Below are 144179 nucleotides of genomic sequence, written 5' to 3'. Positions count from 1 at the left end.
CACATCCATTTTTAATGATGGAAAGATTTCAAGTGGCATTCCAAGTCAATATCAAGATTTTTAAGATATTTTTGAAAAGAAGAATGTAAATATTTTTTTAGAGCATCGTCCATATGATTGCTCAATTGACCTTAAAGAGGGAAGTCAACCACCATTTGGTCCAATCTACACTTTATTACAAAATGAATTGGTTGAATTTAAGAAATACAATGACAAGAACTTGACCAAGAATTTTATATGCCATTCAAAATCTCTTGCAAGAGCTCCTATCTTATTTATGAAGAAAAAAAATAGATCATTGTGGATGTACATAGATTATCAAAGACTCAATAAGATTACCATCAAGAATAGGTATCCTTTATCTTTGATATCTTGACTTCTTGATCAATTAAATTAAGCTAAAATCTATATAAAAATAGATCTATGAAGAGCATATAATTTGGTCCACATTAAAAAAAGAAATGAATTAAAGACTACATTTCAAATAAGGTATGTGCACTTTGAATATAATGTCATGCCTTTTAGATTCACAAATGCATCAACTACTTTTCAACATCCTATGAATGATATTTTTTGTGAGTTTCTAAATGATTTTTTGTTTGTTACTTAGAAAATATTTTAATCTATTCTAAGAATACAAAAAAGTATGAAGTTTATGTTCATCATGTGTTACAAAAACTTAGAGAAGCAAGATTGTATACTAAGTTGGAAAAGTGTGTATTCCATACTATTCAAATTGACTTCTTAGAATATATCATTTCCAACAAGGACTTATGATGGATTTGAAGAAGGTCTAAACCATTATAGATTGGAAGATTTTAAGAATAAGAAGAGATGTGCAATATTTTTTAGGCTTTGTCAATTACTATCAGATCTTTATCAAGAATTTTTTTCAAATTGTAGCTCCTCTTATACATCTTACATGCAAAAACAAACTTCATTGGAAAAAAGAAGCTGAAGCATCTTTTGAAGCCTTGAAGTTGGCATTTAGTTTTACACAAATCTTATATTGCATTGACTTTTTTAAGGCATTATTTATAAAAATAAAAATGCATTAGATTTTGCTATGGATGTTGTTTTGTCACAAATAGAAAAAGATGACAAGCTCCATCTAGTAGCTTTTCATTCCAAGAAATTTTTAGTAACTAAGATTAACTGTGAGATCCACAATGAAGAACTTTTTGTAATTGTGGATTCTTTTCAAGAATAGCATCACTATCTAGAAGGCGCCTTTAGTCCAATCACCATATATATGGGTGACAAGAATTTTAAATATTTCATATTTGTACATATTTTGAATCATTGTTAGGCTTGTTGAAGCATATCTTTGTCAAGATTTGAGTTTAATATTACTTATTGGCCAAGAAAACAACAAAGTTTTTCTAATGTCTTTTTTAGATATTCTTATCTTGTACCAAAAGAAAGAAATACATCTTTTGATTAATAAGAGATAATTTTATTGAAGCTACAATAATTTCATCTTCAAGTAGTGAAATCAATATTGATTGTTGCTTCAATTTTTTTCAAGCAAATTCAATTAAGTATGTCTTTTAATCCTCTTATTCATGATATTAAGAATAATTCTTTTAAGTCTTATGATACTTTCAAGTTTGAGTTTAAAAACAACCTAATTGATTTCAAATGACACTTATGTGTTTCAAAAAGAAAAGCACATTTGCGTTTTCTTCAAGCACATCATGATTTTTTAGCACCAAGATATTTTGAATACAAGAAGACTTTGGAATTAATATCTAAAGATTTTTGGTGGCTGCAAATGTGGAAGGCTGTAAAAGACTTTGTTCAATCATATGAAATTTGTTCAAGATCAAAAACTCCTTATCATCGATCTTATAGACTTCTTCAACCATTACCTATTTAAAAACAATCGTAGTCTTTTGTTTCTATGGATTTTATTATGAATCTTTCAATCTTAGATTTGTGTGATTCTATATTTGTAATAATAGATTGTTTTATCAAAATGGCACATTTTGTACCATATAAAAAATCTATCACAAGGAAATAAATTGCCAAGCTTTTTTTTGATAATATCTATCGATATCATAGATTGTTGAAAGATATTATATCAGATAGAGGAACTCAATTTGTATCAAGTTTTTGAAGAATTCTTTTTAAGATTCTAAAAGAAGACATAAAGCTTTCTTTGACCTTTCATCTTTAAACTAATAGATAGATAAAGTGCATAAATCAAGTTTTGAAGCAATACTTAAGGTGTACCATCAATTATCAATAAGACAATTGAATAATCCTCTTGCCATTGGTAAAGTTTACTTATAATAATACAATGCATTCTTTTATGTAACAAACACCTTTCTTTGCCAATTATGGTTATCATCCACAACTTAATACTTTTGACTTTTCAAAAGTTGATAATCCTAGTGCAAAAGATTTGACAAATCATTTATTAGAACTACATGCAACAATGAAGGTGCAATTTAAAGAAGCACTACAACAACAAAAGATCAATAAAGATGCCTATTGAAAGGAATAACCACAATTCAATGTAGGTGACAAAGTATGGTTATTTCATTGTAATATCAAGACTACTCATCTGTATAATAAGTTGGACTACTGCAGTCTTGGACTTTTTCTTATTTGTAGACAAATCAATCCAATTGTTTATGAATTATATCTATCAAAGTCAATGAAGATCTATCCTATAGTCCATGTGTTTCTTTTTGAATCATAGAAGATTGTGAATATATCAAGAAGAAGTTAAGTCCCACCTCCTCTTATAGAAGTGGACAATTATGAAAAATTTAAAGAGGAAGAAGTTCTAGATTTAAGGCGGTGCCAAAAATAAGTTGAAATATCTTGTCTATTAGCATGGATATGATATTAGTGAATGCACATGTGAGCTAGCAAAAAATCTTACAAATGTAATAGAGAAATTCAAAGCTTTTCATCAATGACATTTATCAGAACTAAGATAAATGGTACAAAATGTGTTATCTTGATAAAACAATCTGCTATCACAAATATAAAATCATATGAACTTGACACTAAAAGATCTATATTAAAATCCATAGAACTAAAAGACTATGCTTGTGACAAAATAGGTAATGGCTAAAGAAATCTTTAAGATCAATGATGAGAAATTTTAGATCTTAAAAAAATATCACATGATTATACAAAGCCTTTGACTGCCTTCTATATTTGAAGCCACCAAAAATCTTTAGATATTAGCTTCAATATCTTGTTATTTCCAAAATATCCAATTATTAGAAAGTCATGACGAGCTTGAAGAATATGTAATCACACTTTGTCTTCTAGAATGTATAACTATCCTTTAAAATAAAATAGATTATTCTTAAACTTGAACTTAGAAGTATCATGAGACTTAAAAGAATTATTTTTAATATCATAAATAAGAAGATCAAAGGACATACTTGATTGAACTTACTTTAGAAAGGTTGAATCAATAATCAATGTTGGTTTTATTCTCAAAGGTGAAAATTCTCCAACTTTAAGAGAATTGTTCTTTGTTAATCAAAAAATGCATCTCCTTCTTTTAGGAGAAGATAAATATATCTAAAAAGGGCCCATAATAAATCTTATTATTTTCTATATTGATAAAAGAATTTGAAATCAAATCTTGATAATGACATGCTCCAATAGGGTGATAATAATTCAAAATATGTATTGGCATGAAATACTCAAGGTTCTTGTAATTTCTATATATGATATTATATTATAAAAATTCATAGTGTATAAAAATTAATTAAAATATATAACATATTTATAAGTATTAATATATATTAAAGTGATTAATAGATCAATTTAAAGAGAGCTGATGTAAGAAAATTTATTTTGAGGTTTATCAATTTTGATTATATTATTTAAATTATATAAGATTTAGATATATAATATAAAATTTAAAGATAAGATTGGAACTCAAAGATAAAGATTTAAACCTCTAAGAAGCTAATTTGGAGGAATGAAAGCAAGGTATGGATGGATGAAGATAAGGAATAAGGATCTTCATTCTTATTGGTCGAAATTCATGCCTAATAGGCTCTCAAGAGATTTTTCACGATTATAACAAGGATTTAGGCGATTTTAAAAGTAGCATTCAAGAATTTGAAGCAATAATTATAAGATTTAAAATTTGGACTAGAATTTGTGCTTAAATTTAGAGGATTTGGAATTAGGGTGATGAAGTTATAGCCGTTTGAAGTCAAGGTGTATTTTTAAGACATACTATTGTTCTTTTGATGTTATGGAGAATTATACAATAGCTTTTGGAAATCAAAAGATAGAATTGCAAGAGTAATTTCAAGACCTACTTCTTTTGCAAAAAAGATTTTGCCTTTAGAATTTGTATGAAGGAGTTATAGAGCGTTGAAGACAACACATGTAATTCAAAGCTTGTAAGTGAGTCAACTATTGATAGTAATGGTTGAAGCCATATTTTGAATTTCTAAGCAAATTTTTAACTCAAATTTTTTAAAAATGTGGATTATTAGATTTAAAAGCTATATATCAAAAGTTTATGGTATTTGAGTATTTAGTTTGTAAGACATAAAAAAAACAATTGCATGTAAGTATATGTAAGCAAGGATTTGAAGCTACTATTAGGATTTTGGCAATATCTCAAGTTTCATAATGAATTTATAATTGAAATTTGTTATGGTAGTTGTTTAAAAAATATTAGTACTTTATGTAAAATTTTAGTTTGTTTAGATGATCCAATTATAAGATATGAAGTATTGAAGTTTGAAAAAATTTCACCTTAAGGATATATATGGATTTAAAATATTTTTATCACATTTTAGATGATCTTTGGTACTAAAGGCTTACATATTGATATAATTGCCTTTATAAGGATAATTTTGTATATAAACTTAGTGCTTTTCTATCTTAAAACTTAGTTGAGCAATTAACGACAACCAAAAGCCTAGTGCTTTCTAAAAACAAATTCTTTCTATCTCAATAATAGTAATTGGAATCAAGGAGACTTTTAGATAATAATGTTATTCTTCAAATGAATCCATGATTATAAGAAGCCCTTTGTCATAGACCTCATAATTAATCTCAATTATTAAAAATTTCTTAGAATAAAAAGCTACTAGGTAGAACTTGTCATTTGTTTTCATCAATAACAAAACGATACCTATATCAAAGTTTTCTATATTTGTTTCCATGAAGATTGCCTTGAAAAAATCAATTCAATATAAAATTGGTACAAAAATAAATATTTTCTTTAAGGCTTCAAAAGATGCTTCAATTTTTTTGCTCTACTCAAGTTTGTAGTTACATATCAGACGTGTAACAAGAGCTACAACTTCAATAAAGTAATGGATAAAGATCTTATAATAATTTGTAAATTCCAAAAATATATTGTATATCTTTGATTATTTATTGGATCTTCTAATTAATGATAGTTTAGACTTACTTTCAATCTTTTATTAATCAAATTTATAAAATAGATTAGAATGTCATTTAAATAACAAAGAATAAAATCATCAAGAAAATAAAAAAAAACATCGTTTATAAGATGTTAAAAAGTAGTTGATGTATTTGTAAGTCAAAAAGGCATGACATTATATTCAAAATATCCATACGTAGTTCAAAAAGTAACCTTCTATTCATCTCCTTCTCTGATGTAGATCGGAATATATGCTTTTTGTAGATCTATTTTTATTTAGATATTTGCTTGATTGAATTGGTTAAGAAGTCTTAAAATCAGAGGTAAGAAATATCTATTAATAATGGTGATCTTATTAAGTCTTCAATAGTCTATGTATATCCACAAAGATCTATCTTTTTCTTTTAAAAATAAGATAGGAGCTCCTATTAGAGATTTCAAATGGCATATGAAGTTTTTAGCCAAGTTTTCAATAATATACTTTTTCACTACAACCAACTTATTTTGCTATAAACTGTAAATGGGTCTGAATGGTGGTTGAACTCTTTCTTATATACATATTGAATAATCATAGGATCTATGCTTTAGAAGCATATTTGTATTTTTCTTTTCAAAAATGTCTTAGAAATCTTAATATTGGCTAAGAATATCACTTGATGTCTTTTCACCATCAAAAATGGATATGGCATATATAGCAAAAGATGATTAATTTTTAGCCACATGCATAAAATTTTTCATATCTAAAAGTAAAAGATAATATAAAAAAAAATATATAAGTAATGAATAAATAACAAAAAGTGTCATTTTATAATAAAAAATAAAAATAAGCATGACCTTCTTCAAATAGGAATCACAACCTTGCCCTAATACCATAAAAATCTAAGCAATGTAATATCAAAAAGTATATATATATATATATATATATATATATATATATTAGATGATTGTTCATGTAGAACATAAGGAAGAAATACAAAACGTGTCCATGCACATAAGATCTAGAATATTGGATAAAATAATATGTATAGATGTATAGATGAGCAAGTAGTAAAAGATGACTTACTTCTAGTTAAATTAAGCATGGAAAGAAAGTATTAGCACATACAAAAGAAAAATAAAAATAAAAATACAAAACCTCTGTATCGATAGGAACAATGCAGATGCCTATTGCAAAGAATAAGTACAATTCAACGTCTGTGAGAAGGTATGATTGCTTTGTTGCAATATTAAGAATACTTATCCTTAAGACAAATTGGACTATTGTAGGCTTAGACCTTTTCCTATTTGTGAACAAATCAATCGTGTTGCTTATCAATTATATCTATTAGAGTCTATGAAGATCTATCATGTATTCTACATATCTTTTCTTGAATCATATAAGATAATAAATATCTCAAGAAAGAGACAAATGCCACTTCTTCTTTTAGATTCAAAGCAACGTCAAAATATAATAGAATACCTTATTCAAAAATACAAATATCATATTAGTGAACATGCCTAAGAGCTTGAAAAGAATCTTGAAAATGTAATAAAGAGAGTTGAGGCTTTTCATCAAAAGCATCTAAAAGAAGATCAAACTATCTCAAAAATCCAAGATCCTTCTATTCCACAACAACATTAAATCTCATCATAAAATTAGATAAAATAGATTAGAATAGAACTGAATGAAAGTACATAGAATAAGAAACAAAAGACAATTAAACAGACGGAACTAAAATAAAACAAAACTAAACAAAAAGTTACAAAACCAAACTTTACTAAGAGAAAGGGTCTTAAGCCATATCTGACCAGATGTCTATAAAGGCCCTAGCCAGTTGTATTTATACCTTGTCCTATCACCTTGGACTTTTTAAAATGTTCTTAGGTAATAGATCCTATTTAGATAATCACATTAAATTTTTTTTTCTAGAAAATTCTATGATAGGCCCCACTTAAATAATTATTCTAAATTCTTTTAGAATATTCCATAATAGATTCTATATAGTCCACTAACCAAATCTTAATTCTAAAAAATTCCATGGTTCTAACTATCTATATAATTATCTTATATATAATTTATTACAATTAATTCTCTTCCTGTACTACGAAACGGCCTCGTTTTACTTTCGATGGTATCTTTGAATTGTCTCTTGGCAATGGATGAAGTTTTGTGCAGATTTCCACGTTGTATCGTGAATGGAATAACCTTTCCAAAGAACCTTGTACTAAAGTTGTGGACGTCCATTGCCACGACAAAGGTAGCAATGTTCCAAAATGCTGTCCATTTCATATTCTTGTTGGTCATCAACTACAACTAGTGGTAATGGTGGTGATTGGTGTTTATCCGAAAAGCACTTTGACTCGATATGAAATTTTTCTATTGCAAAATATAAAAGACTAGATGGATCTAAATATGTGGCGAAAGCTCAAGGTAATATGTGACATTAGAAATCACTAGAGAAATATAAAAAGATCTAAGCCATTGAGGTGTTATTTTACGGATTTGGATTGATGTAGCAAGTGGCAAGTTGACATTCATAAATAACACTTGATTATTCTTTCAAAAGGTCTTGTATTGTTGATGGTTATTTACATACTTCTTTTCTTGATTTCGTGCAATAAAAAAGCGGTGTCTTACCTCTTGTATGGCTGTTGTAAGCCGTTGTGTAAATTCCTCCATTGTCAAATTGTTGGTGTCGATGGAATGATAGAGAGTTGTTGGAATAATTGGATGTTAATTGATATTAAAGAAAAATGGTGAATGATCAGTACTTGCTTGAATACTATCATTATAAGCAAACTCCAAGGGCGTCAAGTATTCATCCCAATCATTATGATGAACTACCACAAATGCCTAGAGCATATCTTTCAAGGTTTGATTTGCACGCTCTATTTGTCCATTTGTTTGGAGATAGAAAGTTGTAGATATGGCAAGTCATATACCAAGTAACTTGAACAAGGTTTTCCAAAAACTTTCTATGAAGTGTGGATCCCGATTTGAAATGATGACATGAAATAATCTATGGAGATGAAAGACGATATCAAAGAAGACTTGTGCAAGCGTTGAAGCATCAATATCCAAGCGCACCATGACCAAGTGAAGTTGCTTTGAGAATCAATCCACAAAGATAGCAACCATGGTATGATTATGAGACATCTGTGGCAAACATGTAATAAGATCCATATTCACCTACTCTCAATGTGTCATAAATAGTAGAATTAGTTGCACTAGTCTAGGAGACACTGCATTGTGTGCTTTGTTACGTTGACATGACTCATAGGAGCATACAAAGGTTCAAACATCATGATTCAAACTTGCTCAAAACCATATCTTTGAAATTTATTTTAGAATCTTTTCTTGTCTTAGATATCCAAATATTGGGATGTCATGTCCCTCTTAAAGTATGCATGTCCAAAGTTTAGTATTATCGGGTACATAAATTTACTTCTTGAAATAGAGCAAGCCATCACCAAGAATATAATTTTGATATTGTATATTGCCTAATTTTAGCTAATCGCTAATCACCTTGAAATAAGCATTCCATTGCATAGTTTCTTTCTACTGTATCCTTTTAGTTAGATCTGAAATGATATTACTAATAGTAGCAACTTCTCTCTTAACTTTCAATTCGTTCCTCAAGTCTGGTCTCGACAATAAACTATTTGGCATAGTATGTTGTTGCCCTTGCTTATACCTAATATGGATATTAAAAAGTTGCAACCATTCTTTTCAATGATGATGCCGCAATTTCATGTTTTTTAGATGTAAATCATATAGTAAGAATCGATGGTCAGTCCAAACAACCACTGATTTTTTCAATAGATAGTATTGCCATATTTTTGTGGCATGTACAATTGCTAATAATTCTCGATCATGTGTAGAATAATTGCGCTCTATCCTTTGAGCTTGCATCATTCATATGCTATATGTTGAAGGCCCCTACCAAAGTCTTATTGAAGGACCGCTCTAGTAGCAAAGTCAAAAGCATCAATGTCAAGCATACAAAGGAGATTAAGATCATACGGTTGTAATATAGGAGCAGTAATGAGTGCCTCCTTTAATTTATCAAAGGCATTTTTTTACTCCAATTTCCATTCAAATGAGGCACCTTTTTTTCAATAGGTTTATCAATGAGGCAACAATGTGAACAAATTGCTAAACAAAATGGCCATAGTATTCAGTAAGGCCTAAAAATGAATAAACTTCAGAAGCATCGTTGGAGGTTGGCCAATCCTATACTACTTTTACCTTATCTTGTTCCATATGCATACCTTTGAAGGACACCACATGCCCAAAAAAAGTGACTTTGACTTCCAAAGTTTATATTTTGATTACTTACAATAGAAGTGACTATCTTACAGCCAACGTAGCACCTCTTGTAGGTGTTACTCATACTCTTCAAAGGTTTTACTACATATGAGGATATCATCAATGAAGACGACTACATACTTGTCTAAAAGATCTCAAAATAATTTGTTCATGTGATCTATGAAAGAGGCTGGAGCATTGGTGAGACCAAAGGATAAAATCATCCATTCAAAATGTCCATAGCATGTACAAAAAGCCTTCTTTTCCACATCCTCTCTTGCAATAGGTATTTGTTAATATCCGCTCTGAAGATCCAAATTATTAAAGATGGTCGCATCTCAAAGTTGATTAAGAAGATCATCCACGCGTAAATGTAGATATGCATTTTTAATAATCTACTTATTGAGACTTTAATAGTCAATGCAAAAGCAAAGTCCACTATCTTTTTTAAGTGCAAAGAGTACATGTGCTCTCCATTGTAATGTGCTTTCTTGAATGAGGCCTTTTTCCAAGAGTTCATCTAATATCTTTTGCAGCTCTTCAATTTCTTTTGGTGCTAGGTAATAAATTAGTTGACTTGCTGGTTTGGCTCCAAGCAATAGTTCTATTTAAAAGGGGGCACCTCAATTAAGAGGTATGCCACTAGGTAGGTCGGTTGGAAAGTCCTTTTGATATTCTCATATGAGATGTTCTACTTATTCTATCCCTTGGACTGTCTTTTCCACCACTGATGCAAGATTTGGAACCACCATATATATTGATTGCTTATACTGTGATTACTTCTTTATAAAGATCATTCATATAAGTAAGTCTTTGGTTGCAGGTTGTCTTTCCTCTTCACTTGTGCTTTCCATCTTTAAAAGAGATTATCCTTATTATCCAATCAACTTTCTTATTTTCCATCTTTAGCCATGGTATATCAAAGATAACATCATACTTTAGTTTTGTCAATTTGAATCTTTCTCTTAAGTTGTAGGTGTCTATAAATCTCAAGGTTTTTTTTTTCACACATCTCACTCAACATGTTCTCTTGGTCATCTGCAAGGTGTATACTTACTTTTTTGATTTCCTTGATTTTAATTCTAAGCCAATTGATAATTTTAGTTGAGATGTAATTTTTTGTAGAGCCACAATCTACAAGTACTTGACATGGTTGTCCTCTTAGTAGTCCCATTAGATGCACCAATTGACTCTTTTTATAGTTGTCCAAGGCTATGCCATTTGTCTCTGAGAGATAATAGCTACTCCCAATACTAACCTCCGATGCCTTTACTCAGAGCCATGTTTTCTTGTTCTGATTCATTATTGACTTGGTGAATTTTGAGATTATGAATCCACCTTGTCTTGTTGGTACTTATACTTTGATATTTTTGACAACCTCCAATGTAATGGCTTAGCTCCCTATAATAGAAATATAATCTTTTTTGCACCAATATTTGTCATCTTTGTAATATCAATGATCCTTGTAAGATATCAAGCTCTATTGACATTGATTATTGAGCCATAATATTAGACAGTAATATAAGACTTTATGCTATAGGTTGTACTTAGTAATTTCTAAAATCTATGGCATCAATCCACTCTGTGATCCAAATCACCTCTTCAAATGCTTGTGGATCTCTTAATTCTACTTCTTACTGAATTGCAGGTTTCAAACCTTGTAGGAATCTATCCATCATCTTTGCCTTTAAAACATTGCTAATTTGAAAACATAGGGACTTGAATTGGGAGACATAATTTTGCACCGACCTAACTTATGTAGGATTTGCCAATTCATTATATGCTATCTTTTTTGCATTGATGGATCAAAATTGATTCTTAAATTCGATTTCAAACTCCTCTTAGTCACAAAATCCACCTTGAGCTCCATAGCTTTGAACTCAATGTTGCCACCGAATGGTTGCCACATCTCTCAAATAGCTCGTTGTATATATAATTCCTTCAATGGTATTTGTTCCAAATAGTTGGAGATATTGTCCATTGTTGAAGAGCCATTGACATACATCTTCTTAATTTGAAGTTCTAGAATATGTATTAGGCTTATTCAATTTCAACCTAGAAAATATCAACTCTCTTGTCCTCAAGGCTTCTATTTGTCCTTGAAAAGTAGCTATCTGACCTAAGAGGTGTTGTATTTGAGTTTCTATTTATGATTACTCTGCCATATCTTCTATATTATAATTTCTCCGCTGGACTCCACTATTGTAATATTATTTCACTTCTCAATTGATTTTTTAAGAGTAGCTCATAATAGTCTTAATATAGTACCTAGTATGACTACAACAATTGATTTTAGACTATATGATGACTATTGACATACTACCAAAAGTAAACAGTCTAATACTTGCTCTGATATCAATGAAACAAGACCACACTATGTCAAAAATCTAAAATCATTTTATTCTACAACATAAAATCTCATCACAAAATAGGACAAAATAGACTAGAATAGAATTGAATAGAATTATATAGAATAGGATATGAAAGATAACTAAATAGATGGAAATAGAACAGAACAGAATTAAACAAAAAGATGCAAAATTAAACTTTACTAAGAGAAAGGGTCTGAAGCCATATCTGATGAGATGCCCCAAAAGTCCTTGGTTAGTCTTATTTATAGCTTATCCTACCACCCTCAACTTTCTAAATTGATCCTAGGTTGTGGATCTTATTTAAATAGCCTCGTTAAATTTCTTTTTTAGAAGGTTCTATGATAGGCTCCACCTGAATAATTCCCTCAAACTCCTTTTTTAAAAGGTTCTATGGTAAGGCCTATCTAAATAATTGTCCTAAACTCTTCTAGAATATTCTATAGTGGATCCTACTTGATCCACTAATCGAATCCTAATTCTAGAAACTTCTATGGTTCTAACTATCTATATAATTATCTTATATATACCTTGTTACAACATCCATCAAAATCAAGATAAAGAATAGTAAAATCCATAAAAGATAATAACTACTACTTATGGAATTTATTTCTAAAAGAGGAGATAATATCACAAACAAATTAATAATTACCTATATGATTAGGTAGAAATAAGTATATATGAATCAATTTCATAATAACTTCTAAAGAAGCTTCTTAAAAGTTTTCTAGACATGGTTTTGATTTTATGTATATTTCTAGTGAATTCGTAGGTATTATCACGGTGTCGTGTTGTAACATGAGTATACCGTGAAAATATAAAGAAAGGGGACTTTTATTAATGTTCAGTTACCTCAAATATTGGGAGCAACGACCAATTCCAATGCAAATACTGAGAGGCCAAGGTCAGCCACCCCATTACAGTCAGCCGGAGCATACTGAAATGCTCCGTTCGATTCCAATAACGGGATTTAGCAGAAAGAGAAAGGACCAATTCAACAACGGGTAAACCTGGTTCAAAGAGCCAATTGGATCCAATTTCAAGACATCCAATCCAAGTCTTACTACGAGCCTCTTACCCAATATGAGACGTGAATTGGTCGGACAAACCAATGCGGTCCAATTACGGGAACATCCAGGTCTTACTATGGGCCTCTTAGTGTCACGGCCATAATCATGTAAGCTAATAATTACATATAGAAATAGGTAGAAGTAAGTAAAAATAGATAAAAGTAAGTTAATTATATAATATTTAATATAGAAGCTTTCTAAAAACTTCCTAGACGCTGCTTTGACTTCATAGGTGTCTTTAATTGACTTTTTGGATTAGAAACGTGGTCAACAAGTTGGCCATGTGCCACACATGTTGTTAGCTTGAAGATCAAGCTAACTATGTGGCCCACACGTAGAAAAACTTGCCTTGTAAGTCAAGGCATGTGTCCTACAAAGTCAACACATATTGGAGGTCCTATAGAACGTCGCCACGTAGCCCCTAGTTAGATAGTATATATAGAGACAAGAGTGAAGGCTTCTTCACTCTTGTCAACTCCTTTCTTGCTTCTAGTCCAGGTTCAAGAGTCTTTAGTTTCTTGTGGCAATAGCCATTCCAGTTTCCTTTTAATATACCTACTTGTTTATATTTTGACTTATTATATCGAGATAGCCTTTTGGTGTATATTTTTCCTCATCGAGTCTTTGTCCTTGACAGATTGACAAGAGTGCACTTACAATATCAGAGCTTTGTTTTTTCTTGAGTAAGAGTGGATTATCCCTTTCTCTTGACAAGACATAAGCGTATTAGAAGTTTGCGGATTACCCACTTCTAAACTGATATTGTTCTTAGTATCTTCTTTGTTATCAAGTCTTTCTTTTCTTTTGTCTTGAGCAATATCAAACAAATTTTTCTTCTTAGTGTCATTATGGCAGAGCTTGTTGAAATGAAGAGTGCAATGGCACAAATGCAAGAGCAAATGAAGGAGTTAATGCTTGCGATGCATCAACTCAATTCACCAACACAGGAAAGAACAAGAATAGCAGAAAGTGGAGATATAGAGATGATCGGAGCTGCTTCAACATCTACAACAAATCACGTTCCTTCTCCAATTGTACAACACCCTATAAGCACTAGAGAACCAAGAATTACCTTACCCGAGAAATTTGATGGTACGAGATCAAAGTTTTCGAGGGTTCATCAATCAAGTACAATTGGCAATTGAACTTCAACCGCAAAGCTATCCAACTCCAGGATCACAAGTCAGGTTTATTGGCACTCTACTTTCTGGTTCTGCATTATCGTGGTTTTCGTCTTTTCTTGAACAACGAAATCCAATATTGGACAATTTGGAAGCTTTTTTGGCGGAGTTTCGATCTATGTATGGTGAACACGATGCAACTCGTGTTGCAACAAATAAGATCCAAATTCTACGACAAGGAAATCGCTCAATAACAGTATATGCTTCACAATTTCGACAACTTGTAATTGACATCAAGTGGGATGATGCTGCACTCATCAGTCAATTTCTTTATGGATTGCAATACGAAGTAAAGAAATTGATGCTCAACTTACCTGATCCCCAAACTTTGAGTCAAGCAATCGATTTTGCGGTAAAATGTGATAATCGACTTTTTGAATTTCGATCTGAGAATCATTCACGGGAACCTCAACGTTATTACTCAATGGCAACATCAACATCTTTGCCAAACGTACATTCAGAAGTAGAAGACATGCAAATTGACGCGGTACGTTTTAAACCTCTAACTGAGCAAGAAAAGATTCGTTGTCGTCAAGAAGGATTATGTTTATATTGCGGAGAACCTAAGCACATTGCTCAACATTGTCCAAAGAAACGACGCAACTATAAAAGGAGGGGTACGACGGTCAAAGAAGACAACATGTCGGAAAACGGATTCGTCCAGCTACAATAGAGACCGTGCAGCTGGAACCTTGTACAATTCCTAATGAAGGTCCTATCCTCTCCTCAGAACCCTCTCCTTGTTTTATAATAGACTTATATTTAGGACCTAAGAATTACAAAGCCTCTGCTTTATTAGATTCGGGAGCCTCAGCATGTTTTTTAGATGAACAATTTGTTAAAAGTCATAAAATACCCTTTGTACAGAAACCTAAACCAGTACATGTAGAAGTCATAGATGGTCGTCCCTTGTCTTCTGGAGATGTCACTCATGAAACTCATCCTATAAAAGTAACAATAGACGGTCATGATAGCTACATAGCTTTTAACATAATTAAATCCCCGTCCAATCCAGTTATTTTAGGTTTATCCTGGCTAGAAAAATATAACCCTCGAATAGATTGGAATTCGCGTAAACTTGACTTTTCTAAAAGCATTATTAATAGTTCTACGAACCAAGTAAAAAATTATAAGTCTAGTATAGTAAAACCCGTACTGATAGGTGCAAAAGCATTTATACACGCAGCAAAAGAAGGATCAACTTTTGCTATTTATGCTGCACCTATTTCTGAAAACGTAAAGACTTCAAGTGGCATTCCAAGTCAATATCAGGAGTATCAAGACGTTTTTGAGAAAAAGAATGCAGATATTCTTCCTGAGCATCGTCCATATGATTGTTCAATCGACCTCAAGGAAGGAACTCAGCCACCATTTGGACCAATTTACAGTTTATCGCAAGATGAGATGGCTGAACTCAAGACATATATTGACGAGAATTTAGCGAAGAATTTCATACGCCATTCAAAATCTCCAGCAGGAGCTCCAATTCTATTCGTAAAGAAAAAAGATGGATCTTTACGAATGTGTGTTGATTATCGAGGACTCAACAAGATCACAATCAAGAACAGGTATCCATTACCTTTGATATCAGGACTCTTTGACCAGTTGAATCAAGCTAAGATCTATACAAAAATAGATCTAAGAGAAGCATATAATCTAGTACGGATCAAAGAAGGAGATGAATGGAAGACTGCGTTTCGAACCAGGTATGGACATTTCGAATATAATGTCATGCCCTTTGGACTCACGAATGCACCAGCTGCTTTTCAACATCTCATGAATGATGTATTTCGTGAATTCTTAGACAATTTTGTTGTCTGCTATCTAGACGATATCCTGATCTATTCTAAGAACGTCGAAGAACATGAAATACATGTTCGTCAAGTATTACAAAAACTTAGAGATGCAGGATTGTACGCCAAGATAGAAAAGTGTGTATTTCACACTACTCAAGTTGACTTTTTAGGATACATCATTTCAAATGATGGTCTCATGATGGATTCTAAGAAAGTCCAAACAATCGTGGATTGGAAGATTCCAAGGACGATAAGAGATGTCCAATGTTTCTTGAGATTTGTCAATTACTATCGGATCTTCATCAAAGATTTCTCACGAGTTGCAGCTCCACTTACACGCTTGACTAGTAAAGATAAATTTCAATGGAATCAAGAAGCGAAAGCAGCATTTGAAGCCTTGAAGACATCGTTTGTCTCTGCACCAGTCTTATATCGTGTTGACTTTTCCAAGGCATTTTTTATGGAAACAGATGCATCAGATTTTGCCTTAGGTGCAGTTTTATCACAAATGGGAACAGATGACAAACTCCATCCGATAGCTTTTCATTCAAGAAAATTCTCAGCAGCCGAGATCAATTATGAGATCCATGATAAAGAACTTCTTGCGATCGTGGATTCCTTTCAAGAATGGCGTCATTATCTAGAAGGCGCTTCTAGTCCAGTCACTGTGTATACAGATCACAAGAACCTCGAGTATTTCATGTCAGCACGCGTGTTGAATCGTCGTCAAGCTCGTTGGAGTATGTCTTTGTCAAGATTCGAGTTCATTATCACTTATCGGCCAGGAAAACAACAAGGTTTATCCGATGCCCTATCTAGACGTTCTTATTTTGCACCAAAAGAAGGAGATGCAGCTTTTGAGCAACAAAGAACGGTCCTCTTGAAACCGGAGCAATTTCATCTTCGAGCAATGAAATCAACATTGACTGTTGATTCAACTTTTCTCAAGCAAATCCAGTCCAGTATGTCCTCAGACCCTCTTATTTATGATATCGAGAATAATTCTTCCAAGTCTCATGATGCTTCTAAGTTTGAGTTCAAGAATAATCTATTATATTTTGAAGGACGCCTATATGTTCCAGAAGGAGAAGCACGTTTACGTGTTCTTCAAGCACGTCATGACTTTCCAGCAGCAGGGCACTTTGGATATAATAAGACTTTGGAACTCATATCAAGAGATTTTTGGTGGCCACAAATGTGGAAGTCAGTCAAAGACTTTGTACAATCATGTGATATTTTTTCAAGATCAAAAATTCCTCGTCATCGACCTTACGGATTTCTTCAGCCATTACCTATACCAGAACAACCATGGTCTTCTGTTTCTATGGATTTCATCACAGATCTTCCAAGCTCAAGATCTTATGATTCTATATTTGTGATAGTAGATCGTTTCACCAAGATGGCACATTTTGTGCCATGTACAAAATCTATCACAGGTGAAGAAACAGCTAAGCTTTTCATTGATAATATCTATCGCTATCATGGATTACCTAAAGATATCATATCGGATAGGGGAACTCAATTTGTGTCAAGATTTTGGAGGACCCTTTTCAAGATTTTAAAAGTGGACATAAAGCTATCTTCGGCTTTCCATCCTCAAATTGATGGACAAACAGAGCGCGTAAACCAAGTCTTGGAGCAATATTTAAGGTGTACTATCAACTACCAACAAGATGATTGGACAACCCTTCTGCCATTGGCAGAGTTTGCTTATAATAATATGGTACATTCTTCCACGCAACAAACACCTTTCTTTGCCAATTATGGCTATCATCCACGACTTGATACTTTTGATTTTTCAAAAGTTCATAATCCTGCAGCAGAAGATATGGCAAATCGGTTGTCAGAGTTACATGCAATAATGAAGACACAATTGAAGGAAGCTCAAGAACGACAAAAGATAAACGCAGATCTATATCGTAAGGAGCAACCACAAATCAACGTGGGTGATAAGGTATGGCTACTTCGTCGCAATATCAAGACTACTCGACCTTGTGACAAGTTGGACTATCGTAGGCTTGGCCCCTTTTCTGTTTCTGAACAGATCAACCCAGTTGCATATCGGTTACATCTACCGGAGTCAATGAAGATCCATCCTGTATTCCACGTATCTCTTCTTGAACCATATAAGACAGTGGATATACAAGGAAGAAGACAAATGCCACCGCCTCCTATAGAAGTAGATAATAATGAAGAATTTGAGGTGGAAGAGATATTAGACTCAAGGCGGCGCCGAAATAAGCTGGAATATCTTGTTCATTGGCGCGGATATGATATTAGTGAACGCACATGGGAGCCATCAAGGAATCTAGCAAATGCATCAGCTAAAGTCAAAGTTTTTCATCAACGACATCCATCAAAACCAAGATGAAAATCTCTCTTATAAAAGAGACAAGATTGAGGCAAGATAACATTCAATTTCCTATCCTTGTTTGTAACTTCTTTACATTTGTGATGCTAATTAGATGGAGAGCCAACAACCAGCGGATTCAACTCAAGAACCTTCGTTTGCTGACCTGCCGGACGAGACATTACGATTGTCACAACCTTCAAGACGACGCAATCGAGATGAAGATCTTCAAGAACGACATGTTCTTCCTCGAACAGATGGTGAGATACAACGCGTTTGGTATCATGATTTGGGAAGGGACTCCCGATGTTTGGTGATTTTGTTAGAGGTAGGAACAACTCCTGATGGTGTTCCGAATATTCTATTCGAAGGAAGTTATGAAGGCCTCAATAATGATCAAATAACTGGGTGGTGTTCCCGCCCTGGTATGGGATACTACCGATGGTTGAGAGGCCCTATCAATCATCTTCGAAGAGAACAGAGATCAGAGTATGTGGCGAATACAATTCGTCGCATCATAGATTTCCTCAACATATGATGACCGCTCCTCGTGGAACTCGTCTCTAGAAGGGGGGGTAATGTCACGGCCATAATCATGTAAGCTAATAATTACATATAGAAATAGGTAGAAGTAAGTAAAAGTAGATAAAAGTAAGTTAATTCTATAATATTTAATATAGAAGCTTTCTAAAAACTTCCTAGATGCTGCTTTGACTTCATAGGTGTCTTTAATTGACTTTTTGGATTAGAAACGTGGTCAACAAGTTGGCCATGTACCACACATGTTGTTAGCTTGAAGATCAAGCTAACTATGTGGCCCACACGTAGAAAAACTTGCCTTGTAAGTCAAGGCATGTGTCCTACAAAGTCAACACATATTGGAGGTCCTATAGAACGTCGCTACGTAGCCCCTAGTTAGATAGTATATATAGAGACAAGAGTGAAGGCTTCTTCACTCTTGTCAACTCCTTTCTTGCTTCTAGTCCAGGTTCAAGAGTCTTTAGTTTCTTGTGGCAATAGCCATTCCAGTTTCCTTTTAATATACCTACTTGTTTATATTTTGACTTATTATATCGAGATAGCCTTTTGGTGTATATTTTTCCTCATCGAGTCTTTGTCCTTGACACTTAGCCAATATGAGACCTGAATTGGTCGGGGGACTCAATGTGGTCCCGATTACGGGTGCTCCGATTTGGTTTCAAACTGTTCCGTCCTTTGTGCCATTCCGGGAACATCCTTTCGGTAAAAGGATCTCTTAAAGGTAAAAATGGAGGAGAAAGTTCTGACGATGGAGCCAATTCCGGATCCAAGACGAAAGATTGAAGAAATTCAGAGGCTAGGGTTTGAAAGAGGGGAGAATGAAGGTTTTGAGAAGGGTCGGAGAGCTAGCTTCATGCTTCGGGGAAGAAAAGACAGAGAATTGGGATTTTTTTTCTTCATAGGATTTTAGAAAGACGGAGGCAATCGTTGCTGAAGTCAGTGCTATACTAGTGGATCGGAATTTTAATGAAGTGGATGTGATTACTCTTGATTATTTTGTGAAATCAAGTTACGTCTATGATGAAGAATTAAAAGGGTATCTATAAGATTGAGTATGCGGAGTGAATGAAATTTATTGGGTTAATCTAACGAAACAGTCAGTGGATACAAGATCGTGAGTATAAAGCGGTATCAAAGATTAGCAGTTTGGGTTGTTTGGGGTTCGTTGTAATGTCTAGAGACCTACCGACTAGGGCAAAAAGGACTTCGGTGAGCAGTCGAAGGACATCCGTATAGATTTATGGTATATTCTTATAGTTGTTTATATTCCAACAGTCAAAATCCGATAGACTGCTTGAATATTAGCAAATCTCCATACTACCTTCTACAGCCAGACGCGCGGCGCATTCTCGAGCATGAAAGCATGTAATATGACAAAAGTGGTGAACCCGACGTGAAAGCTTGAGGTAGAAGGTATTGGATTTCGTTTGATTTTATTTTTATTTTTATGGAAAATAAAAATAAAAATTTTGAAGGATTTTTGGGAGGAGTTTTTGGTGGAGGTTCTTCTAAAGGACAAGATATGCACATGGATCCGTCTATTGCTACTATGTTTCAAGCCTTCTCATTATCAATGTAGCAACAGCAAAGCAATGATCGAAAGGAAGCTTTGGCAACCAAAGCATTGCAAGCAGTGGTCAATAAAATTGATCAATTTGATGGAAGGAATATTTTAAGGTATTTAAGATGCTATGTTCATGAAATGGAATCAAATCGGGTTTCTGAGAAGAAAATGGTTGAATTATTTGGACTTGCCACGATATCGGAGATAAGAGACCATATTACATCGATTACGGATCGTTGTGGGAATTCATGGGAGGTTTTTTCACATGCATTGAAAGACGAATATTTCTTGAAAGATGTTGATCGGGTTACTAAGAAGTTGTTTCTGGAATGTATTGAACGGCCTAATAAGAATTTGCAAGCAACAGAGCTACTAAGGAAATTCGAGAGGCAGTACTCTCAATTGTCGAAGGTAAAAAAAATTGACATTGGAGCCGAACAAAGTTGATCTATTTCTTCAAGCTATTGATGGAGAATTGCAAGAGAAATTAGAACTCCTTCTTGAAGACAAAGAAGAAGATGAAGGATTGACAACAAAGTGGAAGAACGTTGAAGATGCAGTGGGGTTGCTTACAAAAAGAGAAAGGAGGAAGGATAGGAGCAATATTTTGAAAATAGTACAAGCACCCAAAGCTCGAGTACGTACAATACCACCAACAATGCCTACAGTTCAACCTCCGACATCCTTATCAAAGAAGGCAGATATGGGGATGGAAGAAATTATACGAGGAATGCGAGATCTTCAAATCAAATTGGCAAGACTTGAAGAGAATACTTCTACAAATAATTTGAAGAATGTTTCAAAACAAGGATATGTACAAAGATGCATTTGGTGTGATGACGCTTCACACACTAGAAAAGATTGCAATGAATTTAATAATATGATACGACAAGGAATTATTTGCTGGAAAGATGGGAAGATAGCATTAAAAGATAGGGAGGATCTTCTTCAAACCAATTTTGGCAAGGGAGGAATGAGAACATTGGTTCAAGATTACTTAAAAGAGCATGAAATAGTAGCACGAGAAAGTGCAAGTTATGGTGCTAGAGTAGATGATGACCTTGGTGGAACTACAGAAACTAGTGAGTTTTGGGCTTCTGCCATTTCTACAATGCAAGAAGGGAAATTACCTCGAGAAGCGTTATTGAGGACTACAGCTACAATACAAGGTGCAACAAGTTGGGAGGATCCTGTTGAGTCTCTTTCAGTTCATGCATATATTGCTAAGAGCCAACATGAAGCTTTGATGGAAGAAAAGAGACGAGGAAATTTTGATGATACGAGAGAAGGAAATTTTTCTAAGAGGCAAACTCGAGGAGACAAGGCTCGGGAGGCAGCTTCACAAGAATTGCCTGTAAAGGATACCTCAGCATCATTGGAAGAAAAAACAAAGGAGACAAAAGATAAAGGCAAATCAATTGCTTATAAGCTACTTTCTGACATTGAAGCGGCAACAAATTTGAAAGGGGTGTTGGAAGAACGTATATTAAATGCTAAGGTGGAATTCACATTGAAAGAAGTTTTGGAAATTGCAAAGAAGGAGTTTCATGATGTTATCATTGACAGCATTAAGCAAAAGAGGCAATTAATGGGCAAAACTGGAATGAGACATGCTATTGATGCAAGAATATATAAAGATGAAGAAGAGGTTGATATTGGTTACAAGCAACCAACAAATGAAAAGAATGGGTATAATCAACAAGTATGTTTTGAAGATTATAGTGATAAGAAAATGGAATTTTTGAGTCATTATATTCGAAAGCATTGGGCAAGGGCAACTATTGAGGTATTGGTGAAAGTAGGAGATATAGAAGAACCAATAGTTGCTTTAGTCGACCATGGTTGTGAAATAAATCTCATGTCTAAAGATCTTTATAAGAAGCAAAAATGGCCAATTGATATGGAATATGGATGGGCAATACGAGCACCTAATAACACACGGGGCGAATTATATGGAGCTTATCCAAATGTCAAAATTCGGATTGGAGATGTTGCGATGGATCAACATTTCTTTGTTCAAGATACAACATCTCATCCGTTGATTTTAGGACAACCTTATAATATGGCAATACGGATGGAAACAAAAGTACTTGACGATGGTTCTGCTTATGCAAAGGTACGTAACGAAGATGGGAGGAAAGCTGTACAATTTCTAACAGTACCTCCTAACCATGAACGGAATCGAGATAGCTTGAGGGAGAAACAATTACCAAAGATTGTTGAAGGATTTAAGGATTTTGGAGAGGTACCACTGTAAAGTGAGATTATGGAGGTACAAAAGAGGAGGTACTCTCGTGAGATGAAGGTGCCTTTGATGCAAGTTTTATTGGTATTTTGGAGAATAGAAATATTATGTATAAGAAAGTTGATGATTTTAAAAGAAAAGAAAGAAAAAGATTATATAATATTGAAAGAGAATTACGTAAGTTAGGTACATTGTAAGATGATGAGAGGATTTTAGGTATTTATGAAGAAAATGGACTAGAAGATTCATTGGAATTGATTACATCTATTGGGTTAGGAGATAATGATAAGATTGTTGAGATTCATTCAAGAGAGGTTTATACCATACTTGAATCTTTTCAAGCACCAGAAGTCACTATAGAGACGAGATATAAAACAGTAGATAAGAAAGTAAAGCGTGTTGCCGGACCATTACCAGAAGATTCTAAGGAACAAATAGGAGAAGCATCAAAAGAAACAAGTTTAAGAGATCCAATGAGTATTGGACATCAGTTTACTAAAGAGACTTTTGAAGAATTGAAGATTGGTTCTGATGGTTCTTTATTGCCGGAGGAAATTACTTGCTTCAAAAAGATGTTGGCTAAACAAGGTAGATCGTTTGCCTTCGAATCTTATGAAATTGGGTGTGTGGATCCGAATATTATAACACCTATGGTTATCTTCACTGTACCGCATGTACCTTGGAATCTAAGACCAATTCCAGTACCGAGGGCATATTTACCTAAATTGGTGGAACTATTAAAAGAAAAGATAAAGATGAAAATATTGAAACCCTCATTTGTGCCGTATTCTAGTCGATGGTTTACGGTACCTAAGAAGAATGGATCACTATAGTTTATTCAAGATATGCAACCGATGAATGCAATAACTGTCAAGAATGCAGGAATTGGATCTATTGTGGATGAATTTGCTGAGGCATTTGCTGGAAGGGCGATCTATTCAATGGGTGACTTGTATTCAGGTTATGATCAATTTCAACTTGCCGAAGGAAGTAGAGATATGACGACGATGAGGACACCACTTGGATTGGTTAGAATGTGCACTCTTCCTCAAGGCGCGACCAACTCAGTTGCACATATGATGAATGGGATGAATAAGGTATTGAGAAATTTTATTCCAGAAAAGACTATGCCTTTTCTGGATGATGTTCCTATAAAAGGGTGTAGAGAAGGAGACAAGGATGAAACTTTAAATAAGAAGGGGTGTCGCAAATATATTCTTGATCATATACAAGATTGTGCAAAGATTTTAACTCGGCTTAGAGAAGTTCATCTTACATTATCGGGTATGAAGTCCGTATTTGGGGTATGAGAGGTTGTGATTGTTGGACATTTATATGGATCTTACGGAAGAAAACCAGATCCGACTAAAGTTGATGCAATTGGAAGGATGAAAGAGGATTGTGATTTTTTAACAGAGGTTCGCAGGTTTTTAGGTGCATGTGTATTTTATCAAATCTGGATCCCTCATTATGGTTACATAGCAGATCCATTATATGAACTGTTACGCAAGGGCTACCGATTTAAATGGAAAGAAAGGCATATTCAGGCAATGTAAAGATTGAAGAAATTATTGATGTCACTTCCAATATTGAGGAAGGTTGATTATAAGTGCAATAGACTAGTGATTCTTAATGTGGACGCTAGTCCAATTGCCATTGGATGGGCTGTGGGTCAAGATGATTCAAATGAAAATAGATTTGCAGTTCGATTTGGAGCTATAGTTTTAAGTATTCGTCAACGTGCATATTCGCAAGTCAAAAGAGAACTTTGGGGAGTTGTTTCGGCTATGAAAGCTGAAAAGGACTATTTGATTGAGGCAGTAGTAGTAATTGAAACAGATTGCTTGCCATTGCTTGGAATGATTACTAATTGTTCAACGCCAGATATTGCAATGTTGAGATGAATTGCTTATATTAAGTCACTAAATCCAGAATTTAAGCATGTTACTGGGAAAGACAATTTAGTAGCAGACATACTATCTCGAGCAAGATACAAGAGGGAGGACGAAATGGTTGAAGATATTGATGACGTCAGATTGAAATTCTATTCAATATCAAATCTCAACAGAGAAGACAAGCTATTTCTTGAAGAATCTTATAGAGGAGAATTATTGGATATTGGTCATTACTTGAATACCTTGACTAAGCAGGGGAATTGGTCTACAGAAAAATTCAAACAAATAAGAAAAAAAGCATATGGATTTTTGCTTCGAGATGGATTCTTATGGAAGAGACCGAAGAAAGGAATTGGGATGCCACAACAAATGATAGGCAAAAAGGAAGAAAAACTCAAATTATTAAAGGAGTTCCATGATAGTTTATGGGCAGGGCATAGAGGAATCTGGGCTACTTTTGCTAAACTCAAGGAACGATATTGGTGGAAAAATATGTATCGAGATGTGCTTTCATTTGTAGAGTCATGTGAAATCTGTCAATTGTATTCTAATATCGGACATCGAGATGGTCTTCATCCTACGTATCCTCTGGCTATTCATTTTAAATGGGTTGTTGATTTGGTTATTATGCCAGTTGGATTATGGCAGATGAGATATTTGATCTTAGCTCGTGAAGATTTATCAAATCAAGTAGAAGGAAGAGCATTGAGGACAAAATCTACAGAGGGGATTTGTAGGTTTTTGCTTGAAGATGTCATTTGCCGCTACGGATGCATAGGAAAAATCACTGCAGATCGTGGAGAATTAAATACACAAGAAGCTCGTAAGTTCTTTGAAAGATGTGGGGTTAAACTATCACTGACTACTGCTTATAATCCGGAAGGGAATGCAAAAAGTGAACGTGGTCACCCACCGATTGTGAAAGCATTAGTTAAAGCTTGTAATGGGAAAGTTAAAGAGTGGCCATGGCTTTTGTCATTTGCATTATGGACTGATCGAACAACACATAGTTCGGTGACAGGATATATGCCAGTAGAACTTATGACAGGTTGAAAACCAATTATGCCGATTGAAAAAAAGGTACTTACTTGGAGTATGCTACCATGGGAAGATGGATTGACAAGAGAAGAACATCTGGCTATTAGGATTCAATAATTGGAGTAAAGATCGGAAGATGTGCAAATAGCATTGGAAAGGTTAAAAAGAGCAAGGTTACAAAATAAGGTGCGATTCGATAAGCAACATCAATTGAGACCTAAAGCAATCGAGGAAGGTGACTGGGTACTTGTTTATGACAATAGTCTGAATAATCAACATAGTACTTTGCGGAAATTTTCAAAACGTTGGTTTGGACCATATGTAGTAACAACTGTTCATGATAATGCGACTTACTCATTACAGGAGTTAGATGGTACAAAATTGAAAATACCAATTGCAAGGAAGCAAATAAAAATATTTAAACAAAGACATGCTAAGATGAATATGGAAGACCCTAATGAAGGTATAGAGATTCCGCAGCAAGAAGATGAAAGTGATTTGGATAATGAAGGTGACGAAGACCAACTGGACAAAGACGTAGAGAATATATTCTAAATCAAACAACAATTGGATAAATTGGTGCATACCGGAGGATGCATAGGTTCAGAGGGAGTGGATGTCGTCTTGTAACATGAGTATACCGTGAAAATATAAAGAAAGGGGACTTTTATTAATGTTTAGTTACCTCAAATATTGGGAGCAACGACCAATTCTAGTGCAAATACTGAGAGGCCAGGGTCAGTCACCCCATTACAGTCAGCCGGAGCATACTGAAATGCTCCGTTCGATTCCAATAACGGGATTCAGCAGAAAGAGAAAGGACCAATTCAACAACGGGTAAACCTGGTTCAAAGAGCCAATTGGATCGAATTTCAAGACATCCAATCCAGGTCTTACTACAAGCCTCTTACCCAATATGAGACGTAAATTGGTCGGACAAACCAATGCGGTCCAATTACGGGAACATCCAGGTCTTACTATGGGCCTCTTAGCCAATATGAGACCTGAATTGGTCGGGCGACTCAATATGGTCCCGATTATGGGTACTCCGATTCCGTTTCAAACTGTTCCGTCCTTTGTGCCATTCCGGGAACATCCTTTCGGTAAAAGGATCTCTTAAAGGTAAAAATGGAAGAGAAAGTTCTGACGGCGGAGCCAATTCTGGATCCAAGACGAAAGATTGAAGAAATTCAGAGGCTAGGGTTTGAAAGAGGGGAGAATAAAGGTTTTGAGAAGGGTCGGAGAGCTAGCTTCATGCTTCGGGGAAGAAAAGACAAAGAATTGGGGTTTTTTTTCTTCATAGGATTTTAGAAAGACGGAGGCAATCGTTGCTGAAGTCAGTGCTATACTAGTGAATCGGGATTTTAATGAAGTGGATGTGATTATTCTTGATTATTTTGTGAAATCAAGTTACGTCTATGATGAAGAATTAAAAGGGTATCTATAAGATTGAGTATGCGGAGTGAATGAAATTTATTGGGTTAATCTAACGAGACAGTCACTGGATACAAGATCGTGAGTATAAAGCGGTATCAAAGATTAGCAGTTTGGGTTGTTTGGGGTTCGTTGTAATGTCTAGAGACCTACCGACAGGGACAAAAAGGACTTTGGTGAGCAGTCAAAGGACATCCGTATAGATTTATGGTATATTCTTATAGTTGTTTATATTCCAACAGTCAAAATCCGATAGACTGCTTGAATATTAGCAAATCTCCATACTACCTTCTACAGTCAGACGCGCGGCGCATTCTCGAGCATGAAAGCACTTAATACAACAATGGACATAGAAATACAGGCTCGAGATCTAACAAGAAGTTTAAGAAGAACTTGCAAAAACTAGATTAATCAGATGAATACAAGAAGAATACAAGAAGAACACTAGAGAGGTGAGCTAGAACTCTAAGAGATGTGTTGTCGAGACTAAAGAACTCTTTAGCCTCGATTCCAATATATACTCCTATTTAAGAAACTTCTCAAGTAACTTCCATCAACTAAAAAGTTTCTAGAAGGTTCTAGAGACTTACTTCTAGAAGGTTCTAGAAACTTGTGTCTAGAAGATTTTAAGGACTATGTCCCTAACATGTATCAAAGACATGAACTGAAAGAAGATGCATAAAAATATGAAATCCATATCAAAAAATAAGTCACAAAATAAAAATAAAGAAGTTTGTATATTAAAAAAAAAAAAAAAAAAAAAAAAAAAAAAAAAAAAAACTCAAATGGTTATTTCTAAAAGACAAGAAAACTAGAAACTCTTGAATCTAAACTAGAAGTAAGAAAAGAGTTTATAAGAATGAAGAAGGCTTCACTTTTACCTCTATATATACTATCTACTTAGGATCTATATGGCAATGTTGTGTAGGACCTCCAAAAACGTGTTGACTTTGTATGATACATATCTTGACTTATAAGGCAAGTTTTTCTATATATGTGCCACATAGTTAGCTTGTTCTACAAGCTACTAATACATGTGGTACATGATTAGCTTATTGACCAAGTTTCTAAACTACCAATCAACTACAAACACATGTAAAGTCAAAACAATGCCTAAAAAGCTTTTAGAAAGCTATTCTAGAAGGTACTATGAAATTAATCTACTTTTATTAATTTCTATCTTTTTATATAATAGATATATATCTGTAACAATATAATAATTATAATAGATATGTATTTGTGATATTATCCTCCCTATTAGGAACATGTTACACAAAAAGTAGTCATCATATAATATAGAAGTTTAAGATGTAGCAAATTATATTTGTTGTATATTCTAATCTTTGTTCCCTTTGAAGGTAGTTGATAAGTTTTCTCAGCCATTGATAATGTCTCATTTTAAGGCTGAAAGACCACCTTGTGATTTGATCATTATTGAAACCTTTGTAACTTCTTTCAAACAAAATATTTATAACATCATCAAGAATTATGACAACGTCCAATAAAATCACCAAACATGAAGAATCTTTTTTTAGGTCATGATACCAAATATATTCTATCTTGCCATGTATTCTAGGAAGAACATATCTTTCTTGAAGGTCTTCATCTCTATTATATCATCTTAAAGGTTGTGATAATTATAATCTCTTAATTTATGTTGTATTATGTATTGTCTTATTTGAAAATGCACTAGACATCTAACTGTAGAAGATGATATTGTGTTTTATAAGTATCTAAGAATCTTAATATATTTCACTTTTATAAGAAGAATGCAACTTGAATTTGAATTCAAAGTGCTTAAATCTAATACATAGTACTTAAAAATATTCTTCTTAGTAATTTCAACCATATATAAACTCCAATTGCATTATTACTTTCATAATTAGGTAATTTTGATTTTTCTTTGTAAGTCCTAAACCTAATCAACAAGCTTTAGTAAGCTGTAGCTCTTAATCCAACTGTCTACTTAGAAAACAATTTGTACACCAATGCCACTATAAGTCTTTTATGTACCAAAAAGAATTCACTCCAATCCAACATAATAATAAAATGTCAAAAAACTATACTAATGTTACTTGATTGTCAACTTAAAAGTTGATGCAAATGTTCTAGTAGTGATTTTTTCTTCTTTAACTATGAACTTCAACTCAAAATTGGTGTAAAGCTAGACCTTTGAGTCTTCTAACACTATGCCAAATTTCACTTTAATTCAATTAGTAGATCTTCAAATATCATAGAAATCCTATCCAACCTTAAACTGCCAACTTTTGATACCTTCTTGTACCAAAACCTAGATATCTCTCCAGTGCACTATTGGATTATCACAAAATTTTACATACACTTAGCATATCTAATTAATCAAGTACTATCAAATTTTAAATTATAGATGTTATACCAATTTCATAAACTAGTTAAGAATGCTAGCTCTAATTGTACAAAGTTCTTGCATAAATCTCAAGTCATCTATCTAAATCCAAACTTTGAACAACAATTGCAAACTCAAACCAAATCCTATGAAAATAAATCTTATGTTTTTAGAACAAATTTAAAGCTAGCTCTCCAATCCTAATTACCAATCTTCAAATGAATCCCTATTTTTTCCTTAGGAATTACTTTAGTAGTTAGAGATTTAATTTCAACCTTGTCTTGGAAACGATCGATCCCCAAATATCAATCTAATCTATCATAGGAATGATTTAGCCCAATTCTACCTTCAATTTAATCTTAGCATCAACCATACTAATTATTTACCATATTTAATCTAATTTTATCAATTTTTAGTCTTATTAAGGCAATAAAAGAATCTCTATAGCCTGAAAGATAAAATTACTAACCAATCTTTAATCTACTAACTATTAAGACAAAAAAAAAATTAAGAGGATTTTATAAAAGCCATAATTAAATATCTTGAATTATTATTGAATAAAGATAACTAAATATTAATTAAAATTTTATTTTTTATTATATTTTCACCATGTAGTTGTGTTACAATATAACACCGACATATCAACAAAAAATGTCTCTTGAATTGAATCCACAAGCCATTGATTCTCTTTCTTCTTAATGCCATAATTATATAAAAACTAAAAATAAGGATAGAGGATAGAATGCAAACTTTTCTAAATTGTGTTACTTTCAAAATAAAGGTTTGTTATCTTTTATCTTAGTTCTGATGAATGTCATTGATGAAAAGCTTTGACTTTCTCTATTACATTTGTAAGATTTTTTGCTAGCTCACATGTGCATTCACTAATATCATATCCATGCTAATAGACAAGATATTTCAACTTATTTTTGGCACCGCCTTAAATCTAGAACTTCTTCCTCTTTAAATTTTTCATAATTGTCCACTTCTATAAGAGGAGGTGGGACTTAACTTCTTCTTGATATATTCACAATCTTCTATGATTCAAAAAGAAACACATGGACTATAGGATAGATCTTCATTGACTTTGATAGATATAATTCATAAACAATTGGATTGATTTGTCTACAAATAAGAAAAAATCCAAGACTGCAGTAGTCCAACTTATTATACAGATGAGTAGTCTTGATATTACAATGAAATAACCATACTTTGTCACCTACATTGAATTGTGGTTATTCCTTTCAATAGGCATCTTTATTGATCTTTTGTTGTTGTAGTGCTTCTTTAAATTGCACCTTCATTGTTGCATGTAGTTCTAATAAATGATTTATCAAATCTTTTGCACTAGGATTATCAACTTTTGAAAAGTCAAAAGTATTAAGTTGTGGATGATAACCATAATTGGCAAAGAAAGGTGTTTGTTACATAAAAGAATGCATTGTATTATTATAAGTAAACTTTACCAATGGCAAGAGGATTATTCAATTGTCTTATTGATAATTGATGGTACACCTTAAGTATTGCTTCAAAACTTGATTTATGCACTTTATCTATCTATTAGTTTAAAGATGAAAGATCAAAGAAAGCTTTATGTCTTCTTTTAGAATCTTAAAAAGAATTCTTCAAAAACTTGATACAAATTGAGTTCCTCTATCTGATATAATATCTTTCAACAATCTATGATATCGATAGATATTATCAAAAAAAAGCTTGGCAATTTATTTCCTTGTGATAGATTTTTTATATGGTACAAAATGTGCCATTTTGATAAAACAATCTATTATTACAAATATAGAATCACACAAATCTAAATTGAAAGATTCATAATAAAATCCATAGAAACAAAAGACTACGATTGTTTTTAAATAGGTAATGGTTGAAGAAGTCTATAAGATCGATGACAAGGAGTTTTTGATCTTGAACAAATTTCATATGATTGAACAAAGTCTTTTACAGCCTTCCACATTTGCAGCCACCAAAAATCTTTAGATATTAATTCCAAAGTCTTCTTGTATTCAAAATATCTTGGTGCTAAAAAATCATGATGTGCTTGAAGAAAACGCAAATGTGCTTTTCTTTTTGAAACACATAAGTGTCATTTGAAATCAATTAGGTTGTTTTTAAACTCAAACTTGAAAGTATCATAAGACTTAAAAGAAGTATTCTTAATATCATGAATAAGAGGATTAAAAGACATACTTAATTGAATTTGCTTGAAAAAAATTGAAGCAACAATCAATATTGATTTCACTACTTGAAGATGAAATTATTGTAGCTTCAATAAAATTATCTCTTATTAATCAAAAGATGTATTTCTTTCTTTTGGTACAAGATAAGAATATCTAAAAAAGACATTAGAAAAACTTTGTTGTTTTCTTGGCCAATAAGTAATATTAAACTCAAATCTTGACAAAGATATGCTTCAACAAGCCTAACAACGATTCAAAATATGTACAAATATGAAATATTTAAAATTCTTGTCACCCATATATATGGTGATTGGACTAAAGGCGCCTTCTAGATAGTGATGCTATTCTTGAAAAGAATCCACAATTACAAAAAGTTCTTCATTGTGGATCTCACAGTTAATCTTAGTTACTAAAAATTTCTTGGAATGAAAAGCTACTAGATGGAGCTTGTCATCTTTTTCTATTTGTGACAAAACAACATCCATAGCAAAATCTAATGCATTTTTATTTTTATAAATAATGCCTTAAAAAAGTCAATGCAATATAAGATTTGTGTAAAACTAAATGCCAACTTCAAGGCTTCAAAAGATGCTTCAGCTTCTTTTTTCCAATGAAGTTTGTTTTTGCATGTAAGATGTATAAGAGGAGCTACAATTTGAAAAAAATTCTTGATAAAGATCTGATAGTAATTGACAAAGCCTAAAAAATATTGCACATCTCTTCTTATTCTTAAAATCTTCCAATCTATAATGGTTTAGACCTTCTTCAAATCCATCATAAGTCCTTGTTGGAAATGATATATTCTAAGAAGTCAATTTGAATAGTATGGAATACACACTTTTCCAACTTAGTATACAATCTTGCTTCTCTAAGTTTTTGTAACACATGATGAACATAAACTTCATACTTTTTTGTATTCTTAGAATAGATTAAAATATTTTCTAAGTAACAAACAAAAAATCATTTAGAAACTCACAAAAAATATCATTCATAGGATGTTGAAAAGTAGTTGATGCATTTGTGAATCTAAAAGGCATGACATTATATTCAAAGTGCACATACCTTATTTGAAATGTAGTCTTTAATTCATTTCTTTTTTTAATGTGGACCAAATTATATGCTCTTCATAGATCTATTTTTATATAGATTTTAGCTTAATTTAATTGATCAAGAAGTCAAGATATCAAAGATAAAGGATACCTATTCTTGATGGTAATCTTATTGAGTCTTTGATAATCTATGTACATCCACAATGATCTATTTTTTTTCTTCATAAATAAGATAGGAGCTCTTGCAAGAGATTTTGAATGGCATATAAAATTCTTGGTCAAGTTCTTGTCATTGTATTTCTTAAATTCAACCAATTCATTTTGTAATAAAGTGTAGATTGGACCAAATGGTGGTTGACTTCCCTCTTTAAGGTCAATTGAGCAATCATATGGACGATGCTCTAAAAAAATATTTACATTCTTCTTTTCAAAAATATCTTAAAAATCTTGATATTGACTTGGAATGCCACTTGAAATCTTTCCATCATTAAAAATGGATGTGACATAAATAACAAAAGACGATCCTTCTTTTGTAACATGCAAGAAAGCTTTTGTGCCTTCAAATACGGATTTGGCTATATTAGACTCATGGCTTTCTATAAAACTCTTAATAATGCTCTAAAGAAAGTTAAGTTTATAAGAAAATCAATCTATTAGAGGATTATATATTTCTAGCCATGTTAAATCTAAAATGATTGAATTAAATGGAGACCTAATTATGTTAAAAATTATGCAACTATTATGAACATTTATTACTACATCTATAGAAAGTATTTCATGAATAATATCTCTAGAAGATAATAGATGGCCATCTATGACTTCTACATGTACTAGTTTAGTTTTTTGTACTAATAATATTTTATGGCTTTTAAAAAACTCTTCATATAAGAAACAAGTTGAGGCTCTTGAATCTACCAAGGCAGAGGCTTTGCAATCATTAGGTCCTAAATGTACATCAATTGTAAAATAAAGAGAAGATTTTGAGGCAAGAATAGGACCTTTATTTGTATAAGATTTTAGCTGCACAATTCCTATTGCAGCTCTACAAATATTTTTATTGACATTTTTTCATCTTTGATAGTCGTATTCTTTATTTTGTAGTTGAGTCATTTTTTTAGACAATGTTAGCACTGAATTTAGCTTCTCTACAATATAAATATAGTCCTTCTTGACAATGATGAGTCTTTTCTTATTTTATAAGAAGTTTAAAATGTACTACATTGATTTGTATGTCTTCCACCTCCAAATGTTAAGATTGAGGTTATTGGTGTTGTCATTAAAATATAATAACGTGAAGGTTCTCTTGCGTAATTCTCAAATTGAAACTCAAAAAGCCAATTATCACACTTTATAGCAAAGACAATTACTTGACTTAATGTCTAAAGATCAAGTAAGTTGAACATCAATTTTTTTACCTTATATTGTAATTTATAGAGAAATTGGTTGATAAAAGCAACATCATCTTACTTGACATTAGTCGCTAGTTATCAAAATTGTGAAGCATATGATATCACTAATCAATTATCTTGTTGCAAGATACAAATCTTATTGGTTGCAATACAAATTGCATCATACTTTTTATGTATGGATTGAAATTCTACCAAAAAAACCTCTAGATTATCTAATATTGAATCTTGTCATTCAAAAAAAGATAAAAATCATGATAATGCCAAATCTAAAAAAAGTGTACCAATAAATCTAGCTTGTGATTCTAACATTGAATAGCTTTGGGATTGAAGTTCAATCACAAGTTATACTTGATTGATAAATCCTTGAAATTTAGATCTTGTACCATCAAACTTCTCAAATAAGGCAACTCTAGATTCTTTAACACTAGAAGGGTGTTCTACTATAGGAGAAGGGATGTGATTTGATGTAGATGTTGAAGCAATACCAATCATATCTGTATCTTTATTCCTGCTACTTTTGTTGCTCTTAGTCGTGATAAAATAAGTTAATGCATTGCAAGCATCAACTCTCTCAATTGTTCTTGTATTTGTACCATTGCACTTTTCATTTCAAGAAGCTCTACCATGATAATATTTTTAAAAAAAACCTCTAATATTACTCAAGATAAGAAAAAGAAAGAACTTGAGAACAAAGAAAATACTAAGAATAATATCAACTTAAAAGAGGGTAATCCGCAACTTCTAATATGCTTATGTCTTATCAAGAAAAAAAAGATAATTCACTCTAAATTAAAAAAAGACAAAGCTCTAACATTATAAGTACACTCTTATCAATCTGTCAATGACATGAATTGAAAGAAGATTCAAAAATCTATAAAATCCATGTCAAAAGAAAACTAACAAAATAGAAATAAAGAAGTATGTATATTAAAAAGAAACTTGAATGGCTATTTTGAAAAGACAAAAAAACTAGAAAATCTTGAATCTAGACTAGAAGTTAGAAAAAGATTGACAAGAGTGAAGAAGACTTCATTCTTGCCTCTATATATACTATCTATTTAGGATCTATGTGGCGACATTCTATAGGACCTCCAAAAATATGTTGACTTTGTATGAAACGTATCTTGACTTATAAGGCAAGTTTTCCTATATAGGCACCACATCATTAGCTTATTCCACAAGCTACCAATACATATGGTACGTGGTTAGCTTGTTAATTAAGTTTTTGACCTATTAATCAACTATAAATATATGTAAAGTCAAAACAAAATCTAAGAAGCTTTTAGGAAGCTATTCTAGAAAGTATTATAAAATTAATCTACTTTTACCTACTTCTACCTATTCATATTATCTAGATAATAATTATACTAAATATATATCCATCCCAATAGGTTAGAAATTTAGTTAACAAATTAACCGTGTGTCACACATATTAGTAGCTTATGAAACAAGTTAAAAATATGGTGCATATATAAAAAAATTGTCTTGCAAGTTTAAATATGTATTTAATAAAGTCAACGTGATTTGGAGGTCCTATAGAACATCACTACATAGCTCTTAGTTAGATAGTATATATGAAGGCAAGAGTGAAGCCTTCTTCACTCTTGCCAATACGTTATTAGTCCTTAGTATTGTTTCAAGACTTTTTAAGCTTTTTGTCTTTAGCAATAGTCAATTTAGTTCAATATATTACCATCTTTGAATGATTTTCTAGTCTTTTTGAGTGACTTAAAGAAAATATTGAAGATTTCATTTTTTTAGATTCATGTCTTTGATACTTAACAAGTTTCAATTAGATTATTTTTATACTAGTATATATAGAGGTTAGACTGAAGCCATTTATTGTCTAATCAACTGTCCTCTTATGGTTTAGACTTAGTTTAAGACTCTCTACTTTCTTTTAAGTTTGCAATAGTCATTCTAAGTACCTTTGAGTTGCCAAACACCTTGTTTGTTCAGTTTGGAGTACCTATAGTTATTTCATTTTCTATAAGAATATCTCCAATATAGAATTGAATAGCTTTATTAAAATCTATTGGAAGTCAAAAAGAAGAAAAAATTATAGAAGATAAAAGAAAAGAAAATTCAAAAAAGATTGATCTTACTTATTTACAATAGATTGATAATATATTTGGTTTTTATGTTTAAAGGATTTTTTTTATCATAAAGGCTTTTAAAAAGCATGCAATGACAACAACCTCATTAATTGAGGTTAAATATGTGGACCTATCTATTGTAATAATAGATGCAGTAGAATTAAAGAATCTTCTATAAAATTTTATAGTCAAAATTTGTCAATTTTTTTATAAGTTAAATAAAATTATTTATAATAATTTAAATAAAAAAATCAAGTATTATTACAAGAACCAAATACATAATAATATGTTATTACTTTATGAAAGAATATTTTAAAAAGTATATATATATATATAAATATTTTATTCTATTTGTATTATGAAATTTCCATATGCTAATAGAGGTCTTTGCCAACATTGCTCTAATACCATAAAAATCCAAGCAATGTAACATCAAAAAAATATATATATATATATATATATTAGATGATTGTTCATGTAGAACACAAGGAAGAAATACAAAACGTGTCCATGCACATAAGATCTAGAGTATTGGATAAAATAATACGTATAGATGTATAGATGAGCAAGTAGTAAAAGATGACTTACTCCTAGTTAAATTAAGCATGGAAAGAAAGTGTTAGCATGTACAAAAGAGAAATAAAAATAAAAACACAAAACCTCTGTATCGATAGATTTCTTAGAAGGGGAACGAAACATAAAACTTCAAGTGAATGCAAGTGATGGATGGATACTATTGAGTGAGTGCGGGGCAGGGGAGGTGGAGTTGCACCATAGCCGTTGCGGTGGAAGGGGAAGGCCGGTATATGGAGGTGGGGGTGGAGCCGGTCTGGCACGACTATACTTGAACAGGATCTGTTCTATAGTGCGTACATCTGATCTGTGTTCTCCAACATAGACAAGACCTTCACCCCGGACGATGCTTCAGGGCTCTCCGGCCTGAGCGCGATTGCCGCGGGTTGGTGTCCAGTGGCCCCCTCGCGGGGTCCGACCCCAGCCTGCCAGATGAACGTCCCGCCCCCTCATTCCCGGGAGCGGTGATGGCCGGAGAGCGTTCTGACGGGCAACTCGACCACTCTCTCACACACACACACAGACCCTGACACACCACTCTCCCCCCTTCACTCTCCACCTTTTCTTCGCCTGCCAGACCCCGACACGGAGCTTTCACGTGGAACGAGTCTTTGTAGATTACATGTCATATTCGCACCTGGTTGCAACTCACCACATTGTTTGTGTGGTTCTAACTCTCAACACTCCTTGATTGACAAGACTTATTGTAACTACGTTCTTCGACCGGTTGTGCCACACTTCAACTATTGCTTCACATGCTCATTTCCAGTATCATTTCATTCTGTTTGTGAACCTTGCGATTGGTTTATTGCTTGCAGTTTTGCACACCCATCTTCAACCCAAATCGTTATCGATTGAGTATTCTTTAAAAGGCAACCACAGACTTTCCTCAAAAACGATGAAACGTCGCCCCAGCGAACATGGCACAACTGCCACTTCAGTCGACGCACTACGATCCAGCGGATTGCAAATTAGCGCCGTTTTCTGAACTTTTTCTCGCTGCATGATCGCCGTTCTCAGAAGCGTAAGCTGATCGGACTCCTACCGCCTCCCCCCCGCGTGGATCAACGTCGGTGAGCCAACGGACTCTTCAAAATGTTGGCACCTCACCCACTTCCAGAGCAGCCTCTCTTCTTCTGCTCTCGCGACCCTTGATGCTGCACCCCGAAGTTTCTAGCAGTTCCTGAAAGTGGAGGAGACAACTGCACTTGGGAGCTGGAGTAGCGAGCAAGCGCCTTTGTCAAGTAAATCAAATAAGGACGACAAAAGCAGCAGAGGAAAAGGCCATGGACTTGTGCAGGTCGACGACCCACCCTTATCCTGCAGCAGGTTCTTGAAGAAGAGGTTGTGTCAGTTTTGTAGCAGATTTGGGAGGAGAAAAGGACTTGTGCTCGTGGCTATATAGTTCTCGGGGATCTTGTCTAAGTCACAATCTGCACATGTTAGTAGTTACATTTGATATTTGTGGTTAGTGTCTGTCTTGTTCGAGTTGCAAGCTGACGTGTTGGATCATATTTTAGGTTCTGTGTCGAACAAAAGAGACGAGCGAGGAGCTTGGGAAGGAGCTCATGCAGCATGCATTGATCGAGGGCTACAATGTAAGCATTGTGCACGAAATTTAACAGGTTTCGGGGGTTAGCGATGGAGGAAGTGGTTCAAACTCGGATAACACGGATCGTGTTGAGGCATGGTGGATGAAGTCCCTCTATCGGATGTAGAATTTCTTACTCTACTTACAAAGGTTAGAACACATTGCTTATGAAAGACTTAGTTGTGCGCGTGATAAGTCTTTTTAATAGAATGATATTCTTGCAAAGTATACATGGCTCGATGTTCTTGTACTTGGAAACACGTCAAGAAGGAAAGTTCATTCTCCAATAATCACTCATTCTTTTGCTCATGAAACTAAATGAAGATTCTGAGTTTGCACTGCACATGTTTGTGATCATTATAATTCAGTCAAGTTTTAAATTGTTTATAAAAATCTATGAATGGAAAGGAAATAACAATATTGCAAGCGACGTAGGCTGTGATGGTCGTCTGATCTAAGGTTTGAGTGTTGTACCGAAACGTACGATCTGGGATTGGGAAACTAGCCAAATCACTTTTTGGTTAAGCAATTAACCCATGCTGGCACTTGAACGTATGGATTAACTTCAACAAGGTTTTCTACACATCACTGATTGCGAACATTCAAAAACTATTAGATGTTTGGCTGTCATCTGTATTCGTCTTTATAGATTAGTATCAAATTTATAACACTCACGTCAGGTGTGTACCTTCTGAAAAGCTTTGTTCTACAAGAAATTAGTTGACAGAACGTCAGCACAATTATAAGAGACTTGCAGCAAAAGAAATTACTGGAATATGTAAACCACATAAATTATCTCGGTTTGCAACTATGTAAACATGTCAAGTCGACTCTACTCGAAGGTAATGCTATAATGTAGCATCTGATTACGAAAATAATTGTCAGATTTCCGACACAACAATTCTAACTAGGAGATTGCTAAATGCAAGTGAAACTGTCACCTGCAATAGAAATAGACGGGAGCGTTGTTTACTAGAACTAAGCAACAATTACTAATAACCTATAATCGTACAATCTATTCCTCAATAGTGGTAATTTTGGTCCGAGGTTTATTATCTGCTGCCTCATCACGCTGCTTTCCATACAATGTTGTGTACACGCGCTGTGTACGCGAGATAAGGATGACGTTGAGAATTACACCAACCAAGCACACTCCAGTCATTATAAGGAGAGACATCCGAAAACACACAGCTCCTTCGCATCTTAAAGCATCCACCTCTGGTGGAGCAATACCACCTTCCTGCTTCTGGGCCTCCCGATCGTAAAGAGTCCCAGCAATAAGCCCTGAAAACACAAGAGAACCTGCTGGCATAGCCATGGAGAGAAAATTGTACAGCAGGCCGAAACTCTTCAACCCAAAGAGCTCTGAAGCAGTGGCAGGGGCAACGGCCCAGTGAGCGCCATAACCCATCCCCACTAGCAATGAACCGGCATACAACGCTCCTGGGATGCCCACAGCCAGTGAGGCGTGACCTATAGCCATCACTGCTTGCGCTGCAGCCAGCAGAATTGGTCTCGGCAACGCATGCTCTCTGAAATATCAACCCAAAAAAACTCACCTGTTGTTAGACATACTTCATTTCTGAACCTCTTCTCTGAGTGTAACTCGTGTACAAGCAATCGACAAGTAATCAACTGTGATACAACGATGATACTTAGAAATTGGATGCAATCGAGACACATACCTGGCAATCACTTCAGAGACGTAACCAGCACCAAGGCGACCGAGGAAGTTCCAAATGCTAATCAGGGCAACAAAGATATGAGGGTCTTTGTACCCCAGAGACTGGGAGATTTGCCCCAAATTATCAATCACCATCAAACCTGACCCAGCACCACACCAAAGCCCGAAGAATAGCAACCAGAAATCTGCCTTCACCAATGCCTGCCGCAATGTGAAGTCTTCGCCTCTATGAGGTCCCTTCCGTTTCCGCTTCAGCTTGACGGCCCCTTCAGCTACAGCACGATACAAACGGGAGCTAGCACGGCGCAGCCGATCACGCCTGACAGTCTCCGGCCATGTTTCCTTTTCGTCTTCCAGTTCACTAAAGAGGAGGGAATCTTGGTCTTTGAAATGAGAAGGCTGGGCATCTACACTTTGTCCTGGAATCTTCCCACTGCCACTGCTTCCAGTTGTGGCATCATTTTTACTACCAGCTGCAGCTTCAATCTCCACATCCTCAAGAAGAGGAGCTCTCAGTTGGCTGACTTGGTCTTGGAAATTCGAGTCGGGATCAGATAAGTCTTTGCCGAGGGTAGTAGGGATAACGAGGACTAACGGCAACGCAAGGATCGTGAACAATCCGATTGCAAAAACACGATCCAAATTTGTACTTTTTACAGAGCTATCCTGTACGATGATGATAGACAGCAGATATATGGCCAGTATCATACAGATGCCGTATAGGAATTTGAACTTCTTGTCTTGAATAGCACTATCCTCTGCTACGTAGGGAATTGGGCGGATCACAAGCATGGACAAGATTGCAACTAGCGTCGGACCTATAACTAATAATAAAATGAAAGACGCTTGGTCGGGAGCATACAGAGCTGTGTATACGCATGTGAAAATAGCGCCACCCAGACCAGCAAATCCTTTCAAAATTCCCACAACGGGACCCCTGTAAGTCGAGAAGGTGCGAACAGATGACACCAGAGCTGCTGTGTTGAAGAAGGTCTCTCCATTCGTTCCAACACATATCAGTAAGCAGACCTGTAAACCGACGCGCAGGATGCATGTCATCATCACCAATAGCCACATCAGGGACTGCCTTAAAAAGATTCATTAGACTGGTAGTCTGCTACGTCAAATTGGCAAATGGTTTGCTGTCCTAGACAAGAATGTTTAAGCAAAGAGCATACACGGGATTTGCGATCAGATAGAACACATTGGCGACTAAAAAGTCCGAAGACGAGGCAACATACCACGATGAAGGGAGGTTGTGGGACTCGACCGATTACAATCAGCCAAAGCCAACCATAGCCGATTAAATTCTGTAGCGTACCCACCAAAATGAGGCCCCATGGAGGCAGCCAATCGCACAAGAAACCTGCCAGAAGGCCACCACTATCCCCGATGTCCTTAGCAACCCCCAGTCGGTTAAGTTGCTTCTGATTGAAGTCTAAAGTGGTTTTAATCACCGGTGAAATGCTTCCAAATAAATACCCAGTACCAGAGCACGCCTGCAGCCATATTGAGGCTACCAGAACCAACCAATGGCTTGTTGACGCCATCAATAGTAGTTCACGCTCTCAAACTAAGTCCTAATGTCACTTACGCAACGCCTACAACCGTAACACCGCCGAAATACTTCACATACTCAGTTTCGCGGTTTAATGGGTTAAATGATGATCACGTTCACGTAGCTGCCATTAAAGGTATTTGGCTGCACCACCAAAGCGGGTGGACGTCGGGTACGGAGAGCAGGTGAAGTGGTCCACATTAACTCTCTACAAGCAGCTTCTTCCGAATGGACCACCAGAAAACTTCGTCATTTGAACAATGCAACCTAGCTGGCTGGTGAACATTGCCAGCTGAAAGTTAACAGCGATGCACAATTCTGGCTTTGGGTGCGAAACAGATTCACCTGACTACATCTAAGCGCAGTGCAGCGAGAAAAAGAGCAGTGATCAGTGCAAGAAATTTAAAAGAATACAGATGAATTCGCATGTGATCCACGAAAATCGACAAATCATTCACACCCTTTTGCCATCCTTAAGTAGCTGGATGAGAAGCACGATGGCAAGCACCCAGTGACTGCAACCAACCTGGAGCAGGGGCTGCAACAGTTCACGCAACGCCACAGCAAGAAAAGTTGGAGGATTCCGAACCCTAGTGCCAAGTCGCTACTCTGCTCACCAATCCAAAGAACCACCACGACGCTGCAATTTCGAGAGCTGAAATTCAAAAAGATCGATTAAGAATTCACGCAGATATCAATTGCAAAGATGGCGTAAACTGGCCTCACGCACAGTCCACTCAGTTTCATCTCAACCACCACATCTCCCTATCTTTCCCTTGCCTTGAATGATTACCGTCAGGTCGGCTGCCCTCCAGACTCGAGGCCTATCCCAAGCGTTATAACCCACGCCAGGTATCCGTCATTTAAGATCCCACCGCTCGGATGCAAGAGGACACGGAGAGACTCTTGCCAGACATGGTCAGCCTAAGTCCTTTGGGCATTCTTGGGTTACAAGTAATGTGCTTGCACCGATTGCCTGTGAGAAAATACCATCCAGGGCCGGCTATCGGAGGCGTTCCTGGTGGTGTGATCTTTCCAACTTTTGGAGATGGAGGTCAGGCCGTGAGGTGTCGATGGATGAGAGGCTTTTCCTGTAGATTCCGTCTCTCGTCGACTGTGATTTTTAACAGTTTGCGAGCCCACTCGAGTTCGAAGAAAGCTTCCCAGGAATCGATTACTTGTGCTGTAGAGTAGAGTAGGTGGGGGCCTCGGTAGAAAATGGTTTTGCTGCTCCTCAATAGAAAGCTCCAGTTTGGATAGAAACATGTCATTGGAGCCATTACGACACTAAGAGACAGCTGACAGAGTTGATACATGTGGTGGTGCCAGGTGTCTTAACCTGCAAGTTACATCACGTGGTGGTGGATTCAAATTTCATAAAAATAGTATAAATCTGCAAGTTCTAAGAAGGTAAATATTTTGACAGAATGGGAATCGCTAGATCTCTCTCACTGGCTGAGGGCGTCCGAATGCATGGAATTGTGTGTTTTGGAGTTTTAAGACTTAGGGTTTCAGGTCAGAGTATGACGGAATTAGTTCGTGAAGCATGTGAAGACGTACCTGTGCTCTGTTTGACTTAGAATCTAATTTTTGCATCCAACAGCATCATGAAGTTTCGTATCCTGAACATCACCACAGCTTGCCTTACGATTCGGTTGGTCCCATTTTGCTGGGAAAGAGCATAGGCACGAGCAGCATGTTTGAGGAAAGTATGTAAACCAAGGAACCCAACAGAAATGGATTCGCTCGGAGTTGGAAATTGTTCAGGCTTTGGGAAACCGTAAGGATTAGACAATTCTTGTATTGAAAAGTGGATCTAAGAAAAGATGATGTGTCAAGCAAGGTAGGCAGTAAAACATATGGTCATCAGAGCAGTGGAGGTGAATGGTAGGGAGCAAGTAATCAAGCTGCATGTTCGCGAAACTTAAGTCCTAGCCCTAATCCTTGATACCATCTCCGTTGGGGGTTTGGTCATTTCCAATGTGCAGAACTCCATCACGTCGTACTCGAACATGACCTTCTACAGGTAGCCCACCGCATGTTTATCGTGCTACGTGTGCCGATACAGGATCTGGTTAATGTTCTCGTCTTATGGCAACTCTAATGACACACTCGTTCACATATTCACAACAGTCTTTATCTTCAAGTGCCTAATTACACCGTTGATTCACTTTACAAACGTGCTAATACTGTTGCTTCAGCAACGTATGTCAAGCAAGGAGATTTTTGTGCTGCGGATACCTTCATCACTTATCGTGTTGGAGGATATAACTTCGCCGGATGCTTTACATGTGTTTCCCTGCGGAGGCCCACCACGAAAGCCTTATCTAGCCATCGCAGATCTTTGTCCATGTTGACGTCGGTTCGAGGAATGGCTTTGAATTGGGTGCAAATCTATCCTACCCATCGCCTCCTTGGGTACAGTCTCTCTTTCTCTCGCTCTCTCGCTCTCCTCTATACATTAGCGTGTAGGACTCGACAGATACACTCACATAGTTTACAGATCAACTAAACTGGAGAGGGTGTGTACCTAGTGAGTGAAGCAGTGACTGAAGTTCATGGTGGGATGGTACCTCAACGCTGATCGTCTGCTCAAACCAGTGAGTGATGTTCATACCCGCGTTCATGATGAAAAGTTGCACCTTCCACAGCTAGTCCCCCTTTTCTGGTTTCTTGTCATTTTTGAGTAGTTCAATGCTTACTCCAGTTATTTTAATGGGCTTTTTTTAACTTTGATTGACATGAACCAATGCAAGTACTGAATGTAGAGTATGGCATTGACTTTGCAGAGCATTGAAGAATCCTCAGCAAACAGAGGTAAACTAATTACATGCTCGACCATTTGTGCTTACCTAGTAGTCACTGACTACTGGGCGAAGTGTCTCAGATTAGGATTTTATTGCTCCATCCAAAGATGTTGGCAAGGGTCCATCTCACCAGGCTGTTATAGGTGGAAACTGAGGCGTACAGTGAGCAAATTGCCAGACGTAGTTTGATGCAGCAATATGTCTGCCATGATTCGTGATTTTTGTTGTTCTGTGCTTGAATTTCCATCAAAAGTGGGGACATGAAAAGTCGCTTCCTAGTCCTTTTGCATTTGGTGATAGGTATTTTAGTTTTAATCCTATAAAAAATAGTTATAGGATTAAAAAATAGTTGTCTACTTTCTCTCTTTTGGTGATATAAGAGTATATTGTCATTTTTAGAATTTTATAGTAATTCATATCTTTAATACTTGTACCACTCATCTACCCCCAAACAAACAATGAACAACTCTAAAGGGTACTAAAATTGCCAAAGAGAGATATTTGAACATTTGAGATTTTTTTTTTTTTCTTCCTATTTTTCTTCTTGTTTTGAAACTTTGACAAGCTTTTAAGAGACATCTAATACACATAAAATCAATGATATTATTAAATATATATATATTTATTAATATAAAAATTATAATTAATAATTAATAATTATATGACATATATAACTTGATATTACTTTTTAAAAATTGGTAAAAAAACATATAAATTTAAGCAAACAATAACCATATTACAGAATTTATCAAAAAAATTAAACCTATTATATTAAATCTTTATGTCTAAACTATTATGTAAAGAATTTACAAATTCTTCAACAGAATAGTGTGGACTTTTAATTTTCAACTGCAAAAACATGAATTTTTATGATATAGAAAGTTATTTCTATTTCTCAAAAAATGAACTAAATAAAAATTTGTTTAATAAAATCTTGTAAGAAATAAAAGGATGTTTTATAGTGAATTTAAATTTAAAATTCTACAAATGAATTATTAAAAATTGTATCTTCAAATCAAATTCCAGAAGTAAAGAACAAGTACATCCAAATATTTACAATGGTTCCAAATGTTGCTCACTTACACAAATAACATTGTCATTTCAAATAAAAGTATTTAAAAAAATTAATTTACAAATATTCATTTTTTGAAGTAGACTTGGTAAATAGGTCAAACCAGAAAAGTACAAACCTATCACACACAAACTACAAAGAAAAGAAAATAAAAAGAATATAAATTTCAACCAAATTAGTGTAAAACATGATCCTTCTGAATCTTCAAAACCAACCAGTGAAAACTTCAACGTTAGTGTGTTCATTCAACATTTCACATTATCTACAAAAACTTGAAGGTCAACAATGCTTGTCAATCAGGTATGTAGATTGGAAAGTCTTCCAACTTACAAACAGATAAGATTTTTTTAGGTTACTGACTAAGTACCATTCAAAAAGGGAATTAAAAAAACAATTCTCACTTGCACTTGTAACAAAAATACTAAATTATTTTTACTCAAACTCAAGTCACGGTGTTGAGTGCCATATCTAAATCATATGGAAATTTCATTAAGTCACGTGAATACTTGACATCAAAGCAATTGAAGAACAAGACCTCACAAGCACAATTTGGATCTTCCTCATACGTGTTGAAACAGCTGTCTGAAAATTCTTCCTCCATTTGCAACAGCATGGATTTCCCTCTCAGTTGCAATCCCAAGAGGGCTTTCTAATAACCAGCCCTCAGAATCGCACATATCCGACCCACATGGGTGCACACGAGTGAACTTCACGTTCTCATCAAATTGGTCTCTCATATCCTCGGCCACTTCTTCAATGTCAGATTGAACAAATACCTGCTCAATCAATTCTAGGTTATGGAAGTGGGATAGCAGGTTCTAAAAATAGGATACATGTTCATTCATAAAAAAATAGTTCTAAAGAAAAAAATTAGTAAGCACGAGTATGTCCCACCTGACCATCAGGTGGGAGATGTTTCTCAAGAGCTTCAAGCAAAGTCTTCTGCACTATCCGTCTCTTTCGATGCTTTTGCTTAAAATGAGGATCTGGACACTGTACATCAGGAAATTAGGATCCATAAGTAAAGTAATCAGGTTGGTGGCCTCGTCACCTTTTGATCATTTTAACGTCTATTCAATCAAGAAACTTCTGCATGCCGCCTTATACGACTGCCACACAGAACAGATATCTTGCTAAGTGTACCGATTGACTGTCAAGCAGTATGACTACAAGTTCCTAACAGCTCAAGTATAAGCAAAATGAAATACCTTACCAGTATTGAAATAAGCCTAAGTGGACCAGGGTATTTCATCAATATTGCATCCAGGGATAACGTTGCATTTGCGACCATGTAATGTCTACAACCAGGACAGCAACGGTAGTCAGCACAAAAAAAAATTGACAGAAATAAACCAAATTTGGTCGTGGCGTGGAAATGACGCATAAACTCGCTTGTTATACTTTGCAACACTCTATCTAGTCAAGACAGGATCTCAAATTCGAGGGATGCTTGTCATTTGATAATCTAACCTCATTTTAGTGTCAACGAATAAAATCCAAAACGAGCAAAATTAGACTAGAAGGGCTTACTTACATGTTTGTAAGACCAAGCTCCTGAGCCCATTTTGTTGACCGCTGCAATAACTGCAAAAGGTAGTACCGAGAGGATTAAACCATGACATCCAAGCTACTATTCGGTCTATTTCTTCAGTAATATTAGAATGTGAAAGTGGCTCTTGTGAATTATTGCATCGTACACTGATAAATGATTGACGATTCGGCAAGCATAGTGACATCCAGTAGTGTAACAGCAACAATCTTCAACAATAATCTCTAGCTTCGTGCACTTCTAGTGATAACATAGTTAACACAATCAAGAGCAGTCAGCAGTATGTCGACTTTGTGAATAAGTTCATACGAACTTCAAGATGATCTACACCTTCTCACGTATGTCTATGCCCAGGTAGTTGCAGGATCCCACATTCCTCTTTGCCAAGAGCATCAAAAGTCTACCGCTTGCTGCAAGTATGTCAAAAATTATTAAGATGGAAACTCATCTATCATTCGGGAATTAAGAAGAGCAACCTTCAGTTTCCACAACCGGAATATGTGGTGAAATAACCCCCTCAACCGACCTTATTGGAAAGACAAACACCATGCATAATTGATTACTGTTCTAAAGAGGTCCTCAACAACAAAATTATTTCAAAAAAATCGGACAATCACAGTTTATGCCAAGAATTTTCAGTTTCTTGAATGTGCTAAGAATTCTAATGCGATAAATTTATAGCAAGCTTTAGATACCACATACCACAGCCGATGTCCACATGAAGAGGTAAAGTTGGGTCGGCAAATTCGGTTTCCCAAGTTGGAGGCACTATAGGAGTCTGTATGTGAAAGCCAACAGGCAATGATAAACAAAAGACATATGCCGACCTTCTTCAAATAATAAATAACCAATCACTGCAGATATAGCGACAAATACAAGTAGCTGTATCAAAAATGTAACCACTATGCAGAGAATCATATCTCTAGTTCACTGAAAAATCTGCAAGTTAATTATCCTAGAAGTAAGTAAGCATAACATAGTTAATCAAGAGGATGCGGTGCAGACCGTAAAAGTCGCCCTGAAAGGATTCGCATGCTGTCGTACCCTCACCCCTCCAACCTGCTCTTCCAAAAACCACAAAAGAATACGTTAAATCCTCCAATTCGACAGAGCAACCTTACACACACTTGAAGCGACCCAATTCAAATTGCACACTGTTCGGTGCGAATGCCGCCGCATAGACTCATGAGAGCACAACCCCTTATCCCTACTTCTCCCATAAATCTCATCAACTGGGCCACCACTTTGTCAATGAAGTTTAAGTGGAGGCTTCTGTCGACAAGTAAGCAACTCAAAATGAAACCACTTGACATTTTCAATAGATCCCGAGCTGATATTAGTACATCTCCAGAACCAAACAGAAAAGAATTAGATCCCATAAGACAAGAGTATATTAGGAAACTAAGAAAACAAACTTGGATATCATTTAGCTCAAGCTCTGCGTACTCCAGGTCCACCAGTTTCTTAGCGTCCACAGCAGCGCAGCATTGCACCCGACAGGGAGGAGCCGGAAATTGGTATAAAGGTAAGGAAGGGAACAGACTCTGCCTAGTAGCGCTGCCCAACCAAACACCGCGCATCATCGCGAAGCCTTTCAAAACAGCCCGTCGACCTTTCAAGCCACCACAATCCAACGGGGCTTCCTACAGTTGCCGAAATGACCTTCTCTTTAACTGACAGCCCATCTTCCCCCCCCCCCCACCGACTAATGTCTCCAGCCCAACGATCACAAAACCTAAAATTCTAACAAATTGCTATCAAATTGAGCTTGCAGCACAATCCTTATTCTCTTATCAAGTAGTGACCACATCGGGAACCCAACAGATTTGTTGTGATGTTCTCGTAACAACACCCAGCTATTACCTAGGCAATATCCGTGACTTAAATTAAAATGCAGATTATACCCAGCCATGCCGCACAGGATCGGCTTGTGCCAGTTACTGTCGTCTTTCCGGAGTTCGAGTTTTGGAGGTTGGAACCCTAGATTTCATCTTCTCCCTTAAATCTTAGGTCTCTGCAATGGTCAGTTCCTTTTCAAATTGTGCATATTCAGGTTGTTAGCATCTCAATCACCATACATCACGTGTGCGAGCTTTGGTAATTTACCTGTAACTATGGCCGTTTTCACTTTCATCGTCAAGAAATCAGGTGAAACATGGAGTGCTAAGCAGCACGGTGGCGAAACCGACCTTTAGGCCAGCTCTGCTTCCACCTGGGAGCTCCAAAGGAAGCTCTCTAACTTGGTCTTGACCTCCGCTGGATCCGGCGCTGTCTCCTCTAGCTTCTCCATTACCACTCCTAGCTCTGGTGTCGCCCAGGTAAATTGTGATGAAGACATGGGATTCTCTCTCTTTGATTAGACTTACTTAAGTCTCTTCTTCTGTGGCCTTTCTAGCAAGGCAAAATTTTGTCGTAAGCTTTTATTCTAACTCCTCTATATGGTTTAGCAACAGCTCTTGTTTCTTAGTCTCTCTCATTTGAATTGGGATTTGCATCACCTCTCCTCCAGCCCCTTGAAGGATCGAAGGAAACGCACTCTCACTGTTACCAGGTGTTTGAATTCTTCATCCCTTCTGGATTCGTCGAAGGGAGTAGACTAAGATTCCTCCAGCTTGCTTGGATGCAGTTTGTCATTCCTTTTTCAGAGCTTCATAAACTATTGTGATTGCTTCATCTGATTATTGAGTGTCATGCCGGAAACCTGACGATAGAGTAGAATGGAAAGGGAAAAAGAGAAGTCCATTACAACAGATGCATTCTTCACTGCATTGTTTGCTGTTTGGTGTGATAAACACTATGCCTTCAATTGTCCAAATGGTGTGTTACAAGGTAGTAAAAAAATCCACCTTAATCATCATCTCTTATTTACACGTCCAAATTCTTTTTTGTCTACGTTCTCGATTTTGTTTTATATAGATGAGGGAATGATTGTTGTGTTTGTTGCAAGTTGAGTGTTTCCTTGCCTCTTGTGTATATTTTCGAAAAGAAAACGTTGTTATAAACCCAGTTGTTATAAACCAAGTTGCCTTTTATATCTTACAAAAATTGGATTGGACTTCTACTCCTTTTTTTCAAACTTTACATCTTTTTAATTGGATATTTAAAGTAATTAATTAAAATGTCCTTACAAACAAACTTGATAATAGCTAAATAAACAATAATTAGTTTCTGATGATATATGTACTTCATTTGGTAACACAATGGCATATAATAAATAATTGTAATTCCAAATTTATATGTTCAATTGTCTATATGAATCTATACAAATATATATCCTAATAAGAAAATATTTTTATTTATTGTAGAAAAGTTGGAAATAAATTGATTGTTATTAAACAATCTTTATTACAAAGATTCATCTATTCCAATAAAGTGTAGAAGTTGAATTATGGATGTAGAGATGAAAAAAATGTAGAGAGAGAAAGAGAAGGAGATAAATGTATATGTAGGATCAAATTGCTAACTCATAAAATATCTTAGTAGATATTGTTTGAGTAAACATAGCAATTGCAAAAAAAATAGCAATGTGGTCAGTTGTGGTGTCTTTGCTTTTAAGGAGGTTTGCAAAGATATAATAATGGAATCTTATCAATGTCTTATATGTAGAGTGTCCAAAGGATGTAATTTGATCACTTGGGATATTTTAGTTATCATGGAATATATTTTTTTAACATATGAATGTAAATGCCACATCATAGAGTTTTTACATTTTAGGACCTACATTAGAAAAAAAAAAAAAAAACAAAAAAAAACAAAACAAAAACAAAAACAATACAAAGATTTAATAAATGGATATTATAGATTTAAAAAATCTTAGAAAAACGTTGAGTATAAAGAATAGCAAGCAAATAGCATATATTCTTTAAAATATAGTATGGTGATTTTATTGAAGAAGATTGATATGTAAGAAATAATAATAGAAAAAATTTTGTTTCTACAATGAGTTAGGTAAGAAATATAAGCTCTATCCAAATCTAATAATGGAAATTAATAATATATTATGACAAGTAATTTGTAATATTTTTTGTATTAATTCAAATTAATTTTTGAATATATTTACATTGGATATAACATATCTAACATGAATATTTTAAATAAAAGTACCAATATAATACAATGATTTATATAAGTTTTTTATTATTATTATTAATATAGTATTTTTTAAATATAATAATAAAAAGAAACTTATTACCTTAAATAAAGACATGAAGAATAAATAAACTATAAAAAAATAAAAGAAAATTTATTAAAGTGGATTGAATTTGCTACTTTAGTAAGAAAAACTTCTATGTTTTATGTATTGTTATTAAAATATCATAAACAACTACTAAATGTGTTGATTACAAAGAAGTTATTGTCTAAAATGAAAATTGAATGAATTCTAAGGCTAGATTCTTTAATCCAATATCTTTAAAAATTAGAGATTTTTTAAAGAAATTGTATTGGACAAGTACATCTTAAGAATATATATAAGATCTATTTATAAAACATTCTATTTTTTAAAAAAGATACTTACAACATATATAAAAAATAAATAATATCATGATCATTAGAATGCATACACAAGAAAATTTAGAGCTTATATTTTACTACACATATTTCAATACAAAGCTTTAGAAAGACTCATAATATTAAAATATTTATTTATTGTTAGTATTTAAATACCATTCATATTTAAATTGATATTTTAACATAAAAACTATAATTTTGTTGTCACAAATGTAATATTTGCTATCAATGACAACAAAGATTTTATTACATTAAAAACTTAATTATAAATCATTTATTCTAGTGCAATCATAGTTTTATTACTTCTGTATAAAAAAAATTATTTCTTAATTCTAATATTTATAATGATGGATATTGATGATTAGCAAAATGAAATCTATGTAACCTTTGTTATAATATCTTGATCTTAAAAAAAATACTTTATTGTTTAAATATAAACATTAAAGCTAAAAACACAAGAAATAAATTTAGACTTTAATCTTAATGCTTTTTTATTATAAAATTTATGAAAATAAATTCAATAAATATTTAAAGATTAAAGAAATATTTTATTTTCTTAGTAACCATTAATATATGCATCTATATCAATAGTCAATAATACATGATAATATTATTGTACTATTTTTTTTAAGTCTAAAAACTTTTAGCTTAAGATTGACATATTTTTATATCTTTGATACATGATATGAGTTTAAAAAATAAATAAATAAATAAATAAAATTACATGAAAATAAGGAATATTAAGATCACAATCAAAAAAATTAAGATTATTGGTAGATTGATGTGTAAAAATTTTTTAAAATTATATTCAATTAATATTTTTTTAATTTATTTTATATATTTATATTAATGATATTACTAAGCAAGAAGAAGTGTTGTTATAGCCTTATAAGAAAAACTATTAAAACCATTAAAAAAATTTAAATGTAATTTTATAAAAATTATATTTTTAAAATTTAAAATTTTAATAATATGAAAGATTATCTTATATGTCGAATGAGAAACTTGTCAAGAACATAAATGAGGATAGAATTCTAAAAATATTATATATTCTTGTATCTTTAAAAGAGAGAATATAAATAAATAATAAATAATTTTTAAAAAATAATAAATTAAAATTATTATTTTTAATTATAAAGAAATATTTTAATCTTAAATCAAAATTAGAATATAAAAAAGATATTGAAAAGACTAAAAATGGCCTCATTTTTTCTTTTCTTTTATATTTATTAGCAAGCTAAAAGATCTCATAGAAGCTTTCTAAAGACTATAAGGCTTATAGTTTATGCATCACGTTTTAACTTGCTTCTAATGAAAATTACTAAAAGTATAATAAATAATGATAATAATAATAATAATAATAATAATAATAATCTATTATATAAGATAGCTTAGGAGAAAAAAAAGAAGAGATAAAAATCTTTTGTGATTGGTTGTATGTCTCATCATTTTTGTCAAAAGTAAAGAAAAAAAAAATCAACTCAATCTTTCAACTATCAAAAATAAAAATCTATATATTTAACACTTCCACCAATTTTTAGAGAGATATTCTTAAAATATTAAAGACTCTCTTTATTCATTTTCACTTTATTTCTAGAATTTTTAATGCCTCAAAATGGATTCAACAAATAAACTTATATAGATTCAACCTAAGGAATTGTGATCATTGATTAGAATTGTGCTTTTCAAAATAATGTGACAAAGAGAGTGGTAATGGTTTATATGTATGTATATATATTGCAGAATAGCTAGATATAATAATAAGAAGACAATTTGCAAGCTACAGTTAGCAATTGTGTATATAGAACTAGTGAAGCCACAAGAATTTGATAATGGTATAAATGGACTCGGCTAGAAAAAGGTGTGCAAAGCGAGAGCTTGTTGAAATAGTGTACTAAGTGGGTGTCTACTTCCATGGCCATAGTGGTGCCATACCTTTCTCTTATTCTTTCTATTTCTCTCAATGAATTTTATCGATGTTATAGATTTCTTTTTGTTATATAGATTTTGGAGCATATTGTATAAAAAGAGAGTAGTAAGCATTTTTTTTCAAATCTTCAATAGCTGTAGGATCTCTTCTAGATGTTTTAATTGTAATGATTTTTTTATTTCAATGTTTCTTCATTTAAATCATTTTTACAGATTTATATCAATATGCATACGTTTGATTTTTATTGAAGTTGATATTGGGACTTAGTTTCAAATTTCAAATCCTTGAGATTCCTTATTAATACAATGATAAGTAATAGAAGATAGAATCATCTAAAATTGCACCATAGAGTTGTGGTGGAATAAATGAAGATTTAAAAATTACAATTACATTTATCTTTGCTCCTTTTCAAAACAGAATTTGATTTATTTTTAATGGTAATTCATAGTATTATAGGAACATTTCTTTTATATTTTTTATTTAGCTATTATCTTTATTTTCTTTTGGTTGCTTATATTTGGTTTATAGATTTGATAAGGTTTAAAAAGGCATCTTCTAAAGCCAAAGTAGCTGCAACATTCCACAACTTCATTATTTATGTTGCTATCAAAATAATAGTATCTCAGCTTGAGGTTATTTTCTTTTCTTTGTATAGTTAGTATAAATAGTCATCATAGATAAATAATCAAGGCTTAGAGAGATTTCTAAAATTATAATATATCACATATAAGACAACTTCAAATATGAGCTTCTATTCTTGCTATGCAAGATTATAACAAAGATTATGTAGACTTTATACTAGTGAATGATAGTAATAAGTTCATTAGAGCATTAATGTAAGAATATTTCTACCATAAAAACTTTGATAAGTAAAGCTTTTAGTATTTTTTATGTAGTAAAGCTTTGAAACAAGAGCCTCACAATTTCAATCAGATAGCATTAATTTATAAAATTATTTTATGAAATCAAACACTACTTAGAAGAAGTTTTATAGAATGTTAGAATTTGCTTGAATCTTAGTAGTAGTAAAAAAACAAAGGTATTAATGTATTTTTATTATAAGATTTATGAAACTAAATATTTGATTAATACAATATCTTCAATATGTAGTAGAGATTTCCTTACCTTAGAATTAAAAGAATCTAACTCTTGATTCTTAAGAATTTGAAAATCATCTACAAGTTTTTTTTTCAAACTTGATCCTTCCAATATAGATGTCTTAGTATTTCTTTCAAATCTATATCATATTCCTTATAATTCACATAATTTTCTATGTTTCATTGCATGCACATGTAAGTCTTTCTTTCATCTAATTATCCATTGAACAAATAATAAATTTAATAGTGATACCAATTACCATCACTTTATTAATAATACAAGTTATAAAGGTATAGTAGTAGATAGGTCAGAGTTACTTACAAATAATTTTTATCTCAACATCCAAGTACTCATTGTATTTAATTTTGTGTTTAGCTCTTGTACAAGCTATTCATATGCTTTACATTATGCATGATTAATCAGCCATCTATACTGAAATATAAATCAATGATCTACTTATTAGACTCTCAAATTAAAAATAAAATCAACATATCAGTTGTTCATGGTAGAGTGTCCTTAATACAATGTCTATTTAAGAAAAAAATCAATCTGTATAAGGCACTTACTTTAACTAATGTGTCTAATATCTTTTTGAAAAGGTCTATTATTTTAACTTTATTTATTATTGATAATGCCAAAAGTAGACTTATTAGAGTAATTTATTACTCAAACTATTACATGCAATAATTGACTCTTTGAAAGACACCAAGAACAAAGATTTGATTAAAGATGCATAAATTAATTCATTGCGACGGCTTCTAAGTTTACAAAAGTTAATTCTGTAAGGCGAAAAACTATGCAAATTGACATGATATGTATCAAACCTTTTATTGAGCAAGAAAAGATTAAACACTATTAAAAAGGTTTATACTTATATTATAGAAAATCTAAGCACATTGTTCAATATTATCCAAACAAGCAATTCAATCATAAAATGAGGAGCATGGTTGACAAAGAAGACAATGTGTTAGAAAACAGTTTTTTCTAGCTATAATAAGGACCATGTGACTAGAATCATATATAATACCTAATATAGGTCTTATTCTTTCTTCAAATATTTTATCTTACTTTACACTAAAAGTTTATTTAGAATCAAAAAATCATAAAGTATTTTCTTTATTAGATTCAAGAGCTTCAACTTGTTTTGTAAATAAAGATTTTCTACAAAAAATAAGAAATATCCTTAGTCAAGAAAATCAAATCTTTACATATAGAAATAATAGATGATGATTTGTTGTCTTTTAAAGATATTATCCATAAAAAAAATTTAAAAAATAAAATAGATATAATAATTAATGGTCAAAATTGCTCAATAATATTTAATGTTATTAAATCTCCATCCAATCTAGTTATTTTATAATTATTGTGCCTATAGAACTACAATCCTCAAATAGACTTGATTTCTTGTAAATTTTTTTTTTTTGTAGTTTAATCTAAGATTCTATTAATCAAATAAAAATCCATAAATCTAATACAATCAAATCTTTACTAGTAGGTGGAAGAGCTTTCATGCATGCTATAAAAGAAGGGTCACCTTTTATTATATAAGCCACATCTATTTTTCATGGTAGAAAGACTATAACTATTATTTCAAATCAATACCAAGATTATGAAGAAGTTTTTGAGAAAAAAAATCTAAATATCCTTCCAAAGCATTGACTATATGATTATTCAACTAATCTTCAAGAAAGAGTTCAACCACCATTTGGACTAATTTATAGCTTATTACAAAAAAAATTAGTTGCTTTCAAAGAATATATTGTTAAAAATTTGCCAAAAAAATTCATATGCTATTTTAAATCTCTATTAGGTACTCCCATCTTATTTATAAAGAAGAAAGATGGATCATTACAAATATGTATGGACTATTGAAGACTCAATAAGATTACCATCAAGCATAGGTATCTTTTATCTTTGATTTTCAAATTTCTTCATCAACTCAATCAACCAAACATCTATGAAAAAATAGATCTATATAGAACATATAACCTTGTATGCATCAAAGAAAGAGATAAATAGAAGATTTTTTTTTGAATTAGATATAGATATTTTAAATATAATGTCATGTCTTTTAGATTTATAATTGCACCAATTATTTTTTAACATCTAATGAATGATGAGAAGTTCCACTTGTAGCTTTTTATTTCAAGAAATTTTTGCTAGCCAAGATCAATTATAAGATCTATAATAAAGAGTTTTTTTCAATCATAGAATGATTTTAAAAATGGTTTTATTATCTAAAAGGCACTTCTAATGTAGACATCATGTATAAAGAATACAAGAATCTTGAATATTTTATATCAACACATATTAGGAATTATTTCCAAGTCCATTAAAGAATGTCTTTATCAAGATTTGATTTCAAAATTGCTTATTGATTTATAAAACGATAAGGTTTGTTAAATACTCTTTTTGGACATTCTTAACTTGTACCAAAAAAATAAGACATAACTTTTAATCAACAAAGAACAATTCTCTAGAAGCCAAAGTATTTTCATCTTTGAGGAATGGATCAACACTAATTGTTGATTCAACCTTTCTTAATGAAGTTCAATCAAGCATGTTCTTTGATCTTTTTGTTCATCATATTAAGAATAATTCTTATAAATTTAGTATGTACAAAGACTTTCTGCAATCATATGACATTTGTTTAAGATCAAAAATCTCTTGTCATTGATCTTATGGACTCTTTTAGCCATTATCTATTCTAAAACAACTGTTGTCTTTTGTTTCTATAGATTTTATTACAAATATTTTAATTTCAAATTTTTATAATTCTATATTTGTGATAGTAGATTGTTTTATCAAAATAGAATTTTTTATACCATATACAAAATCTATCACAAATGAAGAAACAAATAAACTATTCCTTCACAACATCTAATATTATCATAGATTACTTAAGGATATTATATTAGATAAAGAGATTCAATTTTATCAAATTTTTGAAAAATTCTTTTTGAAATTTTAAAGGTGGACATAAAACTATCTTTGGCTTTTCATCTTCAAATCAATAAACAAAAGAGAAAGTAAATCAAGTTTTGAAAAAATAATTTGAAATGTACCATCAATTACCAACAAGATGATTGGATAATTTTTTTTTTATTGATAGAATTTATTTTACTAGTATAATATATATTTTTTTATTCAATAAATACTTTTTTATTAATTATAGATATCATCCATAACTTGATGCTTTTGACTTCTTAAAAGTTGATAATCTTATAACAAAAGATTTGATAAATCAATTATTTAAATTATATATAATAATAAAGGCACAACAAAAAAAACTTAAGAATGATAAAAGATCAATGTAGATGCCTATTACAAAGAAAAACTTCAATTCCATATTGGCGACAAGGTATAGTTACTTTGTTACAATATCAAGACTAGTTGCCTTTGTAACAAACTCGATTACTATAGGATTCCTCCATTTTTTTTATTTGTTAACAAATCAATTCAATTTTTTATCAATTATATCCATTGGAGTCTATGAAGATCCATTCTATATTCCATTTATTTCTTCTTGAGCCATATAAAATAGTGAATATCTTAAAAAGTAAATAAATACCACTACTACTTATAAAAGTGGATAATAATCAAGAGTTTGAAGTGGATGAAGTCTTATACTCAAGGCAATACTGAAATAGGTTAGAATATTTTATTTATTAGTGTGGATATGATATTAATGAGCACACATGGGAGTTGGCAAAGAATCTTGCAAATGCAGCAAAGGAGTTTTATATATTTTATTAACAATATTTATCAAAATCAAGATAAAAAATAGAAATCTTTCTTATAAAAAAAACACAATTTAGGAAAGATTGCATTCTATATTTTATCCTTATTTATATTTTTTGTATATTTTTGTAGTGTTAAAGAGATGAAAAACCAATAATTAGCAATTTTAAGTTATGAACTATTGTTTGCTGACTTATTATATTAAATATTGCCATTGATATAACTTCCAAGACAACATAATAGAAATAAAGACTTTCAAGAGGAAAATGTCATTTTTTGAATAGATAGCAAGATACTATTTTTTTTGGTATCATGACCTTGGAAGAAACTTTCAATGTTTGGTGATTTTATTAGAAATAAGAATAATTCCTAATGGTATAACAAATATTTTTTTTGAAGGAAGTTACAAAGTACTCAATAGTGATTAAATATCAAGGTTATTGTCATGTCCTAAAATGATAAATTATCAATGACTAAGAGGACTTATCAAGTACCTACAAAGATAATAAAGTTTAGAGTATGTAGAAAATATAATTTGTTGCATCTTGGACTTTATCAACATGTAATCACTACTCCTCGAGGAACTCATGTCTAAAAAGAAGGATAATATCATAGATATATTTATCTACTTTTATAATTATTTAGATAATATAATTTAGTGGAATTAGATAGAAATAAGTTAATATGATAGTATTTTATAAAAAAAAACTTTTTAAAAGATTCATAAATGTGGATTCATAAATAAAAATTCACCTTTATATATATATTTGTAGGTATTTGATAGGTTGAATATTTGACCAATAAGTTAGCAATGTTTTACACATGTTCATAACTTATATTACAAACTAGCCATTTAGTACACATATAGTGTAACAAGATATGGATAAGATAATTGCATAGATAGTTAGAACCATGGAAGTTTCTAGAATTGGGATTAAGTTAATGGACAAAGTAGGATCCATCGTAAAATATTCTAAAAAGAGTTCAAGGTGGTTATTTAGGTGGATCTACCATGGAATCTTATAGAAAAGGCTTAAAGTAATTTTTTAGGTAGAATCCACTATAAAATATTCTAAAAAAGGAATTTAAGGTAATTATCTAGGTAGATCCTATCACTTAGAAATATTTCAAAAAGTCTAAGGTGGTAGAAGAAGGTATAAATAGGACTAGCCAGGGCCTTTTGAGGCATTTGATTAGGTATGGCTTTGGATCCTTTCTCTTATTAAAATTTGATTTTTCATCTTTTTACTCAGTTTTGTTTTGTTCTATTTCCATGTGCTCTGTTTTGTCTTTCATGTCCAATTTTGTTTAGTTCTGTTTAATTTTGTTTTAATCTGTTTTTTCCTATTTTGTGATGAAGCTTTATGTTATTGTAGATTAGAAGGATCTTGGATTTTTGAAATAGTCAAGTCTTATTTTATATAAAAAACTTGCCTTGTAATGAAGACATGTATTAGAAGTCTTATAGTATGTTGTCATGTAGTTTTTATTTAGGTAGTATATATAGAAGCAAGAGTGAAGCCTTCTTTACTCTTATTAATACCTTTTTATTTCTTGGTCTTATTTCAAGTCTTTTTAATCTTCTTGTCTTTGGCAATAGCCATTTTTATTTAACATTATACCATTTGAGAGTGATTACTTAGTCTTTTTGAATCTTATAAGAATGTATTGATTTTTTGATTCTTTGATATTCATGTCTTAGATACAAACATTATTTAGAAGTTGTAATGACTTTTTGAAGTTTATAAATTCAAATATTGAGTAGCTATTTTAGTTGATAAAATTTTATTTTAAAAATATTTGTGGTACAAAAATAGACTCATGATATTTTTAATGCTCTATCTTGCAATAAAAAAGATTATACTTTATCAATATGTGCTTGTTTTTGTAATTTGAACAAATCATTAGAAAGGTTTTTTTATATATCTTTTACAAAATATTCATGAATTATATTTGATCCTAGTATTAATCTCTTATAATTTTAAAGACATCTTTTGCTATGTTAGTAGAACTAACATACCTTAGAAAAATATTTACTATATTCATTTTTAACAAAGTTGCATACTTGTCTTTCTATCAATATATTAAAGTCTTTGGTATAATATACATAAATTTTGCATAAGATCACAATGATTTATACTATTAAATTATATTCTTTAAAATATATATATAATAATAATATTTCTTTAATAATTGATAAATATAATGGTTTTAAAAGCTTAAGAAAATTTTCAAAAACACATATATTTGTCTTAAAACCTACATATATTAATAATAGAAAAGATTAATGTTAATTGTTTGATAAAAAAGTTGTTGGAATATTTTATAACTAAATTTAATCAAATATAAATATAGATATAGTATTTTTTTTTATATAAAAACTTTATAATCCTTATTGGCACAATACATGGCTAAAGTCTCTATACTATATAGAACTTGTATTTCACATAAATCCATCAAGGATTGAATCAATCTTTTGAGCTTTCTGTTGATTCATAAGAATGTTCAGTCCTTGCAAGTGTATAATAACAATGGAAATCATTCCCGCAACATCATTCATTACAAGTAATACCACCCATTAAGAAAAGAGAGAGATATATGTAAGTAACTTCTATGTAAGATACTCATTGATTATTATGTGTCTTTGCCACAAAAATCCACTCAATTTTTTTATAGACAACTATTGTGTATCCATGAATTTTAGGTATGTACAACCCATCTTCTTGATGAGATTGTACTGTTAGCAAAGGTAAGAAACGAGGCCCATCAAGATGTTGATAAACTAATTATCATACAGCTTGACATATTTTGCTTGGACCATAAGATCAAGTTCATATAGAGTACACCACATCTGCACAAATCCATCACCAACGACCTCGACTAATCTTGTCATGGCACCAAAAATCCAACCAGTCATTGTTTACTCGCTATTCATGTTAATTCCAATTAGTTGTATTTTCCATTTTAAAACAACATCCAAAAGTTTTGCATTTGTAGTAAATATTACTTTGGTTGTCTTATAATCAAAAAGCAGAATAGCAAGAAGGTGGAGATTGTACAACTTTGATTAATGCTCAAATTGAATTCAAAAATCAAGGGAAGAAGTGCCTTGCTTTGAGCCAACATCAATATATGCAAAAATGCCCACTACATGTGGAAGAACTCGATGATTTTTTATAAGCTCACAATACAAATCACCATCACAAATGAAGCTACATGTTTTTACTACATCCATTGAAGCAGCTCATATGCAACATAGTCTTTGTAACATTTGCAAGATGTGTTGCTATTTGGAACAATGCTCTACATGAAATGAAGTCAATCACAAGACAAAAAAATTGCAAAGAATTGATCTCCACCTTATATGCTTTGTAGTTTAGATCTTGCTCTATATCGAGCTTAATTTGGTCATTGCTTGCATCTTTGAAGAACTTGAAAATTGACAATGTCCATTTATGAGTTGGCACAGATTTCTCATTGTCTACATTGAATAATATGTCACCAATAATCACATCCATAATATCTTGATTGATTGTAAACATGAGATCTGCAATTCTAATGGGTCTACAATTCCTTCACCATGGTGAATTCAATGTGCATACTTTGACATAATTGTTGTGATTGTACATCAATATTCCTTTGTGTAGATTACATGATACAGGGCCTCCTCCAATTGTATAGAGGAATATTGTTAAGACCTTATTTTAGGGCATCTTACTAAGCTTATTCTAAAGAAATTAGAGTTTTTTTTAAAAAAATCCTAATTTAAAGAGACATATACATAGTTGCAAAATAACTTATAAATTTAAGTATTTATTAATATCAAACTCAAGTTTATGCAATATAATCCATTATTTTTTTTCTTGTCACTCTTATCAACCTTTGTAATCTCAACAATCAACTTGAAGAAAATTTCAGATGTTTTATTTTTGGACACTTTTCAAATAAGTAACTACTTACATAAAAAAACTAAAAATTTAAAATATTTAAATATATGAATTAAACCTTAAAATACCAAAAAATTATCCTTTAATATTAATTTGGGATTCAATTGCCACAAAGGTCCATATTGGCAATAATCTATCTTGAAAAGTTTGGCAACTCATGGTAAAATTAGTTAAGGCATACATTAGAAAAAGTGTTTTCTTTCACCAATATAAGAAACCTCAAGCAGACTGCTTTTAATGTGAAAAGAAACTCAATTCCGAGAGGCCAGATTTTTTTTGTGCCCTCAGTAGGAGGCAGCAAGGATTGCCTCAAATGATCGGATAGTTCTTACTAATGGACTTTTTGATCTATATCATATGGAGATGCTATTTGTTCTTTTCGTAAAGCAATTAGTGTATCCTGTTGGGAAGAGATTCGTAGTGTTCGTGATAAATTCACTTGATCCCATCTTAAACTGCAAAACCTCCAACCCTCTGCTGATTCACAATTAAATCTACAGTCTTTGTGTATGTACAGTTAAATTTATGCCGAGAAAGCCTGTTACTCAACATCCAACCTCTTAACAACAAAGAAACCAGTAGTTGAGAACATGTCATTTTCGAAGGTTTGTCTCGGCTCAGTTTGAAAGAAAGTTATGGATGAAGTTGATTGTAGATTTATGGACATAACATAAATCTGGCCCTGATATTAAAAAGATGCTGCATAAGCCACAGCCATTTTATGTCTCCTCACTCTATTCCGTAATTCAGAAAAATGGAGTACGCAACATAGTAGATCCAAAGTATTTATGAAGCGCCAAACTATAATCCGAAGTCACAGAAGCATGCCAAAACGAGTGCACATCTGCACGTCATCGAAGAGTAGCTTGCACCCCATAACCGTATTGCAGCAGCTCCATATTTGCACGCGTGAGTGCAGTGGAAATGTAGGTAATTATTCCACGCAAGAAAGCAAAATCCAATTCATGTAAATAAAGACAAGCCTCCGAAAGTGAACAGATCATTTTCATGCCAAAATAAGAATCATGTCACCAGAAAAATGACATGTACCTTCAAAATTTACCAATTTTTTAAACCAGTTTCACTTGAGCTTCAACTCAATCATCTGCATCATCTTGTTCATGGTCCTTCAATTTGGGTTCCAAATCTTCTCCATATTGAATGCAGTTGTCCACGCAGGACAAAAGGTATTGGATGCTGCAAAAATGTCCGCGAGATTTCAATGCAAATGACTTCATAAGTTGGGTAAACAACTTAATTAGCAAATTTGAAACTGTTCTTTAACATTCAGAACCGATGCGCGTCTAAGGCAGCAAAAAGGATTCAAATTCATTTCGACGTCACCAGTTAACTGATATTGATTACAAAAATGCAACAAAATGAAAGACTCAGATGCTGCACATCTGGCAGCAACGAAAGCAAGTGCCAAGATTGCAAGGTCTAGGACTAACCTTTCTTCATTTCTTATGTCAAGAGGGATAAAGTTGACCATGCTGTAATCATCCACCTTCAAAAACCCACAGAATTTCGTACGTCAAATTTCCAACCAAAGAGAGATCACCGTCGACTATCCGTAATCCACTTCAGCGACATTATATCCCATGGTATGAAGTATCGGACGGATGCTAGTGAAAAGTATTCGAGGAAAAGACGCCACTAGAATAGAAGCATTATCCAGGTGAAGCATTCGCGGTGTTTATGCAAGGCATTAAAGGGAAAGATACTAAAAGCAATGCGCTGAAAACGCAACAATGAAATTTCCTGCAGTCTCTGTAAAGTGTTTACAGGTGATCAACAACGGCGTTGGTGTAAATAATGAATCTACACTTCAAACCAACACCATCACTCCATGGAATTCTACAGCCGAAGATGTTGGTCATTGAAGATTCTAACATGCATACATCCAGAGTACGGTGCAGTACCGTAAAATGAAAATATAATAAAAACAGTGCATGATTGAACGAATGCATACCAGTTCAGCAAGTGCATGATTCAATTTCCGAAAGCGTGGAGCCATGTGGGCATTCAAGTCATCGAAAAGGAGCCGAACATCGGGATCCAAGAACCTGACTCATACAGGTTGTAATCAGTCGCGGCTGAGAAGTGGTTCATAAAACAAAGAAGCACAAAATGAAGTTCTTGCAGTCTTCTTGAAGGGCAACCATGAGAGCATTTGGTTCATCTATGATAAGATTTACAGGATTTTCGATTCTGTTGATGGTGCTCAACCCACACATTGGAAGAGGTTACTGTAAAATAAACTAGTCAACACTAGGCACAACAAGCGTTTGAAAACACAACTTTACCTATCAATGTCGCGCTTGTTGGGGAGAAGATCAACCTTCGTCAGCACATTGATGTGAGGAAGTTCTAGCTGAATCATAGCAGACAGCGAAGCCATACAGCCACTAATGTATTTGGTGACATCTGAGACAAACTATAAGCCCGACAACAAAACTACAAATTAGAGGACATTGGCACCGCATATAACTTCCAAAAGTCAGATGAAAATTCATACTAAATACCAGATTTTTTCTACTAAAATACTCTTGGAAATGAAGTAGCATGGCTTTGCTAGCTGTTTTCTTTTGAAAAGCATATTCAAATCTTAAACAATTTCAACAACGGTGAATGTAACCAACGCATATGCCTTGATAACGTCTGCAGACCTGTGAATCAGTCATGTAAACAGCACAAACATTGAAGTCCCATCTCTTCAGCTGGTCAACAAACGTACGAAGCACAGGGATGTGAGAATAGAGCTCGATCTGGCCTGTATAAACAAAAATCACATGTAGTCATCAAATATCACGACTTAAAAAACATCAACGATTCATGATAATCCAAATATGCTACAGAACATGCAACAGCTGTACTCTGAAAAAATACTTTTGAACTAGATCTAAACTTCCTTTCCTCTATGCCAACTTTTTCCAAAAAGTGTTAATGTTGTCCTCAGCAACATACCAAAAGTATAAAATATATTTAACTATTTCATGAAATATATATATATATATATATCCCCTCAAAAAACAAGAAAATCTGGCGACTAAATAAGAGAAGAGCATACCGGGACAATCGAAGATCAAATAATCATCCTCAATGTAATCTTCCAACTGCTCTGACAGCCAGTCGTCGAGATTATCTTCTAGATATCTGCCACAAGGTTAAAGAGCTACATCTCGATTCCTCCTCACACATTTTACAATTGTTACTCATGAAAAAATCCTGAAGATAGCATGTACAAAAATATTATTGGTTTTGGTAGAAAATGATCAAATCAGAAATAATAAGAGACCTAAACGACAGCTTAACAGATTTTCAATAAGATTAAGAATACCAAGAAAGGATACTCCATGCAGTACACAAGACCACCATTTGGCCCAAGTTTAAGTTCCTCCATTACATCTTCCAAAGATATTAGCTCCCGAATATCTGTATGCAATGAGCATCCAAACTCGAAATTCAGATGACCATGGTAGAAAACTCTTCGATCGAAAAATAACAAATTTTCAATCCATACTCGATTATGCGATCAGTGTCTTGCAACACAGAGAAACTGCCATGAACTACATTTGCGTGTGCCTATCTACCAAGCAAGTCTAAGAACTTTCATTGCGTAGTATTACAGGAATACTCACCGACGGAGACAGGATACTCGAAGTGGTCAGCAGCTGGGTCCAAGTTCACTATATGGACAGTTCTTCCGATGCTTTGGCAGTGCTCGAAAACATTCGTGCAGTACGTTGACTACAAACAACGGTCACTAACACTTCAATCTCGAGCGGGTTACTACCAACTAACAAAATACGAACACGAGCAGATGTTCTCACATGCACTAGTTTAAATTTTGCGCGAAAGAATCAAGTTGAATCGTGCAATGAACAACGTACCTTGCCACTGCCAGCGGGCCCAATCACAAGCTGGGCATACCGCATTTTTGTAAAATGTGTCCCTTTTCAGAAGACTCCACTACAAACAACCTCGAAACTAAAATCTAAGAATAAAACCTTCAAGTTAATTGTCTTTCCACGACAATTCTTACCCTGCCCCAGCAACCCACAACAGATTTTCATTAAAAAGGCTGTTCCTTCTCGGAGTTACTAGAATTCTTTCTAGCAGGGCGTTAAGATTCAGAAACACAGAGGTTCTATAAGTTTTCCTCCAGGGAGTGGACGAGAGATTCGTGCACGAATCCAAAAGCTAAATTTGAACGGTTTGCACTGCTTTCACACCTACCGTTTATTTCAAAATTACATAATAAATAAATAAATTTAATAAAAAAATCAATTCTGAAATACACAATGTGTACCACCCACTAGCGACACAAAAACACTAAGATATTTCTGCGGCGACATGATACCAAATAAACACAATTCTTCAGCGAGATAGTGAAGCAATTGACGAAGGAACACAATGACATCATGAACAAGTATTCAATCCGAAATCACCAGTCAACCTGATGGTTCCTTTTTTTTCAATTGTGGCATGAAAACCTGGAGAATTAGAAAAGTAATATGCCTGAGAAAAGCACACCTTAACCATGAAACAATTTGATATTAACAGAAACATACTAAGAAGGGACGCACAGAGACAGGTGCACTTAATTCACCCACTCAACCCTCAGAAACTTAAGCAGAGAGCATTTGAAAGCTCCAAAGGTGCCCCCTTCTTCGTAAAAACGAAAAGCAGCTACTCAGATCCATGAATGAACTCCTATAACTTCATCTCCGTCTCCCCACAAAAAAAATTCTAAAATTCGCTCCACTCTCAATCGATCCAGGCATGTGAGCTAAAACTCAGCACTATTGCGACCCAAGCCACGCAACATAGAGGTAGATCACAGCGACGCAATTATTATGGAAATTGCCCACAGAGCAAAACGAGGAGGAGCATTCAATCCGAGATAGATATGAGGAGGAATACGAGGTTCAATACGCAGCTGCGAGGGTTTGAATAAAGAGAGGATGAATTTTCAGAAAGAATATGAGAGGGCTAATCCCCACCGCACCGGATAGAAACACCCCAGAATCGTAAACCCTAAACCATCATCTCCCAATCCAACAAACTCGACCTAATGTCACAACACTGACACCCATCGACCTCGAAAGCTCTTCAATTTAAAAAAAAAAAAAAAAAAAAAAAAAAACTCATTCTACCACTGACGAGAACCGAAACCCTGCATCATCCATGTTCCTGCACGTTGGTGAATGTCTGAAGGCAATCCATCGCCCTGACCTATTCTGCAACGGCGATGTTTGCAATCCGCATCCCAGCGTTCAATTCAGCTCAGCTCAATTCACAACAGCGTCCAGCCTGAAGAAAGAAAGAAAAAAAAAAAAAAAAAAAAAAAAAAGTTTTGGAATCGGCGAACGCGAAGAATACGATACAAACTTGGGAGCGCAGGAAGGAAGAGCAGATGCGGAGTAGTGAAGTAAACCTGCGAATTCCGCAGCCAAAACCCCCTCAACAAAAACACACACACACACACACACCGAGACACTAGAGTGAGCCCACCACCCCATTCAAGCCCCGGGGAACCCGAGAACTCTGGAACGGGAACAGGTTCCCTGAGGAACGCGAGGACGTAGGAACACATAGTGACAACTTACAAAGCTACACTGATATCCGAAATTAGTGTGAATCACACTATTTGGATATAGGTGAAGATATTGATATGTGAAATGCAACCATAGAAAAATCCAACAATTAGGTTTCTATGGAAGAAAAGATTCAACAATTGGGTTTCTACGGAATAAAAGATCCAACAATTGGGTTTAAAAGGAACAAAAGATCCAAGGGAGTGATGCAAAGCAATGATTGTTTTGTTTCCACAGTTTGCAAATAGTGTGGTAAACACTAATTGCGGATATTGGTGTAGCAAATCACAGTTCAATCCCACACATCAACATTTTATTACATAGAATGTGAAGGCTGGCTAGGGCTAAATGTACTTCTAATTGGGACTTAAATTTTATTTCTCTTTTCTACTTTTTTACTTTTTTACTTTTTTTCATTTATTCATGGATTTTGAGTAACTCTAATTTTGTTTTGGTACTGTTTTAGGAGTGGAGATGGTTGTGGTATCATTTAGAGAAGCTATTTTTAAAAAGTAATAAGATAATTATTTAGATAATTCTTTTTATAATACGTCTTAAAATTAATTGCAAATGTAATGATCTTGTTACTCTCTTATCCATAAAGTTGCATAATGTAAAATTTGGTTTCAAAAGTTAAAACGCTTGAAGCATATTGAAAAATTAATAAACAAAACTAATATATCTTATTCATGTATGATTCTATTGGATTGAGGTCACTATTTAGAAATGATTATGAAATAAAATGATGATAATAAATAAATAAACAATAAAACATTAGTCAATTTAAAGGTCTTTTACATTTAGGGGTGAAAATGAGATGCCTCATCTTTTAAATCCTTTCATTGGTTAATATCTAGAAATTTATAAATTATAGCCAATTAAAAGATTTATAAATTTTAGCCTTTCACCTTCTTTGCTAAGTATAAAGACCCCTTGTGCACCAAAGAAGGGAAATTGATGAATTGATAACATACTAAATTTTCATACAAATCAATCAAAATTACTTATATATATATATATATATATATATGTGTGTGTGTGTGTGTGTGAAACAAACATTAACATGAAATATTGTGCTATGAAACAATTTCAGACTTATACCTCTCAAAGATTTTTTGTAAATGGAAATATAAACAGTTATTTACATCACACCATGATTATCCTATTTTTTGAAGTAGAATTAAAATATAAAACTCAAGAAAATCCTAGGATTTGAATTTTATTTAGTTAAGTGTATTCATATAAAAAACAGTTTAACAATAATAATGATGCAACCTCTAATCAGTATACAAAGAATCACTGTAAATTCACAAAACTTCTACTTAAAACCACTATGAGGTGCACAAGCACAAACATAAATAAATAAATAAAATATATATTGTATACAAATAAGTAATGGCTTCTCAAAAAAGGTTCAACATGCAATTCACTTTCAAAAGTTAATAGTGTTTTTGTAAGAAATGCAAATATTCTAACATACTATGATCATCAACCCAAAATGTTATTTTATTTTAAAAAGGTATTTCTTTGCAAGCTGTCAATAATAAATTTAATTGTTTAGTAATAAATTTGGGTAGGTAAAAATAAACATGTAGTCATCAAAGTTCACTTGCTCCATTTGGACTTAAACCAACTGTGTGGCTTCTGAGCATATTTTAAAAAAATGTGCAATTGCAATTATATGTTTTTGAAATTATAAGGTATCAGTTATAATATTTGATATGTCTTGTATTTGTTCTTACTTGTTAAAATTATAATCTCACCTATTAATTACAAAATTAAATTAATACATGTTATTCAAATATTAACACATTTATTTTCAATATGATAAGTTGTAAGAATACATCTAAGGATATTTTCAAACCAATAATGTACATCAATAAGAAAAAATATAGCACACTTAGTATGTATATATATATATATATATATATTGATGGGAAGTTGTTAAAATCACACCCCACATAATTCATCTCATAATTGATTTCTTCGATTCTTCATCTACATTCCTAGTCATATGTCCACCATTACTTGTTTCTTGTCCCTCACATGATTTGGGGGTGTGGCTTTAACAACTTCTTATTTTTCTCTTTATTTTTATCTCAATATTAATATGGAAGAAAATCAACCACAATATATATATATATATTTATTTATTTCATAACATCATTTGGATTCTTTTTTATGCACAACATTTTTATTTTATTTTATTTTATTTTTAAAGGGCTTGCACAATATAAATTACTAAGAAAAAAATCATTTAAACAAAAAATGGTGAATGTGATGTATACATGGCTCTTGTGATTACAAAATATAATTTGCAAAGTCACAATAACTTTTATGATTTTGGATAAAAACAATCTATATATATATATATATATATATATAAATTAAAATGTTGGTATTTTGATCTTGTATTGCTTATAATATAAAAAAATATTAAAATGAAAATGTGATTATGTTTTAAGTTGATGCGTTTTACATTTTTTAATACTCAAAGAACATGCAAAAACTTAAGCCTAAAATTGCTTACTGTTTCTTCATTAGACAGTCATTTTACTTTGCAAAACTTTTAAGTTAACATATATTAACACAAGTTAATCAGTCTTGAGTAATGTGCACATGTGTGCTCAGTTTTCTTTCTTAAAACTTCAAATATTGATAAAAAAAATTATTGGGTTAAAAAAATCAAAATCAAAATCAAAATGCAATGTCACGAATTATCATTTTTTATTTTTTATTATTATTTTTTTTTCTGAAAGCATACATTTTAAAAGAAATAGTGCTAGGATTTTATTGGTAAAATTTAAAAACTTATATTGCTAATCTACCCAGGTCTTTTATCTTTACTTAATGTTGTTGGGTGTGTCGTCTTTTGCATTGGGATATTAATTTCTAATTATCTTTGAGATTTTTCAATTACCTTAAATTTGGTAGAATGTGATAATATACATAAAGAAAGTGAATCTTAGCACTATTAAAACACATAGATGCTCTCAACATGCGTTGTGAAATCCTTCTTTATTATTCTTCCACCATCGAGATCCTCTAGGCTAAGCATGGTATTATCTTTAATAAATTCTTGGTTCTAAACTTTAATACATAGTTGCCAATTTGTCCATTGGACAAAGTTTGTTGTATTGACTTTGCAATGTGCAAACTTCTATCTTTAACTAATAAATTTTAGTATTGCTCAACTAAACCAAACTATCTTATCTCTTGTTGTTCTCCTTGCTCTTACTTTGTGTCAATTGTAGTAATTTGATCATTATTTCAACCAGTAAAAATACAAATCTATACAATTGTTACACTTTTAGAAATCATATTTTGATTTAACACTTAAATACACAAAAATGTATTAAAAATGTAGATAACACTTTTGTATATGAAGTCATGAACCTTTACATTCTTGTTTGATTTAAAATTAAATGAGAGTTTTACTTCTTTCCTTGACTCTTGGCATACAAATATGTTATTGGTAAATGAGTTAGATTCAAAATTTAATATTATACAATAGATTTTTTTTTTCTCAAAAGACTTTATTATAACAAAAACATAAAATATAAATCCTTATAACATCTCTTCTATTAAACTGTGATGCTTCAGCAACCTCTTTTTGTTCATGTGTTTGTTCTTCTGTTTTCTTCAATTGGTTTTTGATCTTATCTTTGTCATTCTTCTAGCATATTTCTATTACCTCAACACTTATTTCCTAAAACCTATGTAGTCATCAATGTTATATTCTACAAGATATCAAACTCAATTTGACAAGTTGGATGTACTTAGTCAAATTTATTAGAATAACTGGATCTACTCAATAAAATCAAGTATTTTCTCAATTAACTTTACTAAGTAAAAATTTACATTAACATATACCAAGGAATTACATATATATGTAGATGGTACTGTATTGGAAGATTATAAAGTAAGTATTGCAAGTTTATAGAGGATTTTTACAAAGATAAATATTATAAGATATAAAACACTAAGTTAGGAGCATGTTTTCAAAAAAAAACTTGGTTGAAAAATATATTCTAAACCTGATGGGCGTTCTAAAAAAATGCTGCTTAGAAATATCAAAAAGTTATTAAAAGCAGTATTTGTAAAACTTGTTTCATTGTATTGAAAGTCATGTACAACTAATGTATAATTAATGTATAACTTATGTATAACATTTAAAATACCATCAGTCACACTTACATTTCAATTTTTTCATTTGTCAAAACTCACTTTTTAGTAAGTGTGTTTGTAAAGTCACTCCATAAATGTTTGAATTAGTTCTATCACGTTTTCGAAATCATTTTTACACAGATTTATACAAAGAAATACAATCTGAAAAGAACATAAGAGATGTTATTATTAAGACAGCTAATAACACTTTTTTCTTCTTGTTTCATTTATTTATTTATTTTTCCTGTTTTTGTAATTTAAAACTCTAGTTTGCACCATTGTTAAACCATTACTGTCATATATATTGATACAGAAGCAAATATGTCATTATTATTTTTAATTACTTATTTGTCTCAAGAAATATATGCCATTGTTGCACCATTATTGTCAAGGATTGTGGTGATATTTGTAACTTTATGTGCCAATATATTTTATTATGTTTTACTCTTTTTTGGTCGAAGATTCTTCAATAGATGCAAAACTAAAGTTTCAAACATAATCTTTGTTGTTTTCTTTCTTTTTTTGTTGAATAGACTCTTGTTTCAAAACATATAAAACAAATAAAAATATCACATGAACCCATTTAAGTGATTTTGACTAAAATTCCAACAATGATGATTGGATGAAAATGACACTTGCATGACAAATGGATTCATAGAATAGAAAGCAACAAATTGGAATACAAGAATGTTTACATGGGATATTTGTGTCTTTGATAACAGAATATAATTTACAACTATTACTCAAAACTACCACATAAATACTTAAAAAAACAAAAACAAAACAAATGGTTGTCACTAAGCTCTTGAAACCATTCACTAATATAATAAAAACAAGGTTTTAACAAGAATGAGTTGTTTACAAGACTATGTATACATAGTTATATTTGGAGACATTTAGTTCATATAATTTTGCACATAGTTTTAAAGCACATTGTCACAACCAAAGTTTTATTTATTTTTTCCTTTTTCCTTTGGCTTGCTTGTATACTCTTTCCATCACTAAATTCCAACCCCCTGGTTAAAAACTTCATCCACTTTTCGCTGACGAATGAATGAAGAAGCCAAACCCGGGGGGGGGATTCCGAAAAGTTATTTCTGGAAGTTGTTTAGTTTTCTAGTCCATTATGAGGGCATTAAATAAAATAATAAATAATAAAAATCGATAAAGCTTGTCCTTTTGTGCCCCTAGGAGACGAGTTGAAATTGCACTTTAGTCTTTGATACTTGTGAGATTCGAAGAACCCCCAAGGGGGTGCCGATGGATGAAAAGACGAACAACTGAACGAATGATATAACTAGATGAAACATACGGACGAATGAATGAGATGGATGGATGGATATTATGGGGAGGGAGGGCGGTCATGTGAGGGACCTTGCCTTTGCATTGTCAGCCCTACAGTTTGACTTCCCTCCATCCACTTAACCACTTGACAGCCATTCATGGGGTTGCTTTCCTTTCGTCGTGTTCACACCTGCAGCGTTGGCTCAGCAGGAGACATTGAAAAGAGTTTAAAAAAGGGGACAGTTCGAGGTGTGGTGGTGGGGAGGGGGTCAAGAATACAGGGACCTCTCTTTCCATGACGTTGATTTGGTCATTGTATATAGAATCTGCATTTACTAGTTCAAAAAATTAAAAATAGAATTAAAACAGACTTAACACATCTTCGTGAAAGAATCATCCAAGAATGAAGACACTTAAGATGTTTATACGTTTGTGTATTATAATATTCGCAACATGCGAATAATTTCAGGTCACTCACAATCAGGTCTCATAAGTGATTGCTTTCATTACTTCATTTTCTATATTTAGAATTCAGCCAACAAGGAAGAGTTTTGGAAGAATTATGTTTCGATTCCTGTATGTAAAAGGGCTACGAAAAGGAAGAACGACAACACGACGAAGACTGAGCGAGACGGTGGAACGGCATTGTTCCAGATGGAATCAGTCGCCCTTGGACAGGCATTACACGACGATCGAGTCAGAATTAGTCCTCCGAACTGCCGAAGTTCCAGACGGAACCGTCGTGCGGAGAGCTCTTTAATCGGAGCCAGGAAACAAGAGCGAACGAAGAAGAGGAACGGGGAACGCGAGAGGAGCTTCGTCGTCGTCGTCGTCTTATCCAAGTAGCTTCACCGGGGCTCATACAAAGGCGCCCCTACGGCGAGGGAAAGGAAGGAAGTGGAAGCACGGCGGGGCAGGGCTATGGCGGCCGCTAGCTGCGCCAATTCTAGCGCTGCTACGGTGTTGATGCAGCGTTTGCCTTTGTTGCTGCGAACCCTACATGTCGGCCACCCTATCAGTGGCAGATTTTTCGTCGTCACCCACTTTTAAAAGGGTGGAACTTGGGGAGTCTGGCCAAGGAGGGGAAGATCATCCAAGGCCATACCAACCAACTACGGAGGATGCAAGCCTTGTCACTATGTGTCTCAAAAACCTCCTTGTTCAATCCGTTGGCTTGAGACATATGGGCCATCAATTTCTAGATTGAATCTAGGCCATTACAGGATCTATTGGAAATTCATGGAGACGCAAAACGCAAGTGTAGGATCTCGAGAGAAATTGGTGGCACAAGCAAGGGAGCAAAGAGGGGAACGCAAATGGAGCAAGAAAGGAAACATTGCGAGGTGAGCAAGGGGGCACGGGAGGAAATCTTACAGGATAATATAAGAGAATATTATAAGGGGAGTAGTGCCCTCTCATAGAGAGTGGTGGTAGTAATCACGGCAAAAGCAAAAGCAAAGAAAAAGGAAGGAAAATTTTTAGTAAGGAAAAATGGATAGTGATTATTATCACCAAGACATGGTTTTGCATGAAAAAGATGGAAGTAATAAAAAATGGGCATGAATGGTGACCATTTTTCACCACCAAGAGGAAATTGGTGGTGACAAATAAATGGAACAAATTATAAATAAGTATAGATGGTAACCATTTTTTACCACTAAGGAGAAATTAGTGGTGAAAAATGGATAGAAAAAATTACAAATGGAAATGAGTAGTGACTCCTTTCACCACTAAGAAGAAATTGGTGGTAATAAATATATGGAAAAAAATACAAATGAATATGGTTAAAGACCATTTTTCACCACTAAGAAGAAATTGGTGGTGAAAAATAGATGGGAAATGAGTAGGAAATGGTTATTATTTGGACAATTTCATAGTAGGGCCTATTACTATTTAGTTGCAATTTAAAATATTGACAATGATTAATGTAAAAATTTAGTGGTAGAAATTCCTACCAATAAGTTCAATACTATTTTTAAATAACAACTTTATGTAATACTAATCATATTGTATGTGGTTTGTGTAGATGAAGTAGATACTATATTTTAGAGCTTGGAAGACAAATGCATAATAGAAACCATTAATAAAGACTTTGAGGTCCTTAAGTTCAACAATATCTCTTCATATGATGAAATTGACTTTAACTTCCTACAACTTTTAGACAATGAAGGAGAAGATGATGAACATAAAATGGAAATAGTTCAAGTTTGAGAATTGAATCTTATAGCATTCATCCTTGATAAATATTATTACTTTAAATGTAAATTGGAGAATATTTAATTCAATGGTTGAAAGAAGATGTAATAACCACCTTACTTGAGATTATTATTAGATTAAATATTAATTTTATTCATCAAAAAGAAACTTCAATTGAAGTGTTTTATATAATAATTTTGAAAAAATGAAAAACTTATAGAAATGGTTTTGGAATACTTAAGTTGCTAACTAGTGAAGACAAGCTATTTAATAAAAAAATATCTAAACTTTGTTATTTCACATATTGACAAGTAGGCATCAATAGTTTGGAATAGTCATTGCAAAAGAGGGTTTCATCTTGTAGTTACAAAAACTCTTTTAAGATTATAAAATTTGAAATAGATTGTAGGAGAAAATAAATATGGAATTCTAAGGACTTAAATCACCAAAGTCATTAAGACTTATATTGAGTGTTAATTTGAAAAACCTATATTTGAAAGAGTAATTTATTCACAAGTTCAATATCTTTAACAATATACATAATATCATAAAATTTCTTGTGCCTAATAAGAAGAATTTATGAATAATTTAAAGGCAAAACATGTGTTGGTATTGAAACTAATCCATCAATAATAAAGAAAGATACCTTATATTTCAAAAGTGGTAGTCTTAGTGTGCTATCAAGGACAAAAAGTTCTGTAGCAAGGATATTGATTCAATCAAGAATATTAGTAAATTTAGACTATAATTTTCTAAAAGACATGTAGGATGTAAGTTTCTTGTAAAAAATTATATATCTAAAGGATGAAGGGCAAGATATTGAAATTTATGCCAATTCAAGTTATAATGGCCACAATTATAGATTAAGAAAAGATTCTTATTTTTTACCCATTCATTAATATAATAGGGCATGGATATGATATTTTTATTATACGGTGTCGTGTTGTAATTTATTCATAGTGTAAAAATAATGGTTATTATATTAATGTTATTTAATAATGATCTTAGAAAATAATGAGTTATTTTCCATAGAATTTCATAGTTTATAGAAATCTTAAATAACTTGTGTAAGTTTATAAGTAAAAGTAGAAGTATTAGGGTATTTAATATGGAAGATGTAGAAAGATATGGGTATTGATATTATAGTATTGTGGCCTTAGGCCATCTACATGGATAGATAAGGCAAGGATAAGAGGATCTTCACTCTCATTGGCTATAGGTCATGACCAATGAGCTTCAAGGGGCTGTCTGAGAGAAAACCGAAAGGGAGGCCACTTCTTCAGGGGCATTCGAGGGTTTAGAGGGGAGATTCAGAAAGCTTGTGTTTTGGGCTATAATTTTGGTGTATAAAGTTTGTTATTTGACTTTTGTATGAAGAAGTTAAGGTTGTTTGAAGTTAGGGTGTGAATTGTTTACCAACTGTCACTCTTTTAAGCATACAGAAAGTTGTAGACGGTTTTCTTGAAAACGGAAGATTTCGTTGGAAAGCTGGTTTGAAGGACTACAATTTTTGTGAAAGGGTTGTTAACTTTGAGTCTGTAATGAGAGAGTTATGGCTATTTAAAGTCTAGATATGAAATTTGTACCTACTGTCACTCTTTCAAGTATACAAAGAGTTGTAGAAAGGCATTTAACAATCGGAAGGTGAAGTTAGAAAGTTGACTTGAAGGGCTTCAACTATTGTGCAAGATTTGATGAAATCAGATCTGAAGTGAGGAAGAAATGGCTAGTCGAAGTCAGAGCTTGCAGATTAAGGAAGTAAGTAAACCGAATTGTTCATGGTTATGTTTTGAGCCATTTTGTTTTGAGCATTTTTGAATGAATTTTGGCTCGAACTTGCCAAAGGTGTAGTTATAATATTTAGAAGCTACACAAAAAAAATTTCATGTCATTTGAGTGTTGGGTTTGTAAGAAATCGCAAAATCAATATATAGGTGTTTGTAAGTCAACATGTAAAGGCCATGCTACTGAAATTGTGTTATCTAGAGTTTTGTAAAGAATCGACAGTTGAAATTCGGATATAAAAGAGTTAAGGGTACTGCCTTACTTCTCAAAAAATTTGAGCTCAATCTAACGGTTGGATTGAGAATTATCAAATTTTAAAGTTCAATGCATCAAAGGGATTCGGTATTGAAGGAATTTTGGCATTATAAGGATTTTACTACGACAAAAAGGGTTTTGGAAATTATGAAAGATTTAGAAATTATTGGTTGATTTTACTATTATTGGAGTTCTGGTCATTATTATTTATTGCTACAAATTTTACTATTACTAGAAGTCTGGTAATTATTATTTATTGCTATAACTTTTACTATTACTAGAAGTCCAATAATTATTATTTACTGCTACAACTTTTATTATTATTAGAGGCTTGACATTTGATGTTTATTGCTACTATGTTTAATATCATAGAAAGGAATACAAATAAAATTATAAATAATCTTGGAGTATTTTTCATCTTATGATTAATTGAGAATTTAGTGTCAGCCAAAAGCCTAGCGCTTTCTTAAGGCAAACTCTCCTTTCCCTCACAACGCACATAAAAATATGTAATTGGAATTGTTTTTTGGAAAGTTTTAGAATTGAAGTTAGGATGGTGGTTTATATGGAATCTACTATAAAATCTTTTAAAAAGATTTAGGGCAGTTATCATGGTGGAGCCTATCTGTAGAGTCTTCTAAAAAGATTGTTATCTTGGTGGAATCCAATATTAGAGAAATTTTAAAAAATTCCAAGAATAGTTGAACAAAGTATAAATAAGGTTGGCTAAGGCTATTTGGACATTTGGACAGGCATGGCTCCAGACTTTTTTTCTCAATAAAGTTTGGTTGTTTTTTCTTGTTTTGTTCTATTGGATTTTGTTTGGTTCTATTCTCTTTTATCTAGTCATGTTTTCATATTTTATTCCATTTAGTTACTTTTAGTTTTATTCTACTATGCTTGATCTTATATTGTGTTGAGATCTTTGTTGTTATGAAAAAGTCAAGATTTTAGACCTTAGACAATCCAATCATGTTTTAATTAAAGTGTAATTAATATTTGTACTGAGATGTTAGATAATCTTAATAATATCACATTTTTCTTAAAATATTCTAGGAAATGTGAAGATATTTTAAGAGAAAAAAATCCATTACATGAACAACAGATATTTTGTTTTTATTTTAGATCCAAAAGAAGCATCAAACCTATCATATTATCTTCAAATTAAAGAAAGATGTAATGAAGATGACTATGAAGTGGTAAGAAAAATGGTCCCTGAATGGATGGAAAAAAAGGAATAAAAAAAATAACGAAGCTAATGATCTTGAGAATCCAATAGTAGAGAAGTAACTATTTATATTAGTGATATAAACAAAAAAACATGCTTAAAAGAATAAAACATATCATGCCAAACTTGGTATAGATCATGGACTCAACATTTAAGACCAACTAATGGAATATACCATTGTATGTTGAAATATGTCTCAATGCAATAAATTTTGGGATGCCAATTTTTTTGATTTTTTGTAGTAGTAAGAATAGTAGTAGTCAAGAACAAATAATATTATATCTTACAATATATACCATATTTCAACATATGGATACAATTTCACCAAATACAACAGTAATTGATAAAAATAATATATACTAATAAGAGCTATTAAAGATGACTATTTGTGTTGAAAAAATGAAAAAATTGGTAGAGTTCAAGTAAAGTGTGATGGTTCTATGCAAAAAAAACTTAATTCAAATATTTTTTGCCTAAATTGCTTGAAATTTAATATTTTAATTTATATAAAATAATATATTCTATGTTTGAAGTTGATATCAAGGAAAAAATTGACATTGAGTATAGAAGATTCAAGCTTATATATGCTAAAAGTAAAAAGATACTTAAATATGTAGAAAATAATCAGACATGGTATAAATACCAATGAAAGCTGATATGGCAAATATAGACTATGTTAAATTGCCATAGATATGCCAATATAACTTATCGTATAGAATGCATGTGAAAATATGTAAAATATTCTCTTTTAAATAGAAAGGTGAATTAATGACTTTATGAATTCATCATTATATTAATAGACAAACAAAATATAAGATCGATATTCTTTGGAAGAATCACTTTGGTACAACATTATAATGATGCCGATATATTGAGTAAATAAGAGATGTATTCTTTAAGAGATTGAAACAAACAACAAACATTATCGTTGTAAAGAGCTAAGTAGTTAATTGAATGTTACAAATAAGACCAATTATCAAATTTAGAAGTTCTTGATGCATGATGCATAGAATTTGCCTTTTGAAATCCAAATATTTCAATAAAATAATATATAGTTAATTTATTTCGTGAATGTAGTGAATGTAATGATTATGATCCTATGTATAAATATATATGGGTTGTGAAATGGATTGTTAATGAAAAATATCTACATCTATTAGATTTATTATCAAACACATATAAAAATAGTGGCTTTTTTCATTTGAGGAAAAGATGTTCTTGATGATGGCTCAAATAATGGATCATATGATGGTCCAAGCAACAAAGTAGATAGTAGAGTTTAGATTCTTAGGCATGATGTTTAAGTTTGCAAGTTGTTTAAAATAACTAATTTGATGACAATAAATAAGATGGAGGCCTTAACAATGGAACAATATTATGCATTCAATAAAGCAATAGAATCAATCTTGGAACTTTTAAAAGATATAAAAGACTTATTACTAAGACTTCTATAAATCCCTATGCCAAGAGAAGGTAGTAGTATCACTACTATACAAGTTCAAGTTATACATACTAAATTTAGATTTGAAAGCCAAAAAAAGAAGAAAAAATTAGATAATAAATAAGAATATGGTGGAAAGAATCTAATTGCACCAAAATTTGGTGGATTCAAAGTTTTACAACAAAGACAAGAAGTTGTTCAAAAAAAACATATACAAGTGAGACTACCAAAACTATGCAAAGAAGCATGTCCAAAGTATAGTGAACTAAATATATTTTTTTTATTGGAGTTACCAAAACTAAGTGCAAAAATTACTAATATATAATTGTAAAAGAAGATAATAGTGTTGCATTAGATAAGCAAGGATGCAATGTTGACTAAGATGTAAAATTTTTCTTCAAAGAATTAGATTTTTATTAAGAGTATGGATGTAAAATTTGGTACTTTGTATAAGAATTTGATTTGATTTGATGATAGTTCATATGTGGTATTTACCATTATATATAATAAAGACTCATTTTAGTGGTATCTTTTATGACCACACTATTATTATTATTGTATTGTATTGTATTATATATAATATATATATATATATATATATATATATATATATGTACTTTATTTTTTTGTTGTAAAACTATTTAGATACACAATGCTTACAAAAAATGTTTTATGACGTACAAAATATTTTGAAGAGAAATTTTACAATATTTTTAATAAATTATGTGTAATTTAAATATTTAATAAAAAAATAAAAAAATAAATTTTAGCCAATTCTTATTTAATTTCTTGTAAAAAGAAATAATCAATTCTGAATCGTTGTTTATATAATATCTGTGTTTGAGAAAAAACTAATGAGTAAATTTTTTAAGTTGAAAAAATTCTTCCTGGGAAAAAAAAATATCGTGTACATGTACGAGTGCCGTTGTGTATGGCAACGAAAAAAAAAATTTGAACCAAGAATGATGGTTGAAAATTGGGATTGAGAGGCAGCCCCTGAACAAACTTCCGCACCCTTGTGAATGAGGGAGTAGAATATGGATCCGTGCGGGCCCAATCAGGAATGGGTTCTGAGTTCCCAACTTGCCGCCCTCCAACCTGCCCGCCTCTGGTTCCCTTCCGTTCCCTCTATGCGTTCCCAATAAATCCTGTAACGGCCAGGATTCAATCTGGAAATCTGACGGCCCAGTGGTCTCGAGCCAGTGTCGATTGAACAAGGAGGTTTCTGCAACACGATTCTTCGAGGGGATGCGAGGTGGGGGTGGCCTCGTGACTTCGAAGAAGGCAGGATCGAGGGATTGACAAGTGCATCATCGGGTGGGTGTTTGTTGTTGGGTTCTATAATCTGTGCGGGCGGGCGCATAGGATTGGCCTTACGCAGGGCGCGAGGGTTGGCGGAAACGGCTCGGATTGTGCACAGAATCCGTCCCACCGTCCACCGATTCTCGTATCTACCCTTCACTGAAATCCTGGTGTCGCCAGGTGACAGATTTTGCATGCCTCCTCAGGCTGTGGTACAGCTTGCCCTTGATCCGGAAAGGTCTTTAATGGTAGCGTCTCATCATAGCGGGATGTGGTCCACGCCCAAGCACTCGATTCCAGCCCGTGGAAAGGCCAAAGGGGTGGCTTAGATGTGTGCCCGCGGAGGTGTGTGTGCCGTGAGAGCCAATTACACAATGCCCACAGATCTGGACTGCCCTGTTTCGTTGAGATTGAGGGTGCGATTCGTTTCCCCGAGCAGCGTGATTCGGGGGTTTGTGTTGTCACGGGGATTTGGGCGTTCTTTTTTGATGAGCCGAGAGAGAGAGAGAGAGAGAGTGTGCGTGAGTGAGTGTGGGGGTGGAGTTGGTTTGGTTGGAGTCTATTTGAGGGCGAATTTGGATGCATGGCTGAGCGGAAGTGTGTACTGGATGTGATGTTGTGTGTTGGTTAGTTGATGTGTGTGTGTGTGTGTGTGTGTATGTGTATGTGTGTGGTGCGTTTGGATACTCGTCTTTCAAAATAATGAAATTTGTGGTGATGGGGAGGGTGCTTTCTGTGTGTACGTTCGTTGTTAGTTTGACACTAGTTTGAGTGGTGACTATCTTTCTCGGGCTGCGTCTGTTGTCGTTAGTTGATGATGTTCCGGGGGGTGTTATGTCGGAGTAGGGCAAGGCTTGGCTCAAGGTTTTTGAGAAGTGAGTGAAACTTCTTACTGTCATATATCTTGACTTATACAGCCGTATATTCGTGCTATACTCTCTATTATGACGGCGATTTTTCTTTCAGATCGTGTGCCCATTGCTGTTCATATCTATAATTGGCTTCTTCGTTTTGGGTATCGCCTTGGGCAATGGCGCGTGGCTGGTTTAAGTGTTCACTTCTTTATTCGTCGATGTACATGACCGGTCTTTTTCATGTGTCTCGTTTGACATCTCTGATCATTGCGAGTATGAATGATCGACTTATCTGCGATTGTGGACAGAGCAATTTTTGTCGTTGATGGCTGTAAGAAGTAGCATTTTGTTGCCCCTTGCACGTTGTTATTCTTTAAGTAATTTTAAATTATATTAAATTATATTTAATTCGCCGATCTTTACGGTGAAGTGTTGAAGGTTATATTCAGTGGTATCACCTTCGTCTTCTTCCTCCCCCTCCCCCTTTCTGTTTCGTTGTTATCTCCTTGTTTTATTTGTAAGTCTTAGCTTTTATGATGCATTTCGTGTTTTTGTAAGGTCATTTTTTTCCTAGCTGAGATGTGCATCCTTTTTGGCTATTGGGCATAAGAAAAAGCGCCTGCGCTCAATACTGGAATTAAGTTGTGGAAATCTGTAATATCTGTCATTATTTCTTGGAAGCATCGCATGTTATCTCTCTGCTTTGACGTTTGCATGTCTGTGCAGCGTCGTTCATAGAGTTGAGTTTCAAGCTGTGTGTATAGCAGTGAATTCATTGTGAAATGCTGCACATGGACTTTTCTTGGAGCGATGTTGGAGTTCCTTCGGTGTGGTGTTGCAATATTTGTGATGCTAATATGGTCTTGTCAATGTTTAGGGGCAAAGGCCTGATTATGCAGATGCTTGGTGTAAGCTTATGCTTGTACAACTTTTGCTATTGGCCTCCACCCCTAAATCTTGGCAAGACCTAATTAGCCCACAACATTGAATTGACCGGGACCGGCGACTAATCAGTACGAGCTCAAGCAGGAAGGCGTTCGGAGTCAGAAACATGAAAAGCCTAAATGTTTCGTTTCTCGTGAGCAGTGAGAACGTTAACACGGCTTGCGACCTTGATACCCACCACCAAGTTCAATGAGAATGTAACTAAGTTACCCTTATGCAATGTGCATGGATATCGGCTTCCTGGTATGTAAAAGATTGCTAGTTTGTTGCATAAACCTGCTACGTCATATTGACAGTCTTGTTTGCTATTCGCCGCGTGTGTTTTCATCCTCAAGCAAAACACAGTGGTCAGATTTTAGATTAGTGCTCGAAAAACGATGTGGATGTAAAGTAATGTGGATATGTAGTGAATATGCACTGATAACTGTCTTTGTGGAACAAATCTTTCAGTTTACCGCTTTTGTTCCCGAGTCTTGCATTGTGGATTTAGGTTATATATCTCAATTAGTTAGCGCCTTGGGTTTGTTATTTTAATGCATCTGAAATTCTATGTGCAACCTGCAATAAATCTACAAATTAAATAGGAATGAAATGCGTATGTGCACATGGTGTGCAAGCGTTTGGATTTGAAATTGTTGATATCGAAGAAGATTATTCTCCATTTTTGGGAATCAAGGGAAATTGTCAAGTGCTAAACTGATCATGAAGTCAAAAAATGAATTATGCTTATAGTCTTGCTTAACTACGAGCATCAGCGACCTGATTGGCACATTCGAACTCAATGGTGAGATTCATCAGCGTGGTTCGGTGACACGAGTTTTATAAAACTGGGTAAGTTATGATCCGTGTCAATGTATATGCACCGCTTGAATCATTTAGTTAGTTTTGTTACAACATTGTCTCGCATCTTATATGGCACTGACATACTAGAATACACTGTTTCGATTTAATCTCATGACTGAGGGAGGGATTAGACGAAATAAAATATGCACAATAATTGTAGACTAAGTATTTCTTTAAAGACGAGCATGTTACTTTGTATCTAAGACGTTGATAACAATTCCAAATAAATACATTTACAATTCAAAATACAATCTACACAGTATTTATCTCTGACATGTATAATCAATTGTATGACAAGATACGTACATGTGCAATCTCTCCACACAATAATCCTAAGAATTCTCAGGAATTACACTTATGAGTCCACGTCAAAAGGCCACGATCCAAAAGTCTTGCAAAAAAAATATGTTTGTAACAAAGAACTCACACTTAGACATCCTAACCTCTTGAAATTCTTGAAATAGTCAAAAGCAAAACAATATTATATAAATAATTAATTTTTTCATTTTTAACTGTTTCATCCGACATGACAGCTCATATGTTGATCCTGGCAATCATGTGATATCTAGTAAACCCATGTCTTCTAAAAGTAGAGATGTTTTTAGGAATTTCGTACAGAGTAGATCCTCGCAAGGCAAAGTCCACCCAATTTTATAATTTGCACTTCCATGTCAAAGTGCAAATTTTAAAGGAAGTGAAGCACTTTCTGACTTGGGGTCTCGATGCATAATATTCATGTAGAATTTTTTTACCCTTCTCATTTATGTAATTCACATATTATAACACATTTATATTTTGTGTCACATATCTCATTCATTAGCTTGTAGTTGTTAAGTATAATTTTTAAGAATTATTATGGATGAAGTTTGGAAAACTTCATCTACATATTACTTTTGCAAAAATCATCTAATCTTTAAATGCAATACCATTTTGAAAATGGCACTTACCAATGAAGAGCATGATTGTAACAAGGTTCTATTTTGATTGAAGATGAAAAAAACATTTGTGCAAGTCCAACGACCAATTTAAAAAATAAAATTTAAACCTTGAGCAATATTATGCCCTCTTAAATTTTATTCATTAAAGTGAATTGGTTTTGGATGGATATAAATGTATTGTAATTGCCAATTTTGTTGTTTACTATTACTTTGGGGTACATTTTTCACTACTTGTTGTCTATATCCCAAGTTGTGGTGAATCCAAAGAATAATAAACTTATGAATGACATCATTTTTGTCAATGACAATATTATGAAGCATTTCAAACCTAAGTTTTACTTTTGATAAAACTTTTATCTTTGGCTATTTCCAATGTAAAGGCAAAATAATATTGATTAAAGTGATAATAAATTGCTTACAAACTTTCATACTTGTTGAGTCATCCACACCAAAAGTTTATCCCTAGAGTCATAAGTGTCTCTTGTCCAAAGCCTTCTTAAGATAATTGCAACTTATTTAGGCACACACATCAATTGCGTTGTAATATTAATTAGTCCAAAACGAAGATTTCTCTTCAACTCTTCATGTATTGAATGACAAATGTATAGAAAAACTAAAACAAATATTCAAAAAATTTAACAAAAGTATTCAATATCTTCTAACATCACCAAAGTTGAAAATTATTTCTACATGGCTTTATATCATAAAGACTAGGCTCTCATCCAAAAATATTCTTCTTATCAATATTATAAACAAATATTTTTTTAAAACACATGTTCTCATTTCATAACTAAATAAATAATAGGATTTTTTTTTCAACTCTCATTTTGTGTTTTAAAATTGCCGAGGTTGATGTTTTTGATATTTTGCTTATTTGACTCTTTTGAAACATTTTATAAATTGTCAATTGTATTATAATCTCAATTGATTCTATTTCTACCTCTATAGTAATAATTATAACTCTAATGTAAGAATTACCTATATTGCATGATTTTTACAAAAAAAGATAATAATTAATTTAAATAAAAAATTAATATAAATATTAAGAAAATCATCCACTAAGAATATCAATAATAAAATAAAATAAGAAAATAACCAACCAAATAATGGTACATAAAATGACATTGATTTCTTAATGGTTATTTTTTAATAATATAATAATACTTACTTAAAATAAATAAGTCATAGATGATGATTCAAACTATTTTTTGTTTAAAAGGATATTTTTAATTTTTTTTATGATATCACTCAAACTACAAAGAAAATTTATATAAACCTATTCCATGGTAGTGGTACTATCTATTCTTTTCCATTCAAGTTTTATCATATTAAGATGGTGCAATTCCATTGATTGTAACTTTTGTTTGTCTAAGTCGATGATTTTTTTGTAACAAATATCCTCTTAATTATGTCCACTACTAACAACTTGAAAAAATTTAAATCTAATCTTACTTCTAGAAGCTAAATCATTATTTTCAACCTTCATTAATAAGTAATATTTTTTGGTAGAATAATCAATAGATAATTTATTACCATCTGTAATTCATAAAGATATCATTGTTAAGTATTAAAATGCCAAAAAATAATTGTATTCAATTTACACAACAAGTTTAAAAATATCTTAATATATGATATTTACATGTATAATATCCAAAAAATTAAATATGAAGTTTTAGAATGAATTAGTCAATGGTACTATCATTTCATTGTCAAAAAGAAGACTTCTAGTATTCTTAGCTTGCAAGGTTTTAGAAAACTATTTTAACAATAGTAGGTAGATGGTTTGATTTAGTGGTATTCTTGAAAATCTTCCTGGATAGTTTGTATTGTCCAATATGCTCATAGAAAAATAACTCAATTAATTAGAGGGTATTGTTTTACATAATCATGTACTCTATTAAGGTCTAGTGATAATTGTTCCAATTTATCTTGAATTTTTTGTTAGTTCCTATGCACAACCCTTCTCCATAAAACATCTGTCATGACTTTCTACCTCTTTGATACAAAAGTGATTTACACACATTGTGATTTGGTTGGCCTATATTTCTTAAAATCTACATTCTTAAAATGATGCATAAAGTCTTTGCAAAGAACCAACTCCTAATTTTGTAAATTCTACCAAATTCACTACTATGAGCTAATTCTAATTCAACCTCAATCTCATCTTGTGATTGTGTTTCAAGATTTACTAACTCATGATTCCAATTGAGGTTAATGGAGACCTTTAAGAACACATTTTCTACACAAGAAAATTATAGTAAATATTTGAAGAATATTAATTAAACAAATTAAATTAAATCTTATAAGGTTTCTAAAATAATAAAAATCAATAAAAACGGACTTCATATGAAAAAGATATGTAAATTCAAAGTTTAGGTGTGATTTTGAGGTTTAAACTTCAAATTGATTCCTAGACAATTTTGTTTTGTTTTGTTTTGTTTTGTTTTTTTTTTGAAACAAAACCTCATTACGATCATGCTCATTATTGTTAAGTGCCATTTCTGAATATCACCATACTTAAAGTTTGGATGATTTTTACATAAGTTACATGCAAATAAAGTTTTAAAATTTTTATCCATAGCAATTACATTTTTTATATTATTTCAAGAAATATGTGACAAATGTAAATGTGTTAAAACATGTGAGTTATATTAAAATAAATGAATAATAGTCCAACAAACTCATCTTATTTTTCAAGCTTGATGTTCACAAGCTCCAAATACACAAGCTCCAAATTCTTTTAAAAACATTGTAAGCTTCTTTGCCTCCAACCACACTTTTAAGTATTGAAAAGAAGTAAAAAGTGTTTGAAATTTTCTCTTAAATAGGCAAGTGACCTTTTATAGGTCATAAAAAGACCTAATGACTTCATATTGCAAGTCAAAAGTCCACCAATGTATTGGTGAAATGCATATAAGAATGACATTTTTTATTGTGAATTTAATATTACTGCATATTAATCATGAATTACAATCTAAATATTTTGTAAAATTAATAAATATTTTAATGATATATACACTTATCAGATATTCTGTGAGAGATTATAAAGATGAATAAAGATCAATACAAAAAAAAAAGTCCAACAAAAAAAAAAAAAAAATCTAAAAACTATATGAAAAACCACAAAGACAAATTATTAAAGCAATTACAAATAACATCTATAAAGTAGTACTTGAATTTATTGTAGATCATAAATTTTATGATTTTATTATTAAATAAATATAATATTAAAATTATTATTCTTAATATAATAATAAATAAATTATAAAATTAGTTAATTAAATAATTAAATTATAATTATAAAAATCTTCAAACTAAAAACTTAATCAATAGTAAATGGCATAAATTTTTTAGAATATTAATTAAAAATTTAATGACATTGAATGCATAATATTATTTTAAGAGTAGAATATATATATATATCAATACATATTATTATATCTTTAAAATATTAACTAGTTATAATTAAAAAATAAAAATTAATAATATATATATGTTTTTAGGAATAAGTTATATTCAAATTCTAAAAAATTGAAGTTTGCAAACAAAAGCATAAAGTAAAAAAAAAAAAAAAAAAAAATTTAATAAAAAATTGTGGAATTTCTTTGTACATATTTATTAGCAATTACATATTCTACACAATGTCATTTAAGGGCATATGTTTATATTTAAGTTTAAAATATGGTACCAAATATAATATAATAACACATTAATTTAAGTTTATACAAATAACAAGCTTTTCATCACAAATAAATCATATTTTTCATGTTTATTTTCAATAAAATGTTGAAAAATTCAGATTTTTTTTATTGAAAGAATTTATTTTGTATGTTTATCATACCTATTTTATAAAATCAAGTTAAAATTTGAAAATAAAATAAAATAGTAAAAAAAAAAAAAAACCATATTACAAACTATATTATATCTTTTTATTGTGAATATTTTTATCATCTTAAAAATATTAAATATTTTTTAAGCATAATTTTATGTATATATTTTAGTATAAATTCTTATCACATTAAGTTATATGTACATATATATACATACACACACTGTAAAGATAGTAATGATTTTTGATATAAAAACATCAAATTGAAGACCATAAGTAATATATTTTAAAAGAACTGTTTGATAAAATACATTAAGAATTAAATAATATCATTATGATAATTATTTTAGAATTGAGGTTTAATTGATTATATTTTTATATGAATATAACTAAAAAATATTTTTAATAAAAAATCAAGATTAAATTTATTTTATTTTATAGTAAGTAATTTAATATATATATATATATATATATATATATATATTCATTAAATAATTTAAAATTATTAATTTTATTTTTAAATTTTTAATAGAATTTATTAAATTTAAAAATATTATTTATTTCCAATGATAATAAAATATCATAAAATGAATTTTTATAATAATTTAAAACTAATATTTATTATATTTTTGTTACGATTTGTATTTTCATGTTTTGTGCTTATTGATAACTTAAGAAAAAATCAACACTAACATCTTGTAAAAACCAAAAAAACTTATAATAGGATTTATATCATTTTTACATCAAGATAAAGAATATTATTATAGAAAATTTGTTGTGTTAACAAGACATCATATTCTTAGTATTGATGGTCTTTGTACATAAGTATGAATAAAGAGTTTTTTATTCTCTTTTTAAAATATAAATTTTATCTACAAAATCCATTATCCCTACTTACACTACCTTTATTACCAATTTTCATTGCTAATGACATCCATTATTATTAGATTATATACACCAATATTATTTCTTGGATTTTGCACAAGTGCTATGGAAGCTCTACAAATAAGGCATGTGCAGATACTATAGGTAATAACTTAGTTACAAGCTACATATTTTTTATACTTTGGGTTATTATTCATGTCTACTAGTTTGAATCGTGAAAGATCTTTATGTATTGATCTTCCAAAAGGTTATCCATAAGTGCAAATCTAAATAGGATTAAAGATTTTGCTCACAACATTAGAATCCAATATATCAATTACTTACTTTGTATTATCTTGTTGGTGAGAGAACAAGTTCTTATATTTTCTATAATTTTGTAAAAAATTCTTGTAGATTTTTATTTATTATTTTTGCTTATTTTTTTATCAATGAAGTTAGAAACAACAAGAATGGATTAACATAGCTTTGGATTTTTACAATTAATTTGCTTGAAGGCATGTGCAGAAGATATGTTAAGCATTTTTTACAATGAATTTGTGTAGCAATTTATATTGTAAAGGAATTAAGATTTATGGTATTTCTTAAGAGCTCATTAAAGCATTTTGATGGTTAAAATCTTAAAATTAGATAAAAAATGCATAACAAAGAAAAAGATGTGACTATGTATAATCTAATGCAAACTAAGACATTCTTAAAAAAACCTCATCTTAAAGTTTATTTTTTTATTTTATTTTATTTTATTTTATTTTAGTTAAGATGTGTGATTTATGTCTGGAAACTTAAGAGTCCCACCAATGGATCTTAATTGAAGAAATTGATAAAAATATAGCTTTAAATTATGTAGATACAAAAAGATTAATATTAAAAACTTTCTTAACTATTTAATTATTTAATATAATTTTGAAAGATTTATAAATTTTGCAAGAGCCTTATTAGAAAAAAGGCATAAAATAGAGTTTCAATAAGTATTATAGACAAGAAATTAAAGATTATAATTAAATAAGTGAGATTTATTTAAAAACATTATGACATAAATGCAATGAAAAATAATGTATATTTAAGAAGAAACTAGAATGGCTATTGCTAAAGATTAAAAAAAAAGAAGAAAAAAGAACAAAAAAAAAAACTACAAATTCTTAAAACTAGACTAGACATAAAAAATAAATTGACAAGAGTGAAGAAGGCATCAATCTTGCTTCTATCTACACTATCTAACTATAGAACTATGTGGTAACATTCTATAGGTTATCTAATGCATTTCTAACTTGCAAACTAAATTTTTAACATGCACACTACATGACCAACTTATAAAACAATTAACCAACTTACAAAGCAAGTAGTCAATATGTGTAACATGTTGCTAACTGTTAGCTAAGTTTTCAACTTATCAATCACTTGAAAACATTGGAGAAATCAAATCCACACTTGTAAAGTTTTTCTACAAGATATTATAAAATTTATCTTTTTTTTTTTTTTTTTTTTTTTTTTTTTTAATTCCTTGTATTTATATAAATACTAGTATTATTATATATATCTATGACAATAAGTTTTGGAGGCAATTATCTTAGTTGAATAGGTGTATATATATATATATATATATATATGTGTTAAAAATATTATTTAATTATTAAAACCATTATCTATATTGGCCTTTTTTTATATGTATTACTTATAAAAAAATCAATTAATTTTAATTAATAGGTAAAAAAAATATAAAAAAATCTTATATCTTTATGATTATTTATTTTTAAAAAATAATTTAAATTTATTTTATTATTATAAAAACTATTAAGATATTTAAAATATCTTTAAATGGATAAAAGTATTATAAATCATCTATAAAGACTCTTAAAATTTATAATAAAAAATTAGGATTTTTTAGAGTATTTCTTTAAGATTTGATAAAATTATAATTTATCACTTTAAGAGGCTATTGTAAAGAAATTTAATAGAATTTTAAGATCTTGCTAAGTACTTATCACAGACACACATATTTACCTTCATAATTATTTAGATAATAAGAATAGGTAGAAGTAAGTCAAAGTAGATAAATATGATAATATCTTGTAGAAAGCTTCTTAGAAGCTTTATAGACACTGCTTTATCTTTATACATGTCTATAGGTGATTGGTAGGTTGAAAACTTGGCCAACAAAGAGACCACGTGTCAATATATTGACCACTTGTAGTACAAGTTGGGCATATGGTGCACACCTAGGAAACTTGCTTTGAAAATCAAACATGTGTCTTACAAGTTAGACGTGTATTAGAAGTCCTATAGCATGTCGCCACATAGTTTTTAATTAAGTAGTATATATAGAGGCAAAAATGAGGCCTTCTTCACTTTTGTCAACTCCTTTCTTACTTTTAGTTTAGTTTCAAGAGTCTCATGTTTTTTAATCTTTAGCAATAGTCATTTTAGTTTTTCTTTGAATATACATACTTTCTTTTATTTTGTCACTTTCCTTTTGACATAGATTCTACAAATTTATGTATCTTCTTCTAGTTTGTATTCTTGATAGATTGATAAGAGTACACATATAATATTAGAGCTTTATTCTTTCTTCATTAAGAATGGATTATCCTTTTTTCTTGATAAGACATAAGTGTATTAGAAGTTGTGGTTATCCTCTTCTATACTGATATTGTTTTTAGATTTTTTTTTTTTTTTGATTCTTGAGTATTGTATTCTATGCAAATAGATACCTTTCTTTTTGATGTACTAGCATGGCAAAGCTTGTTAAAATGAAGAATGCAATGGCTCAAATGCAAGAGCAAATGAGAGAGTTAATGCTTGCAATGCATCAATTCAATCTACCACTACAAGGAGCAATAATATTATCAAGCAATAAAGATATTGAGATGATTGGAGTTGCTTCAACATCTACACCAAGCTATACTACTGCTCCTACAATGGAACATCATTCAAGTTTTAATGAACTAAAAATTAGATTGCTTAAGAAGTTTGATGGCACAACATCTAAGTTTCAAGGATTCATCAATCAAGTGCAATTGGTGATTGAACTACAACCTCAAAGTTATCTAACTCAAGGATCATAAGTTAGGTTTATTGAAATACTACTTTGAAGTTCTACTTTATGATGGTTTTCATCATTTCTTGAACGATGTGATCCAATACTGGATAATTTGGAAGCATTCTTAATATAGTTTTAATCTATGTATGAAAAACATGATGCAATCTGTGTTGCAATCAATAAGATTTGTATCTTGCAACAAGACAATCGATAAGTGATATTTTATGCTTCACAATATTGATAATTAGCGACAGATATCAAGTAGGATGATGCACTATTCATCAACCAATTTTTCTACAGATTACAACATGAAGTAAAGAAATTGATGCTCAATTTACCTGATTCTCAAACATTGAGTCAAGCAATTGACTTTGCTATGAAATGTGTTAATCGACTTTTTGAGTTTCAATTTGAAAATCACATAAGAAAACCTCAATATTATTATAATTCAATGACGACATCAACAACTTCTCAATCTAAATATTTGGAAGTAGAAGACATACAAATTGTTGCAATACGTTTTAAATTTCTTATAAAACAAGAAAAGACTTATTGTCGTCAAGAAGGACTATGTTTATATTATAGAGAAGCTAAGTACACTGCTTAATATTGTCTAAAGAAATGACGCAATTACAAAATGAAGAGTATTGATGTCAAAGATGAAAACATGTCGAAAAATAAATTTGTTGAGCTACAACAGAAACAGTTTGGCTGGAGTCTTCTACAATTCCTATTAAAGGTTCTATTCTCTCCTCAAAATCCTCTCTTTATTTTACAATAGATGTGCATTTAGGATTTAATAATCACAAAGCCTTTGCCTTAATAGATTCAGTAGTCTCATCTTGTTTTTTAGATGATAAATTTATTAAAAGTCCTAATATGCAATTAGTATGAAAAACCAAACCCGTACACATAGAAGTCATAGACGATCGTCCATTATCTTTTGGAGATATTACTCATAAAATACTTCTTATAGATGTAGTAATAAATGGTCATAATAGTTGCATAATTTTTTAATATAATTAGATCTCTTTCTAATCCAGTCATTTTAGGTTTATTGTGGCTAGAGATATATAATTCTATAATAGATTGGATTTCTCATAAACTTGACTTTTCTTCAAACATCATTGAGATTTTTTCTAATCTAGTAGAAAGCCATGAGTCTAATATAGCCAAACCTATACTTGTAGTTACAAAAGCTTATTGCATAGTGCAAAAGAAGGATCGTCTTTTTTTTATTTACGCCACACCCATTTTAAATGATAGAAAGATTTCAAATAAAATTCCAAGTCAATATCAAAATTTTAAAGATTTTTTTGAAAAGAAGAATGCATATATTTTTCCGGAGCATCATCCATATGATTGCTCAATTGATCTTAAAGAAAGAACTCATCCACTATTTGGTCCAATCTATAGTTTATCACAAAATGAGTTGGTTGAATTCAAGAAGTACATTGATGAGAACTTGGCCAAGAATTTCATTCACCATTTAAAATCTCATGTAGAAGCTCCTATCTTATTTGTGAAGAAAAAAGATGGATCATTGGAAATGTATGTAGATTATCAAGGACTCAACAAGATTACCATTAAGAATAGATATTCTTTGCCTTTGATATCTAGACTTCTTGATCAATTAAATTAAGCTAAGATCTATACAAAAATAGATCTATAAGGAGCATACAATTTGGTTCACATTAAAGAAGGAGATGAATAGACACTTTGAATATAATGTCATGCTTTTTGGACTCACGAATGCACCAACTGCTTTTCAATATTTTATAAATGATATTTTTCATGAATTTCTAGATGATTTTGTTGTCTGTTATTTAGACAATATTTTAATCTACTCTAAGAATGTAGAAGAATATGCAGTTCATATTCATCATGTGTTACAAAAACTTAGAAATATGGGATTGTATGCCAAGATGGAAAAGTATATATTCCACACTATTCAAGTTGACTTCTTAGGATACATCATTTCAAACAATGGTCTAATGATGGATCCTAAAAAAATTCACATAATCATAGATTGAAAGATTTCAAAAATAGTAAGAGATGTACAATACTTTTGAAATTTACCAATTACTATCGAATCTTTATCAAGAAATTTTTTTAAGTTGTAGTGTTATTTACATGCTTAACTTGTAAAGATAAGCTCGAGTGGAGTAAAGAAGCAAAAACATCATTTGAAGCTTTAAAGAAAGTTTTTACTTATGCATCAATCCTACATTGCATCCACTTCTCCAAAGCATTTTTTATAGAAATAGATGCATCTGACTTTACCTTCGATGCAATCTTCTCTTAAGTAGGAACAAATGACAAACTTCATCTATTATTTTTCCATTGAAGAAAATTTTCAACAGCCAAAATTAATTATGAGATCCACGATAAGAAACTTCTTAGAAGTGTAGATTCTTTTCAAGAATGGCATCATTATTTAGAAGGTACTCAAGTCTAATCACCATATATATGCATCACAAGAACTTCGAGTATTTCATATTAGCATGTATTTTGAATTATTGTCAAGCTTGTTGAAGCATGTCTTTGTTAAGATTCAAATTCAATATCACTTATCGACCAAGAAAACAATAAGGTTTGTGTGATGCCCTTTTTAGACGTTCTTATCTTATACCAAAAGAAGAAAAGTAGCTTTTGACTAAAAAAAGATAATTTTATTGAAGCTAGAATAATTTCATTTCCAAGCAATGAAATCAACATTGATTTTTGATTTGACTTTTTTCAAGCAAATCCAAGCAAGTATGTCCTCAGACCTTCTTGTTTGTGATATTAAAAATAATTCTTCTAAGTTTGAAGATACTTCCAAGTTTGAGTTTAAGGAGAACCTACTCTATTTTGAAGGACGCTTATATGTTTTAGAAAGAAAAATACAATTATGTACTCCTGAAGCTAGTTAAAATTTCCTTGTAACATGACATTTTGGATATAATAAGTCTTTGGAGCTTATGTCTAGAGATTTTTGGTAGCCTCAAATATGGAAGGCTATTATTTTGTGTAGATATGTGATATTTTTTCAAGATCAAAAACTCCTCGTCATCGACCTTATGGACTCTTCCAACTATTACTTATACCAAAACAATCATGGTCTTATGTCTCTATGGATTTTATCAAGGATCTTTCAATTTCAAGTTTATATGATTCCATATTTGTGATTATAGAACATTTCACCAAGATGGCACATTTTGTACCATATACAAAATCTATCACAAGTGAAGGAACAACTAAATTCTTCCTTGACAACATCTATTGCTATCATGGATTATCAAGGGATATTATATCAAGCAGAGGAACATAATTTTTATCGAGATTTTGAAGACCTCTTTACAAGATATTGAAGGTAGATATAAAACTATCTTCAGCTTTCTACCCTCAAATTGATGAACAAACAGAATAAGTAAATGAAGTTTTAGAACAATATTTGAGGTGTACCATCAACTATCAACAAGATGATTGGACAATTCTTTTGTCATTGGCAGAGTTTGCTTATAATAATTTAGTACATTCTCTTACATAACAAACACCTTTTTTTTGCCAATTATGGTTATCATCCACGATTTGACATTTTTGACTTTTCAAAATTTGATAATCCTATAGAGGAAGATGTAACAAATTGATTGTCAAAGCTACAAGCAATAATAAAGGTATAATTAAAAGACGCTCAAGAATAATAAAAAGCTAATGCACATATTTATCAGAAGGAACAACCTCAATTCTATGTGGAAAATAAGGTATGATTACTTCGTTGTAATATTAAAATTATTCGTTCTTGTGAGAAGTTGGATTATCGTAGGCTTCAGCCATTTTCTATTTGTGAACAAATCAATTTAGATGCTTATTGATTATACCTACTAGAGTCTATAAAAATCCATCTTGTGTTCCATGTGTCTTTATTTGAGCCATATTAGACAATGGATATACAAAGAAGGAGACAAGTGCTACTACTTCTTATAGAAGTGGACAATAATGAAGAATTTGAGGTAGAAGAAGTCTTAGATTCAAGGCAGTGCTGAAATAGGTTAGAATATCTAGTACATTGGCATGGATATGACATTAAAGAACGCATATTGAAGCCATCTAGGAATCTAGCAAATGCATCAGCCAAAGTTAAAGCGTTTCATCAACAACATCCATCAAAATTAAGATGAAGAGTTAAAAAATTCTTTGCTATAAAGCAAAGCAAGTCCAATAGAGATTTTATTTTATCTTGTATCATTATTTCTTTAGATTTTTTAGTGTTTAGGAGATGGAGAACTAACAACTAGCAGATTCAACTTAAGAACTATTATTTGCTGAGCTACCAGACGAGACATTGTAACTATTACAACCTTCGAGACGGTGAAATCGAGATAAAGATCCTCAAGAATTATATGTGCTTCCTTAATTTGATGGTGAGATACAATTCGTTTGCTACCATGACCTTAGAAGAGACTCCCGATATTTAGTGATACTTTTAGAAGTAAGAACTACTACTGATAGTATTACTACTATTTTGTTTGAAGGAAGTTATGAAGGCCTCAATAATGATTAAATAGTAGGGTGGTCTTCTTGCCATGGTATGGGACATTATCAATGATTGAAGGAACCTATCAACTACCTTCAAAGAGAATAAAGATCAAAGTACATGGCAAATATAATTTGGTACATCTTGGACTTCATCAACATGTAATCACTGCTCCTCGTGGAACTCGTCCCTAAAAAAGGAGGTAATTTCACGAACATACATATTTATCTTGATAATTATCTAAATAATAAGAATAGGTAGAAGTAAGTCAAAGTAGATAAATATGATAATATCTTGTGGAAAGCTTCTTAGAAGCTTAATAGACGTTGTTTTACCTTTATACATGTCTATAGGTGATTCGTAGGTTGAAAACTTGGCCAAAAAAGAGACTACGTGTCGATTTGTTGACCACTTGTAATACAAGTTGGACATTTGGCACACACCTAGGAAACTTGCCTTGCAAATTAGACATGTGTCTTGCAAGTTGGGTATGTATTAGAGGTCCTATAGTATATTGCTACATAGTTTTTAGTTAAGTAGTATATATAGAAGCAAGAATGAGGCCTTCTTCACTCTTGTCAACTCCTTTCTTACTTTTAGTTTAGTTTCAAGAGTCTTATGTTTTTTAATCTTTAGTAATGGTCATTCTAGTTTTTTTTTAATATACATACTTTCTTTTATTTTGTCACTTTTCTTTTGACATGGATTCCACGAGTTTATATATCTTCTTTCAATTTGTATCCTTGACAGTACTAAGGCTAATTAGATGTTTTTAAAAATCATGATAAGATTGAAATTGAAAAAAATAAATAGTTTTACTATTCAAAAATAAGAGGACTAACAACTAATACAACAGTTGTAAGAAGGAATATACATATATTTTATATGAGTTGTGGCACCTTGGATGTAGGTACAAAGGTCTTGTGGCCTCTTTAGAATATATACATATACACTACTTATGAGCTTTGGAGAGGCTTGAATCCTTAATCTTTTAAATAAGTTATCTTTGAGATAAAATATATTTATTCAATATTTTTATTGTTACTTTTTCCTTTAAATTATTATAATTTATTTGTAATAATTTATATTTTTATTTTTAAATATTATCAAAAATATATAAAATTAATTTTCTAAAAATATACTCTTTATTTTTATTTTTACTAAGTAAAAATTCAATGAACAAACTATAACTAGTTTTCTAATATATAATTATTTTTGTATTAATTTTTTTTATTTTCTTCTTTCAATTTTATACTACTTATTATAAAAAATTCTTAATTAATGCCAACTTGTACTTTAAGTTGAAGAAAGGATTATGTCCTAATAGAACTTTTAAGTGATGGCATGTTTTTATTGAAGAATTTAAAAAATTTTGTTTTTCAAAGACAATAAGACTTTTTTTAGTCAAGACCTTCATTTGTGCTTTAATACTTTTATGCTCTCTTTTGGTGCAAGATATTGAAACATGGCCTACATGAAAAACGTCTTTTATCCAAGTTTGATTAAAAAAAAAATTGTGAATTAGTTACACGTTTTCTAAATATTTTTACATAGTAATCAAAAATATTTCTTTAATGTAAATTCTAATAATTTTATATTTTTCATTTATTATATTATAGCTTAATTTTTATTATATTTTCATAATTTTTTAAAATTAGTCTTTGTTATAATGATGTATTTTATATTTGCAAGGACATTCTTTTATATGTAGAAAATGCAAAGCAATACTTTGGCATTCAAAAATATGGTTGGAGTGAAAATCATCAAGACTAATTCATGGTCAAGAAGAATAATCAAGTAGTCTCAAAGAAGATAGTTTTTAAAATATTACTTTCTTTATTTTAAGGTCCATCTATAATGCAATTTATCTTCACCATTCATAAAAAAATAAAACAATGATTAAGATTTCTTAATAGAAGAAATTTATATCTCATGCAAAAATAAAATTTGGAACATGTTTAACACAATAATGATTAAAAGTGACTAATAATGTATTAGATACAATTATTACTTTACTATCTTTTGAAATTGAGAAGATGTTAAGAATATGAACCTCAAAGAAAGAAAATCTTCAACACATTCTTATATCAATGAAAAAAACTAAAAAGTCACTCAAAGATGATATAATATTAAACTAGAATGGCTATCTCTAAAAAACAAGAAGACTAGAAAGTCTTGAAACAAGACTAAGGACTAAAAAGGCATTGACAAGAGTGAAGAAGACTCAATCCTTGCCTCTATATATATTCTTAATTAGGAGCTATAAGGCAATGTCCTGTAGGACCTCCAAAATGTGTTGACTTTGCAAGACATGTATCTTAACTTCCAAGGCAAGTTTGCTATATGTGTATCATATACATAGCTTGTTTTGTAAGCTACTAATATGTAGTTAACTTGTTGACTAAGTTTCTAATCTACCAATCAACTACAAATACATGTAAAGTCAAGCAACATCTAAGAAGCTTGTCTAAAAGGTCTTATGAAATTAACCTACTTTTATCTATTTTTATCTATTCTAATCTAATCATATAGGTATTTATTAGAATACCTATGTATGTCCATGATAGAAGATTATTTATTTGACTTATAAGTATATTGAGAATTTGATAAAGTTTGATAAATATTTATTAGTAATCTTCTAAGCAATTTTTGATACAATGAATATTTACTTAAGATTTTTATTTTTATTAGTTTTGATGTCAAACTATATCTCTTTTTAAAAGATGTTGAACAAACTTTTAATTGGTTTCCTATCTAGAGTGTTTCTTTGTTTGATTTTTTTTTTTGGTTGTAGTTATCTTTATGTATTATTAGGCAATTAGTAAGGTAAATGATTTTTGCATTGAACTTAGAAGCAACACCATCTTTTAATAATATAATTATTATGTGCTTATTATCGGCATTCATTCTCCTTACAAGAACATGGACCATAATATTTCCAATAGGATTATAGAAATGGTGACCATTGATAATATCAACATTTCAAGCATGCTTTATTTCTTTATTTTTTCAAAGATTACTCAATATAAACGACATATTCTTGTATTGGTTGTATTCTTCAATTTTTTCCATCTTATTGCAAGCTTTTTTTTTGTCTAAAAAAATAAGTCTACTTTTCTTAGTTCTTTATCTTAAAAATTGATTCTTCTTTCTTAATCTTATACTATGCTATTTTTGAAAAGTATTATCTTTATCTTTTGTGCTTTTTCAAAGATTGTATAAAAAACAAGAAATAAAGCTTCTAAAAATAATATATTGGAAGAACATAGGATTTTTATATAATATTATAGAATGCCTTCAAATAAATTGATTATAAGAAATAAAAGTACATTCTTGATCTCTCTAATTCCATGAAAAAAAGACAATTAAAAACAACAAATACATACTTAAAAAAGTTTTGAATCATATTTTTCATATTTTTTTATTAATTAATAATAATTCTTATTTTTACAATAAATAATTGAATTTAGTCTTATTGAAATATATTATAGAAAATATTATATTTTAAATATTTACATGTAATTATCATTTATAGATTAAATTTTATTTTTAAAAACTCAAATAATTTCTTTAAAATAATAAACCAATTTTATTTGCTTGTGAAATCACAAAAAAAAACTAATACATAAGGGTATTAAAAAATATTTATAAAAATTTAGGGGTTTTTTGAGATCTACTGATTTATTTATTAATACATACATATATATATATATATATATATATATATATATATATATTAAGTTTAATAAAAAATTCAAATAACTATAGAACAAGCCTGAAATTCTTTTATACTACACTCTATAACATGATTTTTAAAAGTATACTTGAAAGAAGAAAAAAATTAGTAAGAAATTTTCATTCATTTATATATATGGAAATAAATAATTTTTAAAAATAATATGAAATACAAAACTTATTAAAAAGGATTTATTTTCATGAGAACCTGGTTTACACTTTGAGAAGAAACTACCATCAAATGCTTTTCATTTTTATTTTTTTATTCATAAAAGAATTTAGAGACATGTATAAGTTTTTTTTTCCAATACTCATCACTCTTTAAATATATATATATATATATATATATATATATGAGCTAATTTAATATATATATATATATATATATATATATATTTTTATAAAAGAAAATAAATTTCATAAATTCGTATTAATATATTCAAATAATGAATAATAAATATGTACCCATGATATAGAAAATCTTATGTATTCAATAATATGCATTAATAAAAATTTAAAAACAAGAAGATTTATTTGTATGAAGTAGATTCAGTTTTTATTATAAAATTATTTTATACTTTGTGTATCCTTTCTCATTAAATTTGAATACATTTAAGTCTTCAAATACTCATTGATTGTATTCAAAATAAAAATATTAAATTTATAAAGATTTATTGGAATTTTAAAAAAAAATTAATTTTTAATTTTTTAATTTTTTATCATTTAATCTCTACAAATCATACTTTAGGTCTGAAACAAGGTAAGTTTTGATCGGAAATCGATACAGAATTCTTGTAATTAGAACACATTTTTTATCTTGATAGTTTAAAACTGAAGTTAATTTAGAACTATTAAAAATAATATATAATCCTTTATTTTTATTTTTAAATAATATTTTCATAATTTTAAAGCTTTTTAAAAGGGATAAACTTCAATATATATATATATATATATATATATATATATATATATATTATATGTAATGGTTAAAAATCTAGATATAAAAATAATAGATACATATATATACATTTATACTTATGTCTATTGTTATTTTTTCATGAATTAGAGTAAATTTTATACTAGATAAATTGTTTCAAAATGAATTTTATTGTACTTGAGTTAATGTCATTATAGTTTGTTTTAATAGAATACTTTACTGTTATTTTAATTGATGCACAACTTAGTAAACAAGATAAAATTAAAAATATCGTTTAATAAATTTATTTATGCATTTATTTTCTTCTTTTATTTTCTTTTTTTGTACATTGTAATTAAAGACTTTTGTACTTGCATATTAGCCAGCCAATCTTAAATATTTTAAGTAAAATTTTAGAGTGAGAAATTATTAATAAATTTAAAGTATGCAATCAAAAATATTTTATGTGAGTGCAACTTTAATATCTACCATTTAGAAATTTTAGCAAAAATAATTCTAGTGTCTCTAGAATATTAATATTGTTCATTTGATATCAATCTAATGTAAATATAATTAATAATTACATATGTAATATTATTTATTAATTTATTATGTAAATAAAATTAATATTCTGAAATATTATTTAGTTTTTGAAGCACTTCATATTATTATTCCAGTGAGACATTATTCAAAATCACATGTAAGTATAAACATTTTTTTTATATATTTAATCAATTAAGATGTTTTGATTTACTAATTTAAATTATATAAATTAATTATTCTATGTATGGAATCAAAATTTAATTTCTTCTTATTACATATTCTAAAAATAATATACTTTTTTACATTAAAATATTATATAAAAATTGACACACACACACACACACACACATACATACATATACATATATATATATATATATATATATATATCAATGTCATTTAAATAATCTAAGAAATTTCTATTATATATTTTATTTTTGTTCATATTATAATATTATATATTATAGTATCTTAGACAAATGAAGTAACTATTGTAATATTTCTATTGTTTGAATATATTTAAGCTTATAATACAGTTTACTCTAATCAATCTTTAGGTGTAAATGTCTCTCTAACTTTTCAAATTTATTAAATTTTTACTTTGTTATCTTATTTATAACTTATATATTAATCAATGAGTTTTTTAATATATGAAAATATATTTAGTTTTAGATTTTAAATAGTATAAAAGTCAAAACTATTTGGTCTTAAGTTTAGAGTACTAAATTCTTATTTATTGATATGAGCTATTACAAAGTTTTTTTTTTTTTTTTTTTTTTTTTTTTTTTTTTGTTTAAATTTATAGTTATTTTATTTTTTGTGCATTTGATATCTAATCTTTAAGTAAATATTTCATCTTTATTTATTTATTTCATTTTTTAAAAAATTTATAAAAAAATCAATATTAATTTTTTGCATTTTCTTATTATATTTTAATAAATATTTCAACTTTATTATTTATAATGTTATATTTTTTAGACTGTAATTTTTATTTATTATTTTATAAATTAGTCTTTAGAATAAATAACTTATTCAACTTTACTCAATTTTTTTAATTTGAGGTTTTTATATTTATTTACATATTTATTCTTCTACTCAAATTTATCTTTTTTATTTTTTTTTAGAGAATTTAATAATTAATAAATTTTCTTCTATACACATTACATATTATATCTAATTAATATCTTTAATATTTATTCATTGCAGATGCTACTACAATTTTTGTTATTGCTACTATGATCCACCATCCATTCTAAATATTTATTTAGTTTTTCTTATTCTAATAAAATATTAAATTAATATATTAATTTTTTATTTTAAAATCAATTAGAAGGTTGGATTTTAATCTAAAAATAATAATTTAAAAAAAATAAAGAAAAAAATTATCAATGATTTTAGTAAAAAAATCTCATTATTAATTTTTAAAATATTAATTTTTTTTTCTAGATATACATAGGTACATATATATATATATATATATATATATATATGTGTTGAAAGATAAAAATTAAATTTAAAATTATTTAGCATTGATACAAGATGTAGGTGACATGTGATACATAGACAATGGTGGTAGTAGCAAAACTATGGTTGAATTTGCAATACCCTAATTTTAAGTTACACAAGTATTTATAATAATAATTATTTCGTGAATTTTATCAAGATTAATGTAATTATTTATTTTAGCCAAGTCAGATGATTAAGATTTTAAATATAGTTATTTATAACCACATAGTAACTAATAATTTTTAATTAATTTGTTTTATCTATTATTCTTAATTTTTATATATTGATGGCATTCAATAATGATTCTAATATGTATGTATATATATAATATTTCATTAATAGTTAGATTAATTAAAAAAATTATAAAATCTTATTTAACTATAATTTTTTATTAAAACTCTACATTTAAATTTATTTATTAGAATAAAAATTTATAGCCTATGATAGTTTCAAATACCAACTCTTTCAAACATCACAAATTTTTCAAATTATTTGCCACAAAATAAATAAAGAAAAAATTGATGAGCCTCAAAATAATCAGTATTTCAAAATGCTTTATAATGTTAATAAATTTATGGTGTTGCTGAGATACATTTCACTTGCAAGAATAGCAATTTCTTACCTGGGCTTCTAATAACTTATAGCACAAGCATGGAAAATAACATCATATCATTTTTATTTTTTAAAAAATATACTTTTTTGTTGTAAAAATCATAGATTTGTTGTATGGTATTAAGTGTAACAGTAATGCTATATTGTGTGTAGTAATAAAAATATAAATACAATCACACATAAAATTTAGAACAACTACCACGCATTAAAGCAATCATTGTGTCAACATGAAGAATCAAAAAATCTCTGGAAACTTGTTAATATTTTAGGTTAAAAGAATATTATTTAAATTTTTATAAATATATCATAAATATATGCTAACATAAAATTTTTCATGTGTAATATCAATCAAACATGAAAACCATGAATTGTTAGGGCTGAAGAGGGTTCTCCTTGCGAACGAACGAATGAACAAAGGAACGAACGAACAAACGAACCGACAAACAAACGAACTGATGAACGAACGAACCCACAGACGAACGAACTGACGAGCGAACCAACGAACCGGCGAACCTATGCACGAATGAAGAATAGAGTGAAATGAATGAAGGATAGAGATTGATGAATGAAGAACCGAGAGGGATGAATGAAGCGTGAGGTAAGAAGCACCCAAGGCACAAAGTCAATCCACAAGGGCACCACCGAACAAGTCAGAGGGCGGGGTATTTTATGCACATGTAGAGTGTCTCTTTTGTATTTATGTACACAATGAGGTGGAATCTCCGGAGATGTATAAAAAAAGGAAGGTCAAGAATGGAAGGGGGAAGGGGGACGGGGAATGGGGGAATAACTTACAATGGAAAAATATGGTGGGCCGAGGGTTGCCAGCATTGGTCGCCGGCGTTCCTTTTGGGGCTCAACGCGGGTCATCCACACAGCGATGCTTCCTGGCTTCCTCGCCTTGCTTGCTTCTGTGCAGCTGCCCCCTGGCCCCTCCCAATCAATGTTCATGTGTGTATACATCTATTTGTGTATATTTATATATTTGTGTGTGTATGTGTGGGTGGGAAGTTTCATATATATATATATATATATGTATATATAAATGCCATCCAGGCGTGTGATTCAACTTCATTCCACTCACTCCGTGGGTCTCTGTCTCTGTCTCTCCAGAGACCTAGCGCAGTGAGTTTAGTTTTGCTTTTGCGTGTGCGTGCGTGCGTACGTGCATATGTGTATGAGTGTGTGTGTGTGTCGTGTCTGTGTGTTTCAAGCAGGATGAGCACAACTCATTCTACTGGATCCCGATTCTGGCTTCATCGTGTAATCCTACAGTGGAAGAGTGCCTGCTGTGATCTTAGTGGAGTGGTGGCAGGGTGATGCTCCAGTGCGGCGAAAATTTTCCAGAGCAGGCCGGCACCATGTTTTTTTGTTCAGAGTGTAAATGTTGGTTGCGAGTGCCGATGTGCAAATCGGCTCTCTTGCTTTCTTCTTCTGTTGTGAGCCTTCGCTTCGGCAATTTGGGACGTTTTTGTTAGCCGCTTTTGTGTCTTTTCAGAATTCATTGCGTGCTGGTAGCGTTGTGGGTTGGATGATGGTTTCTTTCCACGATAGCAATCAAGCCGTAATGAGATTCGTCCCGGTTTGTTTGCAGGGATCAGTGGGTCCTTCTGAGTATGTGAATGCTGGGGTTCGGAATTTTCAAATCCATGCCTGAAGCCAATGCGCAGCCAACCCAGATGAAATCGTATGCGCCCATTAGGGCCGTGTTGGTCAGCTGAACCCCCTAGCAGTGGGTCAGTCTCTGACCCCACTGGAATTGTTGGACTGGGTTTCTCCCCTCCCCCTCGTATTTCTCGTTGTCCCTCTCCGATTATCTTCGAACGTCTTTTCAAGCTACGTAATGCCTTCTCGGAGGTCGAGGGAGCGTTACACTGGAGGCTGATGAGTTTATGACGAAGATCATGATCTTACAATGAGTTTGTGAGTCTCCATGCTGCTCTAACATTGCATGGAGTCTATGTCTGGAGTATTGTCCTTCATTCCCGTGCAAATGCTGAAGTAATGCAAGAATGTGAACATTGGGACTATTCCAGACGTAGCCTTCATGCATGTTAGAGTGATGTGGAAACCCGTGAACTACTTGTAACTATTATTACTTGCTGGTATCCCTCCTCTGAGATCGCCGATATGCATATCGCTATCGGCATAGAGCTTGGGCATTCGATGAAACAGGTACGTCCGTCATCAGCTTAGAATTGTGCGTTTTGTCTACTTTCTGATACCTCTTGCTTGTAGTATCACATTCTGTTCATTGTTTCGAATCCGCCAGTGACGTTTAATGTCCTTTGAAGTGTTCTCTTACAAAGTCACACATTCAATTTGTCTACTTTAGGCAGGTAGGTTGTTTTGTCAAGCTGTGTATGTCAGGTACCACTTCAAGGCCTTGGAAGGGAAGAAACAGCAGAACAGGAAGAGAACCGCGTATAAATTTACGTTCTGAAGTTGACTACTTCGATAGTTGTGACACGGACGCAGGATCAGTTGTTCCGAGCATATTAGACGGACCCGAAACTGTTTAATCTTTGTAGTCTTACAATTGTTGGAATTTAGAACCTATTTTGCTACCGCTGTTACGGATCTATACAATGAAGAAGATTGGTGATGTAGTTCGCAATAGAGGAGCTTTACATGGTTTTTCGTGATTATTTCAGACGCTTCATGTACTCGCAAGAGAACTACAAATAAATATTATTCTTGTGGATCCTTCTGATCTGCAAAACAACTGAGACGCTTGTTCGGCAACCATCTAATTCTGAAAACCGTAAGCTCTTTGCTTCTCGATAAGACGAGCACGATTGATTGGATGATGCAGTGATCAATCCAATATTCTTGGAATCTTGTTGACCAAATAAAATTCTTTGCTTTACACAGTGTAGCTACAGTCGCAACGACTGAAGAGACCAAATTCATGCTTATCGTAACCCCTCGGGCGCTCGGAACGCCGTTCGATCTTGGCGACGCATCACAAGTTCGAAAAACTGTGATACATGAACCCTTGTCATTCTGAGCACAAGGCATTGTCAAATGACAATCGCAATCCGTCCGACTTGCTGCACGACACCTTTTTCTACACGAACGTCGAAAGGGCACGCTGAGCTGAAAACAAGGTCCTGGGAGCATCGCAAGGGCCCCATTCCACGGAACAGGCCAGCTAAAAAGTGCCGCTGCTCGGTCTAATCACATGAGCACAACTGTATCGCATTCAAACGCCTTCCCTATTACTCCAAATTGGCATCTATTTTTCAATTGTTTCCTTCCCGAACAAATAATTGCGTTGGTAATAAGACCCACATTGTACTAATGCAACAGACACTCGGTTTGAAGACTGTAACCAGAGCCGCGAGTAATTGGAGTTAGGTGGAAGCACCCAGTGTAATAGGAATAGATGGAGGAAGACCTTTTGAGCTGGCGAGCTCGGGGCGGGGCCAAGCGCAGCCTGTATGAATGGCAAGGGGGCGGGTCAGGACGGGAGGTTTACAATGTTCACGGCATGGAAGGCGATGGTACATGGAGGCAGTGATATATGCGCTGGCTGGCTGGCTGCCTAACTAACGACAGGGTCCACCCCACCCCACCCCACCTCAGTCTAGAGAAGGGCGAGGAAGGGCGATGAAGGGCAGCCAAGCTCTCTCTCGCTCTCTCGCTCACTCCTGCACTCACTCACTCACTCACTTCCTTCCTTCTGATGCTGCGAGATGCAGTGACGCCGCAGCCCCGAATCCAATCCCTCAACACCTAACCTTCGTCTAGTCCCCCTTCTCCTCCTTCGCTGTCCCCGCGGTCCTCGTGCCCCCTATCTCCGTGCCCGCCCGGGCCGGGCTGGATGTGGCAGAAGCTGTGTCCAAAGTTAGAAGTCAGCCCTATCTGTATATTAAGTGTATGTGTGAGTCTAATCATAAGGCTGTGTTAAGCTCATATTATAAGAAAAAACTTGAATATTGAAATGTTCAAAGCTACTATTTTTAACACATAGGTAAATTTGGTAATCGTACCCTGTAGTGCTTATCACATTGTATAGAAACCAATGTGATGAAATAAATAACTTTTTTAATAGCATTGTTTCTATAATACAATACCTAGCAATAAATAATATTTGTTTTGCAACTGCAAAGGTGGTTTTCCACCCTTGTCATGTTAAAAACGGTATGTCCGTTTTTTTCTCTTGCTGAAGCACCAAGAATTATTTGGGTTCTGTTTCAAATATTATGACTAGATTTCACAACTGAGATTGGGCCCATAGCTTTCTAAAACTCATCCAACGTGGCACCCAATGTTCCAGGTTGACACACGGGCGATGCAGTGAGATGCTGACATGGCAGAGGAGTCACGAGAAGGCTTATTGTGTGCAGTTCTCTTGCGTTGCCAGGTTCCTTCAATGCTTGTATATTGCTCCCTTTGCCCATTAAAAAATAAAAAAATAAAAAAATAAAAAATAACGAAAGAAGAAGAAGAAGAAGAAGAAGAAATTGTATAGAAATGATGCGAATGAATAAAAATCAATGCAAAAATTAGATTTGAAAAACCAGATATTGTTAAAATGTAATGATTCTTTTATTCTCTTGTTATAGTCTAAATATAAAAAATAAGCAGATGAGATGTAACTAATCAACAACAATAGATGAAAAGCAGAGTCTCAACTGGGCTGAAAGGTTTGGTTAAATAATAAACTCTTGTATTGTCAAAAGATATCATTATAAAATTTGTATCATAGTTCCTTTTTTTTCCTTTTTTTTTTTTTTTTTTTTTTTTTTCCAATAAACATGTAGAAAATAATTAATGGGGTACATACTACAAGTTTCATATTATTGCATTAGCAATACTATGAAGATGTCACTAAGGTTACTTTTAGAATCTAATATGTAAATTATCAAAAGAAAAAATTATAAGTAACTAAGAAAGAATAAAAATAAAAGATATTTATTATTGTTAAAAATATATATTTAAAAACATAAAAAAATAAAATCTAAGAAAATAAAAAATTTTATTCCAAAATTGATTTGAATATATTTCTATAATTTAGAAAGGAAAATAAGAATGGATGGTTTTAAATCTCCAAATTAAAAAAAAAACTATATGTTATTGAAGATTAGTTAATAAATATATAGAATGAATTTAGATCCATAATAAGTAATCTTCTAATGCATTGATACTCAAAGGATTTCTTTACCTAAGAAAAAACTGACTTTAGTCGTTGCATAATTGAATCAAATACTTCTAAAATATTAAAAAAATTTAAAACTTCAAAAATATTTAAATTAAAAATTGATGTCAAGGTATTTTGATATATACTTAGATTGCATAATTATACTAATAAAATTATCATAAAAAATTAAAAGAAAATAATTTAATAAGATATTTATTTTTGCAATTTTAATATTATGCTAAATAAAAATAAAAATACTACTTTTTTCTTGTTTAGGAATTTATATCATAATAATTTCTTAGATATAAAAAAATATAATAAAAAAATACTTTTATATCACTATAATTTCTTGGATACAAAACAAAACCTGATATAAAAAATTTGTTAAATAGTATCTTTTTTAATTTTTAAGTTCAAGTGCTATATATATATATATATCAAATATTATATTTATGATTCGATTTTTTTTTAATCATTAAATTTTATCTTTAGGGATTGTAGAGTGAAGGTATTTGGTATATAGTATAACTTAGTATTGCTATTCAATAAACTTGCAAAAAAATTAATTTATAAAAAGTAATATATATATATATATATATATATATATATACGGTCTTTTAGTCAATTTTACTCTTTCTTTTAGTATCTTTTTCTAGATTTTTATTAGTCTTCTTAGCCTTAAAAAATCTTTTGAATAAATTACAAAATTTGACTACTTTCTTTTATTTTAAATAATAATAATAATAATAATAATTTTCTTCTATAGTATTAAAAGCTCTTTTAGAGTCTATAAAAGACTCTTTAATTATTTAATATTTTTTTACACTATAAAAGATTAAAAAAATAGTGAAATTACTTTGTGGTTCTTTAAAATTGCCTTCAAAAGTCTTTATAGAGCTTGAATATCATAGTGCAAATAAAAAATAAGACAATGGACTTAATTTTGTCAACACAAGTTTTGAAGAAATCTAAGTATTCTTATGCCAAGAATTGTGTCTAAATTTTTTACTATTAAAGTTCCTTTTTTATTTTTTTATGAATTAATTAAACTCTCCCATTCTTAGATTGAAAAGACTTTATAATAGATTTTGAAATGTATGTACATATGAGGTTTAATACATCATAAGTTTTTATTTAACTTTGAATATTTTCTAAGAATTATATTATTAGATTAAGTTTCACTTGATAATAAGTACATCTAGTTATAATAATTTCATAAAAGAAATTTCTAAAACTTAAAATTACTCATATATAATTTTGTAAGTTATTATAACAACTTTGTATTTATTGCTATCATAAATACCACAAACATGATATTTTTAAACATTGGTTAACTATGGTTATAAAGTAAGGTTTCAAAGTAGTTATATGCTACATTGATTAATCATGATTACTATTAATTATATATAAACTAAATATTAGACTCTTAAAATAATTTGATAAAATCATTTATAACCTAACTTATCTATTATGTATTTTAAACTATATTATCTAATAACCAAGTAATTATTAAACTAAAATAATTTTATATAATTTTATAACCATGTCTATAAGTCATTGTATTTGAACATGTAATATAATTAAAATAACATATTTTTAACATAGATTTTAAAAACTAAAATTATGTATATGTATACACACACACACACATATATATATATATATATATATAAAAATTAGCTATTTTTATAATATAAAAATCTTAAACTTTTATTTTACTTTATGTTGAGCTATTACATGCATATTATCTTAATAGAATCTTTATTTTTTTATCATTTTATTTTTGTTCTTTTTTTCTTCTTTATTTATCTAACCAATTATTAAATCTTCAACTATAAAATTTATGTTATAATTTACTAAATACTTAAATGGATATAATACATATTCTTTTTAAAGATGTCTAAGTAATTTTTGAGAAATATTTTCTTATAAACACTTGAATCATTTTTTAATTCTATATTTCTTTTGGTATTTGTTATAACTTTTCAAACTTGGAAATAGTAAGACAAATTAAATATAAGATGGTTTCTAACCTAGAAAAAATTACGAATAATAATAAAAATATATATACTTTTTTAATTTCATAATCATCTTATTGAAGTTAAAAGGAATAAAATGTATTTTAAAGAAATAAATTAAAACCTACAAAATTTACCTTTACAATTTGTATTCTCTATTTCTTATAGTAATTAAATTTTATATTATCTAGATATTTTGAAAGAAATTATTTTAATTAAATTATTTTATAAACTAATTATAGAGTTTTTATATGTTTAAATTTATTTTAAAGCACTTCTACTTTGCATCCTACTTATTTAAAATATTATTGTAATATAACTTTAATATATTAGAAAATAAAATTCTTTATTAGATTTTTATTATTTAATTTTTTTGTGAACATGAAAAAAAATTGCACATATTTATAATAAAAAAATTATAATATTTTATATGTTAATCATAGAACTAAGTGCAAAGTCTTCAAATTTACTATAACAAATATTTAAAAACTTTTGTTGGCATTTTTTAAAAATTACTGTAAAATATATAAGATTGTGATGATATTTTCAAGACACCAAAATCATGTATCTTCATAATTGCAATGCTTGCAAAAGTATACTTTGAAGTTGAACAAGAATTCTAAATTATACAGTAAAATGTTACAGTTTACAACACATTTCAAGACACCTTTATAACTTATTGACAAAGCTCTTATTTGTTCATCATGATGTACAAAAAAAGAAAAGAAAAGAAAAAGTAATATTCTTTGTATAATATGAAGTAATATTATATTATATTATATTATAATCTTACTTCATATTACATTAGAAGAAGTTATATTATATTAAATATTCTATTATATTATAATATATTACATTAGAAGAAGTTATATTTATAGCTCTTATAACATTAGAAAAAGTAATATTCTTTGTATAATATGAAGTTCATATTTGTTCATCATGATGTACAAAAAAAGAAAAGAAAAGAAAAGTAATATTCTTTGTATAATATGAAGTTCATATTTGTTCATCATGATGTACAAAAAAAGAAAAGAAAAGAAAAAGTAATATTCTTTGTATAATATCTTCTATAAAAAGACTGTTTGACTCTATCTATTGTGAACTTCATTATTTGTTTGGTTTTAGATCTTTACATATTGCTTCATGGTAATGAGTCTAAAGATATTTATCTTTCATATAAATATTACTAAGTATTTTACTATATATGTGTGTATGTATTCATATATATATATATATATATATATGATGTTAGGAACTTGGTAGATTTTTATTTTTTTATTTCTTTTGGCAACTTTAATGACATATTATTTTTCCATGTACAACTTCACATGATGTGTACTTAACATTCCAAAACAATTCACAAAAATGAAAACTATTAATTCTTGCAATTCCTAGTTTTAAAAACTTTCTAAGACTTGGTCATCACTTTCAAATATCTTCCTTAGTTTTTTTTTTTTTTTTTTTTTCTTTTCTTTTCTTTTCTCTCTGTCTTCAATGCTCATCATCAAAAGGATGTGTGCAATATTGACAACCATTGATGGCATATTGTGCATCTAGAGGAGTATTCACCTCATATTATGACTGTTGAAATCTTGCAAGAAACTTGGCCTGCCAGCAGGAGCAGAAACAAAAGAAGGGGTTTGAGGGTGAAATTCCCACCAATATCAATGGAGGTGGACACCCACTTTGTATGACCCTCACTACAACTCTGTGATGCAGTCACGAAGTGTCTCTGACTCCATAACTGCAGCAGGAGCTGTAGCTATGGAGTGGGAGTGGGAGTAGAAGCACCAGTGGAACCACGGCTTGGTCACGAGTGACTCACTTCCTGCTCCACTTCCTTGGAGTCTATGAAGCGTCTATTTGTTGCAACAAAGTGGGATCCATAAGCACTTGACAGACGGACAGAGGGATAGACATAGACGAAATTCACAAACAAAAGGGGGAGGAGGAGGAGAAAGATGCTGTATTGGCTGGACAGTGAAGGAGCTGGACTTGGTGGCTCTGGACAGTGAAATTGACTGATTCTATTGCTCTTTTCTTACAGCTCCACTGATAATGTTTCCAAACATTCAGAATAGCTCACACATTTTATTTTTTTTATTTTTTTATTTTTTTTAATCGTTGACAGTTTTCCACGCAAATGAGTGTAGTGCTTAGTGCTGGCGCGTGATTCTGCACGTCACATCGTTGCTCAGAAATCACCAATTGAATTGATGCTGATTGAGAATTTCGTTTACCTGCATCAGTGGTACACAAACATGAACAAGGGTTTCAGAAACTCAGATCACCATTGGACTGGTCTCTACGTACGAAGCTTGAACACTTTCTGCTGCTGCTTAAGTCCGAAGTGAAGAGATCTCATTGCAAATATCTAGTCAGACTTTTTTCTGTTTCATCCTCTATTTGTTTCCTAACTGGCATTCTCATGAGTCAGAACTGGTAATTTTTAGAAATACCATCACTGTTGCACAGGTTGAAGCTCCCGAAGAAGGGACATGCACGTTCAGTTTTCAGGCTCGATGGGTGTAAAAATGTGAAGATTCAATTCTCAAATTACATGGTTGTACTGAATGGCCGATGATTGTACTGGACTGACTAACAATGCCCGGCACAGATAAATATAATCATATGACTTGATGGGTTGAGATCATTGAGCATTTCAAAATGTCCCAAGTTTTGCCGTATGGAAGACCTTGGAACCGGATTGGGGGTGAAATAGCTATCACTGACAGAAGCACGTACCTGCTCTTGAAACATTGATAGATTGATGATGGTAAGTGTCTCACCTCTTCACACGCTCGAGAACAACGTTATTTTATCCTAAGTTTTAACAATAGCTCATGTAAGTAAAGAAACTTTCAACGAGGCTTTGCAGGTAGCAGGAATATGCATGGATAGTTGTTGGGAAAAAACTCCTTTTTCAGAATCCCATTGAGTTGGGTCACTGACGTTAAGTGGTGAGCCGAAGTTTTCTTTGAAATTGATGCCAATCATTTGAGTTTAAGTTCAGTATCCTTGAAGTTTCCTCATTGATGTACCTTGTATAACAATCCTTCAAGGCAGCAAACTTTTGGTTGATGACGGAATGGACATACTCACATGATTTCATTAGAATGAACAAAAAATTGTGGGCGAAAATGGCTCCACCAATAACTATCAAAGACCCTGTAATGATATCACAAGGATAATGTGTGACGTCGTGGTAGCGAGTGCTTATGTAGTGATGAAACTGGCAATGGAGCTGACAAGAATGTCATCAGCTCTATCCATATTTTCAGCCTCAGTTTAATAACATGTCCCTTACGATGCTCCACAATGAATGGCATCCAAATCCAGCGTGACTGATCCTTCCACGTGGGCAGATACAGTCCAAAAAGGATAGTAGTGATCATGGCACGAGAAGAAATGACCAATGATCCATTCATAAAGCTTGAAATAGGCTGCGGTTGTATGATAACCGCGTCCGTCTCATCTTCTTGACAATGGACACAAAGATCAAGTCATAAAAAATTAACGTCATGAAGAGTAAGAAGAACATACAAAGCTCAGGAGTGAACGTTGCGGTTGGAGCAAGGAACGTCGCGGCTGAACAGGGGATGAGGAAGAGACCATCGCCTGAAAACTCCAAAATTCGCAAAATCACGAAGAAGAAGATAATCAGCCCTTGCTCGTGTACCCATGCTGAAACTCTACAGTCAAAGCATATAATTGCTTCCAAACAGCTCTTTCTACGATAATGGACACTTTAAGATAGTAATGCACTATGTAGTCAGGATGCGTGACATGATCGTGGTGCTCAATTACATTAAGACATGAATGAAAAATTTCGGACTTGCATGACAAGGGAGTCCTTTGCCCACTAGCAGGGATCCTCCGATCCTACATGGTGTTGACGATCTGGAGCAAGTCCTTTGAATACAACTCCATGCACATGATGTTGAGGTATTCACCATCATGTTGAGGCAACTGTGTGATTACGTCTCACAGTTGAGTAATATGCTGCAGCACAGCAAATAGACCTGCAACCTCCATCCTATCTCCACACAACCAAATGTGAGTCTATAAGGACGTGTTTGTCCTCCTCCTTTTGTTATGTAAATTAAGGCTTGCCTTCTTCGTTTTGCAGTTCAGTTCTGAGAAATAAAAGATGTTAAGGGAGATGACTCTAGTCTATTATCTTCCCTCAAATTGGTGATCAAGACAGAGATAATAGTCGATGAAAATGTAATCCACACAGCGACAAGAGCATGACGGTGGTGTGTACCTGAGCTCAAGGACATCAGATGCCAAGCTCAGGTAATAATTCAAGGACACCTGATGAACACTTCGCTAGTCATGGACCTGCGTATCTTCACGTGGAAATTACATGCGTAAAAGACCTATTTCTCTAACTGTAGATGCTTACCGTCATTCTTGCTGATAGGAATACGTTTCTTAAATCCTTCAGCTTTCGCGGCGTCAGCTGATAACCCAATTCTTGCATTCAAAAACCTTCGGTCGCTGATGCAATCTCTTGTATGACAAGAGCTCGGCACATTTCAGAGAATAATTTAACAACCATGACCAATACCAAAGTAAGTAGTGGATGCCCAACTACAGCTTGGTGTAAGCATGACGAGTGAACCTTAAGTTCAGTGTATATAGCAAGGTGGTTAGTGAAGCAAGAAATATAACCCAAAAATTCCAGACACAAGCTGCAAGCATGAACTGGACACTTGCACACAATTTGCGAGTAGTAACAGCAATGTATGACTTGAAATGGATGGTATCATGTTAGAAGACTTATCCCTCACTAAATCCGAACGACCGATTAGCCTGGAATATTTCGAAATTTAGATATTGATGACGGCCCTCCCAACAAGTAGATGCATACTAACTCATCAAAAATCTCAAATCCTGATACACATCCAGCGCATGACAAAGACCATCCATCTCATCGTCCATCAGAAAAATTCATGCAGATACTCTCAGCTCATTGCTGTTGAAATTATTATTAAATCAGTCTCTGAAATGTGCTGAAACTATTGGAGTTATTGTTCACTACCAGAATCAGATACTAACTCTAATAGTATTGTCTGGACCGCATCACATTGAAGAACCACTAACATAATTTGCCCCACAATCAAGAATCAAAACGTGCCATTACACATGGACCGATTCGACCCAAGGCATATCACTTCACCAAGATTATAACAGAATTGAAACCATAGAACCTAGCAATTTCAAAACCTAATGCACTGGGTGGTGAAACATCGTGATCGCCCATTGTTAGCATCTGCTTGTCGCCATCACCATGCTCCGCTTGGTCACACAATTGTAGTTCTCCCTTTCATCCTGTTTGTATCTCTTCGTTCCAGTGATTGGAGTTCATCACCTGTCTAAGTGCGTGACCCGTGTTTTAAGCCCGATCAAGTGGGACACATATCGGAGGCCATGAATCTAACCCCAGGTAACCCATCTGCAGTCTATTTTAATGCATACTTTGAGTAAATTCGGGACACATTTTAATAGGCTAGCATCACCACATCGTGCATGTCAAGACTCCTAGTCGCGAGTGGGCGTTGGAGATGAAGGCAATGAATTACCAACTTCTCACGCACCTAATCTAAAATACGAGGGTTCAGCATAATCACATGCAGTTGATACAGTCTAGTGTAAGAAAAGTAACATTGTCGACTTCCTGAAACCACATTGCCAAGGCGCAATGAAACAAGAGATGCAGAAGTGACCACAATCCTGCGATTTGTGCGTGGTTTGTGATAACATCAACCACCAGCTCAAGCATCTTCGACATTGTGAAACAAATGATGGTACTTTCTCATCTCCTTTGGTCCTAGGTCCACGCCTTCATGCTTGGCAGCAGTGGAGAAGCTCTATCTTCGTAGATATTGAAAATGGTCTTGATTCAGAAGGAATAATTTTTTAAAAAACAGGTGTTTGGGTATCCTATTTGACTTAAGAAACGATTTAAGAATATCCCAAAGTAAAAATAAATTCTACTCCGTGCTCAGACCAGATGTGTGAAATACATACTACGCCTTTACTGTATGAGACGTGAAGGGTATTCAAATCCAGGAACCTAAATTTACAGACTACGACACTTCCTAACTTCGTTCCACTACACATTGGCTGGTAGGATATAAAAACGAGGCATTACATATCGAGCTTTTACGAGGCACCTACTCTTGAATCCACGGTCCCACTGGTATTCCCTTCACCGGATACCTGCTTTCCTCGATCCTGCACATTAACAATCAATAAGCCAATGTTTATGCCAAAGAAACCTACAATTTCATAATCGAAAGAAAGTTGGATGTTAACGCACCTCCATGCCCCACTTAATGTAATCCGCAGATTCGCACGCTTTGTACTCATCTACAAGGTTTTGAACTATCTCTCTCGATTCATCAAACTCTGATAGGTCGTTGTCCTGTAACACAAAACCGAGAATGATTGATTATTCTCAGAAATGCTGCATTCACTCATGACTTTCTAAGACAGGCCAGCTGGTGCCGACCGTAAGGTGCGCTGTACTCGTAACCTGAGTGAAACATTACAAATGAAGCTTGAATGATTTGAACAATAAAACTTACTGCGAACATAGGAAACTTGCGATAATTATCCAAAAACGCCTGCTTCTTTCTCAGTTTTTCATACTGACTGATACATTTGCTGAAAAGGTGGCGAATACTGGTGTGGCTCGCCAACATTAGACCACTAACCTGCAACCTCCATTCGCATTGCAATCAGCAAAAATATTTCCTCAAAATTAAATAGACTAAAAATGCGCGATCGGACTAAATCGATAAATGAGTTAGTATGCATGTGTCACGACATCTTTCTACGAGAAGGCTGCGCATTGAAATATTTCACCCACCCTGTGTGCAGTTTGAACATATGGTGACTTCCTAGATAAAGCCACCTGTAGAAAATCACAAGAACACAATCTCAAAATTCAGAGACAAGGAGAGGTTCCTGTGATCATATACTAATCCTGATAAGCATAGTAAAAGAAATTTCCTTACTCTGAAGCTCAAGAAGTCACCATCTCATCCTAATTCTTCAACATGTACCCTACGTAACTGCATAGTACTAGGCACAAAAAACATCGCAGTGCGCTTGATACACACGATATACAAGAGTTTGTAGGTCTGCGCACCTGGATGCTTGCAGGTCCCCATTCAATAAAGTTAGCTAGCTTTCTTTCTCGTATTCTCTGTAGACTTTTATGGACCTAGTCTCAACCACACAATACGAATTACAGATTAGTAACACTCTCATACCGAGAACTGAACCCATCTAATCACAGTCTTTCAGACAGACATCACTGAACCCTTCGAGCACGATACAGGAAACCACAAAGCCATGAACACCTGGCTCGTAAAGCTTTACCGTTTCTTACCGAGCATAGTTGAATGAAGGAACAAAGAATAAACCTTAAAAGACTGTTTATTAATGATCAGCACTAACCTGAGTGGGATCAACTTCGCCCTGAATGATATTGAGTATGGAGATGTATTTTGCCTGACTTGCTTCCTTTGTCCTTGCGTATGATGAGACCATGATATTTTTGGCCTGGTATAACCATCTTCGATGTGAGACTTCTCAACGAGAATTAAATGCTTCAGCAAATAAATTATGTGTTTGAGACAATTTGGTCTATGAGATAAGTAAGGAACATGCAGCGTTTCAGACTTCAGAGAACTTTCTCGACAGGACTTCAGAGTGAAACGAACTAACTTGCCTGCAGAAGCCGTCTCATAACATCCAAAACAGTTGTTTTCCTGATAGCATTAGCCTGCGTATACCATCATTCAGTACTTAAACTTTCCGATCAGTTCCAAAGCAAGCCGTGACAAGAGGATGATACTGTACTATTACAGTTTAGTGAAAGAACTGGAGCGATTGAGGTTAAAGACACAGAACTTGAGAAAAGATTGCCAAGTATAACAACAGCTGTTTGAAAACAAGGTACCTGACGCTCGACAGTCAGCGGTGTGTACCCTGTCATCAGGAAGTGGCAGCGCGGTGTAGGTATTAAGGAAGCCACCAATCCAACCAAATCATTATTCATGTAACCCGGGTAACGGAGTGTTGTGGTACTAGCTGACATGACGGTAGACACCAGGGAATTAGTCTGAGCAAACGTTGGGTTAGGAATGTGAAGTCGGTCCACAGCAATACGATTCAAAGCCGTATTGTCTAAGACCACTACACAATCCGCGTTTAATGTCAAGCGCTTCAAGGTAAGCAACGAATTGTAGGGTTGAACAACTACATCACTAGTTTCCATCTGGTTTGGAAAGACACTGTAAGTTTGAACAAGCTTCTTGCTGTACCGGTCGTTGAGCGCTTCCAGAAGATAAGAACCCATCCCTGCGAGAAGAAAATTTGAACTTAATCAATGAGTGGCAATATTTTATAAATTTAAAAATCTTAAGCTCCCTTTCCCCTGCCACGCTGCACCTTCGATAAGAAAGAAAACAACCTGAACCAGTTCCTCCAGCAATAGAATGGCAGAGAACAAAGCCCTCCAGGCTGTCACTTCCATCAGCCTCCCTGTCTATCATGTCCATGATATCCTCCTCTACTTGTTCTCCCTGCACAAACATACCATCCAAGCTCACCCTTTTAAATTGGACTCTGAAGTAAAAGCGTTGATCATGGCAATTTAATAAGACGCTCAATATTATCTATTATTGAGTCACACATCAGCCAAACTAAGTCTGTAATCATACTACAAGCAGGAAGTAAGACTGAAAGGTTTCAAGAGTGACCACCTCGTGTTCACTTAATGTTACAACTGAGTGGTAGCACATGAGCAAAAAGAATTCTAGGAGTGGTTCCAGAAGGTATTTCCGTCTCAATCAATTAAGCACAACATTCGGTCCAGAGTTACCACTTCCATCTTGTGTGCAATTTGTGCTGCAGTAGTGAGCCGAGAAGAAAACTCTGCTAAATTTAGCCGTATGTAGGGTTCGGGCTTAAGATTCACTGCTAACCTGATGGTACCCACTCGCCCAGTTGTTTCCAGCTCCTCCACCATGATCCGCAACAAACACATTCTCGTGATTGTATAGATTCCGGTATTCACTGTTCTGAATACTATTAATGACTCGGGGTTCCAAATCAATAAGCAATGCCCTTGGAATATAGTGCTCATCGTCAGCCTGGTAGAAGAAAACATCCTTGCGATCGCCCCCCTGCCATATACACCCTTTTAGCAACAGATCAATCGACCTGATCCACAAAGAAACCAAAAATCTAAACAAATAACTATACAAGAGAAGTAGAATAGAGAAGAAAAGACCAAACTAAAAAAAATTAAAAAATAATCCAGAGTCACCCAACAGTCAAATCTTAGAAAAAACTCTACCCTACACACCTGAGTAGCAAAGTCCTCAAGAATGCCATCTTTGCTGATGCCGTGCTCCAAGCACAGCTGCTTCCAAAACTCCATTCCTATCTGATTGCCGCATTGTCCCACCTGTAGGGTTATAATTTCGCGAGGCATCTTGGTCGCGCTTTCTTCAGACCCACCTCTCTCTCACCACCTTCAAATACCCTTCTCCCCACAAAAATCCTCAAAGCTGTTTCACTCTCAGAATCGCTAAAGAGAAAGAGAAAAAAAAAAAAAAAAAAAAAAAAAAAACGTCACGCAGGCCCCATCCAAAAATCATACAACAATCTAAGTCGGCGGTGAGAAGCGCTCCAACTGAGAACTCCAGCACATGAAGAAACACAACCACGGCAGAGGAAGACAGACAATGCGGAGGAGCTACAACACGGAGCGCAGGGACTCAAATGTCTCTCCTAAACCCCACAAGTTCGAAGAATGGCACCCAAACTGCATCTCACTTCCACCTACATGTATGGTGCTAAATGCCGAAATCAATTTTAGGTTATGCTCACAAGCATTTCTGAGATTCTCCCGAACTCTGAATCGCATTCATGACAGAACTGACCTTTGAAAACCCACTTCGTAAGCGGAGCACATTCTACAGCATGACCGCAAAGTGATCATTCTAGCTGATGGGACATGGTTGCATCGTTCTACAAAGCACCTCTTGAGGAGTGAGATGCTTGTCCATACTCTTCCATGAGGGTGAGAGACTCACACCGAATCCTTACATGTTACGCTTTTCCCTTCTATTCACTATCACAGTTATTAACGCATTAGAATCAGTAAGATGAGCTCTGTTTTTGGGGTATTCCCGAACCTGGAAAAGGTGCAAAAAAAGTTACATGACCTCTAGATGGAGCCATTTCGAGTGCACCATAGCACCCACTGGAATTTCCATACATGGGTTTTCGAACAATGGATTGAATGACTGACTGTATTTAATCAGAAGGCGTTACATTGCTCCGTCAGTATTTTTTATTTTTTATTTTTTTATTTTTTTTGTTTCACCAGTAATCAAGATGTTGATTGATTAACACAGTACATGAAAGTAAGGCATTGTGTAATAGTACACGAACGTGGACTATTTTGCAATTTTCAAAGTTTTTAATAGGATGGAATTGAGAAGTCTCACTCACTTGGTGGTTGGTTTTATATTTTGGAAAATCAACTAAAAAATGAGGTAGAATGAGTTTTTTCTCTACAGAAGGTATGATTACTGTCATATTTTAGAATTTGTGTAAAGTGCTACTTGAGAAATAGTTTTTTTTCTAAAGTTTGAGTAGTCATGTCAAAAATCACTCAAAAGATTTATAAAAACTATGCATACGTATTTTAATTTTTTTCCAAATGATCAAAATTAAAAACAAGTCAAATGAAATGTATTGTCTGGAATTATATTAAACTAATGATCTAGTCCATTTTATGGATTCTCTTCAATTACAACTATCTCCACATGTCAAGGCTGTAAAAGGATGACTTGTTTTTAAAAAAGGAGGAACCTTGGTAAGACTTTTGGACCACAACCTTATTGTAATGGACTTTGAGATATAAAGACCCCCTAACTAATGCTATCACGGTAAAATTTGTATTCTGTTAGCAAAATATGCCTTAAAAAGAAACTGTCAAAGATTTGCCGTGCAACAACAATGGGACACAAATGCCTTCTTCAAATAAGTTGGAGGTAATGTTTACAGTTTATTTATATCTTTCATCTATATGTCTAAGTTATTCTTTCTTACTTTGTCATTTTGATGATCTTATTGCTTGCCAAAAGGAGCAAAAGACATCATCCTACGTAACTAGTTGCTGGTATAAATGTATTTCACATTTGTGAAATAATAAGCTTAATACAATTTTTGCTATGTCCATGATGCAAACCTTCTCTTATACCATAATGCAAAAAACCTCTCAAAAGCACAATCAGGATGTGATACGCATACATTTTCCACTCTTGAAGTACACTGTACTTACAAGCCCAAGCACAAACAAGCTGTAATAAGAACAGCACAACCCTATCATCTAGAGCCATACAAATAGAAAAGAAATATGCTCACATTGCTGAGAAGAAGAAATCACCCTGTACTATTGCATAATCTTTGGCATTAGTCTTTTTGGTCATTATTGAACAAACGTCTACACCAATTGTTAAGAATCTCAACAATTGGTTGTGATTGACTGTACATTAGATAAGTTATCACCTTTGATTTTCCTCTGTGTAAAGTTGCAATCTTCTCAAGCATCCTTGGAATAGTACACCATGTTGCAACAACACCAAGATTCTTTAGGGAACATCTAGGCGTTAGGATCAACACTATAGATAACAAACACAACAGTAGGCATTGAAGAAGAGTAAAACAATTTCTCTACTCTTTTTGTCTTCGACATTTACTTCGTTTCAATGATTTTTTATTTTATTTTTTACTTTGATTTTATTTTTTTATTTTTCGTAGTTGCTTCATAACACAAGATTGGTTATTCACAAAAATGATGAACGTTTAACTTGAAAATCATATGAAATTTTGTCATTGAATCCAAAGTTTATGATTGTAAAATTACAACTTAAAAATCTTGATACATGGCAAAACTTTAAGGGAAAAAATTCAAATTCAAATTAGAGAATGTCATAAATGCACAGAAATTCAATCTAAAACAAAAATATTTGATACAATTTTATGCATTCGAAATCTGAGATAAAGAAAATAAAACCTAACATAAATACATTAAAAGATGATAAAAAGTACTGCAACTTTCAGCTTTCGCTTAAGAAAGAACCTGAACGAGTTGGAGAGCAGTAGTGAAAATTGCCTAATACATTTTTTTATCTGACCTGAAATGGAAACCTATTCGTCTCCAAATCTTCAATTATGACTGTTACTTCCTTAAAGAGAGTCTTCGTTCAAAGGGTAAGTTAGTCTCCAGCGAGGAGATAACGCCTGCTCTCGAACATTCTGATACAAAACCTGCATAATTGACGTTTGTAACTTGTGTCATTGACTATGTTATATTGCGAACAATCAAATCAAAGATCATCTTGTACACAGCACCAACAAAGGATGTGAACTTACAACCCGCATAGCATCAGTATCAGTGTCTGAAGTGAAAACTATGCGTATTATATACTCACCACTTTCTGATCATCGCCTCCTGTACAGATAAATTGATCCTTGAGTGATACAGCGACCTGAATTCAATCAATATGAAACGAAAAATTTAGATGACATTCTACAATTACCTGTGCAAGGTGACCACCTCATTGATTTCAATCAAAATGAGGGGCTCTGGCACATTGCTAAAGCCCCTCTAGATCTAAAGACCTACGTAGGTTTTGACTAACCGTATTTACGCAACGCGTATGACTCTTGAAATGTTGTACACATGGTTGTCCTAAAGCTGGGTCCCACATCGCCACACTGCAATCAGATGCATGAAGTCAGAAGTAGTGACATTACGAACTAATAACGTTAAAACTGCAACAATATTTGAGAGCAGTGTTCAAACAGCACAAAAAACAAAATAAATAGAAAAGAAGAAGACAAAACTGGACACGTCTCGCGGCACAGAAAAATCCGAAAATCGGTTCCCGATCTATCAGAAAAAGGTGAAAATTTCATGATCACCTTCCGGAACCACTAGCTGTGACAAGAATCGCTTCATCTTGGAACCATTTGGCATCGTTCACACCCTGATCTCCAACGTCAACCACCCTACCCATTTTACATAAAGCACCATATAAGGTTTTAGGCTTTGAAGCATCAACGTCTGAAACATATCTGGTGTCAATCTATCACCGAAAGAAACTCAATATGCTTCTTGTAATCAAATCTCTCAATTCAATTACAAACGATTCCAGGAAATCTATATTTAGCCATTATATGCTCATTTAAGGAGATTTAATCAGAAAGATTCACAGAATGCACACCAGACAACTACAACCAGCACTTCAACTAAAACTATGCAATCTGTATCCCACAACAGTCATAATGGTTGCTTAAAATTGGGTAAACTAAAGGATGGAAACTTCCATACAAGAAAATTATTACCAGATCTCAACGTAGAAAATCATAAACAAATAAAATCAAAAGTCTTTTCAACTACCCAGGTACTTGGAAGGAATTTTCTGAAGTCGGCATGGGATTGCCATGGCTAAGACGGTGAAGAGCTTTAAAGGCCCTGTCCTTAATCACTGGCGGAGGACGTTCCACACACTTTACCCCGGTTTCCAAGGGCATCATCCTGGTGTCCCAAACAAAGGTGCAATTTCCAGTGCAGGAAGCTTGAAAATAGGTCTCACAAGGACTAAATGAAACTGATGTAACCTGCGAAAAAAATAAACGCATACTTAAATGACGAAAGGCGATTGTACATAGTCAACTGAACTAAGGACTTCGTTGGAGGAGAAGCACCCAAGCTCAGCACCGACTTAGTCCTTCAGCAGTCAGGGAGCTTTAAGTTACCAACACACACTCTAACAGACAAACTACCTACAAGCTTCTGCACTGATAAGGACAACAGGACATACCTCCCAATTTGAAGTTAGAGGCAATCGAGCAATTGCACCACTAGTCCTGACGTCAAATAAACCAACGCTTCCATCTCCCGAACCTGAAGTTACAAAATTCAAACATTTACCAAATGAATCTTGAATTTTCAAGAGGTCATAAAGTGCTGCAATTATCAGTCCAACTTCCATTAATCAACTAAACATATTGGTCAGCACATTTGACTATACCTGCTGCCAATTAACTTAGATCTAAGATTTTCAAGAAACCCTGATGGTTCTGCTTAGTCCTGAACAGACGATGCTGAAGAATTCAAGCATGCATCAATAAATAAAGATTCCAGCAGTGAGGAAATTAGAAATACCTGTGAGAATGGTAGATCCAGAAAGATTAACATCCAAACAAGTGATATACTGCACACAGTCTTTGTAATCAGCAGTTGACTATCAAAACTTACGCAGAAGCTAAAAAAGAATGACCCAACACCTGACCTGTTCATCACACAACTGTGACTTGGCACATTGTATTCGAAAAAGCAGAATAAATTGATTAAATACCAATATGACATCAAAAAGGCAATACTAAAATAAGCGGACTGCACTCTTACGGTTCAACGCAAACAATATAAAAAACTCACTGTATCATGAGCAGGGTAAGTGGAAACATTGACTGCAGCATCAATGTCCCAAATTTGCATAATTGCCGGTTCACCACCTGGAGAGTCACTTCCACAAATCAGAAATCTGTCACTGGAAAACTTCAACGCGTCCATAGATAGGAGGTTCGCCTCGTGCTGCCTGTCACCCAAGGACATTATGTCAGGTAAATCTTATCACCAAGAGAGGGATTCCATCTACGTTACCTATGAGGACACTGGAGAAAGAAAAAGGACGTTATGAACACATTTCATTCCGCTCAGAGGGAACTCACGAGCACTACATGAGGTCCAACCTCAATACGTGATAGGGAAGTCGACAGTAGTATCAAATTTTATGACGAAGGACAGAACAACAGAAACAAACCTGTAACTAGCATTGAGATCAGTTGCCAATTCTCCACTTCGTACGTTCCAGAGTAAAATTTGATTGTCGCCGTCCCCGCCGCTAGTTGCGATAAGATCTGGAGGAGCAACCTCTGTAGTCAGTCGAAAAGCTTGTATATTACAGCTTAGATCCACAGTTTAAAATATCCAAAGTAAGAAATGAAGAACACCCAGATGACTTGGGAACACCTCAGATGCGGATCACAAAAAATCTACTTGTACGCACTCCGCATTGAAGTGTACAAAAGCTGTTGTAATAAGTAGGCATGATGGAAAATAAGACATCTTACACGGTCGAAATTGATTAACACTCATGGCATTGATTTTTTTTTTGTGGCCAGAAGTGTCATCCTCTAATCCAGGACCTAATGTATGTGAGCATACGCATGATACTGTATCCCACACCTGTAAATGAAAGAAAAGGACTTTTTAGTTGAACATGATGATTATCATGGATTACATCATGCACGTGCTATGCTCATGCTTAAGAACTTTAAAACTACGGAAATTAACATGAGGCCACTTCACATTTCTACCACTATCAAGTAGGAGGACTGTTAAGCGCTGCAGTTGTACCTTCACTATGTTGCTAGCACATGCAACAATACAAGCTCCATTCGATGCAAACTCAACTGCCTGGATCTGGAAAAATGAAGCAGTGTTCTCAGTGACGAAGTATCACAGGGCTCTAATAAGAAAGACATACAATGTAATTACGTTTGAAGTAGTTGAATGCAAGACTACAGATACGATCAGCAGGTAGATCATATTCGTATTAGATAATAACGATTTCTTTATTCTTTGTATGTGTTAAAAGACAGCTCTTCTATGTGCTACGGTTCAACACTTCCTTGCCAATGGTCTCATTACAAGGCTGATCACCAGACAGAGGCTAATTGCAATACAAAGTAGACAGATCAGCCAAAGAACCTGTGTATTGAGACCAGTCAATGGTTTTCCACGCCCGTTCTCAAGATCGTATAGCAATAACTCATTGGGCGGCTGCGTAGTAAACGAGTCTCATTTGGTATATACATAAAAAAAAAATACAGGACGAACATCACACCATAATTCACATGAAGTAATGAAAGCAGAGCAGCACGCAATCCCTCTATCAAATAAGAATCTGATATGGGCCCGTGAGGCATAAACTCTTGAATAATACGACTGGATTTGATAGAAAGCTTAAAGACGGAGCAGGGTTAATACCTCGTTGCAGCTGACAACCAACAGAGGGTCTCCACCAGGGTGAAATCTCACGTCAAGAACTTTCTGAACGCCTTGCTGCAAATCACAGTGCATTCAAAGTAAAAAGGAAACAGCTATGAGAAGCCGAAAATTTTAGCTGAATTCTGGAGTGTCTATGTTCTATCTTCGATAATAATATGTTCGTGCTTGCGATGTAAAATGTGCGTGATACTCCTTGCGAAAGCTGAGATGGAGCAATCATGTAATTGAGCAGAAATCGTGTAAGTTGCATTACATACTTCTAAAAACACTATACACCGAAAACAATCATCTATAACTATTCAGCGATCCCATTTCACAAAGGAGGTGCCTCAGATAGGGGAAAATAGCCGAATAAACAAGCTTGTTAAGATTGTGCAAGAATATTATCGCCTTAATAAGAAATTTTATACAAAACTTACATCCATTCGAGTACCACCCAAAGGATGAGCCACAGCACTGCTTGAGGTGTAAGCACACCAGGTGGTCCTCCAAGATGAATACGCTCGCTTCTGCAGCCAGTTTGTTGGTCCCAATCTCTGTTTTTCAAGAGAGTCCCAACCTGCAATGAATCACTGCTAATTAATAACGCCGCAAGTAGATCTCGGAAGAATGAGCACTTGATCATCTATGCTGAGGGAACGTGAAAACCAAGGAAAAAGCACTGGATCATCTAAAATACACGATTCCTAGAGCACAGTACTTGAAGCCCGCTATGGACAGACCTAATGACCTAGGATCCCGTTACACAATGGTCTTCAACTTCAACAACATTTATTTGAATATACATCATGAAATTAAAGGAACAAATACTTTACAAAATTGGAGAACATCAAACATCCATACCGTTGACTGCAGCCTTCCACCTCATGCCACGGTTTCCAATTTCATTAGGTCTGTATGCAACAGCTCCAGAATTCGCACCTTGCTCACGTTCAATCAAAGATTCTATAATGTTTGGTGTGGCAGTTTCCTGTCCTGCAATCACATCATGCTCCACATCATGCTCCACCTTAATTTCAGATCATGAAGCATACAGTCTTTAATTCATTACTAGATTCAAGTTCCAGAAAAAAATTATTCCTACATAAACATAGAAAGTCGTCAAATAAACAACACATGAACCATATTAGACCCCATTCCATATGACTAGACATGCACTTCTGTTCGATTAGAAGGTATACCATCGGCGATTGAATTGTATTTTACATCTTATGGACGGCTTCAAATTTCGCAGTGTACCTGTACACGCCTCCGAAAAAACCCAGGCTTTCGCTGCTGTGTCTGACGATGATCGACTCTTCCTACCAGGTCTGGCTCCATCATCAAGCTTTTGCTTATCTGCCTTGCTGAAACCATTGGCTTCGACAGGCTGACTCTTGGAATTGCAAACTATCTCTTTCAACCGCATCTCTAGAGTCAATATCCTGTACCAGATCATAACCCACTTACAAAACTTTTATTACAACACAACCCAGAATGTGCTTGTCTGTTCTTGCCGAGGACATGACCAAACTAAGTTTTACAGAAAAGTATAAACAGAGGGATCTACAACGTAGTGAATCCATCCAGAAGCTCGAAAAAGAGAAAAGCAAGGGTATACACTGCATATACTTCAATGTCATCTGACCATCAACCTACTTGCAACTCAATATAACCTGTGACGGTAATTCGCATCAAGCATGGCAGCGAAAATGACGCAGAAAAACATATTTGTGATCAGACAAAAACACACACAAAAAAAACAAAAAAGCAAAAGAACAAAAATAAATAAATAAATGAATAAATAGTATTGGACTACAAGACTTATATAACGCAAGGTATTTCCACTTTTGCAGAATAGAAAGAGTGGTTATGCTCCGAAACGAACTTTACACAAGTAATGCTCAAGCTTAAAATAAGGTGGCTTCATTTCTGATAAATTATTTCTCCATGAAATGGTAAATGCAAGATTATTACACAATGCAGTCGTATTGTGATTGGCCGGTTTTCCATCTCGAAACAACACAGTTGCACTAAAGGATTCAACGCATGCGTTCAAACACAGAAGCCACAGAAGGATATTTGCAGATACAATATATAAGCTATTTCATGCATTGTGCTTCTGAAGATATCTGACAACACATCAAGAAGGATGTGGTGAAGAACACAAGATGCAATTAAATACCGTAGAGGGCTACAATAACATATATCTCAAGAAAGTATTTACTCACACTTCAAATTTACAGTACAGTTCTGAAAACCTACAATTCAAATTTGGTGAGAGTATCCATTTTATCCAACGGCTCCAGATTTGGCTCTATCTCTTTTTGTGTTTGCACCCGCTTGCCTGGATCATCTGTACACCCAAAATGCATTAGAAGCTGTAGAAACAAGATTTTTTAGATTCACAAAGTAAGCATTCTTGCAAGCATGTTCATTAATTTCGGCCAAGCCTGTATGAGTATTTCTAACCGAGGCTACCGCCAATGAACAAAAGATCGCTTTCAAAGGAAGGCATCACATATATGGTTGTTAAAAAAACACTCCTCAGAAAAATGTTCCTGTACATGCTCAATTGGATCCTAAAGATACTCACCTGGAGTATAGAATTCACGTTGCCGTTTAATCCTCGTAGAATAGGGACTAGAAGTATGCCGTTGTTCATGATTCTCTTCTGCGTTGGTCTCAATCTATCAATGCAATAAACGCAAGACTGTAAGTCGGTGAAAGACCCTGGAAACATATCTTTTACTTCGTCGATCCGGCGACGCTGGAATTTCAATCAGCGTGTAATTCATAAGCCTGCCTAGGCTAATTCTATATGCATGTACGGATATATGTATGTATGTGTATGTTTTCGAGTGTATGTGCGTGTATGAAATTATTTGGGATGACCTTTCACAATTTGTGCTGAGATGCCAGTTCATGTAATTGAAAAATTTATCTACCTCAGAGCCCATCTTCTTGATGTCCAGAAGGTTTCGCCAATGCTCCCTCCAAGTTTGTGGATCAAGAACACTCCCTTCATCTGTGGCATAAAAAAATTCTGAATCAACGAATCTCTCTCTCTCTCTCTCGCTCTCTCTCGATGTTGCCTCCACGCCTTAACTCAGCGATTACGATGAGGTCTGGAGTTTCGTGATAAAACATGCACAAACCTCATTATCAATGCCTCATGCTAACATAAAGTTACGGTAAGGTGCATCGTCAAGGTCTCACCTTCTCCATGTTCAAACTTGGTATTTCCTAGAACATTGTGAGCTAATTGTTGGTTCCATGGGAGCTGAAAAACATCTTGTTGTCCTTTCTGGGAGCTTTCCTTGGGGCCGACTTGTCCATTTGAATGATCTGTGTCATCAAGTCGAGGGGGTCGCATAGGCCGAGAAACCCGATTCTGGACAAAAAGATGCAATTAAAAATTTAAGAAATAATAATAGTGTTTTAAAGGACGAGGAACGTTGCGGCCCATGATTATGAAAAACAGAAAATAAAGGACTTTCTGTAAATCACCTTCTTAGTTTCTATTTTATTGTGATACTGGCCATAAATCAGTCTCTGATGACACTTTTGGGCATATGCAACAAAAACCCCATTGGTATGATGTTGCCGGATCTCTGCAGCATATTCTGGATTACTATCTAACCAAGCAATAACCTCCGCAGGCTCCACAACCTCTGTTCGCTTCAATGATTGCAGCCACAACCACACAGGTTTCCATTTCTTGGACACTGGCTTTCCACGGCTAGGTTCCCCATGGCGATCCCTTCTACGCTTTTTTCTACCAGGATGCAACCCAGTAGAAGTTTCACCGTTCATCGCGACTATGTTCTGCGTGACCTAAAAAGCAATGATCAAAATGAATCCAATCAAAACCTGCAGACAACAGAAGCACAAAAACCTTCATAAAACCTCCTAGACGACGAATAACACATCAAGGTCAAGCGAACAAGCTCATAACAGATATCACTCTCGCACACTTGCCGTTAATGTATTTGCTGAGTTCAAGATAACACGTCGGCCATGAATATGACTTTCCTAATCTTGACCGCAACGTGGACTGCTCTTGCTACAATTCAGCAGAACGAACCCTTCCATACAATACCACTATGAATCGATTGCCATAAAGTATTTTCTAGAGGCGTTTTTAAACAAGCACATCACAACTCCAGCTTACCAACAGTCGTAAGTAAATGCATTTTACACGTAGTAAGCATATATACTTGAACCAAGTTCTAAATTCATCAATTACCATACAAGACCAGGATCGTCCAGATAGTCGGAATCCGCTCGACTAACCTAGAAAGCTATGCTAACACATTAGCAAAATAGAATACAACATTCAAAGCCCGCCATTCTTGCACTTGTATAAACTTCAAACACAAAAAACATACTCTTTCTAAATACTTGCTAGGGGCACGAGCGCATAATATGAAGTATTTACAAAGGCTTCAATTTAAGAGAGAAGACAAAGACATCAGCATTATTTGCTAGAAAATAATGATGACTAAATGTTGGTTATTTTAAAGGCACAATAAATTACGAAATAACTATTCGGGCTTTTGGTCTTAAAAGCAGGTTTTAGGATCCTCCTAGTTTGCGCAGTACTGCGCAAATTATGCTTTACTCCCATTTCCGATAAACCAAAGTATTACCATGTGGAAATGACTTCTAGATGTTCAATGTTTCATTCTCCAACATACACGATCTACAAACCCTCTATAGAGAACAATTGTGGTGGTTAAGTAACAGCCATGAGAAAATATACTCATCCCAAAGAATCATAGAGAATCCACCTCGTTCCGATTAGCAAAAGACATACACAACCGCTTCTTAAGTGTATCTTGCATCCGCGAGCACTGTAGTATTCATGTTCATGTTAATCATACATGGTACACATGTGAAATACAAAAAAGCAGATCATGATGAATCTCATACGGCACATACAAGTTAAGGATATTGCTAGCCATGGTCGCAGCAGCAAATAACAACTTCTCGACCAGTGAACATCTGTCAGATATCGCCCAAATGTCTAACCACCAGAGTAGTGTAACATAAGACCAGCACAGACACTGTAAACTCAGAGAACACATCCCGTCACCTCTTTCACGAAATAAATACCAACAGATCCCTCTTACCTCATTGCCTAATCCAACAAAACGAACATGGACCGAAGTAATCAAGTAATTGAAGCACAAGGGCTGCGCGGCATAGCTCACCGTTTTCTCGACTTCACCCGATTGCAAATGAGCCCTCACACCAGCATCCTCGACCTAGCTCGTCTAGAAAATTCCTGGAATAGCAGAATCTAAAATCTAACTAGAATTTTTCAGAGAGCGTTGTCGACGAGACCTTAAAGGCATGCGTGACCGAAGGAGGGACGCGAAATGAAAATGGGTGAAAAAGAAATTGGCAATGAGGGCAGAGTGGCCAGACATTGTTCATAGCCAGCTACTCTACAAGCCTCTTTTTGTAAAATCCTTCTCAGCATGAGAACGAGAGAGACGAAGTTCCCAGGGGAGAGCACTCTCGTGTGCACGGTTCCATACGGTCTTAGGAACATCTTTTCAAATTTGGGGAACGTCTCCTTTACCTGTGAGCTTCTATGCTCGAGTCATGTTGACGATACAATTTCTACTCCGCAAGAAACCAAATGACAAGGACAGGTTTAACAATAATATGCAGATGTAGTTGAGTGTGTTACAATAAATAAATAAATAAATAAAATTTAATTATGCATTTCTTTTATTTCAGTTAAAATTTTGATTAACCTTTGCATTGAGAAAAATATAGGACGTTATAGTTAGCTAATGTGGTCTAAGAAAAAGGCACTATTAAAATTTGATAAAATATCAACCACCTTATGTCTTAAATTAATAAAATAAAATAAAATAAAATAAAAACCTAAACAACTAACTAACTAACTTAATTTACAATAATTTCTTTTACTATAAAATATTAAGTATATTTTGATCTTTACATATCAATTAAAGAAAAAAAATTAGAACATGTAATTCGAAAATTAAAAATACTAAAAAATCAAATACATATACACATATATATATATATATATATATATATATAGTCACATACACATACATCCTTTTGAATAAAAATTTATTCTTAAAAATAAATTTTAGATATTTTGCAATGAAAATGAGGAAAGTTATGTGAAACTTACGAAAAATATACATAATCCATTACTGAAATTATAAATACAAATGTGAAGGATCTCAGTTTTCAACTAGACTGGCCAGCAACATTGTGTTTTCATTTAGTACTGTAAATGTGTATGTATATTTAATAGGTATTGTTAACATATATATATATATATATATATATACATACTTTTTTATGTGAATTATCAAATTGCAAGTTATTTGAGTATTTGATTTTAGAGATAATATTACACAAAATTTTGCACTTTGAATGATTGGTTCTGAGCCTAGAATATTTTATTTTCATCCATGTGAAATTGAAAAATAAATTAGAAATTGAAGTACTAGATTTTTTAGAACTTATTAATTCTTTGTTCATTTTGTTGTAAAAATGAATATATTATTGTGCTATAAATTAGTCATCATTTATATCAAAACAATAAATTTGTTAATTTATATTTATATCTTATTTTTTATTTTTTTATTTTTTGTATTATATACATACAGATAGATGTATATTTATTAGTAATCTAAAAAATAAATATTTTTATAGATGTATCTTAAATATCATATTTAATGCTCAACTAAAATTTACATCATTATTAGAGAGAGGTGGAGATGCTTGATTTCTTTATTACTAAAAATATTCTGAAAAATATATGTTTACATGTATATGTAAAATTTATATATATATATGTATATATATATATATATATATATATATATATATAATGTATATAAATTAAAATTCAAAAATTTAGAATTTATGCTCTTAAAAATTTGTAATTATAATTTTTATTTTCTACAAGAACTGATTCCAATTCAAAAAAAAAAAAAAAAAAAAAAATCAAATTATTTAAACTTTAACAACTCTCAGTAAAATAGAATACATTATTTTTAAAAAAATTGAATATCATTTTTTCTATTTTTATAAAATTACATCAAAATAATTAATAAGAATGATATAATATTATATGTTGAGTGTTTTATGTTGTTTTAATAGAAAAATATTTATTAATAGAAAAATTACGTGCACTACCTATCTAATTAACTACACTATATTGATATACATTTTAAAAATCTGAATTCTATGTTAATACTACAAAAGATAGATAATTTTTGATATTTTATGATAATTTTTTATTATTTGTATTATTATCTATGTAAATTATTTTTTTATACTAAAAAGATAGCTAAGATTTTGCAATAATATCAAACTAATTTATGTCAAATCAAAGCTTTTTATAATTTTTTTTATAAAAATCTTACAAAAGATGAAATCAAAAATGCCATTATTCTATTTTTAGATTAATTTTGTATAAGTTAAATCCTCTTTCTTATTTTAATTATATATATTTTTAGCTATCTAATAATCAAATTTAATTTGTAAAAATATAAAAAACATATAAGTTAATTAAATTTAATATAACTTTGATTGTAATTATTGATATCTTGTTGAAAAGCTTCATAGAAATGTTGAAGACTTTACACATATTTATAAAGTGATTAGTAGGTTGAAAATTTGGCCAACAAGTTGATCACATGTTGCACATTTAGCCACTTAAATTATAAGTTGGCTATGTAACAACCATATCTAAAATTTGTTCTACAAAATTAGACACATGTTTTGTAAGTTAGACACATATTATATATGTCATATCTTGATTCATGGTCTATATGTATTTTTCAATTTAGCCATTCTTGTTTTGACTCTATTCTTCTAGTTATCTAGTTTCTCTCTTTTGGTAAAATAAGGATTTATTATCATTTTTAGAATTTATAGGTAATTCTTATTTTTAATAATTTAATAAGAATTCTAATTTATTTTATTTTTGAAGTAAGTAAAGTATTCCACTTTTCATTGTTGTATTGTGAAAGATTCTAAACTAATATATATATATATATATATATATAGATAGATATAGATATATTTTAAATATTAATTCTTTTTTAAAAAATAAAGAACTTCTTTTGTAGATATTTATATTTATTATTAAAGATTACAAATTATTCTTTTAATATTTGGTTTTTGGATTTTTTAGTGTTGTCTATTATAAAAAATAAATATAAAACATATTATGGATACTACACTTTATAGAAGTTAGTATAGTTATGTAATTATTACAAATATTTACAAATAATTTAATACTTCTAATACAAATTTTTTACATATTACTAATATCAATTACAAAAGTACTATCTTATGTCTATAAAAGAAGTCAACAACAAAGTCCAATATCTATGTTAAGTAATTATACAATTAAGAGAAGTAAGTAAATTAACTTCAAAAGTGAATATAAAAAATATATCTAATATAAATATGAAGGATGGAGAGATTAGTATCTTGAAGAAATTTGATAGAATAAGATTAAAATTTTGAAAAATTTACAATAATTTAAGGTCTATTTAAAGTTTCATCCTTCTTAAAATTTTGACAAATTTTTTCAATATAGAATGCAAATGTATTAAAATAATAATTATTTAAGCCATTGTATGTACTATTTGACTCTTTATTAGGCGCTTGGAATAAAAATTTAATTGGAGAGAAACTTATCAAGTCATAACAACTTCCAAATTTATAAAAAAATATTTATTAAGAGTAAAACATATGCAAAATAATAATTTTTTTAAAAATATTTTCTACTTTAAAAAAATAATAAATGTCATTGTAAAAACTTGTATTTATATATAGAAAATCAGGTCATAATTATAAAATATTTAATTGGATTAAGATAAAATTTAGGTATAATATGTATTTAATAAGTTTTTTTCTTGAAATTAAAATAGTTTAAATAAGCTTTTTAGACATGAATTAGTAGAGATAGGATTTAAAGTTAAGTTATTTTTATTTATACAAATAAATTATCATTGATAGGTTGGTAGTTTGCTAGAAGTCAAGATTAAAATTGCTTTGTAATCTACTTGAATACAATTTTTTACAACTCACATAAGAATTACTACTTGTAAAAGGATCTTAGAAGATGAATTAGCTTAGAATAGAATCAAAGCAATTAAAGAGGCAATGGCCCAATTAAGACTTTAAAATTGAATCCTATTTACTTTAAAGTAATGAGTGATATATAACTATAACTTTGATGGAACTATTAATTTCTAATTAGGCTATTGGTGGTACTAAAGACTATGAAAAGATGCTACTTGTGATTGATAGAGAACTTAAAAAATAATTGATTGGCATATTAGTACTAAAAAAGAAACTAATTGAAGTGGATAGAAAATCAACAACAATAATTACAACATAATTTCTATTAGATTAATTCTTATTTCAGAAATTGCCATTTCTTTATATGACTGCAGTAGCAAAAAGTGATGGATTTGGAAGTTATAATCCATTAATTGCATTAGCTATAAACAAAGTGTGGTCAGAATCCCAAAATAATTTTAAGATTATAATTTCAAAATTAAAAAATCATGTCAATGAAAGCATCATCTAAATTTTATTGAGTTGATTAAAGATTAATCAATCCAAATAAATTGAGAAGAAAGCCTAGAAAATAAAGTTAGATTGCTAATAGAAATTCATGCACTTAAAATCTATATTAATAAGCTATGAAAAATTCCAAGTTAGATTATGAATTCTATCAAAAAATCTTAATTGATGGATTTATTTAAAATATAGTTTTGAATTATTTAAATGTATTGATATTAAAATTAATTATTCCATTTTATTGTTTGAATATTTATTAAAATTTAAAACTATTTATATATTATAAGAGACTTATTAAAAAAATCATAGAAATAGAATCTTAATAAGTCTTAGGAGCAATTATCTTAATTGAAATAGTATATTTTTTTTATTATTATCAAAGTCATGAATCATAAAAAATTAAAGGTTAAATAAATTCTTATGTTATTAAAAAAATTATAAGCTAATAAAGGTGGTGTAATATTAAATCAAATTGGCTATTTTCAAAGATAAGAAAATTAAAGACTTTTTGAAATAGCAAACAAAAGAAGTATTAGCAAGAGTGAAGAAGGTTTCACTCTTGCATCTATATATATATTATCTAAGTAGGAGCTACATGGCAACAATATATAGGACCTCTAATATATGTCCAACTTGCAAGACAAGTTTCTTACATGTATGCTATACAACCAACTTGTACCAAAAGTTTCCAACATGTGCAACATATGGACAACTTGTTGGCCAAGTTTTTAACCTAGCAATCAACTATATACACAAATAAAGTCAAATCTACATCTATAAAGCTTCTAAGAAGCTTCTCTATAATGTATTATTTAATTTACTTATATTTACCTTTTATGTAATGATTCTTATATAGATAATTATGTATTTTCATGACAACTATTAAATATTAATATTTAATTATTAAGACCAATGTCTATATTGGCCTTTTATCTATATATTTTATTTATAAAAAAAACTTATCAATATTTATAAGTAGTTAGAAAAAGTATAAAAAAGAACCTTATATTATTTTAGTTATTTATATAAAAAATAAAACATTAGTTGATTTTAATTTATATCATTATTTTAAATATTATCAATACAAAAAGAAAAGAAGTTCAAAATTGAAAGAATAAATAATTATTACAAAAAAAAATTATATTTTATTAAAAATTTAATTAACTTTTTTTTTAAAAAATAATATAATTTTTAAAATTTTGATATAAAATTATTTTTACCACCTTGAAAAGCCATTATAAAGAAATATAGTAAGATTTGAAGATAATATAAGGTTTTTAGAAAATTAAATACTTTTAAACACCAGAGTATAGTCAAAAATGGGAGAACCAACACCTAGTGTAGTCCTCATAGGAAGAGGGATGCACAAGTTCTATATGGATTGTAGCACCTTAGATGTAGATATGAAGATAAGACTAAGGCCTAGTGGCCTCTCTAAAACATCCATATATATTACTTATGAGCCTTTGTAAGGCTAAAATCTTTGATATCTTAAACAAATTATTCTTGAGGTAAAACATATTTATTTTTTATCTTTAAATTATTAAAATATATTTATAATAATTTAGATTTTAAATTTTTATATAATAAAAAAGATAGATAGATTTACCTTATATAATATAAATAAGGCGGCTAAAAGAATTATACAACAAAACAAAAAAGATAATCTTACATATAATCATGTTAAAAGCTCAAGGATCTTCTTTTATTCAAGCAATAACTGAAGTTTTTTAATGACTTGATTTTTATGTACCTTGGTTTATTAGGATTAAATAATATGTAACTTTTATACTATCAAAATATATAATAGACTTATTATTAATTAATGAGTTTTTTTCTTTATAAAATTGAATAATATAAATTATTAATAATATTTAATTAAAATTAATATTAAAAATAAGATAAAAATTTAATATTTTTCTTAATTTAGATAAAAAATTATAAATAAAAAATAAATAAGATAAGAAGAAAATGAACTAAATAAAAAAGAATTTAGTACATAGGAAAAAAGAAGTTAGTTTGAATTGTGAAGAGTAAATAAAATAATAAATAAAAATAAAAAATTATCAAAGAAGATAGATAATATGAAGGATCTTTTATTATTTAAATAAATAATAATAAATAAAATTAAGAAAAACCATATTAAGAATAGAATATTTTTTTATGTAAAAGTTTAAAGAAGCTGATCAAATCAAAAATATAGTTGAAGATTCCAATAAATATGCCACTTGAGTATTAAAAATCATCTTATAAACTTTTTGCTTTAAGTAATTATAAACAAAAAAAACCTCTAATTTGATGCTTAAGCTACAATTCTTTTTATCTTTAGAAGGCATGTACATAAATGTTTTAGTATCTTGTATGAATATAAACAAGATTGATATTTTCTTTAATCTTATTAATTTCATTTGTGATATGAATTATTTTTAAAAGAAAGTAGATTCATTATTATTTTAGAAATTATAATTTATTTATAAAACTTAAAAAAATCTTATAATATAGCTTATATGTTATATAGTATTTTTTTAATATATAAATATAATACTTTTGAAAAGTGATAACAGATCTATAACCAATTAAAATCTTTTTAATTTTTTTAATACTCTTCAAGTAGGAATTTCATGCATTTTCAATCTTAACAATGGAGGTAATATTTCTAAGTATAAGAAGAATCAATTTTATCTAATTACATATCTTAAAAATCTATACAAATTTTAATAATTAAATAAAATTAATTGCTATGTATCGTAGTCTAATTTAAAGTATCAATATCTTAACTAATTATAATTCATATATTCACTCAATCAACATTCATCTGATCCGATTTCATCCAATATATATTATAGATGTCATTCTAATCTTTTATCTATATAAAATATTACATCTAAATTTAAAGCTTTATTTAATAATTTTATCTATTTATTTAATTATTTATTAAAAAAATATTTATCATTTTTATCCTTCTATCTAAGATTTATTTATACTAACTAATTAATAAATTTACAACATTATTCAAATAAGAATCAAAGAAATTTGACACTTCTAGAACTATTGTTGCATCCACTTCTACAAATTAATATACCTTAGCTAATTCGAAGCTTCAAATTAAACTTATTAGGTTTTTTCATAAAAAAGTCTTGAATGTGCATCTACCTTCTAATTTTTGCATTCAAATTTGGTTGTATACTCTTAATGTTGTCCATCAAAGTTAATGCTCTAATTATTGAATGTGATAAATGTTTTTTACAAATTGAATGCCACCACTTGGTCATTGATTTTCTTTTGGAAAATCTAAGAATATTATAATGATGACTTCAAATGGCACCTTCATAAAAAATTTGAGTCCTTAGGTTGCTTCAATCTTCATGATTTTATCCTCCAAAGTTGTGCTTGCAATTGGCTACTTGAATTTGAAGGCATCAAATACTTTTTGACAAGAATCAGCACTCCTACTATATATAGGCTCTAATATAATCAATTATTAATATCTTGAAAATCAAAAAATATTAAATTTCTAAAAAAATAATTATTGATTCTTTTTTACTTTTGAGCAATGAAGGAGAGCCTTCGAAAATAAAGCCACCAAATTATGAAGGCAATATATTAGTTTTTACTAAATTGGAGATTAATTTTTCATCCTCGCTCCAAATTCTTAGATTTTGTCAACGATAAGAACTCGATGAAAAAGCAATTCAGACAAGTGAACCTTCACTCAAAGAAAGATAACTAAATATAAATAAATAAGTATGTATATTGAAAGAGAAATTGGAATGGCTATTGCCAAAGCCTAGAAAATATGAAGACCCTTGAAACTAGACTGGAAGCCAGAAAAGAGTTGATAAGAGTGAAGAAGGCTTCACTCTTGTCTCTATGTATACTATCTAACTAAGGGCTATATGGTGACATTCTATAGGACCTCCAATATGTGTTGACTTTGTAGGACACATGCCTTGACTTACAAGGCAAGTTTTTCTACGTGTGGGCCACATAGTTAGCTTGGTCTTCAAGCTAACAACATCTGTGGCACATGGACAACTTATTGACCATGTTTCTAATTCCAAAAAGTCAATGAAAGATACCTATAAAGTCAAAGCAGTATCTATAAAGCTTCTAAGAAGCTTCAATATTAAATACTATAGAATTAACTTACTTTTATCTACTTTTATTTACTTCTACCTATTTATATATGTAATTACTGGCTTACATGAGTAGGCTTGTGACATTACCCCCCTTTCTAGAGACGAGTTCCATAAGGAGCGATCATCATATGTTGAGAAAATCTATGATGCGACAAATTGTATTCGCCACATACTCTGATCTTTGTTCTCTTCGAAGATGATTGATAGGGCCTCTCAACCATCGGTAGTATCCTATATCAGGGCGGAAAGACCACCTAGTTATTTGATCATTGTTGAGGCCTTCATAACTTCCTTCGAATAAAACATTTGGAACACCATTAGGAATTGTTCCTACCTCTAGTAAAATCACCAAACATCGGGGGTCCCTTCCCAAGTTGTGATACCAAACGCGTTGTATCTCGCCATCTATTTGAGGAAGAACATGTCGTTCTTGACGATCTTCATCTCGATTGCGTAGTCTTGAACATTGTAACAATTGTAATGTCTCATCTAGCAAGTCAGCAAATGAAGGTTCTTGAGTCGAATCCGCTGGTTGTTGGTTCTCCATCTCCTGAGCGTCACAACTACAAAGAAGCTACAAACAAGGATTGAAATTAGAATGTTAACTTGCTTAGATGTTGTTTCTTTTATAAAAAAAGTTTTGATCTTGATATTGATGGATGTCGTCGATGAAAAGCCTCTATTACCTTTGCTGCATTTGCAAGATTCTTTACTGGCTCCCATGTACATTCACTAATATCATATCTGCACCAATGGATAAGATATTCTAATTTATTTTGGCACTGCCTTGAATCTAAGACTTCTTCTACTTCAAACTCTTCATTATTGTCCACTTTTATAGAAGGACGTGGAGCTTGTCGTCTTCTTAGTATGTCCACTGTCTTATATGGTTCAAGAAGAGACACATGGAATATTGGATGGATTTTCATTGACTCCGATAATTGTAAATGATATGCAACTGGATTGATTTGTACAGAAATAGAAAATGGTCTAAGTCTTCCATAGTCCAATTTGTCACAAGGATGAATGGTCTTCATATTACGACGAAGTAGCCATACCTTATTACCCAAGTGGAATGGTGGTTGTTCTTTTTGATAGACATCCACATTGACCTTTTGTTGTTCTTGAGCTTTTTTTAACTGCTCCTTCATCGTTGCATGTAGCTCTGACAAATGAATCGCCAAATCTTTCATAGCAGGATTATCAACTTTTGAAAAGTCAAAAATATCAAATCATGGATGATAACCATAATTAGCAAAGAAAGGTCTTTATTTTGTAGAAGAATGTACCGTGTTATTGTAAGCAAACTCTGCCAATGGCAAAAGAGTTGTCCAATCATCTTGTTGGTAGTTAATAGTACATCTTAAATATTGCTTCAAAACTTGATTAATACGCTCCGTTTGTCTATTAGTTTGAGGATGGAATGTCGAAGATAGTTTTATATCTACTTTTAGAATCTTAAAAAGAATCCGCCAAAATCTTGATACAAATTGTATTTCCTTATCTGATATAATATCCTTGGGTAATCCATGATAGCAATAGATATTGTCCAAAAAGAGCTTAGCTGTTTCTTCACCTGTGATAGATTTTGTTCATAGTACAAAATATGCCATCTTGGTAAAACGATCTATTATCACAAATATAGAGTCATAAGAACCTGAGATTGGAAGATCCGTGATGAAGTCCATAGAAACAGAAGACTATGGTTGTTCTGGAATGAGTAATGGCAGAAAAAGTCCAAAAGGTCGATGACAAGGGGTTTTTGATCTTGAGCAAACATCACATGATTGTATAAAATCTTTAATTGCCTTCCACATTTGAGGCCACTAAAAATCCCTAGATATCAACTCTAAAGTCTTATTGTATCCAAAATGTCATACTGCTGGAAAGTCGTGACGAGCTTAAAGAACATGTAAATGTGCTTCTCCTTTTGGAACATATAAGCGTCCTTCGAAATAGAATAGGTTGTTCTTGAACTCGAATTTAGAGGGATCATGAGATTTAGAAGAATTATTCTTGATATCATGAACAAGAGGGTCTGAAGACATACTTAACTGGACTTGCTTGAGAAAAGTTAAATCAACAATCAATGTTGATTTTATTACTTGAAGATGAAATTGATCTGGCTTCAAGAAAACCATTCTTTGTTGCTCAAAAGCTACATCTCTTTCTTTTGGTACAAGATAAGAATATCTAGACAAGGAATTGGACAAACCTTGTTGTTTTTCTGGCCGATAAGTGATGATGAACTCGAATCTTGATAAAGACATGCTCCAACGTGCTTAACAACGATTTAATACATGTATTGTCATGAAATACTCGAGGTTCTTGTGATCCGTATACATGATGACTGCACTGGAAGCGCCTTCTAGATAAT

General features: G+C 32.0%; 5 protein-coding genes, 3 long non-coding RNA genes and 1 other non-coding gene across 21 annotated transcripts; 4 read left to right on the top strand and 5 right to left on the bottom strand.

Annotated features, from left to right (window-relative positions):
* Positions 1-37034: 37034 nt before the first annotated feature.
* On the top strand, positions 37035-38750 carry LOC149987352 (uncharacterized). Its single transcript, XR_016498713.1, has 2 exons — positions 37035-38140; positions 38361-38750. It is a non-coding gene; the product is annotated as an uncharacterized LOC149987352 (long non-coding RNA).
* LOC112272887 (small nucleolar RNA U3) lies at positions 37102-37333 on the top strand. Its single transcript, XR_002966834.1, has one exon. It is a non-coding gene; the product is annotated as a small nucleolar RNA U3 (small nucleolar RNA).
* Positions 38751-39197: 447 nt separating the features above from the next.
* Positions 39198-42617, bottom strand: LOC112296030 (protein NUCLEAR FUSION DEFECTIVE 4). Of its 4 annotated transcripts, none has more exons than XM_090244538.1 (5): positions 42454-42617; positions 42200-42328; positions 41357-42028; positions 40117-41144; positions 39198-39963 (listed from the first exon to the last, which is right to left on the bottom strand). In XM_090244538.1, exons 3-5 carry the CDS (start codon positions 41663-41665, stop codon positions 39447-39449), a joined length of 1854 nt encoding a protein of 617 aa, XP_090100664.1. In that variant the 5' UTR covers positions 41666-42028; positions 42200-42328; positions 42454-42617; the 3' UTR covers positions 39198-39446. The 4 variants fall into 4 exon arrangements, with proteins under 4 accessions (XP_090100664.1, XP_024403876.1, XP_024403875.1 ...); XM_024548108.3 differs by having other exon boundaries at positions 41357-41948; XM_024548107.3 differs by having other exon boundaries at positions 42467-42617.
* LOC149987351 (uncharacterized) lies at positions 42556-44916 on the top strand. Of its 3 annotated transcripts, none has more exons than XR_016498421.1 (3): positions 42556-42727; positions 43003-44273; positions 44463-44916. It is a non-coding gene; the product is annotated as an uncharacterized LOC149987351 (long non-coding RNA). The 3 variants fall into 3 exon arrangements; XR_016498423.1 differs by lacking the exon at positions 42556-42727 and having other exon boundaries at positions 42757-43699; positions 43875-44273; XR_016498422.1 differs by lacking the exon at positions 42556-42727 and having other exon boundaries at positions 42757-44091; positions 44208-44273.
* A 1091-nt stretch (positions 44917-46007) lies between these two features.
* Positions 46008-49060, bottom strand: LOC112295792 (uncharacterized). The gene is made up of 8 exons (XM_024547740.3): positions 48517-49060; positions 48107-48160; positions 47804-47879; positions 47432-47511; positions 47087-47136; positions 46766-46850; positions 46447-46545; positions 46008-46328 (listed from the first exon to the last, which is right to left on the bottom strand). Exons 1-8 carry the CDS (start codon positions 48682-48684, stop codon positions 46113-46115), a joined length of 828 nt encoding a protein of 275 aa, XP_024403508.1. The 5' UTR covers positions 48685-49060; the 3' UTR covers positions 46008-46112.
* A 13883-nt stretch (positions 49061-62943) lies between these two features.
* On the bottom strand, positions 62944-67902 carry LOC112272861 (uncharacterized). 6 transcript variants are annotated; one of them, XM_024501021.2, is made up of 10 exons: positions 67767-67902; positions 66220-66372; positions 65968-66076; positions 65680-65761; positions 65397-65482; positions 64996-65099; positions 64633-64763; positions 64299-64392; positions 63778-63833; positions 62944-63523 (listed from the first exon to the last, which is right to left on the bottom strand). In XM_024501021.2, the coding sequence occupies exons 2-10, from the start codon at positions 66262-66264 to the stop codon at positions 63424-63426; spliced, it is 807 nt and encodes a 268-aa protein (XP_024356789.1). In that variant the 5' UTR covers positions 66265-66372; positions 67767-67902; the 3' UTR covers positions 62944-63423. The 6 variants fall into 6 exon arrangements, with proteins under 6 accessions (XP_024356789.1, XP_024356791.1, XP_073384931.1 ...); XM_024501023.3 differs by having other exon boundaries at positions 67721-67771; XM_073528830.2 differs by lacking the exon at positions 67767-67902 and adding an exon at positions 67486-67758.
* Positions 67903-81499: 13597 nt separating this feature from the next.
* On the top strand, positions 81500-83975 carry LOC112295708 (uncharacterized). Its single transcript, XR_012219602.2, has 2 exons — positions 81500-81599; positions 83316-83975. It is a non-coding gene; the product is annotated as an uncharacterized LOC112295708 (long non-coding RNA).
* A 33819-nt stretch (positions 83976-117794) lies between these two features.
* Positions 117795-121961, bottom strand: LOC112272805 (tubulin gamma chain). The gene is made up of 11 exons (XM_024500922.3): positions 121296-121961; positions 120913-121113; positions 120399-120510; positions 119886-120286; positions 119655-119708; positions 119381-119485; positions 119070-119144; positions 118788-118832; positions 118504-118632; positions 118236-118340; positions 117795-118150 (listed from the first exon to the last, which is right to left on the bottom strand). The coding sequence occupies exons 1-11, from the start codon at positions 121422-121424 to the stop codon at positions 118079-118081; spliced, it is 1428 nt and encodes a 475-aa protein (XP_024356690.1). The 5' UTR covers positions 121425-121961; the 3' UTR covers positions 117795-118078.
* A 2043-nt stretch (positions 121962-124004) lies between these two features.
* On the bottom strand, positions 124005-133508 carry LOC112295699 (uncharacterized). 3 transcript variants are annotated; one of them, XM_073528984.2, is made up of 22 exons: positions 133280-133508; positions 131574-131900; positions 131283-131457; positions 131012-131091; positions 130660-130753; positions 130329-130419; positions 129324-129508; positions 128928-129059; positions 128504-128643; positions 128064-128138; positions 127785-127856; positions 127431-127496; positions 127145-127259; positions 126835-126931; positions 126450-126609; positions 126177-126225; positions 125833-125915; positions 125409-125629; positions 124931-125017; positions 124648-124723; positions 124438-124494; positions 124005-124273 (listed from the first exon to the last, which is right to left on the bottom strand). In XM_073528984.2, exons 2-22 carry the CDS (start codon positions 131877-131879, stop codon positions 124193-124195), a joined length of 2442 nt encoding a protein of 813 aa, XP_073385085.1. In that variant the 5' UTR covers positions 131880-131900; positions 133280-133508; the 3' UTR covers positions 124005-124192. The 3 variants fall into 3 exon arrangements, with proteins under 3 accessions (XP_073385085.1, XP_073385086.1, XP_073385087.1); XM_073528985.2 differs by having other exon boundaries at positions 131574-131936; positions 133280-133504; XM_073528986.2 differs by having other exon boundaries at positions 131574-131891; positions 133280-133493.
* Positions 133509-144179: the final 10671 nt, after the last annotated feature.

The sequence above is a fragment of the Physcomitrium patens genome, chromosome 19 (genome assembly GCF_059467195.1).
Source record: "Physcomitrium patens ecotype Gransden chromosome 19, ASM5946719v1, whole genome shotgun sequence".
In the NCBI taxonomy this organism is placed as follows: domain Eukaryota; kingdom Viridiplantae; phylum Streptophyta; class Bryopsida; order Funariales; family Funariaceae; genus Physcomitrium; species Physcomitrium patens.
The sequence above is the reverse complement of the archived record's forward strand: the minus strand, read 5'-3'. Positions and strand labels throughout refer to the sequence as shown.

Bases quoted from the DNA above. Each gene is read 5' to 3' on its own strand.
- LOC112295792 (XM_024547740.3), bottom strand. From the start codon at position 48,684: ATGATGCGCGGTGTTTGGTTGGGCAGCGCTACTAGGCAGAGTCTGTTC. The intron at 48,161-48,516 runs GTTTGTTTTCTT...TTGGAAGAGCAG, and splicing joins TTGAGCTAAATGATATCCAA to GTTGGAGGGGTGAGGGTACG. The intron at 46,329-46,446 runs GTGGGACATACT...TTGATTGAGCAG, and splicing joins ATCTCCCACCTGATGGTCAG to GTATTTGTTCAATCTGACAT.
- LOC112272861 (XM_024501021.2), bottom strand. From the start codon at position 66,264: ATGCGGTATGCCCAGCTTGTGATTGGGCCCGCTGGCAGTGGCAAG. The intron at 66,077-66,219 runs GTACGTTGTTCA...CGTTGTTTGTAG, and splicing joins GGCCCGCTGGCAGTGGCAAG to TCAACGTACTGCACGAATGT. The intron at 63,834-64,298 runs GTATGCATTCGT...GGGTTTTTGAAG, and splicing joins ATCATGCACTTGCTGAACTG to GTGGATGATTACAGCATGGT.
- LOC112272805 (XM_024500922.3), bottom strand. From the start codon at position 121,424: ATGCCTCGCGAAATTATAACCCTACAGGTGGGACAATGCGGCAATCAG. The intron at 119,709-119,885 runs GTACCTTGTTTT...TGGTATACGCAG, and splicing joins CGCTGACTGTCGAGCGTCAG to GCTAATGCTATCAGGAAAAC. The intron at 118,633-118,787 runs GTGGGTGAAATA...TGGAGGTTGCAG, and splicing joins ATGTTCAAACTGCACACAGG to GTTAGTGGTCTAATGTTGGC.
- LOC112296030 (XM_090244538.1), bottom strand. From the start codon at position 41,665: ATGGCGTCAACAAGCCATTGGTTGGTTCTGGTAGCCTCAATATGGCTG. The intron at 41,145-41,356 runs GTATGTTGCCTC...GTCGGTTTACAG, and splicing joins CACAACCTCCCTTCATCGTG to GTCTGCTTACTGATATGTGT. The intron at 39,964-40,116 runs GTATGTGTCTCG...TTGATATTTCAG, and splicing joins GTCTCTGAAGTGATTGCCAG to AGAGCATGCGTTGCCGAGAC.
- LOC112295699 (XM_073528984.2), bottom strand. From the start codon at position 131,879: ATGAACGGTGAAACTTCTACTGGGTTGCATCCTGGTAGAAAAAAGCGT. The intron at 130,754-131,011 runs GTAGATAAATTT...TTGCATTGATAG, and splicing joins TCAAGAAGATGGGCTCTGAG to ATTGAGACCAACGCAGAAGA. The intron at 124,724-124,930 runs GTGATCATGAAA...ATCTGATTGCAG, and splicing joins ACAGCTAGTGGTTCCGGAAG to TGTGGCGATGTGGGACCCAG.